General features: G+C 39.2%; 4 protein-coding genes and 1 long non-coding RNA gene across 7 annotated transcripts; 3 read left to right on the forward strand and 2 right to left on the reverse strand.

Annotated features, from left to right (window-relative positions):
* Positions 1-930: 930 nt before the first annotated feature.
* angptl6 (angiopoietin-like 6) lies at positions 931-4,971 on the forward strand. The gene is made up of 7 exons (XM_075453817.1): positions 931-1,384; positions 1,860-2,350; positions 2,440-2,577; positions 2,666-2,873; positions 3,763-3,956; positions 4,362-4,632; positions 4,715-4,971. Exons 2-7 carry the CDS (start codon positions 1,886-1,888, stop codon positions 4,897-4,899), a joined length of 1,461 nt encoding a protein of 486 aa, XP_075309932.1. The 5' UTR covers positions 931-1,384; positions 1,860-1,885; the 3' UTR covers positions 4,900-4,971.
* Positions 4,972-5,153: 182 nt separating this feature from the next.
* On the forward strand, positions 5,154-10,247 carry LOC142371080 (vascular cell adhesion protein 1). Its single transcript, XM_075453675.1, has 10 exons — positions 5,154-5,397; positions 6,481-6,753; positions 6,853-7,170; positions 7,279-7,575; positions 7,692-7,946; positions 8,313-8,633; positions 8,716-8,952; positions 9,047-9,271; positions 9,413-9,676; positions 9,782-10,247. Exons 1-10 carry the CDS (start codon positions 5,346-5,348, stop codon positions 9,961-9,963), a joined length of 2,424 nt encoding a protein of 807 aa, XP_075309790.1. The 5' UTR covers positions 5,154-5,345; the 3' UTR covers positions 9,964-10,247.
* Positions 10,248-10,558: 311 nt separating this feature from the next.
* trip10a (thyroid hormone receptor interactor 10a) lies at positions 10,559-28,554 on the forward strand. 2 transcript variants are annotated; one of them, XM_075453152.1, is made up of 15 exons: positions 10,560-10,887; positions 15,818-15,933; positions 16,522-16,578; positions 16,992-17,139; positions 17,826-17,888; positions 18,265-18,369; positions 18,465-18,593; positions 20,681-20,827; positions 20,933-21,121; positions 24,231-24,395; positions 25,300-25,409; positions 25,630-25,762; positions 25,921-26,006; positions 26,092-26,225; positions 26,983-28,554. In XM_075453152.1, exons 1-15 carry the CDS (start codon positions 10,864-10,866, stop codon positions 27,132-27,134), a joined length of 1,758 nt encoding a protein of 585 aa, XP_075309267.1. In that variant the 5' UTR covers positions 10,560-10,863; the 3' UTR covers positions 27,135-28,554. The 2 variants fall into 2 exon arrangements, with proteins under 2 accessions (XP_075309268.1, XP_075309267.1); XM_075453153.1 differs by lacking the exon at positions 24,231-24,395 and having other exon boundaries at positions 10,559-10,887.
* Positions 28,555-65,170: 36,616 nt separating this feature from the next.
* Positions 65,171-120,488, reverse strand: olfm2a (olfactomedin 2a). 2 transcript variants are annotated; one of them, XM_075454314.1, is made up of 6 exons: positions 120,039-120,488; positions 87,424-87,573; positions 71,720-71,875; positions 69,868-70,087; positions 67,729-67,835; positions 65,171-66,158 (listed from the first exon to the last, which is right to left on the reverse strand). In XM_075454314.1, the coding sequence occupies exons 1-6, from the start codon at positions 120,093-120,095 to the stop codon at positions 65,484-65,486; spliced, it is 1,365 nt and encodes a 454-aa protein (XP_075310429.1). In that variant the 5' UTR covers positions 120,096-120,488; the 3' UTR covers positions 65,171-65,483. The 2 variants fall into 2 exon arrangements, with proteins under 2 accessions (XP_075310429.1, XP_075310428.1); XM_075454313.1 differs by lacking the exon at positions 120,039-120,488 and adding an exon at positions 100,916-101,339.
* On the reverse strand, positions 83,280-84,675 carry LOC142371612 (uncharacterized). Its single transcript, XR_012768077.1, has 3 exons — positions 84,469-84,675; positions 83,812-83,958; positions 83,280-83,601 (listed from the first exon to the last, which is right to left on the reverse strand). It is a non-coding gene; the product is annotated as an uncharacterized LOC142371612 (long non-coding RNA).
* Positions 120,489-140,881: the final 20,393 nt, after the last annotated feature.

Here is a 140,881-nt window from a genome sequence, read left to right on the forward strand (position 1 = left end):
GCATGGCAAAAGTGAAAAGGGAGCAAACAAAATGCTTACTTTCATTTAAAATGCAGAGCAAACCTAGAGGGCAGGATGTATATTTGTGGCATTGGGAGGAGTTGATGTGAAATTGCACACACAGCCACCTACCCCCACACACAAACAGAGGTCAAGGGTGTGGTTAGGTGTGATCTTTTAACAGTAAGAAGCTATTATTTCGACAGATGATGCAATGCCAGATGTATTGGTTCACTGATATGGCTCTGGTGTGTGCCTTAATTAGTCCAAACCAGGCCTCACCATATGTGTGAGCTGTCAGTCATGAGTTGCACAAGTGATACCTATAACTGAGATTATTGGCCCATCCAATACACTGATGCTAGAAGGCAAACTGTAATAATTCTTTTTTTAAAAAGGGTCAGTGCTGATATCTGAAGCTTTAGTGATGTATCTCTAAACACTGCTAGCCTCACGCTATCATTAATCACAACATTCCAGTGCAAGCATCAGCAGATCAGCAGCAGCACAAGCTGCAGAAATGACATTAAAAGCTCGACAACTCATTTCAAAACTTCTTTAATGTTGTTATCTGATTGTACAATATGTTCCCACCTCAAACCTGATTGGCTTTTATATCACAGTGATTGTAACTCTCCCAGTTCTGTGTGTGTTTATCAGATTGCTGAGATTATTGGATACAAAAGAAAAGTACTGTAGCAGCACCTACTAACAAAGATTCACTTGTGAGGTTTGTTAAAGGAGAAACTACTGTGTAGTAATCAAGGCATAATAGAACGTGCGTCCCTATAAAAGGCTCTGGTGCTAGTGTACAGTACTATGAATGTTCGATTAAATGTTTGCAATGAAAAGACAGTCCCAGTTTGCAGCATGAACAAGGAACATATGACAAGTGCACTTCAGAGGACAGTTCAAATCCATGAATCAAACTACAGATGCCTCAGTGTCAAGATGAAAGATCTGGTTTAGACCTTTGTGGGATGGAGTCTGTGACAGGATCACAGGTTGATGGCAGAGGGAGGAGACATCCAGAAACCTCCTACACTGAGCACCCAGCTAAACAACAAGGACTGGGAGGTGGCGACATTGGGATAGTTTATACATTAGCTGTCTCTTTCTTTGGAGATCCTGAGACAGAAAGTCTGCAGATGAGAAGCAAGTGTTGCTCCTGAAAAAAAAAGCGGGTTACCCAAATCTCACTGCATTCTGCATCAGTTCAGCATTTACAGAGAACCACTCACAATGTTTGGACAACTTTGCGGAGGAAACAGCTAATTTGTGCATCTCTTTGTTTGAATATTTGATTATTTCAGTCCTAATTTTCCATCTCTGTGTGCTGGAAGCTGCTATCTCACATTAGAACAACGCAAAGACAACTGCATCGGTAAGTTACAATTGATGCCAGATTAATATTGTTAGTCTCTCATTTATTTTTATTTGACTTGTCTATGCATTAAAATGAAGTATCACTGCTAACAGTACATGTTTTTACTGACAAAGTTATAGATTTCCATTGATATGTCAGTGTGATCCTATTTGCAGTGTTTATGGTGTTGACTGTGGTCGTTGTGGGGTAAACTCTTCTGTTGACTGTGAGATGGATGTGTGTTGATTTTGCCTGGTTTGTGTTGACCGTTGTCTCTTGAGAGTTGACATGTCAAGTTCCAGCTTGGTGGGAATGTGTGTGCTTAAAAGCTGGCAAAGAAACATTTATGGAACAGTCAATGTCCACATAGGATTTTTTTTTTAAATGCAAAAATTATGTTTGTGTACAAAAATGTCAGAAATGCCCCTGAGTGCTCCCCTTTTTTGTGTCACTGTCGTGGCAATCATAATCAAGTCTTCTTCTCCACTACCAGGCTGTCCTCAGAAGTTTAACAGATTAATGGACAGGACACTGACAATAAGTCTGACTCTTTTCCTCACACTCTGTGTGGACACACCAGAAGCTGCAGAATGGAGGGAGGGAGCCAATGGCGAGAGCAAACGCTCATCACGTTCTTCAGACATTAAAGCAAGTCGTTGCTCCTACACCTTCATTGTTCCACAGCAGAAACTTACTGGGGCTCTGTGTCTGAACACACAGACTGCACAGACAAACCACTCTGAGGTGGCATCGCTGCAGGTGGAGCTCAAACGGCAGCAGGAACAGCTGGAGAAGCTCCAGCACCAACTGGAGCAGGAAGGGTCTCTTGCCATGGAAGTAAGAGCCCTGCGCAAAGAGAGCAACAACATGAATTCTCGCATTGCGCAGCTCTATGCCCAGCTGCTACATGAAGTCATCCATAAGAAAGACCAGGCTTTGGAACAGCAAAGGGTGGAGAGCCTCTTACTAAATGCTACAACACAGGTGAGCAGAAGACTACACAGACAACTGCAACCTTTTTTAACTGTAATCAAATGATCAAAAAAGATATCTAATGTGATGGGACATCTTAGGCACTGCAGGTGTCCAGTAATTACAAGGAACTGGAGAAGAAATACGGAGCCCTGACATCCATGATGAGCTCCCAAAACCAGTTAATTGCTCAACTGGAGAATCAGTGTGAGTGCAGGGACTCCAGTCCGTCCTCTCCGGTAGGGAACATACTGCTCTGCATGTTGCAGATGTAGGCTGAGTTTGTTCACAGGGACTGACAACTGTGTGTTGTTTTGTGTTGAACAGGCAATGACTGAGGCACCAGAAAGCAGGTCTAATGTGCATCGTAATTACAGCTCTGAAGCCAACAAAATGACTAATGAAGTTCAAAGGGACCAAAGTGCTCCTCCATTACAGCAAGCAAAGACGGGGGGAGTTCCTTCCGTCCCCACCATTACCACCAGCATTTCTACGGATGCGCCCTTTGTTAGCTTTCCTGTCACAAAATCTCCAGGTACATCTGTGTAAAACATATCAGCAACACCTGATTAGACTCAGAACTGTGTGTATAAACGTGTCAGTCTTGTGTCATGGCTATTTAACTGCTCAGACAAGCAGAAGAAGCTGATGGAGTCAGTGACCTGCTGGTAGAAGTCTTATCTTCCTGGGAAAGCCTAAAGAATGTCAGCTAGCAGCTCTTATCAGAGTACAAGCTTTATAAAAAACACATACGCGTAACCATAGCCTCTACTGGAGCTTTAAATGACACTTCTTGCATAAACTTAGAGATCTGGAATGTTTCAAATTACAAAGCATAGGCTTTTAGTGGTTTTTTTGAGAGGTTAGCAGAACCAAAGTGACTGTGTGACTCAGCGCAGCCTAAAATGTCAGCCGAAAGAGGGCAGATTGCCAAATCTAGCTCATGTTAAAAGGCTTGTCATAGGAAATCAATGGTCAGTATCACACAGTGTGGGAGAATATCTGTATGTATACATTTCGTCTTTGCAGATTCCTATGTTCATCTAATCACTGTGACATGAGACACTGAACATGTGCTGGAGAGAGAATTCTTCCACTCCAAATAGATAAACCGAAGCTGCAGTGCATCTTTGATCCTCCTGACTTTATGACAGCAGTACGAAACACTCCGTGTCCAAATTGCCCAGACTGAAATGAAATTTGAGACAAATTAAATTCTCAGAAGCTTTTATTTCAGTGACTGATTTCAGAAAACTTTTTACTGTTAGAAAAGTTTGACTTCTCAGAATATCTTTTACAACATTGTTTTCCAGCATTGGATTTATTATCTGTTTTCTTAAAAAAAAAAGTAGCGTATGATATCTTAATATGAAGTACCAGGACAGTATATCTGCATGATGGCTGCATATGTTCCCCTGCTTCAGGGCCGTGGCGGGACTGTCAGCATGTTCTGGACTCTGGTGAGACTACCAGCGGTATCTACCTGCTTCGCCCGCACAATGCCAACCGACTCCTGCAGGCCTGGTGTGAGCAGAGTCATGCGCAGGGAGGTTGGACAGTCATCCAGAGGAGACAGGATGGGTCCGTCAACTTTTTCAGAACTTGGGAACAGTACAAGGTGACCTCATCCACCTTCTGAATTCTGGAAAACACACTGTGTGCTTATTGTTATAATGACAGAAACAGGAACAGGTACTTGGCACATATCTGTAAGGCTTCAATTGTAAATGCAAAGGTAAAAAGAATCCTAACATGCTTTAAGGTATTGGTCATAAACCAAAGTATTTGACAAATTATTTTGTTAGTTATTATTTGTTATTGATATCACTCATTAACCTCTTAAGCCCTTAGACTTTTTCTGAAATCTACACCTGAAAAAACTGCAAAACAGCAAGGTCTAAATGAACATCTGTGGGCTATTGACACCTGGGAGACTATTATGCATTCAGCACACTGCTCACATGTTCGAAAGGAAAGGAATTCACGCTGAGTAAAACTAAAGCATTGTATTGGCATGTTACAGCAAGGCTTTGGGAATCTGGATGGAGAGTACTGGCTTGGCCTGGAACACCTCTACTGGCTGACAAAACAGGCCAAGTATAAGTTGCGCGTTGCCCTGGAGGACTGGCAGGGTCGGCAGGTCTTTGCAGAGTACGACAGCTTTCACCTGGAACCAGAGAGTGACTGGTACCGTCTGCGCTTAGGGCAATATCACGGCAATGCAGGGGACTCCCTCTCATGGCACAACAACAAGGCCTTCACCACCCTGGATCGAGACAAGGACAGCTACACGGGTCTGCCCCTGCTCATTAGTTCTTTGTCCTGAGGTGACCTTTTCTGCTTCTAACTGTTTATTTTCTTCTGTTGTGTCACCAGGTAACTGTGCTCATTACCAGAAAGGGGGGTGGTGGTATCACATGTGTGCGCACTCCAACCTGAACGGTGTGTGGTATCGCGGTGGACACTATCGAAGTCGCTATCAGGATGGGGTCTACTGGGCAGAGTTCCACGGAGGGTCCTACTCTCTCAAACGAGTTTTCATGATGATCAAACCAACATAGTTGTATTATGAACATGTTGTATTAAGAACTCTCAAATGTTTTACTGTGTATGTATAATAAAAAGAACATTGATCTACGTGTAAAACTTTGAAATAGTGGATGATGACCAAGATGTACGACAAAAAACTGTTGAATAAGCTCATTTACAACAGTTTGAAAACAAGATCTGAAAACGCACTGTGAACAGCAACACAGAATATGGGTGGAGAGAATCATCACCGTCAGTTGCGCCACAGAGTTTCCTGTTTCCTTTATGTCAGGGTGTTGAATTTCCCCTGAACCCTGCTTTATACTTCTATCTATTTCTGTGTAACCATCAGTAGCAGGTCATATTCTACAGGGTGAGCTCTGAGCCAAGATTAATCTTATTCAGTTCCTAAAGTTGGACATCCTCTGGACTATCCTGAAATACACCTCAGCTTCATCCTCCCACAGGCTGGTCGAGCATGCTGCCTTTCAGGATGTTGGGCCTTCTCATTCTCACATTGTTATTTTGTGGTGAGTGATAAAGATGCTCCGTAGTAAATTGGTATTGGTAATTAATGCTAAATGTTGATATGTTGCATAGCAATAAACCGACCGTATAGTGATAATTATGGGATCTCGCTGTAATAGCATGACTATCACAGTTAATAGGGATAATCGTGATCTAACCATATTGCAGCGTAACTGTAGTTCCCCAAAATAGGGACAAAACTCATTCAAATGGTGAGGTAGTTTCTTGCTAGTTTTCGTTTCTATAGCTCCACGTGTTGTAATGTGTCAGCAATTTACACCTTTTATCTATACCAGAAAATTATGCTTTATAAAATTGCGATAATCTTTAAACAGGATCAAAACCGTTACGAACTAAGTCTTTGCTTAATTTTTAAACAAGACAAAGTGAAACACAGTGAAAAGGCTGATGATGTGAATACATCTTTAAAATTCTAAAAAGGGAGGGGTAGTTTGTGGTAAGCTTTGTGGTATCTGTTCTAACATTTGAATGTGTGAACTGGACTAGCAGCACAAACTGGGTGCGGTTTTTGATAACAAAGTAATAGGATTGTTTAGCAGACATTGTACGGTCTTGGTATAGTCTTTGTACGGCACAGGTGGCTTTCAGTGCATTTGCATTCCATAAATGCTTGAACAACAAAGAGAGAACCATCAACAACTTTATTCGAATTTAGCACCACCAAACCAAACTTTCTATGTCAATAAACCACAGTGGTGTTGTTTCCTTTTCTCCAACACTTGCTCTCTTGTTAAGGACATGTTTCTTAAATACATTGTGCTTTTTAGCCAAGCTTTTGGAAAGAATATCAGACTATGATATGCAGCCACTCTAAATATTGTTTACTCTTAGCATTTAATCAAAATATGTGTACTTGTAATGCACATTGTCTCAATCCAAAGTGCATTAGCACTGACTGCTGGTTAACCTGTTGCTAAAGTTTCCCTGATAAAATGGCAGATCAGTCTGACTGCACTTGCTAATGGAAACTTTATAAATACGACGGCATAAAATTCAAGCATTAGTAATCTGAGCCACAAGAGTGCAGCAAAGTCTGCTTTACACTATTGTTTGTCTATTCACAGGTGCACACAGTACATGCCCCTCAGAGCTCAACACCCTCCTCCTGCATCCTCCAGTGATAATAGAAGAATATGGGAGCGAAGTCTTTATAAACTGTAGCAGTGCCAATGAAAAGATTTCCCTGTGGGTTGGAGATGAAGTCCTTAAAAATCTCACGGAAAGAGATTTAATCCAACACCGTATATCACTAACAGAATGGAATATGACTGCAGAATGTAGAATACAGCTAAATGACTCCCATGAATGCATCAACACGTTTGATATCACTGTATACAGTAAGTATAATTTCAAAAGAATTTAAAGCAAATGAAGAGATATATCAAAACAATATTAACAGTAACTAACAAGATTTTCTATCGATTTTGTTTTGATAGAGAATCCAAAGGTCATTCTCTCTATAACGCCTGGACATACTCAGGGGGAAGAAACCCAGTATGAACTGAAGTGTGATGTCATCGATGCTGCTCCTGCTCAAAACCTAAATGTCACGTGGTACAAAAATGATCAAATCTTTGCAACAAACGTTTCCACGGAAACATCCAGAGCACCAGTAAATGAGTCCTTTACTCAGAGATTCAGCATCAGCAAAGGAGAGAAAAATGCCAGGTTTAGGTGCGAAGCCAAGCTGGACTTTGGGACAGTAAAACAACTCATCCCTGTTGTTTCTCAAGAACACAGTGTTTCTGCACTCTGTGAGTAAACATCCTGTTTCCAAACTCGCAGAACTTTTTCAGTTTTTTTTGTTATGTGGTTTTCTTTCATGACTTACATAAACAAATTGCCTTTATTTGCCTTTTTAGATGCTCCTGAGCTCACCGCAAATCATACTAATGAAATCAGAGTCCATCGGGGTGAGAACGTTACCCTGGCCTGTGAAGTCAAAGGGAACCCTCCTCCTGTCTTTTCCTGGACCTTTGATGGGAAGAATATGTCAGAGAACACAAACAAGCTTGAAATAATTCAATCAAACCACAGTGCAATCTACATCTGTGCAGCTATTAATGAACTCGGAAACATAATTGTAGAAATGAATGTTTTAGTGGCAGAAGAGCCCGAAAATGCCACTGCTGCAGCCCCGCCCACTGTACCAACACAAGGTATACATCTATATTTGCTTTACAACAAATACGTTTTGATCATCTTGTTGATGACTGATTTCTTATAGTGCACCAAATCAAAGGTCTGATTCAATACGTTTGCTTGTGAATGACAGATTGCACCCCGAACCTGACACCCTCTGAAGCTGTGGTGAGATTTGGAGAGCCAGTTGAAATTAACTGCGCAGCTGTCACAGATGTTATTGGAATAGGTTGGGAGGTTTCCGTTGGAGGTATAGGTTTCCAACAACATCTTACAAACTTAACCTGGAAGGTTAAAAAACTTGAAGAATGGACAGCCCAGCCTCTATGCTATGTCACTCTGAAAAATGGGTCGCAGTGTTTTGCCGGGCCAAATATCACTCTTTATAGTAAGTACAATTAAAATCTTTTGTCTTCAACAGGATTATCCAATAAAGAGATTATTGTAATAAGTTAAATAACTTTTCATGGCAATTTCAAGTGCTACTTCATTGGTAATGGCAATGCCAATTTTTATTTATCTATATTTCATTACATATAAACCCAATGTGCTGATCATTGAAAGAAAAATTGTCAAAATGATTATGAAATATACAATTCTATATATGAATTCCATATCAATACAAAAACATCAAGGTTTGAAAAAGAACAGATCCAGATGTTGGTAGTTTTATGTGACAATGAAAATGGGCTGGAGGATAAACACATCACAGCATATATGTATCAACGTCTGTGTCATTTTTCTTTATTTACAGAGATTCCAGATATTGTGACAGTCTCTGCAGTGGATCATGGTCCGATGATAGAGGGCAGAGAGTATCGGCTAAGATGTGATATAAAAAATGTGGCGCCAGCACAGCTCCAAGTAAAGTGGTACAAAGGAAACGAAACTCTGTTCACAGAAGACATAAAACTACCCAGTGTGACTCCACTCAATGTGTCATCACACTTTAATATCACTCCTAAGAGAAATGACAATGGATCAGTAATTAGGTGTGAGGCTGAGCTGCAGTTAGGACCCAAAGGACCAGCCCTCCATCCTGCTGCCTCAGCACCTTACATTGCAAATGTGCACTGTAAGATTCCAACACGTCATTTATTCATTTTCAGAACCCTAAATACAAACTTTAAATAAATATGCTCTGTTTTTATTTGTAGATAAACCCCTCTTCAAAGCCTGTCCAGACAGATACACGGCCACAGAAGGGAAGTCCACTTTGCAAGAGTTCCCTTGTGAAATTGATGGAAACCCACCAACCAGTATCAACTGGTACCACAACGGTAAAAATATCAGTTCATATGAGCCACTCAAGAGAAAAGACTCTGGAAACTACATGGCTGAAATTGTCAACATCATTGGCAAGAGTTCCACTTCTGTTTCTATTACAATTGAATGTGAGTGCATCGGACTTCACACGTCTTTACAGTTAGAATAAATACATTACTCTGTTATTACTTTTCTGAAATATATTGTGATGCATTTTCACAGATGGTCCTACTTTTTCCTGTGAGGGGGAGTATGAGGTTGAAGAGAACGGCAAGTTCAGAAATCCATGTGAACCAGAGGGAGTACCTCCACCCAGAATAACCTGGTTCAAACATGAAAAAAGCATCTTCCTTCAGCACTGGACAAAGGAAGACAGCGGAGAATACTCCCTTAATGCAACCAACCTCCATGGAACAGCCATACACAAGTTTAATCTGACCGTTTTGTGTATGTTTTAATTTTTAAAATCAAATTTATTGTCTTTTATCTGCATTTTGTTAATAGTTTCTGTTAACAATTTAAAGAGGAAAAAAAAAAGGTACATTTGACAACATTTTTTTTTTTTTGAAAACTAACATTTTTCCACAGACGCTCCTGAGTTCACGGATGGAAATACCACTGTGGCGTTTATCCAGGGTGGAAATATGACTTTGAATTGTAGTGCCGTGGGGAACCCCAGCCCTGGAATCAACTGGGAGTACCAACCCTATACGAATCTGAAAAATTCCACTGTGGGGCGCTATAAGATCATCACCGTCACGGGAGCCACGTCTAACAATGCTGGTGTTTACAAGTGTGTTGCCACGAATAAGGTTGGGACAGTGACAAGATCTGTCACTCTGGTGAAGAAAGGTATGATTAACTGTAGATTTCAGGAGAAAAATATGTATGGCATCAACGACTCATGAATATTGTTTCAATTCGTGTTGTTTTATTCTTTTCTTTTTTGTCTTACAGATAAAGCCAGTGATCCCCCTAATTATTTGTGGCTCATAATTCCGCTTGTCTTCGTCTTTTTATTCCTTTTAGTCTTACTGTCACACTTCTACAAGAAGAAACAAGGACACTATAGTTTTGTTGCAAACCAAGATCCTTCAGATATGCCCCTGACTGCAAAGTCTGGTACAGTGCATGCTTAGGTTAGTAAAACTGAACTGGATGGCAAGAGCTGGATGGAAATGCATATTTTTATGTGTAGATAGTAAAAATGTTGTCTGTACAAATGCTAAACATGTTAAAGTTTTGTTGAAATTTAGAAAGCCCTTCCTTATCTCAATGCTTTCACTTTTTTTATTTTATTTCATAGTGTGGGCTTTATTCATTACAATGCTTGCTTTATATCTGCTCTCAACCTTTGAATGTGTAAAAGCCTTTGGGCCTTAAATACCATTAGTACAGTTAACAAATAAAGAATACCCAGAAATGACTGACTCGAGACTGATTTTGATAAGAAATGCTTCACCTCTCATGAGTCTCATGTTACTCATGACTTGAATCTTCTTTGATCTGTCAGCATCCTGTGTTTTTGCAGCATCAACTGTTCATGGGGGAGTGATGATGATAAACTCCATGTCATATCTAAGGTGTCAAGGGTCTTCTCTCAGGCCAGCACACAATCTTCCGACATTAAGGATACTTCAGCATGGTGATGATATATTCATAAACCAGGAAGAGGATGGCATCGATTTAAAAAGGGTAATTTGAACCAATCCAGGATGTAGAAGCGCGCAGGCCAGTGTGTCTCAGTGCGCTGCCCCTTTAAGACTTAGGATTTGGGAGTGACGCGGATACGAGAGCTACTTTGTCCCTGTTTCCTTCGCTATGAAAAATATTTGGACGAACTAAACAAACGACTGCCAGCCCAAGTCGATTGGTTAGTTATGATTCGGATTTACATCATTTGCTAACGAAATCAACACCGGAGCGCGTTGGGTTTGATCCCGGCGGGATTGTACTTGCCAGCGACGTCCTTCGAGCTGCTGGGATAACTTTGGAGAAGTTCTTTGTATTCCGGAGACAGCTTGGCAAACAAGCTGAACATGGATTGGGGCACAGAGCTTTGGGTGAGTTTATCATCTGATTGAACTATTTTATGAAGAGCATCGGGATGACAATAGTGCATTCTTTCGGACAGCGCGAAAGCGAGACATTTGGTGAGGAGTAGCCTATTTCTGGAAAAAAAAAAGATCAGCTTGTGTTTTTGCAAAACGGTGCATTCATGAGCGTCATTACCTCTGAGGCGTTTTCCTTAACATTAAGTAGATAAAACACAACGAAAACAACTACTAGATATATTAAACTTGAACAATTCAGGTCAAATGATATCGCGGGTCGTCTTCACGGCGTCAGCACTGTTACAATCGCACATTGGAAATTGATTTTGCGCAAAGCACAGCGTCGAAATGTAATTTGTTCTGCATATATATTTTCAAACTGCTGAGGCTGAACTTGTGGGAGTCTTCTCTGTTTACATTTCTGTCACACTTGGCTTCCATAGAGATCAAATCAGCTGCTGTGTTGTGGCTTGGCAACAAGCATCATTACTGATAACGTGCCTTATGTGTCTACCTGTTCAGTGCCCAGATTTCCATGTTCTGAGGCGATTTGGTCAGATAGATTTGCTAGTAAACAAGTTTTCACGAGGCTGTCTTGAACGGTGTGATATTCATCATGATCTGCTCCTGCAGGTCAAAGTTAATTATTAGGGATATTTCCAAGGTCAAAACAAATCAAGGTATTATGGTCTTGCAGCAAACTGTAAGCCCCCTCCTGGAAGCAGCAGTAAAGGGGATGACACTCTTCAGAACCTGAACAAAGCTTGTTGTCACGCATGCATTCTTTCAGGGAACCTACATGTAAAATGGAGCACTGCAAAAATGAGGATAGGGAGGTTGTGACCTCATTACGGTCTCCCCTAGGCCTCTTCCCCTGTCCCTTTTCCTCATATGTGCTGGTGCAACAGCCTAATTAGTTTTGCCCTACTTTGATTGATACAGAGAAACATCCGCACTCCAGTATTTATCAGAACTCCGTCTCTGATGGAGTTGTTCCTGTTCCATCACATGACACTTTTGCAACAGTTTTGGTTTTAAATTATCCACTAAAAAAGCTAGTCAGCTGCCTTTAGACAGGTTTGATTTAAATGATTTCATGCAAATGTTTAAAATATTTAACTTTAACCACACCTGTCTGGTTAGACAAAGCGCCACAGGCATCATTGATATTGTTTTTCTGCAGGGTTAACCCTTGGGACAAATCAGTTCTATGGCATCTGTTCCCTGATTGTTGCTAATCCGGTAGCTATTTTAAGACACAAGTTTGTAGAGTTCAAGATCTGTGTGTAGGCTTTAGCTTTGATAGTGAGTGCCACTCCGGTGTGGTAGGTCAGGATTTCCCCTGGCTTTCACTTGATGCCAGTGCTATTATAGAAACTATAATACTTATTGTATATAAATATATAGATATAATATGTGTATGTATCAAAGTAGATGTAGAACATTTAGATTAGATATCAAAATTAAGTAGAAGAAGAATTGAGAGTAGGAGAGAAAATAAAGCAGAATATTAACAGTGTGTAAAAGCAGCTATGGGGGGAAAGGTTTATAAGACAATATCAAGCATACAAGCAACAGTTTCACAGCAAATGCAGTACGTTTGATGTAAAGCACAACATTACCATTTGGAAGTTCCTTACACAATCATTTCTGGTTTACAAAAATCAGTGGAGTACAAACTAACTTTTGGGAGATCTATAAAGATAATTTATAGCCTTGGCTTGGGCTGTGAGAAACTAAAATAGTCCTAAAGTCCCTGGTGTTTGACACAACATAGATTTTATTCTTGTAATCTATTGTGATGCATTTTAGGACAGTTTTAAAGTCAGCGATTTGGATGGAGATGTGTTTTTTTTATGTAATATTTGCTTAAAACGTTTTAAAATACCACAGACTATGTTGTACTGGGTAGTGGACTTGGACTATCAAACAGTTTTTCATCTATGCTCTCTTCAAGATTTTTAGTGTGAGTCTGGAATCAGGTCCTCGTGATGCAGCAAGTATTTAAGGTAGGCAAAAGTAGACCTTGCCCCTAAAACTGTAATTGGTGTCAAAGTAACTCCAGGTCCAAAAGTGGGGCCCCTGCCCATCACAGTGCATCATAAGGCTTTTGGTCTACAGTATGCCCTCCTCTTGCCTTACCAGCCGTCATTCAACATCTCACACACCAGTTAAAGCATATTGATCAGCAATGGCCAAGTGGTTAACGGCTTAATCTCTCACAAATAGCATCAGAATAACATAGAATTACTTAAAAAAGTGGGTAAAAGGAGGCATCCAGCAGCAGCAAATGGCTCTGCACATTAGACACATTAAAGAACGATAACTATGAAGAAAACACTAGCAGCTAAGCAGGACAAAATCAGGGTTTGGAGCGCCACAACAGATAAAATTGTAGCAGTGCGTAATCAGCACGATTACTTGCAGGTTGTTTTGATATTTCTTGATTGGCTGGGTGGTTTAAAAAAAAAAAAAAAAAAAAGCTTCTTTCTGTGATGTCACTAATGCAGGAAAAGCAGGAAAAAAAACTTTTCCAGTCTATGAGGCATGGTGTATCTTGTCTCACTGTATCATGGTTTGAGTCTGCTTTGCTGCATTGAGTAGATAAGGTATTCTGAATTATATCGCTGAATTGTGAAGGAAAATATCAAGAACTGTGTGAACTGTCTGTGAACTGATTGCCAACAAAGTCAGTGTTACAGCAAGACAGGAATTGCCGAGTCAATGTTCCTGACCTTAAACCAAAACAAACTAGGAAGGACTCCCAATAGGAAAGCCATCTTTAAATCTATCATGAGATTCCTCCAAACTGATGTACAGGATTGATCAGTTTCCAGAAATTTTTAGTTTCAGTTATTTCTGCAATTGTAGGTCATTGTAAATTAACCTAAAATTTAAATAAATAAATAATAATATAATAATAATATTTAAATAAATTTAAACCTCTGCTGTCACTGACAGCAGAGGTTCTTTTACCTTTTACTCATCACACATATGAAGTTTTAAAATGTATTTACCTGACAGAGTTGATACTCAGTGTGCAAGTTATTTTTTGTTCATTTAATTAGATTTTCTGTATCAACTTTAGGACTTTAGATCATTTTTATCGAGAAATATTGAAAATTCTCCATAGCTATACATTTTGAAATTTCATCCCTCCCAGTTCATGACGCAGTGCTTGTCCATTAAACTGACATGCAACTCTGATAACTGGAAGTGAATTTAGTTTCAAGTTGATGGCAATGTACTTTCAAATTGACTGACTTTCCAGTCCTGTGACACTGTTTGAATGTGTATATTTTATATGTCTCATCTGTCACAACTTACAGTTACAGATAGTATAAAAGCACCTGAGAGACTGACAACAACAGTGGGTCTAGGGTGCACTTTTTTTTAGATTTGATGCGATTCCGATGGCTGAATCTGAATATATAGAATCTGCCAATATCCATACATTCCAATATCCCAACTTCCAGCAAAAAATGTGTTAATGTTGTACAAAGCAACACAACTTAAATGTCTCGGCACTTTGGCTGTTCATACGTTATATGTTTTTCCTTTGTCTGTTTCAAAACCAAAATACCTTGATTTAAGAAGCTGTGCTCACTCTGTTTCAGACTGCCTTAAATAGTGGGTTCCTGGTTCAGCGCAGCTGCACTGATATGTCTAAATTCTGATCACGGATCGACGTCAGTATCAGGAACTGATACAGATAATGATATGAATAGATAAATACAATTACTTTTTGAAAATAGAAATCTGGTTCAATCCCTTTTTAAGCCGGCCTCCCGTAGCCATTCGAGGTTACTTTGGTTTCAGAAGGTTGCTGCATACTTGCTCCTTATCAAATGAATAGTATTTCCGGTCTGCCTGCAGACACTGAATAAGACTGATTATTTTTGGGTTGGTGGCAGCACTTGATTTGGTTGCACTGAATGTAAGCCACTGTGGTTCATGATTAATTCTAGAACACATTACCATTTAGCAATAAGTCGGCTATATTTTATGTAGCACACTTAAACTCTGCTATTTGCTTTCTTCACTTAAAAAAAAAAAATCCATTTTAAAAACAATTGGCTGTCTTGACTGTCATTACTTCTGTTTTAGAGCTCAAATTAGATCTTTGTTAGCTGTTATTGTGGTGACTGACTGAAGGCCTTTTAACTGTGTCCTGTGATTAGGTTAAATGTTGTCTCGCTTATCTGAGCCGTGCCTCTTTTGTTTTACCTGAAGGCAATGAAGAGTGAGGAAAGGACAAGGCCATACATGTTAGGAATCCCCTTTCGAAATGCCCCTACCTTTTATACAAAAGTCAGCAGCAAAAAAAAAAAAAGCTTTGGGGAGCTGCTCTTTGTGTTGAGTGAGAACGAGTGGTTTTGATATCATCCCTCACCGCTAACAGACTTGAGCTTGAAGGTGTTCCAAAGTTCCTTACCAACTTAGTAAAGATAGAGGAAGAGAAACAAAGAAAACCTTCATCTTGTACAATACGAAAATGAAAAGTCAGCAAATTCTTTTGTAAATGAAGAGGAAACTGTTGAAATATCTACTTAAATCGCTCAGCATAATCGTAGTTATGTGACATTTTTTCAGTTCACTTGACACAGTTTAACCAGATACTAGAGATATAGATACCATAGACTCGGATTCTTGTGTCCTTTGACTGCCCTCTTCCTCCATTAACATGGGTGCTGAATGAATTTAAAGCTAAGCAGAGATTTTAAGACCAACACAAATACATTTTGCATGTATAGAGAGCATTCTTAGATTCCCAAATGTAGGAAAAAAAGCTTGTTGTGTTCAGTTTATTGCCTCCCTGTTCCAGATGCCCTAAAACTTAACCATAGAAACACCCCAGCTGTAGCCTCAAGGTAAACGCATGCTCCTAGTGCGTGTTGGCTTTTCTTTTCCTTATTTGTCTCCTGTGCTGCTTTCTCAGGACCAATATGACATCATAGAGAAGCACACACAGTCTGGCCTGGAGCTGGTGGAGAAGTATGTGAAATTTGTGAAGGAGAGGACAGAGATTGAGCAAAACTATGCCAAACAACTGAGGTAGGCCTCGTTCTTGTTTTTTCTTCTTTTCTTTTTCTTTTTTTCCTCCGCTAACTGTCTAAAATAGTTGTGTACGAGTGTGTTGCTCCAAGCAGCTTGTTTCTGCATTTGTGTGCATGTGTTTGCGCTTGTGTTTGAATGGGAGCATGTTAGACGGTTGTTTATGAAATTTTTGTTGGTCTTATGACTGCTTTGGGACAAAATCTAGCTTGTCTCTGAAACACTAGCCCAATTCTCCAGCAGCAGTGTGCTCGCTGGCTCCCCCCCCCTCTCTTCATCCCTATTGCTTCCTCTCCCAGTCATTTCCTAGGGCGCAGGCCCACATCTGTTGTAGTGCTGAGCTTTGCTGGAGAGGAGAGGAAGTGGGAGCAGACTGGCGCATGATAGACGGGATGTGGTCAAAGGGAGAGTGAAAGGAGGAAGAACAGCTATTTGAATATGTTCATAGTGAACTGTCGTTTTTAATAAAGTTGGGGGAAAAAAAAGCCCACTGCCACTGGTTACATAAGTATATAACCAATCTTTTCATTCATTTCCCTGTGAGTTTGTTAAATGGTCTGGTTCTTGATGCACTGTCACTGTCCACAGGAATCTTTCAAAGAAATATAACCAAAAACGAGGCAGTAAAGATGAGCCAGAATGCAGGTGAGTCTTTGTAGATTTTGTTACAAAGTCTATATTCAGAAATAGTTTGCATCTGAATTTCATTTTTTCAGATTCAGGAAACCCCCTATATTTGTACTGTGTCTCCAATAGCTTTTTTTAGGTACTCATCAGGGAAACTAACAAAGGAAAACAAAACAAAACCAAAGTGCAGATAGTATTGCTTTAAAACTGTGAAGAATTGTCTTTTTTACTGGTGTTATCCATGTAGTTGTCTCACTCTGAAGTTTCTGGCATTCAAATACCGTCAGGGGGAAACAGGAATAAGGAAGTCCTGATCTTCTTATCATAACTTAGCCCACTGCTGAGCTTTGTGTGTTTATCATGTTATCAGTGGTCCCATCAGCTTGTTCTAATTTCTCCACCCTTTCCTTTATCCTCCTCTTAAATTGTAGGTTGTCCAGCTTCCAGTCCTTTTTGGACATTCTCAATGAGATGAATGACTATGCGGGGCAGAGGGAGCTAATTGCTGAGAACTTGATGATGAACATTTGTATCGATCTCACCAAATATCTGCAAGAGCTCAAGCAGGAACGAAAGATGGTGAGCTCGATGTGCTAAATACCAGAAGTTACACTGTTTTTGCCTGCTTAAAATTGATCTTTGTTGTCCAAATAAACTGAATTTGACATAATTTCTCAGGTAAAAGGCACCTCTGACACACCTTACCTGTAGTTTGTTTGCTTTGAGGGTGTTCTGGGCCACTTTTTAAATTTTCCTTTTATACAATTTTGCAAGTTTCAGTTAACTTTTGTTTGAATGATATCTGCAGTCTCTTTTATTTGAAAATGAAAACTCTTATGCATCATATTAAGATTTTTTTATTTGATATATATGTATATATATAACTAACTGCTGAGGAGAAGTGTAAAGTTTGGGAAGAGGAAAGTAAAGGCATTCTAGAAGTGTGGAGATGTGGAGATCTCACTGCTGTGGCATTAAAGAAGTCTAAGTGTCTCCTAAGGGAGGCATGATTGTTGTGGTGGTGTTCCATTTCTCCATGAGGAATGCTCTGTGTTATATTGGACTGCAGAACAGTGCAGCCATGTACAGCCTATTGCTGAAGACGTTATGTCTCAAACTGACACACTGGTATTTGTTTTCTTGTCTGTTATGCTGTGTGGCTTTTAGAGGTCTTTGTTTATTCTGTCTGCTCCTACACATGTTGTTTCTCTGTCTCTGTCATCTGACCCTCCTCTCACTCTGTCTATTTTTATGAATGTTTGCAGTTTCTGTTGGATGCCAAGAAGTCCCAGCAGAGTTTGGAGAGCACCTACAAACAGCTTGACAGCGTAAGTCAAGTCGTAGAATTTGACGAGTGATCAAAACGTACTTATGTGCCTGTTGAGTTCAGAATGGCGGACATGAAAATCGCTCTGTAAGAGAATGGCTGCAGAGTCAGTGCGGTCTGTCAGGTGACTTTATTTGTGTATAGTAAAAACAGATGAACAGAGTGGAAAGCAGTTTAATTTTAAACTCCTGCTACATCAATGATCCAAGACCTACTTTGAGTTTTTCTGCTCCCAAAGGCTGAAACTTTCTCCATCTCCAGACAGTAAAAACAGCTTTGCGCTATATATTGGATCCTATTCATAGTTGATTTAGGTACTGGCTTCACTTCACCTCGTTGACTGGTGTAAATGTTCTTCTTATTTCCCTCTTTACCAGAGTAAAAAACGCTTTGAAAGAGAGTGGAGGGAAGCAGAGCGTGCAGCACAATATGCAGAGAAGACTGATCAGGACATCAATGCCACAAAAGCAGATGTTGAAAAAGTAAGATGGGCTAAATAAGTAGATAAACTTTATTCATGCTGTGTGTGTGTGTATATATGGTATATATTATATTTGTTTTTTATTTGTGGTTTCAGGCCAAACAACAGGCTCATATGAGAGCACACATAGCAGACGAGTGTAAGAACGATTATGCTGCTCAGCTCCAGAAATACAACAAGGAGCAGAGCCAGTTCTATTTTAATGACATGCCACTCATTTTCAATGTAAGTGAATTACCTGTCACAACACAATAACCTGCCATCAATATTTCTTGCATTGTTATTGTATGAGTAGAATGATAAATGATCGTGTTGTTTAGTCCAAATCTTTCAAATTTAACAAATGATTTATTACTTGTATTTAATTAGATAAATAGCATACCACTTCATTGTTTTCATCTACATATCTACGCGATTTCTATAGCCTCTTTTACATGTGGGTTGAGTCTTATTGGCACAGAAGAACATCTTTGTTAACCTGTTGCTGTGTCACCGCATAATTCACACATGTCAAACAGAGGCGGATCAGTCCCTCATTGCTGTATCCTTACACACATCAAGTCGGAGTTGCAGAATTAGTTGAGTGACGACAACACTGCTGGTTAGAGTGGCGAGGTGTCGCAATGCTGGCTTGATGTATGTAAGCAGGTGGGATCAATGCATCTCTGTTACCGACTCCATTGCCGGCTGAGAGGCGTATCGGTAACGGAGTACCTTCGACCCCCAATTCTGCCTGTGTACTTTCACACATGACACAATGCGCAATTTAGACGCATCAGTCCCGACTTGAAAAGGCATGGTTTCAGAAAGAAGCCTGTTGGCATTAAAAAGACAAGAGAAAAATGACCTTCCAACTGAGTTTTGACCTTACAAAATATTTCGTTCATTAGTATATGATCTTAATTGCTACTTCTGTGTCTTATTGGATAGAGAGCAAAGTTCATTCTGTATATTTTGCTCACATTTAAAGCAAACTTCTCTTTAAAGCTGCAGTCTGCAACTCTTTTTCAAGCATAATGCCCGGAACTGTCCGGGGATTCTGAAAGTAGTACATTAAATACCCCAATACAAAAAAAAATTAGTTCTCTAGGTCCCCTATATGTCCCGCTAGGTCCCTCCAAAGCCAGCAGGTTTGTTTACAAAATTGCAGACCGGACCGGTAAAAGGTAACCAATCAGGTTACGAGCTGGGCTCTGCTGCCTGTCAATCACCGATTGTGCACGCGCGATACAAGGTAGGCTCGTCCCCACGCTTATTTATCTGGACTATTGAACTTCATTACGGGCTAGTCTACTTACTGTGTCTTTCATGATCGCAAATGACAGGTGAGGTGATGAATGAGGAGTCGTGTACGCGCATCTGGCGTGCACGTAGACGTGCAAGAGTTCTCATGTGTTTTGATGGGGCGGGACAGGAAGTTGAATAACTTTTTATTTTTCGGTTAAAAAATAAGCATTTCTTGCATTTTGCGACTACGGAGGTCACCGTTTTCAACTTCAAGCGTTCTGATAGATCATGTAAACTCTTAAAATGCCGAAAATTAGGACTTTACGTATGACAACAACAAATCCTGCAGACTGCAGCTTTAAAGCAGAGCCTGCATTGGGGCAGGATTAGTTTTTCTGATTCTCAGTCAGGTCCACTGCTCAGTCATGACATCCAGTTTCCAAAGGGCAAGCAGTGACCAAAATGTTTAACTGAAGTCTTCAAAATGGGTCAAACAAATGGGTCACCACATGATGGCTGCCTTTATTTATTCAGTTTGTGGTAATCAGAGAAGCTATGGAGGATGTGTCTTTCTGGAAAACCTGCTCCTCACTAATAACTTGAGCAAGCACCAGCCACTGTTAAGCATCACCTCTGCAGACCCTTTAAATGGACTTTGATTTGATGCTAAATTAGAATAGGCCTCCAACTGCATGAGAAGTCATAAATATTGTATAATTAATATCGAGGAAAGGACAATTTCTACTATTAAGAATCCCAACAAATTTAAAACGAGTGCAAAAGACATTTCATATAAAACATTTAAGATTCTAGTTTGATTTAATCTGCGACTAAGACTACTTTTTATGACTTAAAGTCAGAGATGAAATGTTATGATCATTTTGTTGAATCTTTTCACGTGGTAGGACTGTATATTGATGACTATCAAGAAATATAATCAGATATATCTAGAGTTGTTAGTTTATTGCACGTTTTCTGTTTTGTCCACAAAAAAAAAAGGTTTTTGTATTGAAATGCACGTTGCATTTTGCTATATCTGATTTATATTCATTTCGCAGTGTAAACAAATGTTTTGGGTTTTCCAGAAATTGCAGGATCTGGATGAGGGGCGAATACAGAAGTTGGCACAAGGTTACATCTTGTTCTCAGACACAGAAAAGCATGTGATGCCCATCATTGGCAAGTGCTTGGAAGGCATTACTAAAGCCGGCACTAGTGTTAATGAGAAGAATGTGAGTTGCTCTTAAAAACCGACATTTAATGTGCAGGATGGCTTCAGTTGTACATCTGTTTGAAAATAACTTGATTGCTCTTATCCATAACTGCATTTAACACAGGACTCCATGGTTGTAATAGAGCAGAATAAGTCAGGCTTTGAGCGTCCTGGAGATTTGGAGTTTGAGGACTACAGTCAGGGCATCAATCGAGCCTCTTCTGATAGCAGTCTGGGTACACCCAAAGGCCCCATGGACATTCTGGGGAAGAACAAGAGCAAAAACTTTTGGCTCTTCAGCAAAAGGAGTAAGGTAGGACATTTTACAATTTAAGAGCACATTTGTTATGACGGAACACTAACAGACAGGTGTTTTTATTTATTCATTTTTTTTGCCATTGTAGAAATTGTACAGTGAATGAGTTGTCAACTACCCTACATTAATGAGATGAAAATGATTCAGATTAGTGGGTGACTCAATCCCTTATGGAGAGCACTCATGGTGAGCCTGTAGTTATGGCTACACACACATACAAAAGGCAAACCCTGTAAAACACCTTCTCATCTTTGAAGCTCAGTATAATAATGCATGAGCCACTTTCATTTAATTGTATTTGACCTCACACACATCCCAGCTCTTTCAGAAAAGGTCCCTTTGCATGCCTCTGTTCCTGCCTGTGAGTGAATAAACCTAAACTCCCCCACCCCAACACACACACACCGCAAAGCACTACAGAGTGCTTTCCAATAGGTCAACTGACAGTCAGCATTCTGCTATGCTTGTGCTTTCATCAGCACGGGACCCAAACAACACTGAATTTTTCTCTACAGGCATCCACAAACACACTGCCTCTATTCTCCTGCTCGGAAGCTAGCATTATTTGTGGCATCACAATAAAATCTTTGTACCAACATCAGAATGACCCCAGGTTTGCTGGGCCAGAAAAATGTCATCATTGTAAACATTGATTTATTTGCATTTGCTCTTCAGTATCTGTTTGGTGCAAAACACTCACTACACTGTAATGGATCTTAAAGCACTCTGAGATCCCACATTAAACCGGTGTTATGAGTGGCTGACCACTAACTAGCTAATGGTCCCCTCCTCCAGTCCCAAAATGTAAACGATCCCTTCTTTCTTCCCTGCAGCTTTTGCTTGCTCAGCACTGCTATTCCCTCTGCATGTCTTACTGGCTATGCTCGGCTGTGCACTTTTCCTGTCCTGTGTATGTGTGTGACACAGAGCCCTGTGTCATCAGTCATGCTCTCCCAATTAGACCTTAGGAGTGTGACTAGGTGGCTGGCTGTACTGGCATGAGTAAATTCTGGGTGCACATATGACCCCCAAACATTCCTATTAACTGCTTTCCTGTATTTAGATCTCATCCATCCATTTTCTATACCCGCTTAATCCAATTCAGGGTCGCAGGGGGCTGGAGCCAGGGTACACCCTGGACAGGTAGCCAGACCATTACAGGGCCACACAGAGACAAACTGGACAAACAACCAAGCACGCTTGTACTTAGATCCAAATACCTCTAAACAAAATTAGCACCAAGGCAGTAGATGTTCACATAATAACAGTGCTGTACTTCAAACTCTTAGTATTTACAATTCAGGCCTTTCTTTTAAGGTATGTTTTAGTCTGTCATTATTGAGGACTCGAGGACAAAAGCCTCATGTGTAATTTAGCTAATAAATCCCACTCCCACCATTCGTTGTAGATTTATGTAGTTCACTCCAAGCATGTTGTCATGTTAACCTCTTTCTAATACAGGGCATTTGTCAAGCTCCAAAAATCTATAAGCACTATTCCACTCTGATAATTATGCAAGCTATTTATAACCACTGTACTTGTTTATGAACTGATGTTATCTGTGTAGGTCAGACTCAGAATAGAGCCACTTCAACCTGTGAACATGATTTTCCACTCAGAATCCTGATGATTGAGTCGGCTAATTCATGTGTAGACAGTCAGCAAGGCTATGGTAAAACTAATACTAAGTGGTAATAAAAATGTTGAAACTATCAATTATGACAGCTTGAGGAATTTAAAGCAATATAGACATGATTCATTGTTCCATGATCCTCACTTGGGCTCAACTTTGCTTGAGTTGGACAGGTCTGGCACCAGTGTTGAAGTTATGGCTGGTTGCTAGCTGTGTAGGTTTTGTGTTTCTGGCCATTCCTTCCAAATTCACACAACTCGTCCAGTTCATGAAATCGATTTTCTTGAAGAAAAAAAAAAAAAGATAATCTAAAATCCTATATTAAGCTCATTTTTGCGATTCTTTCTAATGCTTATCAGTTGCTTTGTTGTTTCAAGAGATGATTAAAACATAGACAGCTGATGTTGAATGTTTTAAGGTACTATGATTATTACAAAAAAATGTACTAGTATAATGTTACATACTGACCACTGAGTATTTTTTTACTTAGTCGGTTATGAAACCCCTTACAACATCTGGCTTTGTTTAAAAAGTATTCTAAAACCTGAAGGTTTACTGTTAAACTGTCCACTAAAACATTAAATAAAAAGCATTTGAGAGGTAAAACATTCAGCTTAAACTGTAAATCATTAAAATAATTATCCATTTGTCTTCAATATTTCTTGGCAAAAGGACATTGTTTTCAAATATCGATAAGCATAAAGGCAAAGTCAGTGAGTTACAATATAAGCTGAATGGGAAGTCCGAGGTCTATCCCCTGCTGTCAGCCTCTTTATTTCTACATAGCAAGTAATAAATGGATGAGACAAAAACTTTAAACGTGAATATAAACTGCTCACCATCAGGTGCAGCATCAGAACAAAGCTGACTGAGGCAATATGCCATCATGGTGCTTTGTTGGTTTAGGATTTAATGGTGCCTACCAGAAGGCCTCAATAAAAAGGAGGAGATAGAAACGTCAATAGGATAAAAAATTGAGTTTGAAAAAGATTGCAAACACTGTGAAATTTAGCCACACAGGCCCATCTTATAAAATATGAAATCTCTACTCCAGACTCTTTTCTAGTAAAAAGTTTTAAGATCCCACGAACGTTTAGTTTTCACATAAATCTTTCCGCAAAAAGTCCTTGACATAAATTGTGAGGGTTGGGTGACCTGGTATGTGATGATTTTATTTTATAAGGGTTAGGGTTAGTGTTTTCATAATGTGTTAATGAGAGCCAAAGATGCGTGTTTGTTCTTTTATGCTCTTTGGGCTTGTGTGCTGGGTTTGCTCCAGTGTTGTCTTCCAGGCATTGTGGTGTGCTTTAAGGTGTTGACGGTGTCTTTTTCTTTCCCTTGTCACCTTGTTGTTTTTGTCTTCCCCATCTTCCCTATTTCTGTTATTCCCTTTTCCTTCTCCTTCATGCTCCAACCTGTGCCTATATATCACATTCTCTGGTGCTGGTACTTTTTGGTCTTGCCCAACCCCAGCTCTCTTCCTCCACACTCACTCCCTTCTCTACACCACCCGCTCCCTCACCCCCTAATGGATCCCTTTCCCCCAAGTTTGGCCGGGACCCCCTGTCGTACTGTTTGAAGGAGATCAATAAGACAGTCAAACCCAGAATCTCTTCCTTCCGGACACTCAGGAGATCGGTGAGTGACAAGAGGAGATGATTCGGATGCCAGGAGACCTCCACTCATAAGTTGTCAGACGTCATCCTGTGCTCATGCCGCAGGAGTCACTGAATTCTTCAGATGAATAAGAAAGTTTACATCTTTTGGATTTTTAGCTCATGATTAGTATAAACAGTTTGTCTTTCTAATGTTAACTTGTGTTAAAATATGTGATCATCATATTTTGTTAGGGTGGCTAAGCTGGAAAAATTTTTGATGGGTCTTCTCTGTACACAAACTGTTTCTTTTTCCCCTCAGAAATTTACCTCAGAAAGGATCATGGTAATATGGACAACCAAAACTGGTGTTGGGGTCTCAGGTGTTTTGTCACATAAAAACGGCCACCTTTCCTTTACAACTCCACATTGTTTTTGTTATTATTGTTGATTTATTTTTTTCCCTCCTAATTATCTCCCCTCACAAATTTGTGCCACTGTCTTTGTGTTCAACATTGGCATTATGTGGCAAAAGGCTTGTCCTCTTGAGTTTGTATTGAAGAGGTGGCCATCTGGTGGTGGAGGAGTGGAAACTGCAATCAGTAACCCAGTTTTGAATTGGCCTTAATTGTGCACTTCGTTTTGTCACCGGCTTCATCCACGACTTAGTTTTTTCAACTTTTTCCAAATTTCCAAAGTTATCAACGTTGTCACTGGTGCTTCATTTTGTTTGTTGGTCCGTGGGTGGTGGTTTTGTTTTCAGCTCACCGATGAACTTGCTTTGACTTTATATTAATTTGAACCCTAAAAGTATCTAACCTGGTGATATGAAACTGTTTGCCAGTTGAACATTGCCCCCTGAGCAGACCACAATGACTGTGCTTGTGAACCTGTCAAATGGTAGCCCAGTTACAGTGTTAACCCACCCTTCCTGTGACCTCTTGCAGCCCACGGTGACTGAGGACTTTGCCCATCTCCCCCCTGAGCAGCGCAGGAAGAGGTTACAACAAAGATTAGAGGAAATTTGCAAAGAGTTGCAGAAGGAAGTAGATCAGAGGTGTGTGCTTGTGTCTGTATGTGGGTATCCAGCGCATTGATAACATTCTCTCTTAGAACTTTTCCGCCGGAAGTCTGGATACAATATTAATGCAGTATAAACAACTCTGTGCCGTCTGTGTGCTGGAATTGTTTACCCACCCCTCAGCTCTGCAGGGAACGGATTTTCACTTTCCCTCTTACCCCCCGGTTTCCGTCTCTGCCCTTCTTTCTGTCTGCAGTGAAGCACTCGGAAAGATGAAAGATGTTTATGAGAAAAATCCTCAAATGGGAGACCCAGCTAGTCTTGCATCCCAAATCAGCCAGACGTCCCAGAATATAGATCGACTCAGAGGAGAACTGAACAAGTATGAGGTAATACTCACTGCTAGTTTATATATTACACGGGGCCCGTATTTCATAGTTCCATTATATTGTTAGGTTGTTTCATTCTGTATTCATGTAATAATTCATGCCAGCAAGCCTGACTCCATTGTTTTTTTATTTCTTGTTTTTGCTCTGCTCTTTTGTAGACTTGGTTGGCTGAAGCAGGCGGTCGAGGTGACACACTCCGCTATAAAGCCCAAACATTTAACAATGGAGCTCATGATATACACAGGTGAGATTAAATCCCACACATATTATGTTTGAAATTCAGATTTGTTGGCCTCTGTGAACACAAAACCTTTGTATTTCCTTTCCAGCCCTGACGGAGCTCACTCCGATGAAAGCACTCCTGATCCCTCTCAAGCCATTTACGCTGAGTTCGATGATGACTTTGAAGATGAGGAACTTGCACCTCCTATTGGGACGTGCACAGCCATGTACAACTTCCCTGGTATGTCACAGGCTTTCACCAGTGTTGAAAAGTTTATGTATGAGATAAAGGATATAGGCTACTTTGACATTACCCATCACATTGTTCAATTCCAGTTTCATACAGATCAGATTTGACGGTTCACAATCATAAAGGCAAGAGTCTTGCATCTTTCAGTTGATTGTGACTCCCCACTGAAACAGCATGCATGTGCATTAGATACATTTTTGTGTGCATCATTAGATGGAGACAGACAATTCTGAAATGGAAGCTATTGGAGCACAGTGTTGGCTTTAGAGGATGGCAAATATTTGTCCAGCTCAAAACGGCATGAAAGGATGGAGATTTACAAGAAAAGCTAGATGGCTAGCTTGCTGTTTTACCGGCTATTGCTAGTGGTGCTTTAGTAGTGCTGCGGGTGTATGATGACAGGCCATCTCATGTCAACATTCTCACTCAAGCCACATAGCTGTATACGGGTTATATATCCAATCTAGAACCATCTTCCATCCAGACAGAAATCGTACTTGTATACTGAAAATGATAATTGGATTTTCTGGGGTAATGCTGCCTAAAAAAAATCAGTTATGAGTCAAATCGATGGGAAAAAAAAATGGATTTACCTTGTTCAGCCAGGCACTATGAATATGATCATAATTATTAATGACCACTTGAGATTTTCTAGATCACAGTTCTGACAGTGTGAGTTTTGTGTAGTCTTGTATACATAAACAAGCAAAAGGATATCTGTTTCAAGTAACCTGTCTCTCCCACTCAGGTGCCAGTGAAGGGACCATCACTATGCAGGAAGGGGAAGTCCTGGCTGTGGTAGAGGAAGACAAAGGAGATGGTTGGACCCGGGTCCGAAGGAACAATGGAGATGAGGGCTACATACCTACATCTTATGTCACCATCAACCTAAACAAATGAGGGACAACAGAAAATAAGTTTCAATATCCATATAACTGTTTGCAATTGTTCCCCTTGGACCAATCATGAAGAGGCCATGTTACTAATGAGCAGGACTGCTAGAGGATCCAAATGGAGTGCTTTGATTCCTTCAGAGATGCGCCCTTTATGCACAGAGGAATGGTGCGAACAGTAGGTTTCTTACGGCTTTCATTGAACTGAAACCCCAGTTACCCACTCTACCAAAACCACATTTCACTTTCTTTTATAATTTCATTGGGATTTTTTTTATTTTCTTTTGTTTTGGTTAAAAAGTCTTGCTCACATGTTAGGCATTCTTGCGAGGAAAGAGTTTGCCGCATTGCATAGCCTAACCAGGCTTTAGCTTCTGAATATGAGAGGAAGTAGTGGTCGAGGAGGAAAAAGAAGAGGATTAGTGCTGCTGCCATATTTACACTGAGTGTTAACACCTGTAATATTTAGGAGGAAGTTACCTCCCCTGTTTACTTTTTTAGTTTAAAAACACAACCTAGCCCACAGCAACCTGCTCCACGATGGAAAACTATGATATATGACCTCTTTTAGTTCTCATTTCTCTCAAGTGTGCCACTTGTAATAGCATTTGACTTTCCCCAGGAAATGAATGAGCTTGTGGGGGAAAGATGGTGTCATGTTTGAATTTTAGTCATTTGTGAGGCCAAAGGTTTGGAAAGCTCTCCTGTTGTGGCATAGCACAGATAACATGACCATATGCAAACTATTCGATGTTCAGACAATCACAGCCATATCATGATAGACTTTCACACCTTTATCGGTAGCAATGAAATAAAGTAGCTGTTATTCTCTTAACAGTCACAACCTGAACATTATACTAAAAATAATTTATTACAAGTGTGTATAAAAAAACGTGTTTGACAAAAGTTGTACTTTGTATTAAGGATGTTCTGATGTCGCTCTTTTCTCCTTGCACACACAGTGGAAAGTCCTTAGCCATGAAAGGGAGTAAAAAAATGCACACAAAAAATATGCTCCATGAGACTATTGTATTTAAATAATATATAATATATATTTTAGCTATCACAACACCACTATTGTCTTATTAGCTTTTTAATCATTCAAATAAAGATTGTTTCATTGCAAGAGAAAGCTTAAAACTATCTAATTTTGTTGCTAATGATGTTTTATTTGGATTTACTTAGAGTTCACAAGTTGATCCATGTCCTACTTTTTTATGTCGTTGTGGAGCCAGCAAGAAGCATTATCTTTCCAGTTGATGCAAATGTGTCTATGTGCCTTTCTGGTTAAAAGGATTGTGTATATACCATTTTTTGAATATAAGATATTTTCTCCTTTTTCAAGATTTAATAAATGTAAAAGCACATTTCAACATTAGAAGTGGTTATGTCATCTCTGGACTTGAAAAATAAACAGTCAAAGCACACATTTTTCATCCCGTGACGTTTGTGCAGTATCCTCACTGATGCGAATTTGAAATTTGAATTTTTAAAGTATAATCTAGAACAACTGAATAAAACAGTTTCCAATGAGCCTCTTATTTCTATAGTCGAGGTACAATTGTACACTGACTGTGCCTTATGGAGAAATCACATGATTTCAGGAAGGCTTATTCATTGTGACTTTCGATAACACTGCAGTTTTGAATGTTGTGGTACCCAAAAAGTCTGTATTCACAAGACAAACCGTTCACATCAATATTTTTGTCTTGAGACTGATTTTGGGGTAAGAGGCTTGTGATGAGTTTGCATTAAACAGCTTAATGCAAAATGGCAGCGCCACCAGTCAAAGCTGCAGTATTTTGCTCGAGGGAATGGTTGGCCTGTCGGTTTAGTTAGTACATACAGCTTCTTCTCAGTAGGTGGCAGTGTTGCATCATTTCTTAAATCTGTCATCTCCCCTCTGCATAATTACAATTTCAATATAGGGCACGCATTTGCATACCTGATTAAATTGAAAACTGACTTCAAAACCATACGGTTTGTAATGACTAATTTAAATAATCCCAAATTGGCATGCGGCCCACTTTCATAGAACCTCATTCACAAGAGTCAAATGAGGAGAAAGACAATGAACGCAAACTTAGTTGATAACAAGGTTCAAATTAATTTCAAAGGGAATTGAAAATCAAGGGGAGAAATGATGTAGATTTGTTCAGAAAAGTGAGCTTCCTATGTTGGGGTGCTGTGACACTGACAGACTGGTCAGATGTCTGAGAAATCAAATCATCATTTGTATGCAAAGCCTTAATTCTCCAGATGCATTAAAGGTCATCTTTTCAATAAGCCTACTGGATGCAGTCAACATCTTGTGGCTGCTAACAGCTGGAAGGCAACACTGTAACCTGGTGCCTAAGCCCACCCTGGTGGGTATATTAATGAGGTAATATGTACAGATCATATAATGAAAAATAAAGCAGCTGTTATAGTGCTTGCTGCAGGTTCATATTTTATGTATAGTGCACTTCTAGCAACACCCGAATCAGCAACAAAAACTGCTATTTCCAGTGACTTTATATTTGCCCTTTGAAAATCATTAAAGATTCACCTTTTAAAATAGATAACAGAAATGACCCAATTTACCCTACTTTAACAATCTGCAGGTACAACATACGTAGTAAATAGCTTAACTAATATGGCAACTCAGTAGAACATCAATTTCATTAGTTCAGATAAAAAAAAAACAGAAATAATAAAACATAAAAAGATAAAGTAAACATTGTTCACTTTTGCCATTCTGTGAATTATTAATACTTATTATGAGAATAGAGATGTATGGGACCAGACCATTTTCCTGTCAACATGAACACACATTTCTAAAGGATAATGTAAATCACATGGTTGTAATGATATTCATTTCAAATTGAAAAAAAATCTCTATCTCTGAATGGATAGGTACATCCATCACTGCAGGGCCAGACGATTTCACTGCAAAGTGCAACAATGAAGAAGTAACTCTCCATGAGAGCCTGTAGTGATGGTAAATGGCTGCTGTTGGATTAACTGGACCCTTAACACGTTTTCAACAGCTGTCAGACTTATGAGAGGTCACTGATACACATGGGTTGCTGTGGGTTTGGAAAAATGTCAGTGTTAGCTTATTTTATTCTGGCAGAACCAAAAATAGAAAACTAATGGCGCTCATCTTGCACCTAATTTCAAGCTTCAGTGGCTGAAGAACTAATGAACAGCTACATGATCAGGAATGCAATCCTTTTGGGCAGCTGAAAGCTCTGCTCAGATAGACAAAAAAAAAACCTACTGTAAACAGAAATCATCTTGCAGGACTTCAATAAAATGCATCTCCATAGAAGGTGAAATACTGAGGATTCTTTATGATGGAGGGTGCTGTTACAAAATAAGCAATTATTTATCTGCCTACAGTACCACAGGTGATTAAAGATCTAAGAAATAAATCTTCCAGTAGTTGCTGCAGAAAAAAAGACAGAGATGGAGGGAAACCTTTAAGCTTCTCAGCACCTCTGTGGAGTCTAATAGTGCATGATTGTACTTCTCCATAAAACAGAAACAACCACAGAACACCATTTACAAGATTAGTTGAGCAATCTTTGGATGATTATTTCAGCTTCAGTTTGTCTTGTACATGATATAAAAAAAGAAAAAAAAAACAACCACCAAGTTTTACAACTGCTATGTAGAAAATGTAATTGTCTTTACAGTTGATGCATAAACAGAAGTCCCTTAGATTAATCACTGCCTCATTCATTGCTGCAGCACAGTTTGAGTTCGGTTTACTGCTTCTGTCTTTGCATTGCCGTTCTGCTGAAGCTCGTTCTTGCTACACGGATGGCATCCTGCATATATGGATCCAAAGAGCCTTTATAACAAGCTCCACCAATCAAAGTATTTTACCGCCAAGCTTTTATTCAGTTCCAGCAGAGGGCTTATGCAAAACTGCAACAACTCAGCAGTAGGCTTCATTACTCACATATGAGTCCTTAACTTAAAGGTAAATCGCGTATAAGCAGTAAATAATAATCAATGTAAGATTAAATTCTTCAATCTTTGAAGCAAGAGTACACTTGCCCCCATTTAGATATCGTTTTTGTATTATAGTCACTTCATAAACAGTTTTAATTAGCTTTCTGTATATTCAAACAAAACTTTTAGACATTTGTTGCAAGTCTGTAGAGTAAATCATATTCCTGGCTTCACATGCAACATGTAACCCCAACTATGCATAAGTAAATGTTTCCCTTTATGGGAGAGATTTTTAGAAAGGAAATTTGATTACTGTTTTTTTTTCTTTAAAAGAACAAAGTCAAAAGGTAAACGAAAGTCATGAAATGATACACCAGGAGTGCAATTTTTTGTTTTAAATGTGTAGTTTATATTGAGATAAAACAGGCAGTTGGGGTTAGGTTTGAGTTCATGTGGTTAAAAGAATATCAAACTTACTTTGTCTGTGGCATCAAGGGAACCATTATGTGCCTATTTTTCTTTTTTTGATACACAAAATGTCAGAATAATAAAATAAACAGAGATGAAGACACTGAAGATGTAAGGTTTTAGCTGTAACCCAGATTTCTCAGAAGAGACCGATAATCATTCCACTGGGACTCTGAAGAATCCAAGCGTACCGATCTTCTGTCACTGGTGCATGAAATGTCTTGTTTTTAGGGTGATAGGGTTTATTTATTTGCTCATCTCAGACTGGATATTCTCCAAGCTCTGGCTGACCCTCTGATGTCATGACCTATTCACAGCATACAGACAACAAAATAGAATAAAAAAGTAACTTGATGAGTCATAGAGATGACCTACATCTTGCTGCTGCTTTTCACTGACATTTCTACTGATACATATATATATATATATATATATATATTGTTCTCATACATTTTGTACATGAATGAATGGGGTTAATCACTAAAATTTGCAAGTCAAATACCTCAGTAAAACAAATTCAAATATTTACGAGGAAACATGTTTATGTGACACAACAGAAGCATAAAATATTTTAAAAGACTGATAATTATTGCATGTTGTACCGAATGATGGAGTTAAACTGTTCTTTTGATCGAAGTTCTTCATTGATGGTTTTTTTTAAAAAGATTTTTGGGGGAGGCCAGTTATCACAGCTCCGTGACATGGTGGAGAAGGTAAAGAAATTACTATGATTTTACGAATAGGCCTGCTACTGTGTATTAGCCTTGGGGTAGCATCCTACGCTACTTAGCTGTTGTTCTGACTAGCTAACAAACTAACTTTTGTCATGAAAATACTTATTCTCAGGATGCCAGAATTTGCATAATTCTGCAATTTGCTGCTTGCTTAAATTATTATGACATGGAGAGGAATATGAATAATTTTGTGAAAAGGAAAGCTGAAACACAGCACCACAAGATGTTGGCAGGGCAACACCAGCTCAAATAATCAGATAGCCTATATGCTCTATGGATTGATTGACCAAATAAATTACTTTTGTGAAGAGCCAACAAGGTACTGCAGACACCTACTTGGTTATACATCTACTCAGAGAACTGGATGCTCGGTGGATTGATGTTGAACAGAGCAACGGTGATACAAAGTTGAGGATAACCTCTATTCCTAGTTTTACCACCTGTCAGTTTTACTTTCACCAGAGACAGCTGGTATTTTGGACACACCACAACCACAGTTTAAGAGAGACAGATCAACTCTTTCCCTCCTTCTCTAGCATTCTACTTCAGCTGAGACCTATGAGCAGCAGGAAACCTAAACCATGTGAATGTAAGTTGCACGGTGTAACTTACTGCACAGCTGCAATCTAACTGAAATATTTAATATTTGTGGTATGCAATTGTGATCTCACATCTAAACAGTGTTTTCTTGTTAAAACCAGCCACAGTTTTAAAACAAAATGTAGTTACTTTGGGATCATTTTATTTGGCCAGGTGGTTGATAACACATTTTTCTGTAGGGTCACATACTATCACATATTCATTTCAGCTTTACTGAGATTTTAAGGACTCCTGAGTAGTTTTATCCTAAATACATCATCCTAAAGTATGATTATGATATGTATTATGTATAATAATACGATCAGTTTATGTTATTATCTGCAATACCGCACACATTTTGTAAACTGAGATCTTAATTGTTGTTTTATAAATTGATGACTAAATAGCTGGCAATGTAACAATTTTTTTCCAAGCCTTTATTTAACATTGAATCAAAATGATGCTTAATTAAGAAAAATATGCTAATTGCTCCTTTTGTTGAAAAGGAAAGAATTGATTTTAAGACTGATCCTTAATCAGACTCACATGATGTGACAATCTTACACAGCTCTGTCAACAGGTCTTAACAACACCCCTTATCTCACAAAGGGAGAGACCAAGGCAAGACCATTATACCATTACCTGATTAGAAATAAAATCGTGGCTAGTAGTCATAAATAGTTGAGGAAAATGAACTTTTTTCTGAACGCAATGTCAGTATCATTAAAAAGGTCATGTGATGACATCTTGACATCTCACGAGTAATGGTTTAGTTTAGTTTTTTAAATTCTACCAATATTTTAATTTTTGCTAATTCAAATCAGTTTTCTGAATGCTTTATTTACCCAATGAACAGTCAGCAAAGTCAAATCATTACCACCTTGAAGAACCAAAGCCTTGGTGGTTAGTGTTTTATTTTTTTATAGTTAGACTTGATTGTCTCTTCAAATTCATGAAATTTCAGAGCTTTACTCACTAAGTTGCATATTTCGCTCCCTCTAAATGAAATATACATATAAAAATGATTCTATGATGAATCTAATAACTCCTCAGTCAAACTGAAACATATGTAGACAGATCCGATTTTAAATGCAAATAGCTTTGATTAACTGAGGGAGGCAATTTGCCTTAAAAGACATTTGTGTATATGATTTGTCAGATATTTGTATTTGTTTATAAAATGAGTGGACCATCAACAGATTAAGGATAACATACCATTTCAGCGTCTGTCTATATTGGTTCCTCTCAGGCATCATGCCTTCATGCAACGCAGTTCCCCCATAAAGCTAAACTAAATGTTCTTCTTTAAGGACTGAGATTCTCATGGTTTTGACCTTGGTTAGGTTTTGAGGGATCTGTCTGAAATAAGAGGTGGGATTTGTATTCAGCATGCGGGGTAGTTTTGTCTGGGAGGCTCAATTGAGGGCAAGAGATACTGATGAGCTCTTTTCAAAGGGTGAAAATGCAGGCTGCCAAAATGTATACCCATGCCACTGTGTTCCTGAATGTTTGGACCAGGGTTACATGCTTTTGTGAATTTAGGGAAATGCATGTCACAAGCCAGTTCTATACATATTTGTCTCAATAAAAAGTATGATCTATGTAATATTTTTGTTTTAATTCTGTTGGTTATTTGACCTCTTTTTTCTGCTAACACAGAGTGCTAAAAATACCGACTTGAAGAACAAAATGTAATGTTTGTCCATGGCTTGTTGAATGACAAATAAAATAGTTTTCTGATCTCACCTCCGATCTGGCAAAACAACAAAAGTTCACAGTGGAGTAAAAGCACAGATATAAAGAAAACTGGTCTATTAAAACAAGAAGGAATACACTCCAAACACTAAGTGTTTCAAGTATGAAAGCACTTTCAAGCCTGAGTGCACAAACCTTAAGAGAAAGCCTTCCAAATCAAGGAAATTAGCATGCGAATGCATGTATTTGCAAAACAGAAAAATTCTACACAACAAATCTGTGACTTCAAAACTGCCATGAGTAGCCAGAGTAGAGTGTGTGCTTGAACTTGCATCAACAACATGGTTGAGTCTGTCAGACTGCCAGAAGTAAAGATTTGGAGAAGTTGACTAATTAATGACCATCATTAAATAATTAGTCAATTTAAGAATAATTTTTCTTAACATAAAATTCACAAGAATTTGGGAAATGAATCCCCTACAGGGCATCATTTCACTGAAATATGTAGAAAATGATGGCAAACCTGCATGAGAGGAACAAGGCTAAAAAGCAAAATTGAATGGTCAGGATCATGTTCTCTAACAGCACAGAAAACCCCCCACACATATTTCTGTAGTTTAAATCACTCCATGGGTTTGGGAGCACTTCTGAAAACAACCATCAGGGAACAGTTTGTTGCTGCATCCACAAATATAAGCTAAAACTCTATCATGCAAGTAAGTAAGAAAGCTATAAACAAGAACCAAAGATGCTGCAGACTACCTTGAGCCCCTGTTAATGGATGGTGCTGCGAGATGAAGTAGAAAAATGTCCTGCAGTCTGATAAATGTGGTGTGATAAATGAGAACAAGGACCATTCAACTTGTTATCAGGACTGTCTCCAAAATGTGTCCATCTGGCATTCGTTCATGCTGGCAGATATGGCCAATTGCCTTTCAAGAATATATGACCTCTCTCGAGGTTGTGAGAACAACTGCATCTGAAGGGTGAAATTGGTTTATTATGGTTATGATCATCTGGTGAAATAAATACTTTTAGCCCCAACCACGATTGTTTTCTAACCCTTCCTAAGAAGTTTTTTATTGCTATCCCAAACCAATTGATGCCAGCCACAAATGAACAAACATTCATCATGAAGTATTCTGTTCACATGTAACCACAGCAATCAGTGAGGGTGACGATTGTGTTGTTACACTTAACTATGAATCTTGTCTAACTCTAATCAAGTATGTTATTGTCTTAAACCAAACCAGGAAGTGACAAAAGGGTTTTAGTAAAGTGTTGTTGTGTTATTGACAGATTGCATGTTGGTCTGGATCTCAGAGCACTTAAAGGCCCATGATTGAAAGCGCAGCATGAAGCTTCACGATTCCACTCATCCCCCTGCTTTCTCTTCATGAGGACTTGGCGACCTCTTGAAAATTATTTCTTGAAAATGACACCTGCTCAAGAGTGGTCATGTTCATAAAAGCTATATTTTCGTTCTGCTGCTGCTTGTAGGGTCAGTGCTTTGGGAGGTATGAGCAAATTACTTTCATGACACTCTCAGCTGGAGGACTTATACTATCAGTACAATGTTCAAGAGCAAACATTCAGGTGTGCATGAGGGTGCATTTATGCACATGGCATCCAACCTCACATCGGTGGAGACTCTACTGATATTGACTAATATACAGAGGCTAATACATATGCTTTCATCCATATAAGATCATTTTAATGGAAAAACCTTTCAGCTCAACAATGCCAAACCACAATCTGCACATGTTACATCAGTAAAAGAGTCTGGGTGTTAAAGACCTGCATGAGGTCCACACCTGCCATCCACTGAAGATATTTGGCACATTATGGAAAAAAAATCAGAGTACTGTATTCAAAATACAGCAAAGGAGACTATGAACTATTCAGCAGGGGAAATTCTTTATGAATACAATGAGAAACACTTCACTTTCAAAACTTCAGTAATTGGTCTCCTCAGTTTCCAAACCCTTCTAGATACTTTTTAAAAGAAGAGGCAATGGAGCACAAAGGTAAAAATGCTTCTGTTCCAGTTTTTAAAAAGAAGTCACTGACATAAATTTAAAATGAGCAATTATTTAAAAAAATGTTTTAACGTTTCACAGTGTCTGCATCTCAAATGTTGTCTGTACTATTTTCAAGAAATGTTTTTTTATGATTTTCAAGTTATTGTCCTTTTCTTTTTTTTTACATTTTTCACAGTGTTCAAACTTTTATTTAAAAAGGAGGTATCATTGCCTTCACAAAAGTAATAAGAAATATTTCATCAGGAGGAAAATGCCCATTTTATGCCAGTCAGATGCAAGTACTTTTTATCCTGTAATTATATTTTGAATGTGACAGCTGCTCAACACATCTGTAGAAAGAAGGCGGCAATGCCAAAGGACAGTATAGAAAGAAAAGGTAAATCAAAGAAATATTGCAGTTAATGTTCTCTCTCGTTAGCATCCTTCCTGCCATCGGGGATGTATGGGCTTCTTTAAATAGCAACGATTAATTAGATGTTTTCATTGGGAGGGTGGCAGTCGCACACTCTCTTTTTCCTCCGCCAGTCATTTAGGGGAGTAGTACACATGTCAAAAGGACACCTGGCACTGTCTGACTCAACACCATCAGTCAGTGTGCTCAGCCTCTGCTCTATCGACTTGACAAAAGCCTCAACCACCACTGAATCCTCTCTGTGTAGGTGTCATTGACAAGGGGACATGTTTTCCTGTAGGTGCTGGAACCACATTCCTCAAACAGTAGCTTTGATATTTTCTTTCAGTTTCTCCCCTTTGTTGCTCTTTCTTCTCAGTTGCATCACCACTTATTTCCTGTGTAGCTTGAATAATTTGCCCTCCATTTATTACTAAGTCTGTTGGGTCTTTGTCATGGTACCTTGCATTGTTTTGCATCACTGTGAGACTTCCTTAAGGTACCTCTATTCATTGATTTCCTGTTTGCACCTCAAGGTATTGTTGAACGATTCACAAACTACCTTTGAATTTGATTGATCTTCCAGTGAGTTATAAGTGATGACAATTTGTTGCTGTCAGGATTATGCTTTTGTACCTGCAATGACTGAGAAAAAACAAGAGGTGGTGCACTACTTGCGCCAACATGTTTGTTCAAACATGACTCTTTTGTCTGTCAGTCACATTTGTTCTCTTTCTGCTCCTGCTTTTTATGGACAGAAATAAACAATATTTTTTTGTTGCAAGAGTAAGCAGATATGTTGGCTTAGTGTCCGTGGAAATTGTCACAAAGAAAAAATCTTAGAATATAATTATAAATTTTCCCCCATCATTCAAAGATATCATGTCTTCCACACTGAAAAGCAAGTGCGGGGAGTGGTTTAAAGTTTAAGTGGTTTAAAGTTATTTTTCCATTCTGCAAGTGGCTTCTTGGCCAAGTGTATGAATGACATTGCTTGGCCTTTCCCACTCTCTGCAGCCTTCTTGGGTATGCACAGTGGCCCCTGGTGATTGATGAGTGGGCAAGGGGAGAGGAAATCTATCCCCAGGTTACAACACTGCTCTGGTGATGGATGGCCCTTTAGAGGTCTTAGCAGGACTTATGGGTCATGGGCCTCAGTATGCCCAAAGCTATGAGTGGGAGTAAGAAGACAGATCAGAGAGGGAAGGAAGAAGATGCAGAGACAAAGGATAGGGTATGGGAAAATTTGGCACACATCTTTTTCTGTATATGTACCCTCAAAAAAGAGTAACTTTGTGACAATTACAAGGATCAATTTTATGCTTGCTGCACTGTGGTATACAAATGTAAAATAGAAATCTCTTTTGCTCAGTTGACTTGATTTTTCTGTCTTGAGTCTTGGGACAAACTCTCGTGTATAATCCTTTTCAATGATTAGTTGAACATACTCCCAAACCAAAGCCTTAAAGCACTACTATGTAACATTTCTCCCTTAAAATAACAGCTTGAAAAAAATTGTGCGGCTAGAATGAGTTTTAATATTACGATTGGCCTGTCTCCTATGCCCTTCGGGGGTCTGAGTTGGAAAAACTGCGCTATGTAACTTTGCTGGACCGACCCGTGAGCGGCCCGGGAGCTGAGCGGAAGTACTTCGACTTGCTTTCTGGCACACCTACCGCAAAAACAAATAGACCCCTCTCACGCTCCCAGGTACATTTGATTACTCTTACCTTCTAGGTCGACATAGCTTGCACCTTCTGACCCGTCACCAGTTCGTCAACAAACGTGAAATTGAAAGCGAAAGGGTGTTGTATTTACGACAGTGTAACCGTACATTACCTCCAAGCCTGTAGGGGGAGCTCCATAATGGGCTTTTTGAGAAGTTACATTGTATTGCTTTAACTTCATCATTGGTTGCAGTCTGTGGATGCAGAACATATTGACAAAAAAGTTTAAATTAAATATCAAACAAATGACAAAAAGAGATTCTTTTCTATTAAAACTTTCTGTGACAAATATTTAATCATGTTCCTGCTGAGAATGAACTGAAAATCAATCAAGGTGATGCACAGGAAACAAACAAGCTGACAGAGAATGGTATATTCTATAATTCATCTTCACAGGAGGTGCAGAGGACGCTTTTGAAAGCAGGAAATGATTATGGGAAATGCTATGTCTGACAGGTGTAGCCTTGTGAACGCATATCACGCTTGGTCACTTGATGTGAGCTTTCATAAAAAAAGTAATGAATACTTCTGCACTAGCCTTATGCATGTGATGATCTGCAATTCTTTCAATGCAACAAATAGGGTAATAACCCTCTCACAAGGAACTTTGTGATGCTCCCTTCCTGAGTCATTGAAAAGATCCATTACTGTCTTTCACAATGGCAAACTTGGCCATCTGCCCATCAGCCATAAAAAGGTGCAAACACAGTTTTCCTTTATGACCATCCATTTTTCATTCAAATGCAAACATATGCAGATCATAACCCAGTGCAAGCATCCTGCATGCCCATGCACTAAAACCAATAAAAAGAAAAACACCTGTAAATTGCTCTATCTGTGCCACAGGTTCACTCCGAGGATATTCATACCGCCCAGTACTTTCTGCTGAGGTGGGCTGAGATTAGATCACCAGAACAGATTTCCCCTCCATGGAGCAATAGTGAATCTATTCATGAAAGAACAGGAGAGACAAATTGGTGCAGGTGTCCATCCTCAGCATGACATCATGATTTTTTATGGAAAGGCAATTAAATACACGGGGTGGCTGACAGAGCCACAAGCCAGACATGAAGCTACGTGAATGAGTTAAGACAAGCTTAAGGCATTCAGTCTGTTATTTGAGACACCTCTGTCACTTACGTTTTACATGTCATGCAGCTTCAGAGGAAATTTAGTATTGCAAATTGTGCAATTTTGCCCATTTCAACAAAAAGAGATTTGAGGCTGCAGAGAGCCTAATCAGTGATCAGAATTAATTTAAACATTGGGGTAAAAACAATCCTGACCACTGTTTTTGGACTTTCTTGTGCTCATTCATTGGCCTACAACTTTTCCTTTGTTGGAATGTCCTTTTTACATCATGTCCAACATAGCCATCGTTATCCAGTTTCATAATCTTTTTCCCATGTCTTCATATGAACAGGAACTACAGTAAAGGGCGGTTTATGGTCGGAAACCAGGTCGTCTGCGTGTGTGTCGCAGTTAACGCAGACGTGCCCCCCCCCCCCACTTACGCAGACACTCTGGTGCACCTCCCCAAAATTGTGATTGTTCGTGATTGTCCCTCTTGCGTTGTGGCGTGGAATTAACATAGCGCAGACCGCGCTTCAAAATTGGCCATAAATCAAAAATAACTGCATCATGTCTGCGACAAGCTCACTGCGTCACACTGCGGCGAGAGTATACATGGCCCTTAAAGTGTTGCAATGGAATTCAGAAAATAAAGGACAAGTAGATTAAACACCGTTTAATTGCAGGATTTTTTTTCCCTCTCTGGTTACGTTTCAAAGAAATCGGAAATGTTAAAGGGAGTTGGATTGCTCACCAGCATGAGAATATGAGGGTGTGAATGTGTGTGCTTTTATGTGTGTCTGCTGAATTTTGTAAGCACTGCTCATTCACCCAAGGGCTAAATGATTTCCCATGCGGACGGCAATTAAACAGAAGTCTCTCACGGAGAAATCAAATCAAACCGCACAACGTGAGAACCTAAACTGTTCCATGTTTTAATAACCTTAGGCCAGCACTTTAGGTGTCTCTTGAGGAGAAGGTGGTCTTCCCTCCCTGTCATAAAACTTTTTAAATGTTTCTAAAAGCCTTGTCCTCTGTATAGTTGTTTAAATGGGGTGTGATGTGATTCACAAGCAACCTGCATAGGGAAAGTTCACTTTTGGATTTTGATGTAACAGAGACTTTTCCCAGTGGTGGCTTTGCTTTTAGTATACGTGCTACAGACCTCCACCTCTGGTCAAAAGCCCAAACATGCTCCTATTCCATTATTATGCTTTTGGATGGGTACGCATACGCATGGATGCATGACACATACAAGCACAAAATGTGTGGTTGCCCCGAGGCCCAAAGATCCATTACTGCTCTGTTGGAAAAAAAAAAAAAAAACAGTCAAACCAACTTGGCATTAATGTGTGAGCAGATTCATCAATGATTTGCCTTCAGTTCCAACTGCCTCATTTTATACATTACAGATTTTTAAGATCTTAAAGCTTTCTTTTTTTGACATGTTTGAACTACACAAAATCCTTGTGGCAATGACAAAATTTCCTAACACATATTACTGATTTCACGAAATCAAAAACATGGTGCATTTACCAGACTTTTTTAATAGCTGTAGAGGATAGATCAGCAAGTGTCTTGGGATAGCTGGTTTGCCTGGCAGAGAACCAGACCAGAGATGAGGGGTTGGGAAGAAGCAAGCTCGACAAAATGGCTGTACTCTGATGGACGACTGCCCAGAATTAAGTTATTTCAGGGATTGGGGGTTTGGAGTAAAAAGCACAACACTTGTTCAAAGGGCGGTAGTGAGCCTTTTTTCTCAGTCTAAAGAACTTACAGAGCGATCATAAAACATAAACTGCTTGGACAGCAGGATGCTGAAAATGCCTTAAAATCTACTGCTAGAGGGCAGTGTGTGAAATCAGTAAACTGCACCCCACTCCAGTCCATAGACCTTTGTCAGCTTTCTCTCTCACAACGTGAGATGCAGCTTGTCAGCACCTACTTAGTTCATCTGGATGGGCAGCAGATTTATAATACACCTGTCCTCTCCATATCACCTGCTTGACTTCTATGAAGTGGAGTACCCGCTGCACTCATTTGGCATCAAACCAGAAAAGACACTGCAGTGGCAGAGATGCTCCATTGAGGTGGCTGGTAATTGATGTATGGCTTCAGTCATGTTAGGGCTGCGTGGAAGAGAAGGGGAAAGCAATTTGTGGCTCAGCTTGGGTCCTCTCAACAGCTTCAGTAAGCACTCAAATTTTACTTCTATTCTGCCCAGCACTTTTGTCTGAGGATAAATGGCAGGCTATGAATTTCCTCTGATCACATGTACTCGCACACTCTTGTGGATGGGTAGAGCTTTTTGCCTCTCCAAAAGAATGTTTTCAAGGGAGAGTGACTATGAGAGGAATTTTACCTCTGATGCATGAGTAGTACAGACAGTGTCCACACAGTAGAGGATGAAACAGATGTGTTTTTTAATTTTTTGCAGGTAATTGATTAAGGGGCTGTTTGAGCTGACAGATGAAGGGAGGAGAATAACTTGGTTGCAGTTTTAGCTTAAAGTTGCAATACTGAAGTGTTCCTTTGTGCACCTCATTATAAATATTCATCTTCCTCAATGTTCTGCATCAGCTGCTGAAACACTTTACATTTGCATCAGAAAATATATCACATCTAGGACCATTTCTTAGGATACATTCTGACTTAAATATTGTTTCTTTCTTTAACATGCTAGCTGAAGCTAAAAGCTAAAGGGGGCAATCAATATGATGTGTCCCTGGAAATTAGTTGCCTCACAGGACATGATTACTGTGGTTTTTCGCAACGGTTTACTGTCAGTAACAATACTATTGTATGGTGGATGTTGTAATGGCAATTTTCTGTGTTGTGCTTGTTTTGACAAACCAAAGACATATTCGCAGCATCAAGCCTTGGCAACAGTCAACGCTGTCCTAAGATGTGGCAAAATACTGCAGTGGGCTCTGGCTACAAACAATGCATTGTTGACGTCGTGAGTTTGTTTGAAAGTCATATTGTATTCTTTCTTACAGATCCAGAATTCTAACTCCATGGGTTTGAATTGGGTTTTATTCTCCACTTGTTTTTTTAATCTATTCTTGATGTTTCTTTGTTTCTAGTCCCTCTTTTATGACTTGCCTTAGTTGTTATTCTTGCTTTTGTTTTATATTATTGGATGTAGTCTTAGTCTTGTCTTGCCTCAGTTCTGTTCTGTTCTCAGCTTGGTTTCAAGTTTGATTTGTTTCACATCCTCACCAGCAGTTGTCCTTAGTTAATTAATAAGCTGTCACCTGGCTCATCAGTCCCCTCAGTATATAAGCTCCATGGTTTTTCTCAATGTTTGTCAGGTCCTTGCTGTTGCCCTCTGTTTGTTCCTGGTTCCTGGTCTCCAAGTGTTCCTATGATTAGTTTGTTTTTTTGTTATTTTTTTCACCAGTTTAGTTTTTGTTATCCAGCCTTGCATTGCTTTTGGTTTCAGTTTTAATAAAACTGTTAAAAAAAATGAAAATAAAACTAGTTTCCATCTGCCTCTTGTCTACCGCTCTGCACCTGGGTCCTCCACGAACCCCACAACCCACCAAACATTAACATTTTTAGCACATCTAGAAAGTTTGTGGTTTGAACCCACTCGTCAGCTGGGTCCTTTATTTTTTGTTCAGGGATTATATGTTCTTGATGTGCCTGTGTGCGTCCAAAGACATACCCAATGTCAGGTTGAGTCAAGAATGAATTGATATATATTGTCTTTCTCTGTACTGCATATAACATACAATTTTTTTTTTTGGTATATCTGATGGTTAATCATAATCACCTACTGTTAATGAAAAGCCATGTCATATTTATCAACTAATTTTCCTTTCCTGTTATTGCAAGATAATTAAACATGCATGTCAGTTTGCAGTGAGGTCAATTATATGATGACAAACAGGGTGGAACAATTTTCCCACAACATATTCACAAGCCCCTCCTGTCTCTGTCCTGCTCTCCCTTACCACATATATTTCCTTGTGAATTTTCCTTGTACCTCAAGGATGACAAGAAGGAATGATTTAAATAGTTGTTAATAGTTGTAATGAAAAATCTAAATAATCACAAATACATACCAAGATGCCTTGTGTGTGTTAGTAAAGCTTTACTTCATTTGATTATTTATATGATTTACCTTGCATATTTGCACAATTCCTTCATTTTTTTTCTTTCATGATAATACTTTTCCTCTGAACTTATTTTAGTTTCTGTAGTAATGCTGCTCTTGCATGTACTCATATACATAAAAGTGTTGAGTTTGGTGCAGAGACTGGCCCTGAAGCCCAGGAGGCTAAGGCTACCGTCTTAATGGTCCAACTGAAATTGTGTGAATTATTGTTGCACATCTGAGAACCCTCTTGACATTAATTAAACAACCCTCTGCAGAAAGTAACCCCTGCTTATGCCATGAATTAAACCATAAACCCATATGCAAATGGCTCTCTACACTTTCTTTACTGTTGCTACTTTTGCAGATGGTTTTGGAGAGACAGTCCCCCTCCTGTTCCACATCATTCATAATGCATGAACCAGATCATATCAGTTGGTGATCAAAATTCCTATTTTTCACGCTCTCTTCCTTCAAGGTCTATTCTTATTTTATTACTCTCATATTCTTTTCCAAATGGACACACACTCATGCATACACACGCAGTTATCTATCCGTGGCCTCAGGAGCTTTACTTTGATGTTATTTTCCTGGAGATATACTCTAACTTTCATCATAATCATTATTTTCCCATCTAGATGATTATCCTGACCATGTCTTCACTTATGAATTCTTATAATTGAAGTTTTTGAGACAATCACACAAATGAATGCTCACACCGTTTTCCTTCCAACAAAATAAACATAGCATGTTTATTGTAATTATTTAAGTTATTAACACATTTGGGAATGTGCTTACCTTTGTGTTTTGTTTTTGTAATTCTCTCTTAGTGCCATTCTTTTGTTTAATAGGACATGCAGTGACAGGATATGCATGATTTTATAGTTCAAATACAGAAACCATAGAAGCCTTTAATGAGGGTTTAAGGCAATTTTCTGGGCCAGAGATTATGTGTAAATTGCTGAGCAATGTGCAAGTAACAAGCATTCTCAAAATTGGTCCAGAGCTGTTTAATGCTCAAATATCCCCTGATTACTGATATGAAAAATGTTAAGGAAAATGGGAAAATGTTTAACTTGTACTTTATCTTTACTTAAGATTTTGTTCTTGATATTATCCAAATAATTTAATATTGCTCAAGCTGCAGACACAAAACTGCTCAGATAAACCCTTCAACACTACAATACTACAGTGGCCAAAAATTAGATACACTTATCAAGACATTGTTTAAAATCTCTTATTTATCTCAAGAAAGTTTAATTTTTCTGGGAATCATTTTTGACAACACCAGTTTAAGGTAAGGAAATATATATGACGATAGCGGAATTGAACGGAATTGCGAAAACATTAGAAGTCAATGGCTGTCTGGAGTGAAGATAAAAAAACATTTTTATTGATTTTATTGCTTTTATTTATCCATTTTTTGTTGTTGTTTTGCTGCTCTGAACATTTTTATTTCTGTGTGTCATGAGTTTCCTGAAAATGCAGTTGTATTTTTTCTTGTAACCACGCAGCCCAAGAGCTACAGAAGTCGTAAAACACCAAGCAAAAGAATGGCAATGAATGAGTGATTACAGCAGAGACCTCTCTAAGCTAGTGAATGTGTGTATCTGTGTGTGTGGACTATACTGTGATGTGAATAATAACTCTTTTCATTCACCAGTGGCCATGACTGTCTGAGAAGTGACTCCAAATCTTAATTTTTGCAGACAAAGCAAAATGCCGGTGGGAAAGAAATGAGTTTTATTCTAAAGCTTTGTCTCATTTAACAGATTACATTCCTCTCCATCATATGTGACTGCACACAGCCGGCTTTCTGGCTTCACTAACAATATTTGCAGGCTGTCTCCCAGTATTACAGCTTGATTTGTAAAGTTGCGTTGTTGCGCTGGCAATTTACTCCATCACAGAGTTTGTGCTTGGGGTTATTGTGTTACCTGGACCAAAATAGTTCCATATTATATCCAGTCAACCCTAAACTTTGAAATAGCACTGCTGTGCCTCATCGAATCACCCTAGTTTTGTCTTCATGTTCTCTTCTGAAAACCATTCATGTATTGTTTGATTTTTTTTGGTTATTTATCATTTCAAATATACCAGTTATTTATTTATCAACATAAATGTGTAGTCTTGCTCCTCTTGCAGTTACAGGACCATTAATGATCTTAAGTGGCTGCATTCCCTGCAGGTCTATTTACTGAGCAGCCGTGGTGTAGTGGTCCTTGATATGATCATATCTTAATAATCTCTTAATAATCATAAAAATGAGCATACCTTGCAATTAATAATGAAATTAGTTCTTAGTTCTTGGCCCATCCACACATAAAAACTATTCTCTCACTTTGTCTCTGAACAAGCTATCACTTTTGTTACCTGCTTTTTTCCCCCATAAAACCTTTTTCTGATAGTTAGCTAAATCTTATATTCTAATTCTATTTTTTCAATCTGTAAAATATTTAAAAGTCAACAATTTTTGTGATATTATTATACAGGAAAACCGAACAGGGCAGGTAAGGTACTTTTGTCAAACATGACCCATCATGCCAGTGACTGGTTGACTTGACCTATAATGATGAACCCTTCTCATGCCTGAAACTAATCAATCCATCCAGTCAAGGCTTCTCTGTAGAAAATAACTTTGAGCATCGTTAGTCTTTTTTTATATAAGGTATGGGTCAAGGAAGTCTTTGTGCTTATTTAAAGAGGGGAACTAGTATGGACATTTTCTAAAATTAGACAAGGGCAAAAGCGTTAAACGATTCTCGGGAGAAACATAGCAGGTCATTATGAACAGCTACTTTGAAATAAATTACATTAGAAAATACGCTCCGTAAAAACAGCATTTTGGTTCTTTTGCACCTGCAGCAATCTAAAGGGGGTTGTCAGTCATTCCTGCCACGTAATTGGGCTTTGTGCTTGAATTAGCGATTTAGATGGCTGTCACTGTTAACGGTCCACAGCACATCTTCTCTGCTGACTCTGCCCTTCTCTCCATCTTCACCTTTCCTAAACACTCGAGTGTATGCTCACATTAACTGCTAACAACATCTGACATTCACATATGGTATGTGTCACGCTCACCTACACAAACACAAAGTGAGTGCACACAGTTATGAAACGTTTTGAAAAAACTGCACAATTTCTGTGTTCTTTTTGTCTTCAGCAGCCATAATGGCATGACTCATTCTGTGGAGAAGCACACATGCCCCAGCACAAACCTGGTTGCAGCAAAGCTTTGCAAGCTCCTGGGAGCTCAAATCCTTTCAGTTGGTTCTTCATCCTGTTTTTACATAATATTTGCTCACATTATGCAGGCTGAAGGGACAAAAGCTGGTTTCGTTTTGGGTGATGGACAACTGTGACAGCTCTTGCGTAAAATCCAAGTAGTTGGACCATACTTGGCATGACCACTTGTCACGTGCTATCATTTCAGTGTGTCAGGGTCGGTCATGCACTCTTGGCTCACTCAACATAGTGAAAGCATTTGAGGCTTTGATGAAACGATTCTTCTGTGTCTCTCTTGGTTGCTTACTTTTGTATTAACAACAGTATTTATCAGTTGTGACAGAGACTGTATGAGATGCTGCAACATTAATCTTTATAGTCTTGTATTACATTGCAACGCTTTTGTGGGAACATTTTATTTATTGTCCTTGTCTACTCTCTTGATGTGTTGTAAAGAGAAATAAATCAATACTCACCCTGCTTCAAAGCAAACAGTTGAAAAATAACTGAAAGAGTGCATGTCTGACTGAGACAAATGACTCTAATCTACAAGTGATTGGACTTGTTGCTTCCTTTGTCTTGGCTACCTTGCATCTCCCCCCTTATTACCTTCCTCTGCACCAATTTGAAATTCAGATAAGCCACAGCCATGTGACAGCAGACAATATTTGTCAGCCAAATCCTCTTGTGGACACTATATAAGATGGCATACCATTACTGCTTAATACCAAATGCATATAAGTTGCAGGGGGTTCTTGTTTGAACAGCTTGTTGGCTCAGGTGATGTCAGCACAAATAGCTTAATTCAGAGTTTGGAAGTCTACAACTAAGAAAAGATTAATATACAATCCGGCTTTAGATAGAGCTATATCTGGATTTAGATATATGATTTTATTTTTCATAATAGTAAGAATGCCTCTGTAATTCTCGTTTTACATATAGAAGAGACACAATTATTATTTTTTATTCTTTTAATCTGGGGTTTTGGTCCAAATAAGAGGAGGTAAAACTTGATATTCATTGTAATATTGTCTGCTTCTCATTTCAATTTTCTCTACCCATAATTACCATTAAATGCTTCCTAGGAAAGCTCTTAAAGATCTAAAAATTCAGCTTAAGCTACCATTATCTACTATGAGCAATAATTAATTGTCTTATCACTCTTTTTCACTTAATCATTTTCATAACTGTCTGTTATAAAAGGAAAATAACAACAAGGTATTACGATATGGCTAAAAACTGGATTTGCATCTATCAGATTGGACCTTTGGAGCATGAAAAAAGCATGAAAAAAGCAAAAGGAGGTTATTTAAGCAGCCGGGAGGTAAATTAAATCTACAAAGATTATGGATAATATTTACTGTAGCACCTTTTCTATTTCTCTGTGAATCATCACCTTCTCTTATCTGCATGAGTACCATTTCCTATTATACAAGAAACGGTAATATATGTACAGAAAGTAGGCCAAAACCTATTTAAAGAGGCTACGTTAATCAAAACAGTTTATAATTAGAAATGTGAGATTGCAGTGGTGCACTCCAGATTGAATAGAAAATTATTTTGTGTATTGTGTAGTGTGGCTTTTAATACTTTCTGGAAAAGATTTGAAATGCTGTAAAAAGCAAATACAAATCAATAATATCTTACACAAAAATCTTCAGAATGTCACTAAGCTCATGGATCAGCACCTTATATCATTCCTTCTATCCACCCTCACAAGTGTTTGTGGTCAAGTCTATATGAGTGAAAAGTGGATGCCATCATGTAGGGTCACATAAAGAAGGATATGATAACACCAAAGTGTTACAACATTGCTAAATTCTGTCAAACTTTGTGTTTTACTTCCAGTCATAGGACACACACTTGCTTATGAATCAGAACTTAAGTTATATTTGGAAATAAAGTAAGAAAAACATTGTATTTGCACTTTTTTTTGCATTTAGTGCTATGGACTAATGGATGTAGTCTATGTTCAGTCATGAGATTGGGTTGCTATGAAATTGACAGCCAAGTTACTTGCCTTTGCTTTACAGTTTGCTGTTGGATTTAAATTTACAGCTAATTTGCATCCCTCAACCCACATTGAAGAATGATTTTCAGTGGTCAAAAATGAGAATGTTTTTTTCATCTCGTTATGCTTTACTTTGTTATTCAAAGATGTCTTTGTTGTCTAAGATGTCTGTCCCAATTATGTCACCTCCTGTCAAACATGTGTGGAAGCAGTGATTAAATAATTATCCTCATTTTATGAAGTGGCAGTCATCAGAAAGATCTCCTCCATCTGTGACAAAGATCAGGATGCAAGGTGACCTCAATCTCTCACTCATGTTGAGAGCTCCCCATTCAATTTTAACCCTCCACATCTCACAAATGGCATGCTCGTAAGGATGCAATGCAATCCTCCCATATAAATGAGATAGTAGTTCTCAAATCTCGCAATTCCCTTAATAGACACACACACACACAAAAACAACAAGAAGATCTCCAACTAAGCGGTCAAATAGGTCGTTTTTGTTCATACTCCTCAGTACAGCTCATAGCAGCTCCCTGTAAATGACCTGTCCCAAGGAAGAAGGAAGGAGGAAGGAGGATGGAGCAGCTAAGCATTGCACTTTCAACTGAGAGCCTTTGTGTGATGCAAGGTTGAGACAAACATATGTTTCATCAATAACAAGACAGCACTTTAGCAAAACACTTTTGTCACTCCCTGGTTAAATTCAGACAATGAAACTACTTCATTGGGCTGAGTAAACAACAGGGTTAGGTCTAAAATACATTATTTTTACAATGAGACCTTGATGGGCACCATTTAGCTGGTTGTGTTTTGCTTGCTTCCATGGTAACACAACCCATTTTAATGAAACATTGTCACTTTCTGGCCAGCTTTGCTAACTAACATGACTTGATAAGGGTTAGAAATCATAATACTTGGTTGGGGTCAAACAATCATGGTTTGGGTTAAGAAGTAATTATTTTTCCAAAGCAACTGTACCATCATGGATGCCATTACTTCCCCTTCATATACAGTCGCTCTTGTGATCACTAGATGTCACTAATTGTTTGAACATAATCATATTCAAATTCATATCTGTCTGCATGAACAAATGTCACATTTAGGGAAGGAGGACAATCTACACACCAACAATTGCAATCAAAGTCAACCAACATGGTGTACGTGTCCAACGTGGTGCTCGAGTCCTGACTAGAACCAGGAAATACGACCATATTAGTCCAGTGCTCAGGTCTCTGCACTGGCTTCCTGTTGCTCAGAGAATAGACTTTAAAACAGCTCTGCTTGTGTACAAGTCTCTTTAGGGTCTAGCGCCAACTCGGACTCTGAGAACCTCAGGGAGGGGTCTCCTGCTGGTGCCCAGAGTCAGGACTAAACAAGGTGAGGCTGCGTTTCAGTTTGATGCTCCTAAAATCTGGAACAGTCTTCCAGAAGATGAGAAACAGGACTCAACTCTGACAATGTTTAAATCCAGGCTGAAAACAGTTCTATTTAGCTGTGCATATGACACCTGAAAGTATTTTATCTGCACTCTTCGCTTTTAATTTAATTAATTAATATAACATTAATAATTTTTTATGTTTTTTGGATTGATTTGATTTCCCTTCTTGTGATCTTATGTAGCTGTAAAGCTCTTTGAATTGCCTAGTGTGCGAATTGTGCTCTACAAATAAACTTGCCCACATACAGTACACTGCAGGTCAGCTTGAAATTGTATCAAATGGAACTGAATGCAGTTTAACTCTTAATGATAGCAGCACTTTAATTGTACAACAGTCTCGCAAACTGCTTCAGTCATGGCAGCTGTAAACCCTTTTTCACGGTTGGATGCACACGTACAAAATGTATGAACAGAAAACATGTGCTCTATGTTCCTCTGCCCTGCTTCCATCAGCTGCTGTCAGGTATGGCGTTTTAGTGCGATGGATGGTTAGAAAAGAGTGGAGAACCTGCTGTGGAAGTGGATGAGTATTCTGCGAGTGGCTGTCTCTGCTTTCTCATTATAAAGACTTAAAAAATGGCAGCCTTGTCCCCGTTTACTCTGCTTCTGCTCTCTCTCTCTCTCTGTCTGTATCCTTCCCTCGTGTTTGAAAGACCTTAGATTTTGGCCTTTCTTTTCTCCCTGTCAGGCACAGAAATACAAGTTCACCCACAACGCAGTGACCCACGCAGGGGTTTCTGCTTTTCTGACAGCATTAGAGAAGAAATAAGGCAGTCAGTCAGATGGTTTGCAAATCAAGCATGAAACAGCATGTAGGGAGTCCCATATAGGAGAGAAGACAGAAGAGCAAAGCAGCAGACAGAAGAAGAGCAGGGAGGAAGGGAGTATGGGATGAAAACCAGTGACACTGAATTCAGATAAAAACCCATGCAGCACGTTTGTTTCCACACAGTTGAGTAGTTGTTGTTGAAGTTTAATAATAAAGCTCAAGAAATTTTCTTCATTGTGACAAAATTAGAGTTGCTTGGCTGACTCGCTTCTTCCTCATCTCGCTCTCTCTCTCCTTTTTTCCTCTGGAGAAAAAAATAGGAAAAGAGAGCACTGCCTTATCATTCCCATTTGGTTCCTTTGAAGTACAATTATTCGTAAGTTGAAGGAACAGTCAGCCAATGAGAATGGAAAAGGTGTAATTTTCCATTTGTTTTTATATTTATCACATCTCTATTGGTAGATGTTGCAGCAATGCTTAATCTGAAAAAAATTATGTTTTAGATTAAGAGATAATTAACTTAAATGTAGTATTACCAATTAAGAGGAACAGGTCGCACAGATGAATGTTGTAGCAGATTTCTACCACTAGAGGCTGAGTTTTTGCAGAAATGTAAATGAAACATTCAGTATAATTGCACTTGGCTCCATGGCCCATGATAATGAACCCATATCTTGGCTTTTCCTGCTTCTAAACACTCTAATCATTTCATCAGGCGTACTTCTTTTGCTTAGCTGCTCATCACAACCTTTTCATTGCCTCTCAACATTTGCTCTACATTTTCACTGACGATGAATTCGATGCAGCAACAAAGGACTTGTTTACAGTTCACTCAGCATCTGGCTTCTTTATTGCGACTTTAATTTCAGCCACCCACTTTTGAGAACCCCCTTGTCCGCGCTGCCTGACAAAGTCCCATAAACGATCGATTTTCAAGCCACAGTACTAGGCATTGCGTTCTGATTTCTGATTAATTTAAGGCTGCATTCTCAATAAAATTCCTTTGTAGTAAGATGGCAGCTGTCGCTGTAATACTTGTAACACAGACTCCGTTTTACTCCCATGTGAACTCTATAGACAACTAAATGAATATAAGTGGTTCTTTTCCCTACTTTCTTGCCGTAGACGCAGTCAAAACACATGTAAAGAAACTGAATAAATAAACTGTGAGAAAGTTCAAGGAAACTCCACGCTTTTGCTCATTGCAGTACAAAGTAACGGCAGTGCATTTATCCAGCTAGTACCAAACTTTTTTGAATTGTCACTGAGTAGATGAATTCAAAAGCTGATCAGATTTCTTGACCTCTTTTGTCTGATGATTTCAGAAGAGACTGGTCTGGTACTGTCTATGCTTACAGTAAATCTAAATCCTTCAGCAGTGTCCATAAGACATCAATATCTGCTGGCAAGCTCTGGACCTCCAGCGTGGGGTTCAGTAAGCACTTATGTAAAACCAAAATCCGAACATGGTTTTCATTATGTTTCATCAGTGTAACCAGCAGTTGAACCTCTGCTGCTAAAATGTTGGCTTAACTGAGTCATTATGGCAGTCCTGAGAGAAGCTAATCTCTAAAGCATCATTAGAGAAACTGAATCGTTCCAAAGGATTTTGAACTCTTTGGGACTGTTTGACAGCATTAAGTTGTCAAGAAAATTACAAACTGTGCTCACTCTAACCAGAGGATGTAAACTTTAAATTTTTCATTGTCCACTGGGTCTTAGGGTCTCTACAGACATCCTTAAAATCCAATCTGTTATACTTCTTATCTGTTTACTTCCTCCTGTTCTTCCCATTTACCCCTCTTTTTTTTTTCTTTGTATAAGAGGGTGGTTTGGTGTCTTTATTCTCGGAGTTATGTTTGATCCGCTGGGTGGCCTGTATGTATATATTTCTCCTTTTTGCTGAAAGTCAAGCATACACTGATATGAATAATTAAAGAGCTGTGGGGAGATTGATTCTTTTCTTTCAGAACCATGAACATCCCAACAGTGTTACCCTGTTTGTCTGAGTGCTTAAGCTTTACTGAGGCTGTTTTTGCATTTGTTCTCTGATATTCCTCTTCTAATTGTCTCTTGTGATCAGCTGGGATTTGGTCTCTTGTAACAATAACAGTGTCAGGAAATTAAGCTTTTCTGCACCATTACAGTTACCTCTACAGTGTCCACCAACAGTTAACAATTGTCTCTTGACATCCTCTCTTCTTTGCTTTTCTCCTCTATCTTTTTTCTGTTCTCCCCTGCTGAGACTCAGAAAAGGGCAAAAGGAGACTGCCAGTAATATGAATTGTTTTGATTGCAGCTTGGACATCTGTGTCCTTAAGGAAATTGAATTGACCGGCAGCTATGTCTCAGTACAGAGGTCTCAGTGACCTCCTTCACCTCATTCTTATCAGCTGAGCCCCAGACTCAGCCTGACTGTATCAGCAAGCCAGCTCACATCTGCAGTATCCACATTGGGGACATACAGTGCACAGTGAAAATGAGTACACCCCTGTTGAAAAGTAACATTTTGAACAATATTTTAATACACACAAGTTATTCCCAAAACGTGCATAGAGTAAGTTTAATACAACATCTGTTCAGCTTACAACAGAAAAGAAAGGTCAATAATATAACTTAAATGACATATTTGTCCATTTTTGTGAAATTATGCTGGTGCAAAAGTGAGTACACCCCTATGTTAAAACTCCCTGAGAATGGGCCGTGTTGGCCCGAAATGTCATGAAATGAAAAGGCATTAAAAGGGAGGTCATCGTTGTGCGTTTCATCCTTGCCTTACATTGAAATTTTACATTTTGAGTCTGCACCAGGCTAAAAGAGACGTGTGTGAGATTTGACTGAAATCCTATGGAGAGTATCATGATCTGCTTCAGTAGTCACAGTACATGTTGACAAGCATGTTTCTTTTGGTGAAATTCAGCTTCCTACTGTTGATGGCATCCATACAGCCCCAAACCATGTCACTCCCACTACTATGCTTGACTTTAAGCATGGGGCACTTTTCTTTGTACAAATCACTTTTTACCACCACACAGGCTTGACACCATCGAAAGCAAATTTGTTTATCATTGTCTCATCAGAGACAAACAAACTAAGGATATGGATTGCTGGAACCATGTCCTGTGATCTGAACAGTAGGAAGCTGAATTTCACCAAAAGAAACATGCTTGTCAACATGTACTGTGACTACTGAAGCAGATCATGATACTCTCCATAGGATTTCAGTCAAATCTCACACACGTTTCTTTTAGCCTGGTGCAGACTCAAAATGTAAAATTTCAATGTAAGGCAAGGATGAAACGCACAACGATGACCTCCCTTTTAATGCCTTTTCATTTCATGACATTTCGGGCCAACACGGCCCATTCTCAGGGAGTTTTAACATAGGGGTGTACTCACTTTTGCACCAGCATAATTTCACAAAAATGGACAAATATGTCATTTAAGTTATATTATTGACCTTTCTTTTCTGTTGTAAGCTGAACAGATGTTGTATTAAACTTACTCTATGCACGTTTTGGGAATAACTTGTGTGTGTATTAAAATATTGTTCAAAATGTTACTTTTCAACAGGGGTGTACTCATTTTCACTGTGCACTGTAGAAACACTGAAAGTGTACGCCTCAGTGGACCTCAGGAGATGCTCTATAAGAAATTCAAGTAATCACGTATTCCATGAAGAGCCACTAGCTATTTTGTTCTTCCACTTTTGCTCACTATTTTTCACTTGATTCCACTTCCTCTGCTCTCACATACCTGATTGCCACTCTCCTCATCTGCGGCCTCTTCTTTCTCATCGCGTCCTCATCGTGCACTATTAGGCTACTTTATTTCCTCCTACTTGCCTATAGCTTTTTGTCCCTTGTGTCTACTTTCCATCTCTTCCCTCATGTCTTTTCTATGCTCAGTTGTAAACACAAAGCACATAATTGCTCCCTGTGGCCATTTGATTTCCAAGTAATTGCTGTAATGATGCTAGCTGGTTTGCTAATGTCCCCCCTTTTCAGTCTTTGCCGAAGATCACTTTGGCCACAAATAAAAGGAAGCAAGTCAAACAAACAACTCAATTGTTCCCACTCATCTCCCCAGATGAAACCTTCATTTCACCTGCTCTCTTATTTGCTGATTTGTTTTTTGGAATTAAATTGTTTTTACATTGCGGAAAACTGTTTTAATATGAGAGCTTTTTGTGATGGTATCCTACAACAGCAGACTGTCAATTTAATTTGCTTTTGCAAACTGTTACTGTCCTACCATTGAGACCTCCTTTCTCCTTGAGTAGGTGTCAGTGTCCTTTGCTGTGAACATACGACACACCGTGTATCTGCCTGCAACTATCACCAGGAAATGTAGTTGCTTGGCAGTGCTGCTCCTCAGAGACTGCTGCGCTTGGCTGTTGTGTGACATCACCTGTTGCTGTCACTGCGAAACTTAATCATAACGTCTTGGTGTGAAGCTTCAGAGAGATTGTGATGGCAGGGCAGGGCAGCAAGATGATATAAAGATGCTGGTTCCCCTGTGTGCTGGAGCTGCTTTGGTGATGGATGACCCTGTGACTGCAGAGTGAGGTGGCCTGCCACTGGGGAGGCCGTGCCATCACAACGTTCCTCCATCTCCCTGCTGTGATGAACTCAAAACTGATAAAGGCTCATTAATATGCGAAGATAGGGGAAAAACCTATTGACTACCTCAGCAGTTCCTGCCGCTTGTTTTTAAGAAGATTAATTTAATAACCGGATCTGTAAAGCATCCTGATCACAGCACTTGCTCCAATTTGCATATTGATTTTGGACAGTGCGTGAGGTCTGCAATGTTTGTTAGCGGGTGGGGCTGAGACGACTCTTTTTTCATTATCTTTACTTTGTGCTTCTCCGGAAGTGTCAGAGAAGGGGACTTGTGATGTTGCAGCTGAGACGGAAAATACATAATTTCTCTTGTGAGAACCTCTATTTTTCTGCTTATTCATTCAAAAATGTACATTGGCTGTGATGTTGAAGAGAAATAATGACACCAATACGGGTCCACCCTCATGGATTTATTTCCTCAGTGATTTCACTTTAAGCCTTTTGTGCTTTCTCCCATAAATGAATACCTAAACACCTATTACTGTCAAGCTCAATATGTTTTAATGAGTGTGTGAGGTGTGAGGAAATCATTTTATGAATTCGTTGGCATGATGAAGATGTATGGGATGCTTAAAACTGAATATATATTCTTTAGGTATGAATTATAGAACAGTTTGTAGGAGCAATGTGGGTTTGCACTCTGTCCACTCAACTTAGAGCAAGATTCAGCTGACACCGAAGGAGAAACTAACAAAAACAACAAAAAAATTAGCAAGAGACATGAAATATCTTATATTGCTTCAAAAGACATGCTGACATGATAAAAGAGGATCACAAGAAGTAATACGTTTTTCATAAAATTTTATACCTTATTACTCCAGCTGTGACTGAGATGAAACTAAATGAAAATGGAACGCTTGCCAATGTCTATATTATTTGTGTAGTCCCTGTAATGTTACAAAACTGCAGACCTACATAGCAGCTATCAAAAGAGATGTAATATAGTCAGCGGTGCTCAATAAAATTTAAGGGAACAAAAAATTGTTTATAAGAAAAAATGAAATGCTGCTTTGTGTCACCTTTAAAATGTTCTTTGCATCTGCATAAATGTGACACAAGTCCTATGAGCAGATAAAGAAAGCCAAACTAGATATCCGTAAATTTAGAGTCGCCAATTACCTGAAATGTATTCAGGACTGTGGGAGGAAGCTGAAATACCAAGAACAAACACGTGCATGCATGAACAATGAGAACATGCAGACACGAAGGTCGAAGCTGAGGTGCGAACCAGGAATCTTTTTTTTGCTGTGAGGCGACAGTGCTAACCACCACACACAAAAAGGCTCCTGGTTTGAATCCTGACTGGGGGCCCCTCTGATGCTGGATCCGAGGCTGGATCCATCCCAGGTCCATGGCTAATTTCCCCCAGCTGAACAGGAGTGTTGTTCTCAACTTTTAGAACCAGTGTGAAAATCTCATAATGCTTTATGATATATTTATGAAGATATAAATAAACATTTTATGCATTGCCTCTATCTTATTAATTGGGTGAAACAATGATGGCAGAAGGAGAGAGCAGGGTGTAGAATACATAAAAACAACTGAGACTAAATAAACGTGTATATAACTAAATTTACACTTTCGGTGGGAAGTGCAAGACTTTTATTTTATCTTGATCAAACTGGGAGACGTTTTTGATAACATAACTAGAAATAAACAAAAATAATAATAAATTGGAACAACAGCTCTTTACTTTTAATGTACATATAATGTCATCTGTTGCTTTTAGTTAATATAATTAATTATGTAAAGGACCAGGACCCTTTTTTTTATCCATAGTTAGCATGTACATGCAAGTTAATAGAATTTGGGAAGACCAGCTAAAACAAGAATAATGACCCCTTTCTCATTGCCACAAGCAGCTTGTTTATCCTGTTCTCTGACACTGAATTCTGACTGTAACTGTTCCTCCCAGAGACAACCTTACATACAACAGGAAGGAATGATGTTCAACTACCCTTCAGGCTGTGGGGAACCAATCCTGTCTTTTAAGAAAAAAATTGCTTATCAAGTTTATAGATTGAAGCTGCCAGCCCTACTCATGGGACTGAAAGTGCTGTCAAGCAATTTATCACTTGATTGCTTGACTCTTTGTTTGAAATTACAATGCAAACAAAGTTCACTCTGTGAAATCTCTTCTTAACATTTCTTGTCCATTTTCTTCCAATTCCAACAGAGAACATAGACACTAGTTTTAAAATGTATAAGCAGTGTTAGGAGAAGCTGTTAGATCCTTTATTAAAGTAAAGGGTGAAGGGTAACAGCCCTGTTACTTTACTAAAGTAAAAGTGCTTTTTTGTTTCCACTCGGATTGAACCCTTGTTTGAACAGCATTATATTATATTTTGTAGGCCAGAGCTTGTTATGTGTTAAGCGTTACTGTGTAGTTTTATTATAAGCCTGTGTGCATCTTTTATGCTACTCTGATGCTCAGCCAGATGGACTGATTTGAGGTAAAGTTATCTTCTAACATCTGGTGAGGCAGGTGTGAACCGCAGCAGCACAACTGATTCCATTGAGAATTATCTCACAGCAAGCAAATGTATTTATTATGTATTATTGGGCTTATCGTGAAAAAAAATCTTGTATATCTCTCATTAAAACCAAAAAGCAATAGAGCAATATGTTACATGGATATATATGACTCACGCTTGGTGCAACTATACCTGTGTGATCCACCACAACAGAGTGAGATACTGGAACCAATGAAGAGATGGCTTTTGATTTGGCCCTTTAATCTTATTGCATTGAGTTTTGTATTTTAGCCACAGACCACTACAGATCTGTGAAAGGGATTTCCCTCTTTTGCCAATCATCTATAAACATAAAAAGGTTCTATCTCTTCTGGGAACCTCTCTCATCTCTTTTGATTTTGTGGTGAAGAGAACCGCATCTTGTTTCAGTGACATACAACCTAAAGGACCCATCTGACAGTCTTCACACCAAGTCTGGGTTTCACTTTGTCTGCCACTCTGTCTGTCTCCCTCATAGAGCCCTTCACTTATCTTGCCTGGACTCTCAATTTTCTCACTTAATATTGCTTATATTTCATTGCTGGTCATAATTCTTCCTGTACTTCTAATACTGAGTTGTTTATTACTGTGGTATTTGGTACATCCTGTCTGAGAAAATAGGCTCTTTTGATAAACACCTGTATCATGCCCTTCACAGTTGAAATCTTAACCTAGCATGCTAAAACAATGCCAAAATCCTCTACTTGATTACAATTTCTGCCTTGCGCAAAAGCTAGTTTATAAAAAGTAAATATTTAAAAGATTATGATGCTTTAAGGTAATTTCAGTTAAAGTAGGTTAAGCTGTTTTTATCCTGTGTTGAAATGGGAGAAAATATCAAGTCACTCATTTGTGTATGATACTATGCAATTATAATAGCTTCTGGGCTGTGAGGCACCATAATCCCTACTTAAGAGTTGAATGTGCTCAGGGAGCAACAAAGTCAGAGCCTAGACTCTAAGTACACTATAAACATATTGTCGGAGAAGTCAGACCATGTCCACAACACTGTGGCAATGGTGGAAAATGGTCTGGCTGCTTTGCCTTCTCATTCAGTCAGGGAATAAAACGTCTTGGCTTGTTTGAATTTCTTTAAAGGTAATCACAATCATCTTGGCCAGAAATTCTCTACACTAACAAGATAACCCATTTCAAGCAGTAGCCTACTAAAATATTGAAATGGCATAAACTTTTAGTCAGTAAAATGAAAGTGTTGTGAACATTGTGTAGATGGACAAAATCATTTTACTGGTAGAGATAAGTGAGCTATTGATTTTAAATCGAAATCCAAGTGTATGTGGGTTGGATTTGGGTCATACAATATATTTAGCCTTGCTGAGTTATATCTGTAGTGAGATCTCGCAAGAAAGTGCAGCTGAGCAACATGCAGACAGAAACTATTTCCAGCCTGAATAATTAGAGTGAAAAATACAATTTTTGTGACAGAATGACATGAGGACATGTGGTTCGTGTAAAATAAAATAAGTATATCCTTCAGAGTATGTGATGCTTTTTTAACATAGATCTCGTTATGTAGAATCCGGCCAGCCTGGACCCAGCAGACAGACTTTGAGGAAGTAGATGTCGGAATTAAGACTTATATTCATGAGGCTGTGGGTCCCTCTGGACTGAGGGCTGCAAAGAACTTGCAAAATGTGCTTGATGCTAAACATTTGGATGTTGGAGAGGGAGATACAATGGAAGGAGTTTTAAGTTACACAGCTCTGTATATTTGATATGTATTTAATACTGAGGCTCTTTATAAGTGGAGCATAACATTTACATTTAGTAATTTAGACACTTTTATCCAAAGCGACTAACAAATGAAGAACAACATTCAAGTTTCAGCTAGAATTAATGGCACAAATATGTGCCAAATCCAACAGTAACAAGTAGAACAGGTACAGAAGTGCAAAATAAGTTAAAGCTTGAACATGGTTCTGCAAACTCGCTACATTGGTCCTTTGTAGTTGCACCTCTACATGCAGAGTGTCACTGCTACTTGGAGCCAGTCTCAGAAATATGAAGAAAAATCTGAGGTGTGGGATATGCTTGGTTGTGTTACCAGTTCCATTCACACGAAAGATTGTGTTTTCATCAAAACAAACTCTTCAGAGGATGGAGGCATATCTCAAGTAGGAACTGGGTTTACTTAATTCTTGAGTTGGTGTCTGCATTTCTGCTTCTGCCTATGAATCAACCTATGCACTCTATCAAAGCAGTTATCTGCTGCCACCTGCACTCAATCTGTTCAAGCCCATGTAGAAATGCATGCTCATGGCCACTTTAAGTAAATCAAATTGGCAAAGCCACTGTGCAGTCAGTTGTTCTCTTTGGGTTCTGCTCTGCATTAATGAAGGATGTTTATGCTGAAAAATCTCTTCAAACTTTCATTTTAAAGTTGTTTCTTTTGTTTTCCCTAAGGATCTTTCGGTTTTGTATTAAAGAAATGTTCTAGCAAAGTAACTATTGACTAAGAACATGCACCATGTTGTATACTCAGACATTAGTGCTAACTTGTAAGGAATGCTCTCCCATGACCTCTTTTTAAGACCATACATAAACAAGCAGGCATTGTGCTGACAAAATCCTACTCCCATTTTTTGGCTAATTTATAAAAGCAAACAAGTTATGTTGTTATTGTTGTCCAAATAAACAAAAAAACAAACAAAAAAGACAACAATGGCAGATGCAGCTAGAGATGCAAAATAATGCTACTGGAGGAAGTGTGGGCGCAGAGATAATGCGTACGAGCAAAACATGGGACGAATAAATATCAGCTTGGATCTTACTGCTGGAGAAAGCACAGATAAACAGGAGGGTGACAGACAGATGCAGAGTTAGCTTCACAGTTGATCACAACTGATCAGCTTTCTTGTTTTGTCATGTTTGCTTTGGTTGGCTCTTAAGATACAATGTGCAGGTTTATATTCCTCAAAAGAATATAATAACGGCAATTTCTCCATCTGCTCTGTACAGGATTTAAGCTGTGGTTGATTCTTTCTTATAATATAATTAATCAAACATATTTATGTAACTCAAACATTTACTTTAGTGCTTTGTATATATAAGACTGACGGGAAATCTAAAACTTTGCAACAACAGCTTGTTCATCCATAATATAGTATTCATCAGAGATTGAAATGAAAGTTATCACTTTAGTATTTTTGTCTTTGCCTTGATTATGCAACCTTTGTTAGGTAAGTTCTTCTTGAGGATATTTGATTAGTTTTTGCAAATTTCACCCCAAAATCTTGTTTTTGAAGTGTTTCAAAGTGTATGCAATATATGCAACTGTAATATATATAATCATTCAGATCAAATATTAAAATCCTTCAAAACTATTCATTAGGAAAACTAAACTGTATTAAAGATAAACTAGAGCATTTCTATTTGTTTTGTCTTTTGTGAGCGTGTTTGTTCTTCACAGATATCATAGCATAAACAAACATGCAGTCCAATTCTTGCTAGGTCGTGTAAAATTACACAATATTGTCTTTTGACATTTTTGGTGGCTTCTGGAGGTGTCTTTTGTCAGCCTATAAAGTGACAACAAATTCACATGTATAGGTGCATGTGCAGGGCAGTGTAACAGTGGTGTTACATCTCACAGTTATTCTCACGCCTCTTCCCTCTGATCAGAATTGTCTCACTAGATCTGATCGCACTCAGATGCTGCAGGTGATTTGTAGCAAGATAACTGTGAGCCTTTGAACTGTTATCACTTTTTGACTGGTTGGTCATGTTTTATTGACTCCACCACAATTCCGAACATCAAATATGCACTTGCTTGTGAAATTAAAACAGATTGACAAATTTAAATTTCCTGAAGAAATGTGGAATTTCATCTAACCCTCCCAAGTCATTTTTGGGATGCAGATCTCTCGTGATGAGACTTTAAAACCAGGAAACTTTGGATATGTTTAAAGCATAAACCAAATGTTGCAATTACGCAGATGGAAACAGACTTAGTTTTGTTTAGTTAGTTTGAACACATTTTAGTCCAAACATGAACTTGATCATTACAGAGCAAGCTATAGGTGCAGACAAGAAGATAGAGATGAATAAAAGGAGGAAAAACTGGAACAAACACATTAATTCTGTAGAGGCTTTATAGCCTGGACACAAAATTACTCTGAGACTCCACTCTGTCCAAATTTAACAAATACACAATGATGACATTTTTTTTGTCAGTATCATTTTAGGTCGGAGGAGTCATTACCATTGCTTTTTGTCCAGTTTTTGTATTACTCTCAAGCTGGAGCACACAGGACAGGTAAGCTCTGTTGCTGAACAGCTATGGCCGTGTACTGACAAGTTGGTCTAAGCTGGAGGCAATCTGCTCTGACACGAAAACAGTGATACAATACTCAAGCTGGCTTACCATAATGATGTGTGACTGTTCATCACACAACAATCTTTAATCAGTATTATTACTACATTGGCTACTACCCACTGGTCTGAGCATCTTTTGGCACAGTGAATGGAACTTACGAAAGCAATGTTAACTAAAAGATATTCAAATTAGAAAAATCCAATATTTTTCTTCAACACTTAGTGATACTGTAACACCTTTTTGTTTCCCATTGAGCTCAGAAATATGACACCATGTGAGGAAAATAAATTAAAAATGAAAAAGCAATTATCCATAAGTAAGCTGACAGAATAAATAAAAAATCTTCTTTATTGTAACTAAATGTGCTGTTCAAAGGAATTAAATATTTTATAATAGTCCCCTCAGTGTCCGCTGTGGGAGCCAGTTAGCTGCATGTCTTACAAAAGAAGGTCCTTGCTGCGAACAGATAGATGTTCTTTTTTTCAGATGAATAACTTTTTCCAATTTCAATTTGTGTGATAGCAGAGATTGCATTATCTGTGTGCAGTCAGCTCTTCTTTCACTGCTGCTAGTTAAGGAGAATTGTTTGTTGGCTGGAAAGTCTACTACCCTCTTACACAGTCATTGCCATAGCCAATCATGTAGAACATTTTGTACCTTTTAGTGCCGGTGAAACTGTTTAGTCTTACCAAAACCCCCCCCCCAAAAAGTCTGTTAAGCATGTCTCGCTACACTGTTTTAGAATTGCCTGCACTTATGGCGTAGGCTTTACTCTTAGCTTTTCCTCAGCAGCTGTTGCAGTCCAATTTTTTTTTATTTTCTATCTTACCAGTAGGAAAATATAGAGTAGTTGACTTGATTTTTACAGTGGAAGCATTTTAAACATTAATACATAATTTCTGAGTTTGTTTATTGACCAGTTCCCTCAATACCTGCATTTGTTACAAAATCATTTCAATATCACAACCACATTATGTCCCCTTTCACTATATAGATTACACAACACTATTTTTACCTGATATTGTATAATTTTGTTCTGTATTGTGCCTTAAATGTCAGCCAGTGCAGTGTATGCACTCATAGAGGTTCTCTCCAGCACAGCCCTTGTTGATAGAAAGGTCATCTAGGATGAATAGGATCACCATGGTTACAAAGGACAAATAACTGGGACCTCCTATCTAATTTGACATCTTCAGGGTCCACTGCAAATAATGGATGCATCCTTAGAGAGCTTGAACATGAAAGGAGTAAAATAATGCCACAGTTGGCTGCTGTCTTGTTTTGCTAAACTGTCCTCTATACAACAGAAAATGTCTGATTGGCCTCAGGAATATTTTCAGTCGTAAATAATGAGCAATACACAGTAAAACGTGTGCAGTTTGACAATTTCGTATGTCATCAAAAATGTGTGTAGATAAACCTGCCAGAGCCACCTGTACCACTTAGTTTAGGTATGTGCTTCTAAAAACAGTTTGATATTTTTGATAATTCTATCATGAAGTGATAGCTCAACCATTTCTTAAAAACATTTAGTGTTCTTATAATTTCCTCAAGGAAAATAAAATGCAAAGTAACATTTATTCTTTGCTTTCTTCTCAGTGAGGAATATCAAAGGGTTAAACAATTTTCTGCAGAGAGCTCCAGGGAAAAACAGTGCAACTAACAAGATTAAAGTAGATTGGAGCTTGACAAGCAACACTAACAGTGATGTGTCATTTCTCTGCTCAACTGTAAATACCCTTTACATTTCTGTTATCCCTTGTGTTCTTTGTGAAACCTTTACACCAACACTTATGCCTTTTACCAAATGTTTTGCTTTCCCTCTCAATCACCAGGATAAAATTAAATGAAAGAGGTGGCTGTTGGTGTTAAATTGAACACATTTGTGTTCATAGAAGCCGACAGTTTTATTGCCAGGAATTCAAAGAAGCCTCTGAGCTGGCTTTTTTAAAAAGGTGGAATGTTTTCAAAGATATGGAGTAATGCAGCACTAGAGATTATCTTGTCGGCATTCACATTGTGTCACCTCACAATTGTGATAACACATCATATTGTGTTATGATTTGTCTGTAGAACTCAAAGCCACTCAGTACTTATGTGATGAAAATAATAATTCCACATTAAGAATAATTTTAGCATTTAAGATTTTAAGAAATTATTATTTCATCATCATCGTTATTATTGCTGTTGTTTTTGTGTCTCTCATATCATTAATCTAGCGAATCATAACACTGATACCCACTCCTCTCCATTTTTAGAGGAAATAGAAAAACCACAACAGTGATGGTTACAAAATTAATATTTGATCTCTTTGTGTCATTTAGGTATTAAGTCTTGTTTTTTCACAGAGAAACAATGAAAATTCAACATCATAAATGGTAAAGAGGATGTTTATTTGTCTTCACAAATAAAAAGAACCATGCTTACTCATCACATCAAGAAAAAAAAAGAAGAACCGCTCAGTCTTTATATCTTTACCGACCCTGCTATCAGAGTCTATTTTGAGAATGTGAATAATAGCACTCTATGAAGATTGTAATTCTTTAAAAAAAATCCAAGCCTATGCCCACAGTTTAAGGCCCCCAACCCACACCTCCTAAATCATGTACCCACCTCCACCCAGCTCCTTTGTCCCACCTGAACAATGATCACAGCATTATTTGAGTGGGTTGTTTCTTTAGGCCTTCAGTCCCCAGAAGTCTTAATAACCTGGAAGAGTGTGACATTATAGAGCACTTGGTGTCCGTTGTTCCAGGTGTACAAGACCCTCTCCCTGGGGTTATAGTCCATCATGGAGATGTGGGAGTACTGATTGTGGAATGGGATGTCTGTGTATTCATAGGTTGATGTGTTGGTGTAGTAGGCAAAGTAGATCTTGGCACCAGCTAGGTGGGAGTTGGTAACATAAAGTGTGCCGCAGATCATAAAAGACTCCCCAGCACTGCGCTTAGGAAAGCCAGTGTCCCAGGTCTGCTGCACCTCCAGACTCTGGGGCTCCAGGCGGCTGATGACAATGTTCCCAGCATTGGGGATGGTGGTGTAAACAGCCCAAAGGCCGTTCTCGTCAGCCATCAGGTCGATGTCAGAGGAGCCCCCCCAGGAGTAGGGGAATGTGTTGTTATAGCCGGCCCCGCTAAGACTGCGCTGCACCAGCACGCTTCGAGAACGGAAATGGTACTTGATGATAATGTTGCTCTGGTACTTGTTGTAATACAGCGAGCCGTTGTAGACCACGTGGCCGGTGCCTGCCCATGGGTGTGGAAGCAAGTGTTGCACAAAGTTCTGGCCCTTCATGAAATCATTCATCGTGCGGTATTCCAGGACACGTCTCCCCTTGAAGTAACCATCCATGGACCACACCTGTCAAAAAAAAAAAGAACAAAAATGAACCCCTGCTGAAAATAGAGGTCAAACTAAAGGACCTAATGAAAAGATGTGAAGCTTACAGGAGATTATTGTTGTGTTGCACCTGCCACATCTCTCTGCATGATCGCCCTTTGGGATTATGTTTTATCATCACTGGCAGAACTCCCAAAAGCAAAGTGAAATTGATGAGTGTGTCTGGTGCATCTACTTGTTTGGGGTTGAGCGTTTGCCTTTATACAGTTGTGAATACACTAATGTGTGTGCAGAACTATTGATCTGTCTAGTATGTGAATGAACCTGTTGCTTGCGCTTTGCAGGCGACCACTGCTCGTGCTCCCTGCCCTTTCCAGTCCACATTTAAAGAAAATCAATCCATTTAGCAACTCTGTCTTTTTCCTCAAGCACTCTCAGCGGATCTCTCTACTGACATTGCGCCTCTCTAGCTACATCTCCCATCTCATTCCCTCAGTGCTTCCACTTGGATTAGATATTTATTTTGTTCTTGACATATCAAGGAGAGCTTTGCCAAAATGAAGTTCTTTTTCTGATTATCTTCCAACAATCGCTTTCTCTTGTCCTACTCTTGTCTGATTCTTCGGTGTAGAAAAGGCTCTCTTCAATTGCAGTGAGGGGAAAGAATTGTTATGGGAGAAGGGGGTGGGGTTGTGGAGCATTAAGCATTGTTTCTCCTATGTTTGCTAAATCAGTCCTTAAAGCTGCACAGGAGGCAGGAGCTGAGCCAGGCTAAAGCTCTGGCACATTTAAACTAAGTCCCCCCCCCCGTCTGTTTGGCTCCTGAGCAACAATTTTCAAATGTGATTATGATGATTGCCGCAGATGTTGATGTATCTGCCTATTAATGCAGTGAGAGACTGATCTAAAGAGTCTAACATGATCTCAGCAATTCTGGTGATTAAAGACAAAGATCAGTGCATTTAGTCACAGGAACTGACCTTTTCTGCTCGCAGTAGCTGTTTAGCCTGTTATGATTTATTGTAGTCAGGAGAAAGGTCAAACGCATCTCTCCTCTTAAACTTGATCAGCTTTTATTTTCTCCTAATAATCCCCTCCTCTTCTGTCTCATATCCCAGTATTATTTTCTCTTTATTTCCTCCTTTGAGTATTCTTCTTCCCATATTTCCAACCCATGTATACCTGCATGACATCTGTAATCATTAGCCATTTCAATCAGCCATTACTATTAAGTCTAGAGCATCTCAGAACACTCCTGGTAATTACCTAGGTGATTGAGAAAACTTTAGCCCAAACAACCCATCCATTTATCCTGTGACGATGAAGTGATTAATCAGCTGAAGTTTGTAATGCTAGAGGAAGACAGAGAGGAGGAAGAGAGATGCAATCTATCAGCAACTAAGCTTTGCATACCCATTTCTCTCTGAGTCCCTCCTCTTAGAGTTCACAAGAAGTCCTACTCAGGCAAAGCAGTCAATCACAGCACTGCTGTGGGGAATATTCTTTTTTGTTGATAAAAGTTCAGTCGACTTTGTTTATCCTCTGTGCTTCTTGAGCTTCAAAATTGGGAGGGAAAGACTGAGAGACTCACTCTGTTGTCTGAGCTGGGTATCATGGTGTCCGTCATCCAGGAGCCAAACCTTGAACCTGATGCACGTACTGTGATGGGATTACTGACACCAGTGAGCTTTCCACAACCTGAGGTACAGAGAAGCAGAAGAGAATATGACACATTTCTTCTTTTATAAAATGTTTCATTAAAGCAAATGTGTAAATAAGCATTTTGTTTAACCATACTCTTTTCATTGTCAGCTGTGAATCACTGAGGATCTTTATCATTGTTTCGACATTCTTCCAAAAGTAGTTGTTGTGTAACCAGACAACATCATGCTTCATAGACTTTTTAAAACAAATTATTTCAGAAACAAAAATGTCTTTTATTCATATATTCTACTACACAGTGGTTCTGTTCACATACACAACATTATACTGATATTATACTAGTCAAAGTTTTATTCTGAATAAAAGACCACCATGTAAACAACATTTTCTGAACCCGAATTAGGTCATATTCTGAGTAAGCAACAATTAAATTAGTCTCTATGAAGTATACCAAACATACTTGCATTATGTATACATGTGCAAACCTTGTTTGCAATAACATCCTACCAGACATCTTGCGACACACAGTACTGTTTACAATGCCTGCTCCAAGCTCGAGAGTTGCCAAGTCTGCTTATTAATAGTAACTTCAGGGTTGTCTTTAAAACACTGTTGCTTGTTTTTATAGATAGGGATGCTTGTTTCTGTCACAAGATCTGGCAACACTGGCTCAGCAGAACAGAATGACTGTGGTTAAAAAAAGAAAAAAAGGGAGAGACCCAAGTAGTTGACAGTTTTTAATGATACAGGGAATGGAATATGGAAGTCAATCGTTATTCAGAGTGTGCTCTGTAACATGTAAACCAGAATATAACTTGAACTGCAACTCATGTACCATGGGCAGATCCAGGGATGGGGCCAGAAGGGCACTGGCCCCTGCTGAAATGTAATTGGTCCCTACAGTGCTTCTGTCCAGTGACTGCTGGTTTGCTACTTTATTGAAGGATAAAAGGACTTTAAACACGTCTTACAACTATAGTGATATTTATAAATCATAGAAAATAAGAAGAGAAAATGATACAGTAAAATTATTTATGCAGATATTCCAAATGGACTGGTAGCGGCAGCACGGTGGTGTGTTCCTTTTGAACTCAGAAGTTTAAATTTCTTAGTTAAAAATTACAACTTTATTCTATTCTATTTCTTTATTTTTTAAGTTCACTAGTGCTTAAACAAAGACCAATTTTATAATTTATATGAATGTAGATATTTGCTCAAATCTCAAGCTGTAGTCAACAGCAAACAATGAATGGTTGCTGAAATCTAGACATTACTGAAAAAAAGAACCATCCATGGATGCTGGACATGTACTTTAAGCGTGGCTCCTTTATGGTCCACGACTTTGAAAAACCAAAGTTCCGCCACAAACGTACACTTTACAATGGAAAAATGGTCTTAATTATTATTTGGTATTTAGGTCAATAGTTGGACCATTGCTGTCCAGTGACGACATGTTAACCCACAATTATTGTGAAGCCATATCCATGCTTCTTCTCTCCTCTGCTAAAGTCGTGATTATATAACTGCATTGTGATTTGACAAACATAATCTGACAATGGATGTAATTTTCCCCATATCTACGAGTAAAATGACCACTTATAGCTAAAAATAAAGTGGATACAGCAACTGTCTCATCTGGAGAAACAAACAGAATGTCCTCCTCCTCTGTAACCAACTGAGTTCCTGCAGGAGGTAAACAAATCCTTGCAGGATGGCTTTGGTTCATCTGTTCTACAGAAAGAACCGAAGAATTTGCTCTTTATCTGCAATAACAAACACTTCTGAGCTAAAGATGAAATTCTATCTGCAGTCTTCTTTTGTTAAGTCATCACTTTATAATATATGTGTAAAATCATCAGTTTAAGCTATGACATTACATTAGAACATAATCAATTATTCATTAAGCCTATGCAAATCATTTCAGCTTTGAACAAATGGAAAATGTGGACGATATGCGACAGAATTTTGAACACAAGTAACATTTAATCTCTTAAATGTCATAATGTTGTTTTGATAGAGAGTTTCAATCTAAACTGCCTACACAGAGCCATCTGCACATATTCAATACCTAATTTCTGCATGCATGAGTGGAGCCTGGTCTCCAGTAGCAGGACTCTCTGGCGCAGCTCCTCGTAGTCGTAGGCTCCCATCTCCTCTTGGATGGCCATAAGCACCAAGGATAGATTCCTTACTTCTTCGCGAAGCCGCAGGATCATCTTAGCATCAGCCTTGTATTGTTCCAACACTGGCAGCAAGGGAAGCAACTGGGTCACCTTGTCTTTCAACTCCTATTGCAGAAAAGGGGAAATGGAGAAGTGGGGAATAATGAGGAAAGGAGATTAAGTTGTCAGTTGTTAGTAAAGGAGATTGCACAAATGGGAATCTTTTCATTTAATCTTCAACAGCTAGCACATAACATGTTTTCTTTTCACAGATTTACTCCTCTCACACATGACCTCTGATGAGATGTCATGGGTGCATTGCTGGCATTTTCTGAGAGTTCACTTTATCAGATATCTTAATTTTTGCTTTGCTTGTCACTTAATCTTCTAATATTAATGCATTTTACAATTAAACAAAACATTTTGCTAAGTCACTGCAATGATCAAGCTTCTACCCACTTGTCCTTTTGAGTAGTCTATATTTATCATATGAATACACGGTATCTATTCTCATTTACAGGTAACTGTATGAACTGGAAACCCTTAATTTAAGATAATGCTTTCATTGTGGTCAAATCTTTTCACTGTCATCTGTTAAGATTGGGTAAATTTTGCATAAATTAAGGAGCATGCAGCTTCTGATGGAAAATGTGTCCTTCGGTAGGAGTGCAGGACACACGATGGAAGGCAGGCTGAATGAGAGGAAGCTTGATGGCTCAAGTGAGAAATAGGTGCATCAATAAAGTGCTGCCACAGGAGGGGCTGTTTCCTCCTTGTTAGAGTTTATCGTAAATCTGGTGATGGAGCAGCTCTCTGCCCCATGGCGCCACATCATAAATCTAATATTCACTTTTTCAAGCAGCGAAAATTTGCTCTCGTTAATCTCCCACATTCTGCCATTGGCATCTTTAAGCAGCACACATTTATCAGCCAACCTGCTCTGGTCAAATTCAGTTTTTTTTAAAGAATAGAAATATTAGATTTTCATTCAGACATAGGCAGTACGGTTATACTTCCCACACTGCACATTTGAGTAGTCTAAAGTTTTACTGATGAAGTGACTAATTTCAAAGACATCTTAATTTTCCTTATTGGCATGGCTTTCATAAAATGGACTGAAAGCCAAACACAGCCATTCATGCTTGTCTTGTTGCTGAGACATGGACCCAGTGGAAATGCACACTTAGCATTTATCAGGGCATCTTTTAATCAAAGAATTTTATGGCCCATCTCATATCTGTAAGAGTGTGAGAAATGTGGAGAAAGCCCGAGCAAGACAGCTTCCTGACAGGAAGACAAAAAGGCCCACTGATAATGGCAGCTAAGCCTTCGCTTCCATAGAGATAAGGTAGAGATAAATGTGAATATATGTGCCTGCTATCTAAGAGCAGACGCCAGAATGTTAAGTATATGAAGTAGTAACAGAAGCCGGGTGCAGAGAGTAATACAGAAAAAAAACACTCTTCTTCTTCTTGGTTGCTGCTTTTAATAATTCAAGAGAATGGAATTTACTTAGATTAGCCTACCTCAGTGCGTGACCCAATAACTCAAGATATAGTACTGCAATAGAATTTGTGTATCAATGTTAATGTGGCAGTCTATCAAGTCCCTACTAAATTTTATTGTGTGTGAAGAGCGAAATAGATTGCTTTACATCTGCTAAAGTTTAGCAATCAATTTCACATTAACAGTATCTGCATTCACTTGAGAATTAGTTTACAGAGTCCAGTGTACAGAAGGTGACACACAGCCAATTACCTGAAAGCCCTTTGGATTGAGGCTGCGGGGATTTTCAGTGGCCACCTTCAGTTTTCCATCGACCACTTTCATTAGGCTCTCTGTGTTCCTTACATACTGTAGATCTCTGTAGGTCCGCAGGTCCAGCACCTCCATTGACTGGCTAATGTTCTGAACCTATCATGTAAACAAACACACAACATTTTTTTTGTTAATTCTAATGTTTAATCTTAAAGGAGCCATTTAGATTTTCTTCAGTCTATTCCCAGAGTATATAGTCACCACTCAATTATATCTATTCAAGCTTCACTTCCATGTTGACTACTGTTAAGATGTTATCTGTTATTTAATTAAACAACACTTATATTCACTAGTGATAAACGCTGAGTGCTTTTCACTCTAACATCACAGGTAGTATGTCCTCTGTTTGGGAGGACTATACTCTCAGAATTTTCATCACAGAACACTCTGTACCCTTACATTGTAGATGTGTTTGTTAGTCTGTGGGTTTTTCCTTCAGTTTACTACTTCTGCCTGCTTGCTGCAATTAGTTACAGCTCCTTGGGGATAAGTAGGTATGGGAAAAATAAATCAAGGCATCTTTATATTGCAGTTCCTCCTCTCTGCAGTATTTCCCGTCACGTAATTTTCTTTTTTGATATCCTTAGAAATTTTTTTAATTGAACTGCAAAATCATGTTGCACTGAAAGAAAATCAGGCAGTCTGTGTGTCTCTTATTTTGTAGTTTATAAAGAAGAGAAATGAGAAAACATTAAGTCCAGGCTGCATCATGTGTTGTAGCATATAAGCATTTAATGGACCAAAGGCTAGCCTTAAAGTATAACACAGCAAAAACAGCCATTGATTTGACATGGGGCAATTTGTTTGGAGAAACTTATTGTGCACAGAACTCAGTAACATGCTAACAAAATGTGGATAATGTCTATTACACTTACATGGATTATCAATATTTATAGGCCACTAAAGAATAGAGAAAATTGTGGGAAAAAAAAACATAGAGCTGCAGAGGTAATTAGAACAAACTGTTATTCTAAACTCAGGTTAAAAAAAAGGAAAATTCAATATTGTGATGCCTAAACGTACATTTAGCTCTTGTGGAATTGTTGGTTTGCATAGAGAATTCAGATCATTTTGTTACACATCAACAATCTTCTAACATATTTAAACAATAATATCAATTCTTTGACTGTAATTTACATCATGAAACCAAAAGATGAAAAAAAGATGAAAAAAAGGAGACTTGATGAACGATTGATAAAAGCGACAGAATGACGAAACTGACAGAAATGTAATTTAAGTTTATGGAGAGGAATTATTTGGTGCTTTTATTTCACAATCACCTCACTGTTAACATCACTTTCTCACTGCTCATTGGCTGCACCTCTGTTGCATATAAAATCAGAACTTAGATCCATGATTTAGGACATTAAGTCAGAGAAGTATTGCACTAAGATATGCAGTCAAAGCTTTACTTTGGGATTCAGAGGTGGTTGAGCTCAGCAAATAGATAGACCTCTGAGATCTCATGTGTCTGGTGTTGTGAATAGTTTTGGCAAAGGGGAAGCATTCTATTGTTGAGTTTGTGAAGATATATACATGATCTTAGAGACAGAAACCCTCAGTCAAAAAAAGTAGATCCACAATAAAAGTTGTTAACACAGTGTAACTCATTGCAACCTATCCTTTAAAGAGTGCAGCCGAATCATATTTGGGAGCTCATGACAAATCTGGCATGAGCTTTTCTGTGTGGTCGTTTAGATTCTAAAGGATGAAAAGCTTTCCATCTTCCACATCTCTCCCTGTGTACCAAAAAACTGCAGTCAAATAGGTTTTACAATTTCAGTTCTTAAAAATAGAAAGAAAATAACAAAGAGCATAGAAAAACATAATCTGATATTTCAAAAGACATCACACTCCTGACTGACAGTAATATTACAGTCATGGGAGAGGGGCTCGACGGGAGATAAATCATTTCAGAAAAGTTGTTTTTCAAAAAGGAGAATTAATGATGAAATCATTGAGAAATGATACATTGAGGGGAACATGGTGGTGGGCTGAAAAAAATGTAAATTTAGTGAAAGTAAAGCATTTTGATATAAAAACTATTCTTTAACCATCTAACTAAGTGTAATGTATATTTGTTGCCAAACCTTTTACTGCTAATGTTTGGAATTTGTGAGAAACTAAATCACTTGAAAGATTCAGTGAGCCATGATGACTTTAATTGTGGATAGACCTTCTGCCTTAATAGACATAAATGTATGAGCTCAGAGGTAATAGGGTGAGCTAATGCAGTTTAGGTAGAATGTTAAACATTGTTTATTCAACTGAGTGATAGAAGTCATGAAAGATGTTTGACACGTCATCTGTTTAAAGTTCAACTTTTCAAGGAAGCTTATTACCTGGAAACATTTAGTCTGATACCCCCACACTTAGCAATCAAGGTGCAGATATCACTCCAAATGCACTATACTAGTGTATAAGCTATATACCTTGGAAATTGATTGCATTTTTTCCCATTATGTTTGTACCTTTGAAAGAACAAGCTTGCATCACCAGTGACAAAGATGTTTCTGCATATTGTGGTACAGAAACGTATCCACCGGGAATGACCATCACACCTTCAGTCAGTTCATCACTTAGACTAACTTGCATGTATCTGGACTGTGGGAGGAAGTCAGTGTAATACGAGAAAACTACAGCTAAGATTTAAAAGACACGATTCTTCTTGCCCAACAAATCCTCCAACTGAAATGGTCATGAAGGTAATTTGTTTACGCCCTTCAGTGTGGCCCATAACAGCGTCCTGTAATCTACCGTCCTCAGAAGCAACAGAAGAGAAATTTGACCGCATGGTTCCCACATCAGAGCATATGTCATTTGCAAGTCTTCTTACAAGTCCATTAAGAAACCACAAAGTCCTCATCAGGAGGAAGGAATGGGGTTGGATGCAGCAGTTAAGGGCTTTGTTTTCGACCATGGGCCTTGCAAGACATGAGATTGAGACCAATATATGTTCCATCAATAACAAGACTTTACTAAAACACTTTTGTCGCCTTCCGATTTAGACAACATTACTTGTTATGGGTCAGAAGACTATAATGGTTGCGTCTAAAATATTCTTTTTACAAAGTGAACACCATCAACACTGACTCCATTTTATATGCTACATGGAAACACAACATAACACTGCAAAATGGCACTTTCACATTGTCTTTAAAATATAACATCAGTTGGGTACAGGATTAGACATCAATCTTGTTAAATTATAAAAAGAATGACCTATGGAGATCACATAGTCTTTGAACATAATTAAAATCCCTATCTGACTACACAAACAAATGCCACATGGGCGTGTTTTGGGGAGGATAATCTCTTCTTGTCACAGTACAAGGCAACTGTGCACACCACTTTGATGCTGCAGCCCACGCTTATCTATTAAGAATTCAGGGTGTCTATTTGTGTCAGGATCTGGGTTTTTGGTTATGTTTTTGGACTTGGTTGTTGGTGTTATTTTTATTCAGTACTCTTAGTGTTTTCTGTATTTAGATTCAGTCTTTGTTTCACCTTAGTTCTGTTTATCAGTATTCAGTTATGTTTTATTAGTCCTTGTTCATTCTTTGTGTTAGTTAGTGTGCTCTCTCTCGCCCCCTGTGTTCTGCCATCTCATTCCCTCTCACCTGCAACCCGTTACTAATCAGCCACTAGTTCCTGCTCCAGTAATCACCTCCCCGGTATATATGTCTTTCTTGTTCCACCACTCCTCGTCCTATATTTTGGTATTCCTTGTCTTGTCGTTTCTAAAATCCTAGTCTGTATTCCTCGTCTTCTATGTCTGTATTTTCTTTTCCTACGCCCCTGGTCCATGGTTTCCCTCGTCAGTCCTCTCTGCAAGTATGTCTGTTTTGTTATTTTTTTAGTTTTATGTTCAGTTTAGTTTTTCATTACTCCAGCCTTTGCTGCGTTTTTGTTTATATTTTTGAAAATAAATCCTTTAACTTTATTTTGGCTCTTGTCCGTGTCTGCACCTGGGTCGTCCCTTAACACATCATGACAATTTGCCTGTGTCTCAAGGTAATTAAAGGTACAGTTATGTATTCTTACTTGTCAGTGATCCTTTTGTACCTTTGAAAGTAAACAATGCTTTGCATTATTTTAAAAAAAGGGTCATATCTGCACCTAACAGGCTACTAAAAATACATTTAGACGAATAATAATAATGAGAGACTGTCCTCCTCCCAAAATTATTCAATTTAGTGGTTGCTCTCACAGACAGATATGGACAATAGCTATGTTCAAAGAACATGTAGCCTCCAGTGGTTTTGTCAGCAGATGCATGTGAAGGGTAAAAATGTCATCCATGACGGTATGGGAGTGTTGTAAAAGGAATGTTTTTTTAGCCTTTATCGGGATTACTTTTGAATTCTAACCAAATAGTTTTGAATTCTGATCCTAACCTAACCTAACGTGATGTTATTTTCTAAAGCCAACCAGCAGGTGATGATAGTTTGTTGTAAGGTGTTGATTTTACCTGTAACCATGGCAACTAGCAAAATGGCCTCGATGAGGGTGATAGCTGCATTGTAAAAAAATAATATATTTCCAACCTAACCATGATCGTTTTCTTATCCTAACTTCTTATCCTTATGACGTTAATGCCTAAACTCAACCAAGAAATTACAAAAGTGCTGTAAAATGTTTTCATGTCATTGAATTGAATTGTTCTTTAAAGAGCTAGGGTTTAAAGAGCTTTTCTTAGCTGCTGCGTCCATCCCCACGCCTTCTTCCTTATGAGGACTATGCAGCTTTCTAAACAAAAGACTTGATGTTGGCTCTGATGTGGAAACACTCATAAACGTCATATCTCACTGAAGCCACTTGTAGAGGTGATATTGTTCTAGAATGCGCCGCTGAGGGTGGCAGCACGTTGGAGTAGCTCTGTACCTCACATTGAGATTTTCTTTTTTTTTTCTAAATTTCATTCCTGTTTTTTCTTGGAAGAAATTGCATTTTTTGGACAACTGTTCCTTCCTGCCTTGGATGCTGTGCAGCTGGATTGATTTTTCCCAATACTTTTGTATATTTTGCTCTTTTGTTATGATGCATAACCATAGCAACAGGGTGGTTTACAACAGGGAGCAGCTGATTAACATTGGAAAAGCAGAAATAATTCGACAACTGAAGCCAGAAATCCCACTGGAATTGAAAAGGAGGCATCGTGGATGCAGAGCAGGAGCAAAGAGGAGAGAAAGAAAGAAGAAGTTCAAACCATCTCTGCCATCCGTCATCATGGGCAATGTAAGATCGTTAGCTAACAAGTTGGATGAACTTCTAGCCTTGACAAGGACTCAGCAAGAATATCGGGAATGTAGCATTATGTGTTTTACTGAGACATGGCTGCAGGATCATATCCCCGACTCCAGCGTCTCACTGCCGGGCTTCCTGACTGTACGAGCAGATCGAGATTTAAAGAGTAGCAGGAAAAGGAAAGGGGGTAGATTGGCAGTGCTTGTCAACAACAGATGGTGTCACCCAGGACATGTTACTGTGAAGAGTCGTCTCTGCAGTCCTGACATTGAACTATTGGCAGTAAGTTTTCGTCCATATTATTTGCCAAGAGAGTTCGCCAGTGTTGTTTTGGTGGCTGTTTACATTCCACCCTCAACTGTTGCCGACACTGCATGTGATGTCATCAGTTCCATTGTTGCTAAGATACAGACACAACACCCCAATTCTTTTGTGGCAATATCTGGTGATTTTAATCATACCTCACTCTCTGCTACACTGCCAACTTTTCAACAGTTTGTCAGCTGCTCTACCAGAGAAAACAAGACATTGGATTTGTTTTACACAAATGTCAAGGATTCATACATTTCCAAATCAAGACCCCCCCTGGGTAAATCAGATCACAACCTTGTTTTTCCTCTGTTCAGCATATAAACCCCTTGTCCAGAGACTACCTGTCACAAAAAGGACTGTTAGAAAGTGGTCACAGGAAGCTGAAGAAGCCTTACAGGGTTGTTTTGATGCAACCGATTGGATTTCTCTTTGTAAGCCACATGGAGAGGACATCAATGCCATGACTGAGTGTGTGACTATATAAACTTCTGTGTGGACAACACCATCCCCACCAGAACAGTGAGATGCTTACCTAATAACAAACCCTGGATCACCAGTGAGCTAAAGGAACTATTGAACAAGAAAAAAAGAGCCTTTAGGGAGCGAGACAGGGAGTTACTGAGGAGTATCCAGAAGCAGCTCAAAATCAAGATCAGAGAGAGCAAGGTGTATAGAAAGAAGCTTGAGAGTAAACTGCAGAGGAACAATATCAGAGATGTGTGGTCAGGAATGAAGAAGATCACAGGCCTCAAGCAGAGGGAGGATCGGATGGATGGAAGTCTGGACAGAGCAAATGAGCTGAACACATTCTTCAACAGGTTCAGTTCAGGATCAAGCTCACCATCCTCCCCTCCTGTTCCCAGCCAAAGAGACATCCAACCCTCCTCTGACCCACAGCTTTCCTGTAACATCTCCACCTACACCTCAGTCATGGATTCTTCTGCTTCCACTAGTTTGTCTTCAACCAAATCAGGAGATGCTGCTGTCCCCTTTGCCTCCCCCTCCCACTTTTCTGTTTCTAGAAGTCAGGTGAAGGGGCAGTTGGAGAGACTGAACCGGAATAAGGCTGCAGGTCCAGATGGTGTCAGCCCCCGAGTCCTGAGGGCCTGTGCAGAGCAGCTCTGTGGGATTCTGCAACACCTTTTCAACCTTAGCTTGACCCAAGAGAAGGTACCACTGTTGTGGAAGACATCCTGTCACCCTTCAGTCATCAATGACTACAGACCTGTTGCCCTGACATCCCACATCATGAAGGTCCTGGAGAGACTCCTGTTGACCCACCTGTGTAAGCAAACCAGCACATATCAGGACCCCCTGCAGTTTGCTTATCGCCATGGAGTTGGAGTTGAAGACGCTATCATACACCTGCTTCAACAAACCCACTGTCATCTGGACAAAGCAGGCAGCACTGTGAGGATCATGTTCTTTGATTTCTCCAGTGCATTTAACACAATTCAGCCTGATCTGCTTCGTCTTAAACTCCAGAAGACTCAGGTGGAGGCCTCAACAATCACCTGGATTAATGACTACCTGACAAACAGACGACAGTTTGTCAGACTGAAGAATTGTGTGTCTAACCAGGTGATCAGCAGCACAGGAGCACCACAGGGAACTGTACTCTCACCATTCCTTTTCACTCTGTAAACTTCAGACTTCCAGTACAAGTCAGACTTCTGTCATCTACAGAAATATTCAGATGACTCTGCAGTTGTCGGGTGTATCAGAGATGGACAAGAAGCTGAGTACAGAGAGCTGGTGGACCGCTTTGTGGCATGGTGTGGGAACAATCATCTCATCTTGAATGTTAACAAAACAAAGGAGATGATTGTAGATTTCAGGAGAAACAGGGTCAGATCAAACCCTGTTTCCATCATGGGAGAAGAAGTGGAGGTGGTTGAGGAATATAAATACCTTGGTGTTCATCTGGATAACAGACTGGACTGGAAACACAACAATGAAGCCATCTACAAGAAAGGACAGAGCAGACTGTACTTCTTGAGGAGGCTAAGGTCCTTCAAGGTTTGCAACAAGATGTTGCAGATCTTCTACAAGACTGTTGTTGAGAGCGTCATTTCCTCTTGCGTCATCTGTTGGGGCAGCAGCATCAGAACCAGGGACCTAAAAAGACTCAACAAACTGATAAGGAAGGCTGGTTCTGTTCTGGGGACGACTGTGGAACCTCTGGAGACAATAATGCAATGAAGGATTTTGCATAAAATCAAGAGAATTATGGACAACCCTGAACATCCTCTCCATGAGACTGTTATCGGAAAACAGAGGCTCTTCAGTCAAAGGCTTCTTCAGTTTGGATGCAAAATGGACCGCTACAGGAAATCTTTCCTGCCCACAGCCATCAGCATCTATAGTAACTCCTTGATTTAATTGAGTTACATCAACATTTAATTTTCCTCTGGGATAAATAAAGTATTTTTGAATTGAATTGAATTGAATTTGAATTGAATTGAATTTACAGGATGTGTATTGAAGAGCATGGACAACTTATAACAATTTTTAATGACCATTTCAATTGGAGGACTTATTGGAAATGAAACCCTTATTTTTCTGTGGAAGGAGAAGGAATATCTAATCTTTTGAACTTCTAATCTAATCTTTTGCACAAAAACACAAGGGATTGCAAAGAATCCCTGTTTTATTGTTAAAAGTTTTACATTTACATTGATATATTCATTGAAATCATTCTCCTCCTAAGAAGAGATTGGCTCCATTTATTTCCTCTATTCAATGAGATTTTCTGTCAATGTCTCAAACACTAGGAAGCTGATAAAGAAGTGCAAATGTATAACAAATATCAAGATGATGTTCATATATCATACAATAAAAGTGAACAGGTTCAGAGTTGTAGGTCAGAGTATAAATATGCAGCTGTCAAAATAAAGTATTATGGTCCCAGTACTATTATGTCAATGTATTCAAGTTATGGGTTACCAAAATGGAACAGAAACCTCAGGGATGAGCAAACACGCTGCTAAGTAGGCGTTTATTGAATCTCAGTTCTCAGAGGAATCAGTTTTGCCCTATGTTTAATTTTTCCCTAAGTACTAAGCTTATTCATACTTTGACAACCCACTCTGTTGCTGCATAACAAACCTACTGCTTACCACACCCCCTCATCTTCTGCACGTTGCACTGAACTGGCCAGAAATCACCCTAACACTAACAAATGTTACATGGCTGTCGCACATATAAGAGGCTCACGTGTGCATATGTCTACCACCCATATGAACAGACGCCTGCCCACACAGACGCGCACCATCAGAACTCACAAACAACACAACAGACCCAACTCTCAAAGGTCACAATTTGGCATAAAGTCTGTTTTGCACCAAATGCTGTGCTTGCCTACTCCCTGACAGCCCACTCAGTTACTTCATGTCCAGCCCACGGCTTTCTATACCCAGCTCATCTCCCACATGCATCGTGAACTGGTCAGGGAATATTTTATCCCAGAATATTTCCCCTACGAATGTAATGTATTTTCACCGCAGTGCTTATGGAATAGATGCAGGAATGTGTAAAGTTGAAATGTCCGAGCAGCTTGGAGTCTAAACAAATGCTGTGTCACCATCCTCCAGGTCTGTTGGGAATGCTCTTTCTCCCGACTGTCACCATCCGATATTTACATTCAGTCACAGGTGCGTCTGCATCATGTCCAGTGTGATGACGCATTTAGCATCAAGCATGCTTGTGTGTATGCCTGACTGTGCCCTCATACAGTGTTTTGTTTGAGATAATCTCAACTCCATCAATCAGACAGAGGTCAATCGGTGATGTTTAAAAGTCTGCGGTGAGTTTCTTGCACTGGCATCTTTCAGCTTTGGATTGAATTTTTCTTCTGACTTTACACAGAGCCAAATAGTGGTTTTGCACAAGGCTACTTTACATTCTTTAAACAGAGCACAGTTTTGGCATTGTTAATTTACCCTTAGTTTCTGTGCTGCAGAGCGCTTTTGTAGATCTGGATCCCTCAAACAATTCCACCACATGCTCTGGGTTCAAATGAGGATGTCTCGGTCGGCACTGATCTAATATGTGCACATATAAAGAGACTCCCACAGTCTTTTAACTTGTAGCTTTCACTTGTGTGCAGCTCCAACAGTGCTGACCCCAGGTGTCCTCATTAAGCCGGGCTGCTTGAGATATGAGCAACAATGTGATGTGTACACACAACACACACACCAGCATAAACATCCAAATTAGGTAATACATTGCAAAACAGCTATGAATAAAAGTTTATAATATCCTGTTCTGTTTTTCTTTTTGACACATTGCTTCACACAATGCTTTGAGCAGTATTTTGAGGTGTGATATGGCATAGCTGACATAAACGGTGCATTCAAAATTCAAATCTAAATTCAGATTCACTGTTATGAAATTAAAGTTTATATATCTTGCAAAACATACAGTATATACATATGTTTCAGAAAGGAATTTGGAACCTTTGACGTAAATCCACGTTCCCACCGACCTGAAAGTTGTGCTTTTTTCCAACACTATGATTTAAAGTTCCCATGGCATGGTATAGTAGCGGCGCTTTAAATGGGCTTTCGGAGGCTTCAGGATGTTATACCCCCAGCCGTTCTCAAAATTCACCCGAAAAACGCAGATTTGGCCACTTAGAAGAAAGCCGCATTTCAGAGCTCTCTCCAGTGCCCTGTTTTCCTAATGAGAAGCAAGGAGGAGCGCGAGGGGTGTGTCATGGCTGAAGGGGGGCGTGTCTGATTCTCTGTTTTGGCTCCGCGCATGTTAGCTGCCTGCTAGTAGGAAAAAAAATAGAAATGGCAGGTGAGCAAACCATCGTACCTTTCGCCTTCAACCCGGAATTGGACCCTGAAGCCGAGGCGCAGGCAGTTCAGCAACAAACTGCAGATCAGCAGCGCCTTCAGCAAAACGTCTCAGAATGGTGAGTTTGAAATGTTATGTCTGGAAACGTTTATAGTTGGGTCGGTCCGAACCACTGAGGTGCGCAGATACTAGCAGTCGCTTAGCCTACGGTAGCCTAATTAGAGCAGAAATTGTAGTCACTACGTCAGGACTACCTAAAATATTATTTTTGCTTACAAAACATATAAGTTCCCAACTTATTTTGCAATGTGGGCACGTATTTGCAGTGCTAACATTAGTGAGTATGGCTGCTGGCATCTCCAGTCTCTACACCAAGTAACTTTCTCAATGTCGCCTTGCATTGTACAACAGTAACACTGCCAAAGTATTTCCCATAGTACACATTGCCAACATGCAAATGATTCTCCACCCAGTGTTGACATAAGGGGAGCGATTTATAACCAAGTCTTCTAGACAAAAAGGTTTACATGCTGTAATATACAAAAAAAAAAAAACATACCTCATCATATCCTGACCAGGTGCTGGATCCAAAGTGTAACTACACGAAGTGAAACTTATGCCACATATTTCTGTGTACACCTTTTTAGTAGCCTATCTTCACTGGGAACAGCCAGCTGTGCGTTGCCCATGTAGTTATACAGTAGCCTATGGCATGCAAAAAACATGATAGTAGTCTGACCAGCATGTAATTATTCTCATGCTCACCTGTTAACTCATTTACTTGCCACTAAAGATGTTTCATTGTTATATTTGCCGGCATTACCTGAAAACAGAATATCATTACACTGCCTTTTTTTAAAAAAATAGGTGTCAATGTGGAATTTGCGAGATAATGCCCACAGAAAGGGAGAATAGATGCTGCATGGAGATCCCTCAGGTAACACTGTAAACATTTGGATCTACCTGTTTGGCAGTTTACGCCTGAGAAGAACGCATCGGTAAGCGTTGTAAAATAATCACTCATAGCCACATACATAGAGTTTACAGTACACCCACCCAACAGAGCCTGATAATTCAACTATGCAGACAGTATGAAGAGTGTTTGTAGATTTATTTACAAGACATTATTAAAACACAATCAAGAATAATCCATAGGAATATGTAAATATGTACAACATAGCAATAACAGAAGAACAACAACATTCTCTGCAAGTGTCATTTTTTCTATCTGTTCTTCCAGGCGCTTCAGGTATTTGGCCTACAGGCAGCTCGTGGCGTGGTGCTGGGGCTTTTTGGGTCGCCGGATCAGAGTGGTCATTCCTGCCTGTGTGGTCCTGCGTATCCGTGCCGAGTACCCCGATGATGAAGGACACTGCACCGGGTTTAGACTGCCTCGCGTGTGAAAAATTAGGTCCATCAGGACATCCACATTCCCTTTTCACACAGAACATTCATACACACTGTACACGCACAACATTTGTATATTTCAGTTAGTCATTTGTACATTTCAATGTTTATTTATATATTTATATTTGTTCTATATATATTTATGTTTGTTTAGATTTCTATTTCTCACATTTTTTGTATTCCTATTTGTTGGAATTAACCTCAGTAAATTTGATACAGGCAAAAGTAGTTGGACTTGAATTCTTGAACTTTTGAGGTCTTACCAAAGGTTGGCTTAGTCTTTTGACGTTTGACTGCACTCTCCCTTCTTGGATTTGGGAAAGGAGATTTTGAAGAGAGGTACACCGTCTGCTGTCTGGGCCTGTGGTCGGTTCGCATTTTCATTAAAGTGGATCGCTGCCAAGTACAGTCTGAAAGTACAAGAAACAATGTAAACGGTGTTTCTCACAGAATTTTCATTTGTCATGGTGGTGGGGGTTAGCTGGTAGAGACACATGTATCATCATGGGAGAGCATATGAAAAGCTCTTTTCCAAAATGCTATAGAAGCTATTCTCATTACTTTTTTTTTTTAATCTGATTTCAAGCATCAGGAAAGTGATATCAGCTGAGATAGCATTTGAAACATTTAAATGCTGCTTTTAATGGTAGTAACAAATAAAACAATATTTTTGAAAGTAGGTATAAAACATTTTGGAAAAAGCTTTTCATATATTGTGAAGTTTCATAGGAACTATGATCTGAAAACCCCCTAAAAGTATACATTTTTTGGTAAATCAAATATAAATTACATTCACAAGACAATCTTTTCAGGGGACCTGGTCTAGGTGTTTCGTGCCTTATAGTGCTGGAGAAACCCGGCTCAATAATGACATTTCAGACAACAAAAACTTTCAACAACTACAAGGTAAAACATCTCACCTGCAAAGCATTCCACTATAGAGAAAGACAACATTCTTCGGTGTGGCTGCAGTCCTAGTGACAATGGGGTCAGTCTGGCAGGCAGCATCCCTGGTCCGGGATGTCTGGACGTGAGCACTTGATGTGCTGGCCAGTGAAAGTGAACCTGGTGCAGACAGAGAGCACACATCTCATGGTTCGAAAGCCGAGCGTTACACTCATGATAAACTGACGTGTCACGACAGATTTGAAGTAAAATTGTGTTCGAATTGACAGATACGTAATGGTGTATGTTCGAGGGAAGTCAGCAAACGTTTGCTAAACATCCTTCACCCAGCCACAACACCCGATCGCATATCACACACGAAAGACGCAGAAACGACTCGACGTTTAAAAAAAAAAGTCACCAAACCGTAACAAATGCTTACAAAATATAAAGTCACCAATCTAAAGAAAGGCTTACAAAATATGAATTGTTATCGTCGGGCGTCATTTTCCGTGTAACAGACGTATCTAGCCGCAGAACAGAACTAGACTTGCTTACCTAAGTATTCATGCTGTATGTAGTCCCCTACACGTAAGATACTTGGTCAAAAGACAAATGTCTTGTTTTACAACCAATTTTCCAAATCTAACCAGTTTAACAGAGTATTGGTTTTGTAGCGCAGTGTAGGTTTCATGGATAAATACCTCCACAGCTAATGTTGGCTAGTTAGCTGCCTGTCACCCATAAAGTGCTAGCGGCTAGCAAATAATTATGACTTACTTGATCGGTGTGGGTAGCTGATGGACCGGCAAGGCTTGGCACTGATCCAGGCTTCAACTTCAGGTGTAGGGTTGTGAAAACATTCCTCTGAAATGTGTCGCGCAAACACTGACGCTCTTTGGAACATGCATGGGCACCCGTCCCTCTAAATGAAATTAGCCATTCCGTTTTCAAAGGGTCAGAGGATGGAAGCGCAAACAGACTCTTCTCTTCATCTTCACATCCTGGCACTGTACATTTCGCATGGTAACGTCGTTTGGAAGCCACTGCTGTATCTTCTGTGACTGTCTTCAGTCGTGGCGAGTCTCGGTCTACTCCACATGAGTTGGGCGGGTAAGATACAGGTAGTTTACCAGCAGTGGGTGGAGACAGAGGGCGTGGCGGAGAGAGGGGGTGGGAAATTTTGATGAGCTCTATCCTGGCATGACGTCATACCAGGAGCCTTGAGTCAACGAGACAATTCGAGGCGCTCTGTTCAAAACACGGAGGAAATGCTGTACTGCTCTGTGAATACATTTCGCAATTTCTACTCACTGGGGTGACTTAAGGAGGCTAGAGAAACTCATTTTAAGGCTCAAAAACCTCTGAAAGTGAAAATTTCATGCCATGGGACCTTTAAGGAAACAAAATCCCCTCGCAAACTTGAAAGCTCATACAATCTTTCAAGTGGTGCAGAGGAAAAAGAAAAATCAGCAGACTGCATCCATATACTATGTGTACAATACTACATCTGCTTTCTAACATGGGGTAAACATTATAAAAAAGTGTCCGCTTTAATCCACACTGTGTTGTTTTAATAAATCCAAGCGAGTTGTTTTGGTGCCTAAACCTAACCAAAACAGTAAATGAAAATGAATATGAACATTTAATGAGGGTGGTAGGAATAACAATCCCATATGAAGCATAATCACAGTCTCTAGTCTGAAAGTCCTGGGTGTTATTCTATCACTACCTAAATCTAAACCTAAATCTAACTTCTCAATGTGGCATTTGTAGCACTTTCAAACTGGAAACATTCCCATATGTCTGCGTTTTACATGCCCGTGTAAACAATAAAGGAAAACTGGACAACATTTCCAAAAGCTGTAGTGACATTTAATAGATTCATAAAGTCTGTCTTTGTGACAGAATGGGATTTTTTTTAGTTGGAATGTGCTTCTTGTGAAGTGTATGTGAGTATAGATGTTTTCTGTGTAAACATCTGCTTTAACAGCAGACAGATTCTCAGAGGAAACGGCAAACTTGAGAATGAATGCCACATTCATTTGTGGATTTAGGTGTCTTGTAGAGCCTCAGAGCTTATCCAGCATCTCTGTTTACTTCCACCTTTCCTCACAGGACCACATCAATGTCAGCCCCCTCCCCTCTTTTCTGCTTCTAGGCTTTCCCTGCTCTAACTTGCTTTGTGAACCGTCTTTTTCACCAACACACTGGTTTTAACATGGACGCCTCTGCTTTGACTGAGCAGTAGAGATGCTTTGCGGTTCAATGAATGATGACCTATAAAGCAAATTAAAGTCACTGTTTCACAGGCTTAAATTTTTTTCATTTCTATAGACAGTTTTGTTCATATGAAATGGCGGAGGTGTATTGCCCCCAGGTCTTGAGAATCAATAGGCAGCTGTTTGTGAGCAGATATCCTCTTGCTCTCAACTTTGGATTTATACAATCCGACCCTTGCACAATATGGCATTAGCATACCCTGCCCAGTCAATAACACTCTACCACATGTAAATAATACAGAGATTTGTGACTATAACTAGTGACTTAATACAATTTCATTCCTCTTTTTTTGTGTAAACCTTATCTTACATGGCAAAGGGATGCACAAAAATGATAGTTGACTGACAAGTTGCGAAGACAAAGTGAGCCTCGATGTAGTCTTACTCACTTCTGCTTGCTGTGAGTATGCATACAAAACATTTACCACCACACCTAATTTTTAAAAAGCTATTTTCTTGATTTCATGGGTAAGTTTTTAAAGATATTGAGACAATTAATTGTTTCACTTTCACAAATTCTTAAAACCTTAAAAAACTTTCAAATGGTGTTGTGTTTATCTCCATGACTGACCACTTATGGGGGAGAGCATGATTGTTCACTTTATCAGCCTGTATGTGACAGACGCTGCCAGACACAGCGTGATAGTTTGTGTGTCTATGTGGGTAACTGTTGAGTCTCAAAGTGGGTGTGCTATTGACAGCTGTCACCTTCTCCATGAGCTGGCGGAGCTGTCTGCTGCGTGGGTCGCGGTTACACATGTTCTGGGCTGGTGCAACCACGGTGCAGATACACTTTCCATCTGCGTCCTGTGCTGAACTGTAGATCTGCCAGCCTTCCTCTGGGCTCGGGTAAAGAGCCTGCAAAAATACAGAGACAAGTATGAGTCAAAGCCCAGAAACTGGTTGTTTCTGTCTGCTGTTGTTTATCTGTGCTGCCACCAAACAGGATTTTCAAAATGCACAAGACCAGACAAGATGTTTTATTCTGCCAGCACACATCAACAATAATCTGAAAAGTGTTCCACCCATCTAAAACATTTCCAAGCTAATAAATGTACCCAATATCTAGTGTTGTAGAAAATGTTTGGAGGATAAAAGACTCCTTCATGCATTCCATATCATGATCATTTGTGCTCATTCTGTCACCATGAGTAAGCTGGCGAGTATTTTTCTCTTTGAAAATCTGTCAAAAAATAATCTTTTCCAAAAGAAAAAAAAAGGCAACTTGTTCCACCAGCAACTCAAAATCACTTGTAGTCAATTCCAATATTAACTGAAGAGAAAAAACGAGCCAGAGACTGACAGAGGTATTGTTCACAGTAGTTAAGAAAACAAAGTGGGCTCGGACAGTTATACAGAAGATAAAGGAGCTGGAGAAAACAGAAATGGTTGTAGATTAAGATAAGACAAGCATGTTGGTGGAAACTACACAAAAAGGATAGAAAATACAATGACTGAACAGTAACAGGGCAAGGGCTCAATGGTGGTTGGCAAACGACAAAGACAAATGGAAGAAAAACAGGGATTTCAAAGAACGATGAAGCAGCAGGGTTTATGGCTGACATGCGTGAAAGCTTAACATCTAATACCTTTGGACAGACAACGAAAATGAAGCTGTTCAGAATCGATAATGCAGCCCCTTACCAATGGGGGAGGGCTGAGGGCTAAAAGGATGGATGAATCTCTCTCTGACTAATCCAATCAGAAGAAGGGATGTGTGCTTACATGCACACACACACATATGAAATACACACGTTACGCAAAGCTGGATCATGTTTCATCAAAGCAAAAACGTAATGAGAGAAGGAACAACAGTTTAAGAGATGATATTAAAGGCCTATTTAATGATATGGAAGGGAAAGCCAAGAAATAAAATCCTGCAGTTGCCTCTCCTGCTTTTCGTTGTGCTGTGCTCTCCTCTCCTTGGGTTGGGGGATCAGATTAAAATGTCTTGGGGGATAGGGGCGCTATGTGATTGGAGTGTAAAGTAGCAACCACCCTGCAAGCCAATGTGCTCACTGTCACATCTTGTCACTCCTGCCAATCCCCTGGCACTCCATCCCCTCTTTCTCTCTCTGCTCCTGCTCTCACCACCTTTCCCTCTTCCTCCCTCACCCTCTACGTGTGAGTGAATCTTAAATCTGACATATTCTAAATTGAACTCAAAATAGACTGCAGATATGTGAGTAACTTGTATATATCCCGTGCCAACCCTAAAATGGTATTGGACATGTAATTCTCTTCCTACTTTATCTCTTTCATTTTTCTCAATGCATATTAAGTAGACTCATGGCATTTTCAAATAAATGCTTCTAGATGTAATTAAAGTGCTTAAGTAAGAAGTAATATTATATTCATGCTGTATTACATACACACATTAGTGATATTTCAGAGTGACTGAATGTCTACTTTACACTTTAATGACCTACCGTGAAATTGTTGGCACACAGGCGAAATGATCATCCCACTACAGTATTTTCAACACTAAGGCAGATTTGTGAATCAATGTGCAGTCAGTCCTGCAATCATTTGCACTGATTTTTTTCTGTCAGACAGAATAATTTTCTCCTCATTTTGGAAGTCAAGCAACAGAAGACTGTTAGATGGAAAGAGAACAGGGCTTTACAGCAGCCAGAACTTAAGTTCAGAGAAGACAGAAAGGGTAGTCTCCTATGCAGACTCCTCCAATTTCCTTCAACAACATCTGATGGTGTGTTTCATTCTGCTTGTTGCCAGAGGAGTTGGGAGAGCTTTTTTTCTTGTGCAGGTTTCCCTGTCCACATCTTATTCATTGTCAGGATTTCTGTTTTTCTATACATATGAGCATACTTTACTAGGTTTATTGAGTCTAAAAAACAGGAATCTTTGGGATCCACAAGCTTTGTGGGGAACAAAATTCTCCTAATAGCAAACCCAGACACACTGTTTGGGTCAAATCTATTTATTTTTTTTATCATTAAATATATAACTCCACAACACAGGGTTTGCCTAAACTGACAAAAAAAAGAAGTAAAAAAAAAAGTTAAATATAAATAAATTGTCAATCTTGTAGAATCTCTAAACTGTAAAAATGCATGTTTTCAAAATGTTAGAAAGTGATCCCTACACAGTAATATTATCCATGGTGCATAATGGTAATGGAAATTTGGACACTAAGTCTTGGCACATTTTCAATAATGCAATAATGTGCCTGATAGGAGAAGTCCACCCTGGCATACATGGCTCAGGTGGGTTGTCAACTAACAGCTTTTTAATTCTCTGGCCCTTCAATTGTCAAAGTGTTCTTGGGAAAAACGCTGAACCTCAATTTGTTCCAGATGACAAAAGAGCATGTTGCACAGCAGTCCAATTGCCTTAGGTTTCTACTGTAATCACAACATATGAATGTAAAAATTTAAAAAAAAAATTAAATATTGATTAAATGCTGGCTGCACAAAAATTGCCCATCAGGAATAATAAAATTTACTATACCCTAAAATAAATTTAGGAGTCCCTTCAATGCCAAAGAAGCGCTGTAGAGGTGAAAAACTACACATTTATTATACTAAAACATTTAAAAAAGGATGAATCATCATTCTTTACTTTCATTTGTCCATTTGTTAACATCCATTTATCAATATCCAATATGACCTTAACATGTTCTAAACTGGTTGATGATTAAAAATTTGGTAAAATGTTACATGTTCAGAGAAACTAGAGAAAGCAACTAGAGAAAGCCATAAGTCCAGGAAGAGTCCCTAAAAAGGCAGTGGGATGAGGATGTTCACATCTGTTTTAATCTTTCTCTCAGGGTGTATGTGTATGTCTGTTTGTGTTACACGCATACTGACATGCAATTGTAAATTGTAAATGGAGCAATGATACTGATCAATATTGAGGAGAGTTTGTTTGGAAAGTACTGCGGTTGTAATATAAGTTCACTGCAGAACTGCAGGGCATGTTTAATGGATGTTTTAATATTGTTGATGTTCATAAGAAAGTGGATCGTAACGCAGAGCAGGCACAATGGCTCCTCATTACAGATGGTATCCTGCAGTGTTAACAGGTGGAGGTTGGCCAAGCTCAAACTGTAGAAACAACTGAAGCGCTTATACTGCAAGTTTTAATAAAATGAGCTCATAACCATACATGTGGGGGCTGTCTGCCTACACACCACATATTCATTTTTTGGTTTAGAAAGAACCATGTGAATGGATGAAGAAGTATGCATCAATTTTTCATATTGCTACCAGCTTCAAAGGGAGCTGCAGTTTGTGTCACAGTGGCTTTCTTTAAAAGGATATTTTACATGTACGGTTTACAGAAAAGTGAAGAAAAAAAATCAACATAGTAATAACTGGAGGGATATCAGCTCCATTATCATACTTGTGTCGCTTGCCAACATATTTAAACTCGTGCTGTGCCCTTCCTCTGCTTCTCCCCGGCTGGTTTCACTGCAACACATCTTCTCCTCTCTTCATTAATGTTTCATAAATGCTAGGCTGAAATTAAGAGCTTATTTGAATCTGTACCAATTTCATTACCACCCACCAATCCATTCTGCTCTAACTTCCCTATTCTCATCATAGTGGCAGTTAGAAAGCAGGAGGGAGGAAATTCTTAATTGCAAATGTAGCTTTGTGCCTTTATGCTCTGTGGCTGAGTGCATGTAGATCTTTATATCTAATCTCATAAGCAAAGTTATCTCTCAATGTACAAAAAAGCTTACATTTTTTCTGGGAAGCTCGTCCATTTATGTGAATTTAATTAAGTCTTCTTACTGTAGTGGTGAATAGATTATTGACATTGGCTCATTTAAAGAGATTCAAATTATATGCAGCATCTCAGAGACTTCATTAATGTTGGAAAAATAACTTTCTCAATATCAAATGTTCAAGATATGCAAAATGAACTGGAGCATGTATAATGTTTGCAAACCATTGAAAAACTGTGTGTTGAGTAGCAGCGATAACATGTAACCAGTGTTGTCATCATCACGTTATGAATGGTGGCTCACTTCAGCACCAGGTTTGAAGGATAATCCTCTCATCCAAGACACATATAACAATTTCAGCAGAGAGGAGAAGTTTGGTTCACTGCAGGGCTGGTTCTAGGCAGCCGTATATGAGGGGGCAGTCAGAAATGTGAAGGGGGCATCATGCGTAAACATCAGGCTCCAGCACTTTTTTTTTCTGTGCTTATGGTAACAATGTTTTCTTCATGGAATTAGGTTGTTAGCTATGTATCCAACCCCAACCTGGAGAAGCGGATTGCACTTTGTCAAGTCTCTACCTTTAGACCTGTCCAACTTGGGTGTCCCACCTGAAGACTAAGCTCCTGCTGGTATAGCTCTTAAGGTCACTGAGGCACGTGAACCCCCTGACCGCAATAAAGTGGCAAATAAAAATAAAAAATAAAATAAAATATCTTTCACCCAGATTTTAACAATCAATAACATAACCTTTATCTTAACTGGATGGCCTAATTCTCAAATAAATTTCAACCTAGAATAAAACTTTACACACTATGGTCAGTATTTACAAAACTGAAGGGTAGTCTTATAAATAATTAACAAAAATCCCATCTCAAACTAATTTATAAAACACAACAGATATAGAGAACATTTTCTATTTATTTTCTTTCTTTTTTTTCAGCTTGTTTTTTAACTACCCAGTATTGGCTGAGATTGTGCATTGCCATTGAAGTCACTGGGTAGCTGAGCAGGCTGCTTTGGGGCAGCACTTGTTGGGAGAGGTGCAGAAGCAGTGCTTGCTGATGGTAAAAGTTTAGTTAAGCTAGCTGCTGTCTCTGATCTACTAACAGCAGCATCATTGCTACCACTATTAGTGCAGGCAGGAGCACAACTACACTTCTTAAAAACTCTGAAAAACGGATGCATCACACAGCATTAACTTTCTCTTTGTGAGCTGCTGGAAGCTGGAGTGGAAAATAAGTAAGCTGGCAAATTTGTTCATACGTCAGGGTGTCTCCAAATAAACGAGAGCTGCCAGTGGAAGCAGCCCAGGGACAGCGGCAGCAGCGTACGCAATCAACCCACTGTCTGAACACCGGTCCTCCTTGCGGCTCCAACATCAGACCCACTGGGTCCTCCCGATTAGCCTGTGAAGATCCACAGCGGAGGGACAGAGAGACGAGAGGAAGCTGTATCTTGTCCCTTTTTCTGCGGATTTTTCTGCTACTGCAGTTACTTTTGTCAACTTGTAATATATTAATTTGGGGTTATATTAAAATGTGCTTTCTCAACTTCCAAAAAATTTGATTTGAGGAGGCAAGCCATTTATTTGAGGGGGCAATGACCCCTCTTGCCCCTGCGTAGAGTCTGCCTTGGTTCACTATCCCATAAATCCATCCATTATGTGAGCGATGACACAGAATCTCTAAGTGCCAGATTAGAGTTGTTGCAGGGCTGCTGTGCAAAAGCCCATTAAAGAAGACATCAGCAATGAAAACAACAGGAAATCACAGAGGGCTGGAGAAATGAAAAATGAATTTAATTTGCTCTATAAAAAAAAAAAAAAGTTAATTTAAAGATTTCTGGCATGCCCCTTTTGGGGTTCCCTTTTGGATTTCACATTTTACAGCTTGGGCATATAAAGCCTCAGTCGTCTGCTGGCATCCTCCAACCATTAGCTCCCACCCTCCCCTGAGAAAACTGAGTAAAGAATGAGTTACTGATATACTCATAGGCAGAAAAGGAAACGATGTGGTTTTAAAAAGGCTGACGGAGACAAGAGAAATGGCTCTAATTTCATCTAGCTTAATTCAAATGTCGCCCAGTTCCAATGCTGAATGACAGTTTTGGGTGACTTTCAGCTGAGTGTGATTAAGAAGAGATGGCAACAATTTTACCTCTGTCTAATGTCTATGGCAGAAAAAAAGATTGAATTTCACACCGTCAATAACTTATATGTACTTATATGTATGTGTTCAATTTTGGGGCAACGATTATGAAAATTTACTCATGACCTTGTGCCAACACATGAGAAAGTATTTCAGAAAGAAACCCAGAATCCTTGTTTTTTCGCAATCATTAGCAAAGTTCAGAGGGATTATCCAATTAGACATTTGAGCCAAAGGTATCACTGTCGACTTGGAAGAAGATGGACTTCCTCTGGCGTTTCATTAGATGGACCCTGGAGCTGGCTGCTGCTGAGTTAAATGAGATCATAAATCCGCAGCTCTTTACTTTATGGGCATGACGGGAAGTCTATTATAACTTTCATAAGCAGCAGGGGCAAATGGTATAAGCAGGCCCAAGTTCTGAGATATGGAAGAGAGTTGAATGTAACACTGTGAACTGAGAACGCTGAACATCTGACAGACTGAAGCACCACAGAGGAGGGACTATGTAAGGATAGGAGGACTGAGACAAAGTTGTGAAAATTGAAAGACAGATGGTTAATGTGAATGTAGGCGGCATCAAGGAGAGAGTCTGAGAGTCAGAATAACAAAGTAAGAACTTTCAACTAAAGTATGTAATCTGTCTCTTTCTTCAATTTCCATCCTTCAATGCCAGCTTTTTTGATCCAACTTCTACAGCTTTCATGTATTCTCCTATAAGCAAAAATTTAAAAGGAAGCACCAGCTCCTCTCAATACTTGTTGCCAGCAAAGCAAACTCATCCCTCATTGCTACTCAGTTCTATCTATATGAGACAGATCTCATTTATCAAATTTGTTGGTCATTGCTGTAATTGACAATATATAAATAAACATGCAAATACACACCCACACCCTTCAAATGAACAATCAGTCAATCCTCAATGCACAAGCCAGCTGCCGGGCTTTGAAATAAAACTCAATGAAGAGTTCCAGTGAAGCCCTGAGTCTCTTCTGCTCCCAAGGAAAACCGATTACCACAATCAGCACAGCATGGTTGCCAGTCAATAATATGACTCATAAACTCATCATGCTCGACTCCATGCTGCCTCCTTTTCCCTCCCTGCTGCCTTTCATTCTCCCTCTCCATCACTGCTGTGACTGCCATGCCTCTGAATGGCTTCCTGCTCTCTACCCATCTCCACATGACTTGTTCCAATCTGAATCACACCTGAACAACAGCAGTGCTGGACAGATGCCATTTTCCTTTTTTCTTTTGAGTCAGAAGCTCAGTTGGAAAAGTGCAGTGAGCAGCTATAACTTAATACTTTTTGGAGCAGGCTGCTAGCACCATGCCAGGTGCCCTGGTGAAAGCATTTGGCATTCACTCTGCTGTTTCATGTGAACAAGATAGCTCTATTGCGTCTGCTGTCCAACAAAAAGGGAGGCGAGAGGCGACTTGCACAGATAAACTGTATAAAGTGTTAACATACAGTCAGTGTTTCACTGGTGCAAATATGGATTACAGAATTGCATGAAATAATCATTAACTGCTTTTGGTTGGAATTATGTTCTCATGACAAATTAACCAAAATCCTGATATTCCAGTTTGCTTTGCACATGCTATCACATACTCATTTACCAATGATAAAAAAGTAAATATTATATGGTATTCACTGAGATTCTGGCTCTGCACACACTGCTACTCGCTGACCAGTCATCAGAGGACAACTTCAGAGCCTGAACCCAAATGAAATGTGGTTGAAAGCAACCAGATAAACATAAAAGCAAAGTACACAAATAAAATTCTGCCCCACCATTTCATCTTTTTAACCTTAGTCAAGGATCAATCTTAACAATCTTCTTTATGAGATTGCATGGTGGGTGTGATAAAGTTCCACATCCTGACAGACAGAGGCAAGGTGACCCCATTTGGATTCGGAGTCGGGGCTCTTTGTACACTGACATTATTTTGTTCCATGCTCCTTTTTCATGATGAGAATATTTAAGTCACCCTTTCTAACTCAAAGCCTTTTCTATTTTGGATATAAAATAAGAAAATAAAACAATAAAAATTTGGAGCCACACATACACACATAGACATCCTGCTGCTCTGTCTCTCAGAGCAGTATTATGGGAATACAACCACAGTATGTTTGTGATTTATTAATGCCCGCCTTTCACACAGCTACCTGTCTTTACTTAAAAAGTAAATCATAATGCAGCAGTAATCCTTGACTTCAATTCTGTGTCGGCTGAATATGTTGAGAGAATCAGTAGGCGTGATAACTGTTGTAGAGCAGACATATATGTCTATTTTTTTATCACAACAGATTTTCTCCTGCTGACTTTATCTTAGAGCAGCAAGGCCCAGCTCTGGGATAATATTCATTTTTGTATACTGTCCTGATTAGAATTATAAGCAAAGGATTTAGAATATTCTCAAAAATAAGTACTAAAGAACCCATCCATCCATCCATTTTCTATTCTCGCTGAATCCGTCTGGGTCGCGGGGGTGCTGGAGCCTATCCCAGCGGTGTACTAAAGAACCAATTGTTCAAATTTATCAGATAATAACGATAACAACAAAAAAAGTTGTCATATTGTGAACTAGAGAAAAAAAAATTACTGGCACCTCTCAATAGTCATGGTTGCAGAACTTTTGACAACAACCACAGCCTTAAAACACTTCTTGTAGCAATGTAAAAGCTTCTTGGATGTGTTTGTTTATAGTTTCTGTCTTTAATATACATTCAGTTATTCATGCAATAACAGATATAAGATCTCCTCAAAATTTTGAATCGGATTTAAGTCAGAAATCAATAGTGGTCAGTTTAAACCAGACTATCTTAACTTTTTTACCATTCTTTTGCTCTCATGAATGCTTTGTCATTATTTTTCTGAAAGACCCATGACATTAATGTCAAAGCTTCTTTTTAAAAACTGGGTAACACAAGTCACTCTTAGATGAGTTTTTAAATCTTCTAATGTCATTATCTGTATCCAGTAAGAAAGGTGTCTTTCTTGTCCTTCGCCCAGAGAGCTATGCTTGTGTCTGCAGTAAATGGCACAAGCTGAAACTATCACTCCAGATTGCTCTTCTTCAGCTTGAGTCTCTATAGATGTCTTTTGTGGTGTTTTTTCCACAATCAGCACCAACCACCAGGGTTTTTTGTCAATGAATTTCTTCTTAGAGCCTTTTTCATAAATGTGACACTTCTCGATGAAATTGCTCACTGTTGAAATGGGCATTTAAAGATCTTTAGCACTTTCCTTGTTGCTTTTAGAATTGTTCTATGTTTGATAGTAACATTAGTGATTCTCTCAGACAGCTCTTTTATCTTTGCAGTTGTGAATAAGAACCTGAAGACAATCAGCCCTGTTTGCACATTTAAAAACACAACTTATTAGCCTAGAAATCTAGACGCCCCTAGCGACCGCAAATTGAATTTGCTCCCGGGCTAGTCTAGTCAGTTGTGGTCGTTTTGCGAGGCTGAAAATCGAAACTTAATCATGCCAGTCAAATCGTGAGGAGCGGGGTCGGAGGCCGGGCTACCTAGTGAAGACAGAGGTGTGACGTTTCAGTGTGTAGTTCCAGAGAGAGGTAAACAATGGCTGCGCCCAGCGAACAGTCTTTCGATTTGGCTTTGGCAGCGACTCTAGAAGATTTAAATATACATTTTTCTTTGCGAGACGAACAGATAACTGCACTTAAGTTTTTCTTGAAAAAAAAGGACGTTTTCGGAGTTTTGCCCACCGGGTACGTCGTGCTGACTACGTAATCCTTCTTCATCGCTCTGATTGGTTGTTGCGCCATCCTATTGCGTGGCGTTGAGTGCAGAGGCAACTTAAGGTGCTGTTTACACATACCCGGGTATTTTGATAAACGAAGACCTTTCCCTTCTTTTGTGCCTTTCGTTTATACACAAACGGAGTTTTTTCCTCCGAAAACTAGGCATAAAAAAAACTCCGGCAAAAGTGGAGATTTTTTAAAAACTCCGTTTAGCGTTTGTGTATAAACTGGTTGAAAGAGACTAAAACGGAGTTTTGGGCAATTGAGAATGAGGAGTTGTCGTCATAGTACAGAGCCCCGCCCCTATCCGCCATGTTGGCAGGATGCTAGCGTGAAAACGCCATTCTCTCCGTTCGTTTACTGTGTATGCGTGTGTTTTTAAATCAGTAAGTTTAAACAGTCCGGAATTGCAAGAACATGCCTGGAAATCACTGCTGTGTGAAGAACTGTTCCAGTACCTCACATAATACGTTTGGGAAACATAGGAACAACGAAATACATTTTTTTGAAGTTCTTCCTGTCAGCGGTTCTCTATTAGGCTTCTGATTGGCTTGTGTGGAATTCTCATTGTTCTAACACTGCCACCGTCAGGCTTGGCGTAATTTAACAGCTCTTGATAGCGTTTTTATGCTGATCAATGTAGACGTGTTTTTTTTTTAAACGGGGCTGTGTGCACCTAGTTATTTTTGCAAACGAATGTTAGAAAATATGCGTTTATCAAAATACCCGGGTATGTGTAAACAGCACCTAAGAGACAACCGTTTATCCCGCCCACACTGCTATCCAGCTTCACTAGACCCCTGTACAGCTTTTTGCTGTAGGGGTCTGGCTTGCTAGGCTAACAACTTAGTGATTTACACTGAACACTGAAAATTAAGCACTGGGGAGTGTTTTTATGGTCTTTGGAAAGCTAATTCAAATTAATAAAAAGAATGCCAATACATGCATTTCGGATTTTCTACTTTTTGTATAACTTTTAGTGTTCCGATTGAACAAAATTGTTACATGTGCTCATTAACCATTTAATGTCCTGCTTAATTGTTTGGTCTTCTGCTCATTAAGTAAGATGGTTTTGTACTATCCAGATGTGTATAAGCGTGTTGTGCTCAGTGCCATGGCAAAGAAGTATATAGAAACTCAGTCAGCTGTGTTCTTGGATCAGCTGGTTGTAATATGGGCATAGCGAGCAAGTGAAGCAGACTTTGAAAATAGCTCTGAGCATCAAAGGCAGCATCCATTGGTGTCAGGGTGGGGGGCAGCCATACAGCAGCCACTGGCATGCTAGCTCAAAAGTGTCACAAGACCATAGCAAGATTATCTTTGATTAGAGCTCTAAACCGTTTGTGAGTCATGACTGCTTTTTAGATCATCACAGGCACATTTCTCATTCATAGTGATGGGACACTAAGGCGAGATTTTACATTAACATTGTATTTGCTGCCCCTGTTTAAGGTTGGATGAGTAATAGAAAATACATTTTCTATTATAATAGTTTGTAGTAAGACAATAACTCCAAGCAACATTCATCAGTTTTGATCAAACTTAAATTGAACTTCAGAAGCATTTTTTCCCTTCATTGTTTTGCATGATAATTTCCCTCGAATAAAATATGTATAGTAATTTATTGTATTGAGTATTTTGAAATGTAAATTTGAATGTTAATAGTCATGAGTCAAGTATAACAAGAATTGTGACAATGTTGTTTTTTTTGTCCTTTGAAAACCGGGCCCAGAAAATGAATATATGGGTATTATGGCCAGACCTCACAGGGAAGACCGTGTTCAATGCAATTATGAAGTTTAGTTTAATTAATATAAAAATAATGTGCATTTAAGTGCCTCTGAACCAATAATATAAAAGCAGGAGCAACAACAAGGGCAGAAATCTGTGTAAACTTGTATACATGTATGACAGGCACTAGGCCAAAATAAACTAGCTAGTACATGTTATTTTGAGCAGGATGCCAGCAAATTGCCAGCACTGGGGAGAGGAAGTCATTTAGAAGTTTGGTCAGTTTTATTCCGTAAGGAAGACAACTAGCAGACAAGTGAGGGAAAAGTCTGAACCATACATGAAAGCCTTGTGATTTATTTATAACCCCATATTACTTACAGGATGATGTTTGCCTAGTATTGGATAGGATCTCTTTCAAATGATTGCATGCAATATATATTCAATCCAAGTACTTGGATAAAGCTTAATCCAAAGCTTCAACTGTGTCTCATCATATCTTTATAAGAGAGTATAATGTTAAACACTTGTTCTTTCAGTGTAATAGATAATATTGTTTATGATTTTACTTTGATGTTGCACAGAAATATAACCTGCTCGGTGCTTGATAATTTCCCGAAGGTAACGGCAGAATGTCTTATTCTTTGAATAAAACATTTCAACTTGATACTTTATAGCAACATTAAAGAGACATAAAAAAAGCTGGATGGGTCATATGAATTAAGAAAATCCTCATCAAACAGATGGACCTTAACCCTTGAGACAAGAAGCCTCAACACAATACGTGTACATATTGAAACACACACAAACTCTTGCACAAGCATGTGCATGAATTCATGCATACACACTCATCTAGATGGTACACCGCTTGGGATACTCAATTTCTGTCACTTCAACAGACCAGAGCATTTCCTTAATGGGTAAGATGCCATAGAAACACACTCTGGATAAAAGAAAAATCACTCACTCACCACAGATGTCTGCAGAGTCTGAAAATGTCCTATTGGTTACCCTGCCTTATATTTCTTTTTGTCTGTCTTACCAGTCATGAGCAAAACGAGCCAGAGAGAGAGAATTTTATGAACAAAAGGTGAAAATAGAAAGAATGTAGAAAAAAATCTTGGAAAATGTAACCTAATCTAAAAAATCCCCCAATTCTAGCATGACCTGCAAGCATGCTGTCACTTTTTTATTTGATGAGGGACCGTTGTAAAGGATTTCAGGACAAACGGAAGGAGGGAAGGAATAGGGCACAGTCAAATCTGCCGCAAGTCTTCCCCATCAGCCTTAAATATGAACACCCCCCTTCCAACCCCGGAGGTGACTGACAGATAAGATCAGCCTGAGGATCAGGGAGGACAGTCCTCTACCTCCCATCACCATCACTCTGGCACAAAAATATATAAATTAAAGAATCATATCATTTAACCAGATGTCCAAACTGCATTCTCCATCACACGGCCACAATTTAGCATCATTATTCTTGTACATCATTCATGTCTGGTTGAAACATTGCTCTCACATGCATATCTAGCTCCATCATGTCTCTCTTTTGACACAGCGTAGCCCTTGAGACAGATTCTCAGTCCCACTCCCATCTGTACATCCCCTTCTGAAACTCCTCTGCCTTAGTTGAACATGAGCACATGCTACCTTATTCATTCATTCATTTGTTCGTTCTCATTTCTTCACTTTCTTTGTGCTGTCTTCTGCTGTGTCACTCTCTTTCATTTGTCACATTATATCTATCTCTTTCATATATTTTACCACTATTACGTGTTCAAAGATGGATAAATAAACAGGAAAAAGCTGTCCACACACACCTGCAAAATAGGAAATTACAGTTAGTTATACTTACGCTTACAATCCTCTCTGAGGTGCCCCCTCTAGAGATAGTGGTCCCATTGAGCCCCACCAGAGAGGGAAGAGTCTGAGACATCCAGTTGGTCACCATGGCCATAGTGCTGAGCACTGCCCCAATCTTAAGCATAGGAACGCTCATGTTTTGTTCCTGCAGGGCCCAACAGCCAGCTCTGCCCTGCCCTAGCCTACACCTCAGCTCCGGTCAACAACCCCTCTGTTCCAGACAACTTGAGCAGGAAAACAAGCCACTCAGCTTCTACTTCAGCCGGTGCAGCAGCAGATGCCCTAGAATGGATAAAGCACAGCGACCACACTTGCACACCCTTGGCTCAGTCAAAGGATGGGCAGAAACCATTGACAGAAGAGCAGCTCACATCCAGGAGCATCACACTGAGAGCCTTTCCTCTCAGAGTGGCTGCCTCTGCTTCACGCCCGTCCTCCCTCCCACTTCCTCTCTCTCCCGCTTCTCTTCTTCAAGATGCAAACCTGCGCATTGGCTGCCTCTGTCTCATCCCCTCCCCATCAGCCACTGCTCTGTTTTTGCCAACCCCGTTTTGCATGCATGTATCCACTCTTTTCCTTCCCTCTCTTTTTCTCTGACATTTGGCTGTTCTTTCATGACTCACATGTTGGTGTCTGTGTGTGTATGCGTGTGTGTGCATGCATGCATGTGTGTGTGTGTGAGAGAGAGAGACTGATTTGAGATTGGTGATCTGTTCTCTATGTTTTATGACGAGGTAGTGCCTGGGGCACTTGAGTGCCATACTTTGTACAGTAGGCTGTCATGCAGTTTCATCACACTGTCTGTATGGAACAGAAGACTGAGGTTATGGAGGGATGGATGTGAAGGTTGGTCAAGGGCTCATAAGTGTGCGTGGCCAGCTGGTTCGGCAAGATATTAAAGTTGGAGAGATGCAGGTGTTCCTACCCACTGCTGCCTCTGGCAGCTCATCTATCACTCTTCCCCATGACATAGCCGATATTAGCCTGTAGCTTGCCCCTTTATTGTGTGAACCATGAGTATATTCCATTAATCCATTTTTTTTAATATCCGCTTTACCCCTGTCATAAGCGTATATTTAGTATCATATCGAGCTGAAACATCTTGGTGATACTCACTATACTCACTGTCTAACAATATGCTGAAAGAAGACTAAATTAACATAAACTGAGAAATTGTGATTTGAAGTATTATTGCTTCTATAAATTAGGCTTCCTTGAATAAGAGGAATTAAATGTAAACCTATACAGTTTAACTATTGTTCTTTTGCTTTAAAACAGCTGGCTTGTGTAAACTTTCAGCGAAATCACAGCCAGTAGGCTTGCATCAGATATCAAACAAACTGCATCTCTGCCTATTCTGAAGTCATTCTACCCCAGGGACTGGGTCTCAAAAATGATTTTTGCTTATTTCACAGCAGATGTCTGATATATTCAGAAGTCCTGATTGAATCTTTCGATGTGGGGAAATTTCTCCAAATTGTAGGTCCCTGAATTTTCCACTCACCTCTACAACAATAAGCCAGATGAAGGGGTATGGAAATTGCAGGATAATTCAAATTTCTCCTTGGAGCTTGAAGCCTCTCCTTGCAACAATTTCTGGCAAGATATTTGGGCTCTGGCAGTGTCATTTTATGCCTTAAACAGCCATGCATAATGATAATAGAATGGCCTGCTCAGACAAAATGGCCAGGTCATCCTCCTTTCTTGCTTTTCTTCCAGGTCTGCTGACTTATTCATTTTGTCAGCCATGGTCCCTCCCGAGCCAGTCACATGGGGTGAATGATATGGGCTCTTCTGTGTGGGATGTAGTGTGATGTGATATGAGAAGAGACAGCTTTCTGTAGTTCATCCAAAAATGTCGGCACACTTCAGCTCACCTGCAGGCTCCCACATCAATGCTGGATTCAATTTTTGTACCAAGACTACCTCCATGTGGCTACCACTGGAACTGCAAACATAAGATTTTTAAAGCAAGCGATGGCAACCCCCTGTTGTTGTGCAATATTTAATCTGGTGGTAGGTAGCTGTCACCTCATTGTAATACTTCAAGGAATGGTAAGGGTGACTGTGAAAAATCTGTTTAGAGTCATGCTTTGTCATGTCTTACAGGGGTTAGGGCAACCCACACCCAATTCTACACACACACTCCTGCTGCTTTCTTACAATTGTTATATCAATATCTAATATCTATCCATGCTGAAAATAGAATTATTCAAATCATTCCAAGTGAATTTGGGTTATCACTGTTTTGATACCAATTATGTTCATGTTAGACTTGATATCTATAGCCTATATATCTATGGATGTTTTTACACCAAATGTTTATATTGAAATTATATTTAGATATCCTGATGGGGTATTTAGACTTAAGGGCTTTTGCTCAGAGGGTTGATTTAGGACAGAGCTTTATTTTGCAACCTGGAATGATATACATTTAATGAGCCATCTCAAACATAAATGCAATAATGTTCACATTCACTGGGTGGCAGCAAAGATTTAAACATGGGCATAGACATCCTTGAAGCTATAATCTGCATTTAAGCAAGCTATTTTTGTCAGATTTCTCAAAGAAAACCTGGTATCAAGGTAGGTGGGGTGAGTGAGGAACCACATCACTCAGGATGGAGCTTATTAATATCCCTTGGATTGTTAATGAGAGCCTCCATCCAATGTGGATAAAAAAGGTAATCTGGATAATTCAACATTGTTAGGCTAAGAAATCCAAGACTAATACACGTTTATGTCTTAAAATGTTCTCCAGTGGCTGCAATCTAAACAGTTTGATTAGTGAATATGCAAACAAGTTATGCATATGCAAAAAGAGAATAAGACAAGATATCGTCACTGTTTTTAAAATGTCATGCTTAAATCTAAAATTAGTCCTCATAAAGAATAGGCACAACACATTTAGATGTGGTTATTGGTGAGGGTCGAGACAATGTGAGAAACAGTTTTTGTATTTTGCTTTCTTGTGTTCAGAGAATGGTTTTCTTGAGATCTTTCAGCCATCAATATCACAAAAATATTTTATAGATTTTTTAGAATCCAGTCTGTCTTATTATGATCATCAGATAAACACATGCAGGATTCTGAAATGATAATCATCAATTTTCAGCAGACTGATTGTTGGGCTCTCACAGTTCAGTAACTGAGCAGAGTCCCCCAAAAATTTCATATTATCCTCTTAATGTAGTTGTATCAATAGAAATCAAAGCAAAGCACATATTTATTCCTGTACCACATTATATGGACCATGATTGGACATTTCATTTCAGATATAAAGAAATACAGAATTCCACATTTATGGATCATTATTGGATTACAGAGCATAACTATACTGAAATGAAAATTTATTAGCAACTTTGCACACCACAAATTTCACATCTCTTCTCCAATCTTGATGCATAATTTAATCCTAGGATTAGTTGGTTTTGCTGTGTAGAGCCAGTTCTTCCTGAACCCTTTAAAATTCCATTCACTGAGTACAGGTCAGATGCCACCTTTTGTAAAGAGATGGTCCTAATCAAGGATGGAAATAATGAGAGCGATGAGGACAATCTGTCATACCTCAAAGAATTTGAGGCTCTGCCAATCAACTGACTAATCACAGAGCCTGTTGGCAGAACAAGCTTTCATTAAATATTATTCAGAGAGGGAGCTGGCTATTTAACCTCTATTAATTCAATCTTTTTTGATTAATTTTCACAGCCATTCCATTCTTCATAATTTCCACTTCAATAATTGACCAGCTTAACTTTCTCTGCAACTCTGCAGTGTCATTATGTGCAATTCTTTATCGTTCTCTTTTGTTCTCCTTCTTCAGAATTTTTTTTTGCCCTCAACTCTCCGTCATTCTCTTTCTCCCCCTGTTGTTTCAGTGGCCCCTTTGGCAGTGAAGGTGAAAAAATGGCGTGTCTCTCCTTTACCATATATGTGTCTTTGCCTAAACTATTTCTGTTCTGAGCTTCTACACATTTATCGGCAGTAACATTATGGATAAATACTGTTAATATTGTGCAATATAAGTCATAGATGCAATACTGGACATACAAGTACATGCACATTTTTTTTGTTTTGTTTTGTTTTTTTGGTGCTACAACATAGTTTTTTTTTATAGTCCTTTATTATAACCATCTAAAAAAAAATCACTCTCTTCCTCTGCCTAGGGCATGCTCAATGAAGGGCATTTTTAATCAGTTCAAATGGTGAAAATGCCCAGTAACATAAGAAATGGCAGCATTTGTGCACACCCATGGATGGCAGTAGAGAGCTACAAAGCCCCAAGGCTATAGGGACAAGATCTGGGTGAGAAAACAATACTTGGGAGCAGAAAGCCCAAATCATAGCCACCATTGTCCCTGAACATAAAGACATAGCCAATAATAGATTCACAGCTAATATGCAGGGCCAAATTGCACCAAAGCTAATCACACAGGCTTCCTTCATAGTGATACAGAACTATTATGATGGAGGCAGAGGGGCGGCGCAGACACTGAGCTCGTGCCTGAGATTTAAAAGATGCTGGAGTCATCTGGCTCTAGGAACACAGGCTAGTTTTCAGAGTCATGATTCATTAATTAGCTGATGGACAAGGAGACCCACAGCCTTCTTCATGAATCAAGATCAAAATCATCTTAAACAAAGTGTGACCTAATCACCATGGCAACTATCTAAATGGCATGAATAAGCTGTACCCCAAGGTTCGGGTCAGAAGACACACTTGTGTTTTCTCAACATGGAGTGTATAATCTATTAATGGCTCCTGTGGGCCTTTCATTGAGGAAACCCATCTGGGTTTCACATTCTATAGTGACCACAGGAGGGGTATATGTTCTTTGACCTTGCATCGGCCCATGCATGCAGAAAGAACACAACCTATCCAGATTATGTTCAATAATTCTATCAATTAGCAATCTTCATAAATAAAACAGAATGTCTGTTGGATCAAACCACAGAGGTAATTGATAGTATATGAATTTTGACATTATGTATTTGGATTGAATAAAAACCAACTCAAGGCCTATAATGTTGCATGTTCAACTTGCATCAGCACATACTTATAAGACTAAATCTTAAAAATTCCAAAAGATGATGAAACAACTTCAAAACTTGAGGATATGTCTGATAAATATAGCCTAGTGTGTTAAAATGTCAGGATTTCTGTGTTTACTTGCGTTTGCACAGTTTCATTTGTGCATGTCAATGCTTCTCCATGTTCCACTTGCACAGGCAAGCAATGTTTTCTCTCCATTGAGCTGTGAAATGTCTATGGTTCTCTCTAATGTTGGTTACCATAGTGTTGTGTAAGAGTCCTGGTTGGGGTGTCTCATGCATGTCATGATCCTTTGATCACTATATTTAAAAAAAAGGGATCAAAACAGTACGGTTCCCTGACTTAAACCAGCAGTATTTATCTGCAATACTACTTTTACGGGTGAGAAAATTGGCAAAGAAAGTGTGTCTGCCTTACTATATTGGCTATATTGGCTGTTACACACGTACCGTAACTGTGGTAGATGCTCTGCCCCCACAGCTCATAATCTATCGCAAGAAAATGGTTGAATCCAAGCCGTTTAAACTTCAATGTTATCTCACAGTCTTGCAAAATAGTCAGATACAAATATTCTTTATCTGCTTGTTGAAGATTTTAGATAAATATTACCCTCCTCAATAAGTGAAATGTTCAAATCTTGTTACATTTCTTTGTAACTGCGGCATTGCACAAAATTGATGATTGATTAAATATATTTTACATAATTCAATTGAATCAGAAAAACAGATGCAATTTAAGAGGTTGAATTACTAAAATATACCATTCTTGATCATTTCCTTGACCAATGAAACTATTGGAATGAACTTATCTTGGCTCAGTCCACTGGATTGTTCCCTTGGTTTATTGCTGGAATATGCATTCAAATTTATTCATACAAGGATTGAATACTCCTGATTGCTCCCTTGATTATAATCTTAACAGTGGGCTTAGACAGTATTATTTGTGGGGTGTTTGATAAGATAAACTATGTACTATGTATGTTTGAGACCTGGACAGCTCAATCAGACACAAGCAAGGCACCATATCTTGCTCAGGCTTGCTAAAGAAAAGCCTTGATCAAAGCAATACAAAAGAACTTCATGCTGTAATCAACTGCCATGGCATGCAGCACAGCAAGGCTCTGTTTTCTGCCCCTTTTTATGCCAACAGCACCAGCTGAATATAACTCATTGCTGCCCATCCTGAGAAAATATGCAATGCTAAACTACCTCCACACACAGAGACAACCGTATACAGAGATACATTCACATACATAATTACCATGATCACTTTCTGCCTTCATGATGACCTAATAAAGACCCACAAACCCACCAATTTCTGTATCAAACTGCAACAATTCAGTGCCACCTCCTGACCTTTTGTCCCCACCCAGCTATTCAAACATTCTCTCTATTACATAGGGGAAGCTATTCTTGTAAATTAAGTAATTACTGACAGCAAATTGGAACTCCTCTTCCCAGCAGAAAGGCTGTGAGCTGAGGCTCAGAGAAAGCCTTCTAATTGAAGCTGCCTCCCCATGGCCACTTGGTTCTTCAAAATGCCCTCCACTGAACTTGGGGAGCTGCCTTTTCATTAATAACCAGAATATTTTTTTATTCATCCAGATGTTGCCTTGTCCTTGCAGACGTAATAAAAAGTGTCTAATTTCTGTGGTGTGATTGAAGAAATGTAAGCAGGCTGTGAGCATGTACATGTATGTATATAAATGTATATTTTCTTTTGGTCTCTTCCTGAGTCATTGTTTACAAATGTCATGCAGTCACAGTGTAATGATCATTATGATTGGCTAATCACTGGGGTAAGTTACACAAGAGGAAAGAATAAAACAGTAAATAGAAAATAATTTTTGAAGGAGACAGTGATGTTTATGAAAGGCAGAAAGGTAGACAGCAAAAAAAAAGGATGGTGTATTTTAAACTCTTTGAGGTGGCGAATTTACATCTTGTCTGTTTTCTGCCACGTGTGCAATAGCAAAACTAACAAGAGTAGTGAGGTGTGATGAGATTCTAGCAATTACAGCCTGATTTACTGAGGATTTGCACAGCCAAATCACAATGCTCTGTGCTAGAAATGGTCAAGGGAAAACAATGACCAGGAGCCATCAGCTGTATACTGTATATCAATAATGAGGGGACAGAAGCAGCCTGCAGAATCCAGCCTCTGTCAAAGCTCACACTGAAGCCACCATTTTCATCCTCTTTCTTTAGGTCATTAATGCTCACAGACGCTGTAACATTTAATTAGGGAGACATTATTAGCACAACACAGGCACATTGTGCAGTGGAGAGAAATCTCAAAACAGCCCCTAACTAGATATTACATTTACAGCCAAATGGAGTTGTGGGCAAAATTGTTAACAGAAACTTTTAGATAAACAAATGAGCTTGTCACTGTGCACTTTCATGGAGTTTTGCCATGCTGGTAGAAAAATAAGGATTATTAACATAAATGAATTGTCTTATATTATCATGTGTTCGCCTAACTTCCCCTAACACCCAGCTGATTCAAGCCATATAATCTGCAAACTCTCTGTCGGATTGTCAAAATAAGGAGCCACTGATCCATTCAGTGATTACACAAACAAACAGAAAAAATATCAACTAAAGAGAGAAAATGAGTATACAGAGGAGAAATAGGAGGTTTACAGGAATATTATAATGTGGAGTTAGCCAAGTGTGAGATGAAAATTGCTATGAGCGGGAAGGTGGTGGTGGGAGGAAAGTAGAGAGGACTTAATGGTAAAGATTGGCCTCAGAATCTTGTTCTACACCTCAGGGGACTGTTCTGGATCACAAGATTGAATCTCTCTGTGACAGATGTAGCATTCAGTTGGTACAAGGCATTGAGCTGTGTAATGAATATAGTGTCCTGTATTACCATCTCAATTAAGCTTTCATCCCCAAATATGAAATAATCGGGAGGGACGCGTGTTCTTTTGAAAATGTGAGCTTAAAACAAACAGGGGCTTTATGGATTCCCAGGTGATGCCAGATGTTGTGCAACACATTCTGCTCTGTCAAGATTGTGCAAATATGATGTGCTTGATGATGATATTTGGCAGACACAAAATCAGAAAGGCCATTCCTTTCATTAATATTCCATACAGCAAAAGGAGGCATGGATGACACCCCCCCCCCCCTTCAGGAGCAGCTTCCTTTCCTGATCATTAACATTCAACTAACATTTACTATCCTTAAGACATATCAGTCTGAACTGTAGCTGCTTTTTACTTCTGGGACATATAGTCATAAATGAACAAGAATGTATACAGTATAAGATCCGAACAAATTACTGCTTTTATTTAAGGTGGACCCTTGTCTCTTACCAAGCAGAATAATGTAATTGTCATATATCATTGTTAGCATCCTCACTTTAGTCACTGAAATAAAACGATCATCCCCATAACACTTTTTTATTATCTGATATTACACGGTGGTACAAATCAGTTAGTTTTCTATTGGAATTAATACCACAGTGTACAATGGTCTTAGTCAGGCTTGTTTGGATAAAATAGACACACGTTTAAGCATGGCAGCAGCAAATATTGATCCAGAGCGTACCAAGTAAAAAAATGTGCCTGACAAGTAAGAAGTGCTCTTCTGTGAAGATCCCAGCAACAGCTCATTTCAAGCTGCTACTCTCACTAAGAGGAGTAAGAATTGAGCGCTGGGCCAGAGAGGGCCAGTAGCCTGAGGCAATAAGACACAAAGAGAGAGACCTCTCCTGAATACCTATTCATCACATCACCATTAGCTGGAGCTGAAGCACTCAGCTCTGCTGGTCAGATAAATAAAAGGAGCTATGTGTTAGATCCCACAGCAGATACTGACATGATAGAACCATCACCTGATACACAGCTACCTATCTACCTGTTTGCTTCACTCACCTTGTTGTGCAACAAGAAGCAAACACACAACTCACTTTTCGTCGACATGCACACAATGTCAATGAACAAGTTCAGGTACAAATCATCATAAGAGCAGGTTTTTGACAGGGTATGACGTCCTGCCCTACCAATCGCCACACCTCCTACAAAGATGCCACTCTACATCATTTTCTTCTCACGTCTTTTGTGTCAGCGCTCATCCTCTCCTCCTGTTGCTTCCTTTGTCTCTGTCACCCAAGAGACAGGATGCACATGCCATTGTTTTGTCATGGTCCGGGCCATATTGATTAAGTGATGTAGAGCTAATTAAAGACAATCTGCAAGGAGTGTCATTGCCAGTAAGCGGAACAAAATTGCAGTGACAGAGTGATAGGTCTTTAATTATTCTTCTTCTTTTGTTTCGGATGAGAGAGATAATAACCCAGCAGGCACAGTCGGGGGGTTCTTCCCGACTATATCACTCTCTACTGCTGCATGCAATCATCAGTTTTCATTTCCAGCAACTTTACGCCATCTCTTTCTTTCTATGTCTCTTTCTCACACATCCCCAGTCATACTGCCCTGATAAGCTACTCCACTTGGGCTCTTATTTAAACCCTCTTCACATCCTTTCACTCTGCACTGACACTGCCGACCAGCCCCGATTGCCACAGCATCTTCAGTTGACAGCATCTGCCTGAGCTATGTCTTACTGTGGATGTTTTTTGTGGGTGACTGACTAAAAGCATGCTATAAAAATGAATATTTTATAATATATGCTCTTACTTTTTGTAAGGCTTTTAAACTATTTTAAAAAAATATATATTTTTAACTTACAAATTGCATTATCTATCTAAGTTCTTTTTGTTCCTACACATTATAGCATTAGCATTATTTAGATGCAATGTGCATTCTCACTGCCAAGGCTATTAGTGAGGACTGGAGGACCAAAAGGGTGCTTTCTTCAGAGAAGAGGAAATACATTTTGGCTTTTGTATGATGTCTTTGTGTGACTGAGGCTGTATTTTTTTTAATAAGATGGTAAAAAAAAAAAAATAGACATGCCATAGGTATTGGTCTCATGGAAGACAGGATTTTTCTCCTGATCCATCAAATCTGTCAAATTACTTTTTAGGATATCATCAATACTGCAAATATAATTCAATTGATTTGTCTTCTAATATGATGTATAATGTTTCCATGTAACAGGTCACAAATGTGACACTATCATCGCTCATGACTTTGACACTTCACAACTCAGTCGTGCACACAACTCTGTCCAAGTGTTTTGTAGACTTTGAGGAATCCCAGGGGGCTTCAGACAGAGTATAATGAAAGCTTGGGTTCCTCCCGTTCAAGTATCTTGTTATCTCCACTGTCCTACATGTAGTGTCTCTATCAAAGGACCTTTCTACGTTCACCGTGGGGCCGCAGAAAGCAGCTCTGCCAGCCTGCTTGATATGCAGCAGTGACTGGTGTCTGCTGGGCTCCCACGCCTCCCTGACTGGAGCCTTTAGGCCTTGGCGCAGTCTGAGAGAGCCTCCCTCATCAATGGCCCTACTGAATGGCTGTGACAGTGCCACGTGGAAAACACATCGATTAAATGGTAGACAAATAAACAGAATAAATAAAGAAGCATTCTGAGAAATTCTCAAATATTTAGCTCTTTTCCTCTTTCGTCTCTTCTTTATCGTCTCTCCTCCTGTGTCACTTGCTGCTACAATTCCTAAACAGGAATTTAAACTGGTGTAGAAATGATATGACTGAGACTCTGACATAAGAAACAATTTATTTTAAAGGAAGCTAAATGTTCTGAGTGACATGTTGTTTGACAGTGAAGGTGGAGGTAACGTCTACATATGGTGTTTGACAATGCACAACACATCTGATGCGTTTCTTCTGATAAAAGTGAAGAGATGTGGAGAGCTCTGTTCAAGTAGCAGCTTGCCCAATCTGCTCTGTCTTATGAAAGCTTTTGTATCAGTGCAGGAAGAGGAGCTCTAGGCGCAACAGCCATATTTATATTCCAATCTTCTACACAGAAACCCACATTGCCAGGCTCATAAAAGATTCATCGAGCAGTAGAAAGCAAGGTCGTACAGAAAACTGGTCAGGAGGTGCCTTCTGCAATGCAATGCAAAAAAAAAAAAAGCAGATGGGTCACATAGATAAAAAAATATATAAAGTAAGTCTCATGGTGCCAGCTATTAGGGTAAAAAGTGTTATTTTTTTCAGTTCTGACCAAAATATCAAGTATATCTGTGCTTTAATTGGCATCTGTCACTCCCTCCATACAATATAGCAGCCTTGATAGCCTTGGCTGTGTTTGTTAGAATCGATTCGATGCATTGTTTGGGTCTTTGTCTACTGCGCGTTACTGATATGTTTGTGAACTACAGAGCAAATGGGAGAGAGGGTGGGAGACAAAGACAACGTGTGTGTGAGAGAAAGAATGCGTGTGGATGTGCATGTGTGTGTCTGTTCTGGGTGTTGTCAGAGAAATGTCACTCTTGCTTAGAGTCACAGATATAAACCTCTGGGAGTCCTGCACCCTCCAGGACACACGCACAGAAGGAGAGTGAGAAAGTGGGGGAGAGGATGCGATATAGGGATGATATTCATCCCACCAGTCAAACTGATCCTTCTATATACTCTTGACAGCAAGCATACAAAGAATGTCCAATGAATTACATTAACACCCACAATATTTTGAGAATTAATGTGCCATTGTGAAATTGTGCAGAAATGAAATGAGTGTCAAAAGGGGTTCACATTTAAGTTTCATTTTTCAGCATTTTGTAAAAATCCTATTCAGTACTTGAGTGAACAGCTGGCTGCTGGTTAACTGCCAGATTAACCATGTCGGTACAAACAAGAAAGATCTAACAACTTTAGTACTCATTCCCAAAAGACCTCAAAGACCTTTCTAATGGTGATTACCAGCTGCCCTAGAGTTGGACAGCTTGGTCCATCGGAATGCTAATGGTCATTTTAGGACAGCTTGCCGCTGGCTTTTCAACAAGACAGAAAGCAGCAAGAGAGGTAATTTGAAGCCCACATAAGCCTGGAGCATGAGTAGCGGTCAGTGTGTGGCTCAGAATGTGTAAGTGACCATTCAAAACATGAACTAAATACCAAGGCTACCAGATTTATCTGTGTGAATCTTATGCTCCAAATTTCAAACAACAGCTGTCTCAAATGGGGAACAAGTAAGTAAAAGATGGATTGAATAACTGTTGTGATGTCTCAAGTTTGTCATTTGACACCGGCCTTCTTTAGTTATTTTCAGTCAAAAGGGAGGTAAAAGAGATTAATCTGACTGAACAACTAAGGACATCCTGTTTGTCCATTTGATGGGAGCCACAGCACTATTCTGTCACACGAAACATTTCGATAACACATCATTTTAAGCATTAAGTGAATTTTTTTTTACATGGTCCCAATTTTCTCTTGTACATGGGTTCTGTCACCCCAGTCAGAAACATTCACTGCTAGCGCAATGGTCTAGAAGGCACAGTGTGCAGAGACACATATTTACAGCCATTTGTAGCACAACGAGCCACAACTTTAGTGTGTCTCGGTCTCCCAAAGGTAATCTGTGAAAGCTTTGCAAAGTGAGGCTCAACATTTTGTTGCCTCATTCTTGAAGAAACAAGATCCCGAATCATTCCTTTTTTATGATATTCTCCATTTTGCATTTTCTTTAACATTTTGAGTCTTCCCATGGCCACTTCATCTGCTTTCTTCTCACATGTAGACTGATATCAGCACAAGACTCTTCCTCAAGCAAGAATCCATTAAATGCCATTTCCATGATGTTGTTAAAACCTTATAATAACAATATGTTCACTTCTGTTCCAAACACAGGCACTGTCCCTTGCTAGATTACATTGCAGCTGTTGAATTTTTTTCATGAATGGAGTTCTTGCTTAATATGAGATTTTTGTGTCAATTACATTTTACACATAGACACAAGGGAAAGGGGTCCACGTTAAAAAACGCACATCCAGAATTTTTCAGTGAATAAGATTGAAATGGGTGAGTTTGAATTCACCCTCAAACAGTTGTATTGAGGGAGGACATTTAAAGAAATTTGAAGAAGTCTGCTCTAAAGTTAAGCATTTTAATATGGAAGGCCTGTGTGGGCTGACTCACTTTTGGAGCCTGTCTAAAGTGGTGTTTAAAAGAACTGCAGTAATGGCATTTTCCATTTGGCATTATCTTTCAATACTATAGTTCTCTGCTTGATGCTTAAAATGCTGTGTTATTCCAGAGCTTTAAAAACAAAGAAAAAATTGTGAGGGATCTGGTTTCTGTGAGATTGTAGATTTGTGAGACATTTGGTCTCCTGTGTTAGGGTTTACTCCACTTGTTTCACATTCTAAGGTCATTTGTGTCTTCACATGTATAGGGATGTAACTTTTATTCCATCTTAAAATCTAATTTAGAGTCACACTGACACATCCCCTCAACTTCAGGAGCCCAACACAGTAACACTACAGACCTTGTATGCTTCTGTACCTGGTGTTGCATCCATTAACCAGTCACGACACAGGAAACTGTCTGCTTGTGAACCTCATCTAAGGAACTGCAGCATTCCACTTAGTCATTGAGGCACTTCTACAAAAGCTCACTGCCATCATGACACGCTAACATCACTCCAGTGTGAGTGATAACCAAATATCTTTGAGAAAGATTACCAAAACAGGTGCATTATGAGAGACAGAAATTTGTTTACCAACTATTCACTTTAAATTTCATTCCAAATGATAAACATGACAGGTTTTCTAATTGATTAATGCTAATTTTCAATTGGTTCACTTTAAAACCAAGTCCTACTCCAAAGATGAACCCCTCAGTTTTCAGATCAGATGTGAGTCCCCACAGTGTCGGCGTGTGTACAGATTCAAACAAACACTAATGTACAAATGGCTCTGATGATGAAGCAGCAGACTACATTAAAGCACATCAAACATTAAAGATGAGGGAGTGAACAGCGGGCAGTACAAAGGCTCAATAGCTCTCTGTGCTCCAGACCCTTTCTTCAGCAGTATCCTTTAAAAGACAAATCTCACAACAGAGGCTCACTCATGCAGTGTGGTATCATTATCGTGCACTTTTACAAGCTCTACTCTAATCAGTCATGACACAAGCACACACTATTCAATCTTTCCAAGCAGCAGTGAATCAAACATAATGCAACCTCATTATCTGTGGCTGATTGTGAAGCGGCACTTTTGCATTAGGATGGGGCGTGCATGAAGGTGGGTGCAGACATTGTGTCTAATCTAACCCTGCCTGCTCACTTACTCACCCACATACTGTAGTGCTACACATGATTGTTACTGATTAAAAGGTTGCAGAAATTAGGTTAAGCCAGTTGGTAAGTAAGATGTATTCTCAACACATCAAGATAAATGTAAAATATCAACGAAGATTATTGATTATTATCATATGTTTTCATTCATCACATGGATATGTCATGTTCTAGTGTTCTGTAAAACAAACAGTTTCCTCACAGCGAAAATTAATTCTGTGAGTTTCATACAGAATATGTAATGCTTTTGTGTTAGATCTAAAAATAAATCACTTCTACAGCTTGACCTTCTGTTTACATGGGGGTGTGTGGTCATGCAATGTTGATAACACATACAAAAGCTGGGAATGTATGGCATGGCAAGGTGATTTTAACACTTATGTATCTTCTGCTCTTACTGGCAGATTTACAACCAAGCTCCTGCAGCTTTCCATTTGTCTAATTCTCTGGGCAGAGGTTAGGCTGCTGCTTGGCAGAGCACACTATGTCCAACCTGCTGCCTAGCATACTTCCTCTTGGGAAACACACATTCACATCATCAAGCTGTTAAGTCTCATTCATCAAAGTTAATATTCAGTTATAACAGGTAGGCTCTCTGGCAATTATATGGCAAAGGGAGCATGATGTCTTGCTTTGTTTACTCAACTGTTTACCTTGCAGTTTTTGTTCAAATTGCTGTTTAACAGACTTTTGGCATGGAGAAAGGAACAGAAATTCACCATGAGTGGTTCGATCCCAATCATGTCTGGGAAGGGCTTCTATAGTTATCATGCTGCTTTGCTCTTATTGGGGCTGGCATCGGGAAAATAATTTTTTTGCCAAAGGGTCTCAGCTAGGGCTGGATTGTTTAAAGCGGTCTCAGCTGGACATTAGCCAGTCCAGTTGTTTGTTCTGTTTGACTCTGATGAAGCAGAGTTCTGTCCCCATCTCTCTCATATCTATCTCATATACATGTGGAGATACAGCATTGACATTAGGTTACTACTTTACATTACTTTGGCTATTTGTTTATGAAGTCAGCCCTGATGTAACCCAGTTTGTTAAAAGCACTCCCACATAACTCAGGATATAGCGATGCATTTATGTCAATTTGGGGGCCCTTATAGAACACTTCTCATCTTCTGTATTATTAGCTCAATGCAAATGTAAATAATTATGTAAGTAAACTGTAAATAAATGTGCCAGGAGCAACTTGATTTATGAGCACTTCTTTCTTGTCAGTACTGTACTTGCCTATCAGCCATAAAACCACCCTGGCGGGCCAAGTTTCTGCTGCAATTATCACACAGATCCAGATTGAGGAAACACATCTTAACAAGATCATAAATTGTTGCCTGTTCCAATTGATTGTTTGTCATGATCCCTGGTGAGAAAAGGTATCAAGCAAATTATTATAAAAATTCAGCCAACTGCTTATGTAGTGTTCTGTCTCTCTCCTTGAGAAGAGAAATTAAGTTTGGTCTCCCACAGCACATGGTGGTTGGACAAAAAAAAGAAGTGTTCAATTCCATCACTCTCAAACACACTAATGCTGGGAATCTTTGAGGTCAGACCTCTTAAACCAATAACAGCATTCTCTTGTACTACCTGGTTCCACCGGGGCCACAAAAACACTTTTTTGTCTCCAAACCAGAGAATGGGTCTTTCAAGTCCATGAAATAATCTTTTTACCTGCTGACTTAAGTAGAAGTTATGTAGCTACAGAAAGCAAAACAAAGAAATCACTTGAACAACATCACCTCAATTCTCCAACATGGTTTTTAAACAAAAATGATTCTTGGGCAAAAATAAGCACACATGGTTGACCTCTGCAAACATTTGAGGATGCGACTGATGACCTTCTCGAAACTTTTTTTGGCCTAGCTTTACCACTGGAATTCAAAGTTACCTCATAACTAATTGAGATGTCTGACCACTTTTTCTTCTAGTGTTCACATGTCTGTGCTAAAATGTCTGTACTGTTCATACATTTTACTTTTTACCTCAAAACTATAGTCCACAAACAGTAAACAAAAACAAGGTCTACCATAGGCCCATTACAACGTACAAGAGATAAATGTCTGCACTGTAGTCTTTAGATTTTAAAACAACTTTAACAATCTCCACAGAGAATTTTATTACTCATTACTTGAAATCAAACAAGTAGTTAAGAGACACAACAGAAGTAAGTACTGGGATTTGGAGTCTGTACTGCTGCATCAAGGTGGATGGTCCTAGCTAACAGTTCAACATCTGGGATGTAGAAATGGTTCTTCACAGAAACCGTGACCAAGGTGGCACAGTTTGTTTTTGATAAAAGGAGCAATGCATTCATCTCTTTTCTTACCATCCTCCGATTTATAACTCTTGACAATACATAACAGATGACTGCACACACTCAGACACTCAGACACACGTATCACATATGCCTACATGTGCTTATTCACTTGTGTCAGAGTATCCTGTCATGCATGGCTTGATGCACACACCATAGAAAGACATCTGTGCCAAGGTCAAGCAGGTGCCCATCTGTACCAGAAGCACTGAGGACCCCCTGGGCTTTATGGTTACTTAACAAACACATGCAGTGAACGAACAAGTGCATCTGTCTAATTAAAGTCCTCTGAATATTTCATAGGGGCCTATGCTAAAACTGTGACTGGAAAATATGCAGATATCTTAACTCTGCTCATTGAGAGTGTTACCCTCATAGCTGTAGAATCACAAGAAATCATCAATTCTTTATGTTTTTGCGCAATCTTAGAAAGATGGGTGGTATCATATTTTCTTTCAGACTTTTTAATGTTTAATGAGAACACTTATAACAAATTGTCCCCTGAGGCCAATTACTATATAAATCTACTGAAGCAGGGGTTGAGATGTGGTAGTATATCATTGGCTACATTTTCAGTGGTACGTTTAAGTGTTTAACATTTACTGATGTACATTTAAGGTACAATGTCATTGTTTCTTAAACAAGCAGGTTGTGTAATGCACAATTGCTTAACATGCTGGAATTAATTTGTGAATAATAAAATGTCAGATAAATTTGGTTAAATTAATTATTGGGCACTGGGGAACTTGACTAATTAAATTTAACAAAGGTTTAAGAGGGTGGGGATGTGTTCAGCATGATTGTTAATTTAGTGCTTTGCAAACACCTGCACCTTGTTTCATACCCCTAATAATAAAATCTGTTGGTTCACTTGTAAAGCCATCTGTGCTATACAGGCTATACTTTGAACCCAACACACGTACGAAACAACCTGTTCATCAAGGCACATCCTGTCGAGTAAAAACAAACTACTTTTACACCTTTTTAAGTCAACTGCAGTGTTTACTCATCTTGTAGACATGATATGTAAAACTAAAATGCATACAGCAATCTATGGTCTTTGCTGTTTCTATATATCACTCACAATTACTGCAAAATAGCAACAACTTCTTTCTTAATCTGGTACACTTTTAACAATGATATGTGGTTAGGGATAGTGACGTCACATGCAATTTCATATGTAATTATCAGACAGCGGTCATATCATGTGAGGAAAGTCCACCATTCGTCACCTTGAGCTGTAACAAATTATATTGTTTCAGGGGCTTCTGAGGAACACCCCAACAGAAAAACAGCTATGATAGGTTGTATTTATGTTATTCCTGCGAGTCTACAGCACCCCCACCACCCCATTGCTGTGTTTCATCTCTGAAATAACCTTAATGTGATAAATTAGTATTCGCACGGTGTAAAACATTTGTTTGTCAGCCTTAAAGGTTTTATTGTTGTTGTGCTTCTAAGACCCCACAGCATGTCTGTGGCGTCTGCCAAATAATGATACCGCCAACGTACGAGGAGGCGCTGTCCGTGGTGCTAAATTGACTCCGACTGCTGTTTTAACTGACGGCGCAACACGGCGCTTTCCACGGTCCTGAATTTACTGCTGCATGGAACTAAAGGTGCAAACCTTGACAACGGACAAATTATTGCTACTTTATCAACGGGCCTCACACCATCTTATCTTTCATTAGTTATGCTCAACACTACATGTATGCTGACCAGCAGAACAACTGCAAGTTCAAGCGCTCTTGTCTTGACTGAAAGCTTTTCTGGGTCAAATAATTTACCGTCCTTCACTTCAATTTGCAACTGTCACATCGAAGCTCGTCATTATTACCAAACGGACATGGCTTTTTCTTGAGTGTCATGCACAGGAGCACGCCACACATGCAAAGACACATCACACATCATCACCGACATTTATTGGTGAAGGTCTGGTAGCTATGCTGATTATTCATAGTTTTTTTTCACAGCCACAAATCATGCATTGTTGTCTGGTTCTTTCAGCATGATCAGCGCAGTCAGTTATGTTGATTCTTGGTGAGCTTCTAGACCACTCCGGTAGTGATGTAGAGGTGGTTAGAAAGACCTCATCAACGACCTCCAGGTCATCAAAAGCATCAGATAGACCACGAAACAAGGAAAAACGTTACTTGATTCTATTGTTTTTATCCCCTAAAACATTGTTCTTATAGATCATATCAAGATTTATGTCTTAAGATTTGAAAGAGCTCAACTGAGCCAAGTTCAAGTGGGTTTACAGCTCTATCGCTTTGCTTATTGTACCTCGAACTTTGCGCTTCAGTATTCAGTTGATATAAGATTACACACTGAATGCAGATTTTTTTTTTCAGAAGAACAAAACGCCCATATTTAACACTGCTATAGGTCTTTGCAGTGAATCAACATAGCATATTGATTTCCCTTCATATAAACTGTGGCACATTTTTCCCAGGGCTTTGGTCCCCTTTTAAATGGTCGGTTTCGGATCATTCACATAAACGCGGTAAACACTGGTATAGTAACTTTTAGGCAATGCTTTTCCATTACATATAAGCGTCCTTACCTCACTTGGCATGTCAGCTAACATCACAAGTAGGAACATGGTACTGAAGAGATGCATTCTTCTCGAAATGATCGCGTCCCAGCCGACACCAGTTCCCGCAGCTCTCCCCCCTGCTCTTGTACCTTATTGGGGCGGTTTCTTCAGATACAGAGGGATACCTTTAACGCTGTGTCGGCGGTGCGCCACCAGCCTCATCACCAGGATGCAGGGCAGCTCTCTGTGGCTCGGTAAAGCGATCAGCCACTTGTCTCTTCTGCGGGTGGCGAAAGCAAAAGCTCCAGCCTCTCACAGTGGAAAACTCCCCAGATGCTGTAATCGGTGCTCGAACAGCTGTCCCCTCCGTCCTGCAAAATAACTGCGACTCGGCAAGAAGAGAAATGAAGAGTCGCAGAGGTTGGAAGGTGACTGCTGTGCTTGCAAGGTGCGGACGCTAGGAGCAGCACGTCTATATCCCAGAAGCCCAGTCAAAGAAGTACGAGTCTTTGATGCAACCGAGCCTTACCGTGCGTGTGCGTGTGCGCGAGTGTGTGTGACAGAGAGATTACACTAAAAATCACTAGATAGATAGATAGATAGATAGATAGATAGATAGATAGACAGATAGATAGATAGATAGATAGGCATTGTATCTGCCAGATTTGCAATAAAAATGCCAGTTTAGCTCTGACGTATATCCAATTACAATATGTCAAAACAGAGGGATTCTCTTGGGCTTAGATACATGATAAAGATTATCTTTGCCTCGATTATAGTAAAGATAATAAATGTCGCTGGTTAACAGAGTTAACTGAATAATGGGTTTACATACTGATAAGAAACCTATTCTGCAGGCCTGTGACATGATTTTCCCTTTTTTCAGGCTGTGCTTGTAGATATCCCAAAATAGATTTTAAAAAATATCCCAATTTCTACTGCCCATATCTTCCCTCACTCCTTGATGATAGTGCAGCTTAAATGCACAGCATGTTACCTGTATTCACTCTCTTGACTGACCAGAGTCAGCAAAGCTCAAAGCTGAACTCAGAAAGCCAAAACATAAACACATGGTTGCTTGGAAGAGTCAGTCCTCCATATTTTGCTTTTAACACACTCCCCATAGTGTCTTAGCTGTTTGTAGAACTGCACCTTTCTGGATGGAGATTTCTGACAGTTCCTGGGATCTTTCAGAGACACTCTCAGAAGCTTTGCAGGCACGGCCCGAGTGCTTTTATTATCATGGGCAACATTGTGGCCTTCACTTCCCACGTCTTTTTAACTTTCTCCTTTGGACCTTGGTATTTTCTGAGCTTTTAGTTTTCTTTTTTTCTTGATTTTGCTATCTATTGGAATTGCTAATTCTCCACCACCTTTGGAGGTATCTCCCACTTTGGCTTAAAGACTTCCAACCCATACTTGGCACAGATGTTCCTGTACACTTTTCCTGCCACTTGGTCAAGGCGTTCCATGTTTGCCATACCTGCATCCTACATTCTGCTTCTATGTACTTGACTATATACATACGTACATACATATATATATCGATATATCGATATATATCGATATATCTATATATATATATAGTTAAAGGTAAAGATATATGGAACTTTCTGGCAAATCATTTGCACACTTTACAATACACTTAAGATCACACAACTAAAGGAAAGAAAGAAAGGAAAAGGAAAAACTATAAGGTGAAATGAGTTGCTGAGGGGAGCAATGGAGTGATGATGTGTGAGAAAGATGGGGAAAAATTACATAAATTACGCCTCCTTCCTTGATGTTGTTTGTTAATAGTGCCATCCTGGATGTTGCCTTTGCTCATACATACAGTAAAGCGTGGGGTTAATAGAGAAGCCCATGGCTGCCATGATGAGTAAAAGTGATGTTGAGTCATTGCATGGGGCCAGAGTGCAAGTGTGTTTAACGTTTGTTAAATACACTGTATTTCAAGGCTCCTCCTTTCTCCCCTTCTCCATCTCCTCCTTCACCTCTTTGTCTATGTCCTTTGTTAAACTTAGAAACACAAGGCTTTGAGGAAGCTTGAGGAATGTTTCCAAGGCAAACACACACAAAGTATGGACCATTTGTCAAAGACGGAACACAATTTTCTCTTTTCATCCCTAAGTCAGTCCAAGAAAACCAAGCGAAGGAGAAAATGGACCTCTAGGGCTAATATGTGTCCTACCAGACAAACACACATCATCATCACTTTTTATTTCTCTCATCTCACATCTCACTGCAATTTATGCAATGTCAAGCATAAAAATCTCCAATTTAAATAAATCTCCAGTCCAGAGCTTTATCTGTCTTTCTGGAGTTGTCTTTGTCTCATTCTGTCTCTTCACATTTAATCTTTTCATAGACAGTGTTTATGACAGTTATTGACTCTTTACTATTTAATTGAATATAAGATTGCTCTCTGTGAGTGGGTGTGTATTGCTGAAATAATATATATTGTTATTATTATTATTATATGAAATAATAATAACATACATAGCATTTACAAACATTATTCAAAATACCAGTTTATTTATTTTTTGTAGGTGGTCTCTGTATTTGAATTAAACATATGTATATGTGCTTCTCTGTGCATAATTCTCTTTTGCTGACTTTCTACAGACACCTTGTTTGTCCAAAAGGTCCTTAAGCATTAAAACACAACTGTTTAGATGGGTCTATTTGTATTAAGTCACAGCTAAGCCCACAGTTAATACGACTTTCAATTTCCAAGACTTGACTCTCTTCTACAGAGCAAAGCAGGAAGAATTCTAAACATACTAAGTGACTAAACGTTGTTAGCAAAGCACTGGAAAAAGAGGTGTGTTGTGTTTCCTTCATAGTTTTAATAAATCTTAGGTGCATTGGCCCATTGAGAGACCAGATTGTAGATCAACACACACAGACAGTCAAATTGGATTTTGTGAAGCTAGAGCATGGGTTGCTCAATCTATCGAGCAAATATTACAGAGCTTATCCTTGTTATTGATCTTCGTAATGATATTGTTGCTGCTGGTGTTACTGAGTTATTATGGAACAGAAGCAAAATATCCTGAAAGTAGCAAATAAAACTGAATTTATATTGGTTTGTCTGCTGGGTATGTGAAATGTGTAAAGCTTATCTAATGCACAATATTTAGTTTATAATATTAAAACTCAGTGATCCCAGCCAATCCCATGAACACCAGCCCACTTCACTACAACATGTTAATGAAACACAGATGAGGAAGTGTTAACCCATATACTCCGTCAAATATTACACAAATATCACCAAGCAAATAAAAAAGCCTTTCTCAAACATCACAGCAGCGTCTACCTCACACTCATGTGCCACAAATGAATGTCTATTGAACTTGCAACAGCAAAAATAGCAAAGCATCTTACTCAGCAGTCCATCCATCCATTTTCTATACCCGCTTAATCCGTCGGTCGGGTCGTGGGGGGGCTGGAGCCTATCTCAGCAGTCATTGGCCGAGTGGCAGGCTACACCCTGGACAGGCCACCAGTCCATCACAGGGCCACATAGAGACAACCGAGACAAACAACCGCACACACTCACTCTTAAGGAAAATTTTAGAGACATCAATTAACCTAACATGCATGTTTTTGGACAGTCGGGAGGAAAAACATGTTTGTAACTATGAAGCTCAACAAACCATTGGGTCAGAGGGTTAAGAGTTCTCTGTTGCCGTAGAAAACACTCTGCTGAGTGCCCAGAGGGAAAGGTGTGAAGCCCTCGTGGATGCCTGAAGATGGAACTAAACAGGGCTTTTCACACCCATCATGAGCTGCAACACTTTACAACCTGCACATGACCAGTGCAGCCAGGACAAGGACAGCTCAGGTTCAGTTAGGGTTTCTGAAATGAAAGGCTCTCCGATGCTCGGCGTCTGTGCCTTACTATAATTCTGCAAACATCATCAATCATCATCCAGAAGAAGTGCATGACAGTCTGCAAGTCCCCGCCCGTCAAAGACTCAGAAACGTAAACAAATGATTTATAAAGATGGTCTGCCAAGAGATCCATCTTTTAAGTGAAGCCACATACAGAAACACACACATATGTGTTCATTCCTTCCTTCCTTTTTCGTCCACTGGCACATCTCCCTGTGTTTCATTTCTCTTTTTATATCTCCCAGAACGAGCGATCCTAAGATTCTCCCTGAGTTGTACTCTGTAGTCCGTGTTAGTACTTAATTGGATGAAAAGATGATGCATAATGCGAGAGGAAAGAAACACGAGGGAACCAAAGTCCATGACGCCTGCAGCAGTAGAAACCAGCAGCTATTTGTTGTTGACATTTTTCTCTACTATTCTTTCTGCTTCATTGAAGTCAAGGCGGCTTCTTGTGAGTGCAAATGTGTGAGTACACGTTTTACAGTGTGCAGGATGTACACAGCAATGCAGTGATTTTCTGAAGTAGTGTCGAAGTAAAGCTTTGATGTAGGTCTATCCAAAAAGAGTACAGCCAGGCTGTCTCCATTAGGGACACCAAGAAGGATGCTTCATTCTGTTGCAAATAACCTGCAGCATAAATGACACATCTTCAGTCCACAGTGGAACAGGAGTCCTATCATGATTCAAGAAAAGTGTGCAAGTGAAGATTGGATCCCAAAATCTAAAATAAACTTAAAAGTGAAAAGAAGGGAGAAAGCCTAATTCCTTATCACTGAGTTGTAATAGTCTTCTGACAAATATTATGTGGGGCACAGAGAGAGGTAGTACAAAGCTTCACAGAGTTATGAGGGCTTTGTGCTTATTTTTAAAGTAGTTGCGACTGACACACCTCATCCCTGATAGTGTCTATTGTGAATTATCAGTTTTTGCTGTTCTTTATCACCCAGCAGCCATTTGGACAAACTGTTACTAGTATATACTGTATGTCTCAGGTTGATATCTCCCAACCTGTGATTTTATAGTACCAGTTCAATATGTGAGACCATGACATAGAATGAAAGGGAGCGAGGGTGAGATAAAGAGCTACACTAGTGGGATAAAGGAATGGTTTTACATAATTAAGCAGATAGAAGTGATTACAGCAGCTTATCCACAGAGCACGAACTGCGCACATTCAGCCTCATTATGAAGTCAAAGACTCCAAACTGTCGCTGATGGCTTAATTACAGTTCCACAGTGGAACAAATGCTCGAGCCATTACAACAATTCACAAACCTTTTCCTGGATACATTCACAGAGGGGGTGCTTTCTTTCCTCCGTTGTTTGTTTTATCTTTCTATTACTACCCACTTTCATCATATTTATGCCACTGTACTTTGCTCTTGATCAAATACTGCTTCATCATTTACTTCTAATACTGGTCTGATCAGTTATATAGAAAAAAGGGGAGAGGAAAACTTACACCTTTTCATTTAACTGCATCTCTGCAGTTCACTCTTAAAATCCTCACAGGAGTCTCTTGCAGGCCTGTGAGCTCTTCGTTGTGTAGTCATAGGCAGCTCAGGTTGTTCCCCCTGGCCTTCACAAGCTCCACAGAGGTAGGCCTGCATGCAGCTCACTGTGGACTCAGCACTTCTGAGGAGTTACTCTCAGAAGCCAGGCAGGGTTTTTATTCTCCACTCTGCTTCTGCATTATTGAGTGAGGGCTGAAGCCTGGAACTGGACACAGCCGAGAGGTAACATGCAGATTTCATGAATCAATATATTGCAGTGGAGCTTGTAAGGAGGAAAATGCCACCAGAAAGGGACACTGGTTAGGATTGGATCAGACAGAAAATGGGGAATGACTATCTTCTTTTTGTCCCAGTTGCTTATCCTTATGATACATAGTTACATATATGAACACATATGTGTTTGGAGTCCCAAGAAATGTAGTCTATAGTGCATATTATAACTACATGCACACGCACACAAAAAAAACACACATACAGATACAAAACACACAGACCCGTGCTCCCTCCCCTGAAGGCCTTCATTAGATAAAAGGAAAACAGCTCTTTCCAGAGCTGCAGTGCAATTATTCAGCCTAGTCAAGCATGTCTCTGTGTGACAAAGCAAATTGCTTTTTCAGTTTGCTGTTCCCGATACAGATAGAGCTCTCAAAATCTGAGGGGAAGCCTTGCACCACTGCTCTCGATACTGCAAGAGATACCGATAGTTATTTACCCCCACTGTGTGTGCTCATGTTTACCCTTCAGATGACTTCATACATGCCTGTACACTGTGTATTTGTGTGCTAACAGCACTATTTTGCTATACATAGTGTTCTGTGAGAAACAGCTGTTTTCTTTTTTGCATTTCAGTGATATATAGCTTGATTGAGAGAGCTTTAATGTGATGTGTTGTGTGATGATTATATTAACGTTATGGACTGTGCACTGCTTATTTTTCAGTTTATATTGAAAGCCAGCTGTTAAAATGATACTACCTCATGCTTTACAACCAAAGATGAACCTCACACTTTTATACTTGCAAGCTTTGTGGCCGTACTTACTTTTAATTCTGTTTTGATAATGTAAATTTTTGTTGTTGTTTGTTGTTTAGTTTTTTTTGTAAGTTCAAATACTCATTTCTGGGACAACAACTGCAAATGTAAAAACTTTTATTGTCTTTTTTTTACTAAAACTATCAAACAATCCATAAAACTAGGTTTGACTGTGTTTTAAGAGTTGAGTCCTTGTGAAGGAACTAGTTGAGGGGATTTGTATGAAAGTTGCATGACCACTTTTTCTCAGAACGAGCAGATTATTATCCCTCCCTTCATGTTAAGGTGAGTGAGAAAGCTGTTCATGGCCACTGACTCCTTATTTATCTTATCCCCATACCCTCCATGGGCTCCCAATCAATAACCATGGACTTGGAGTGAAAAAGAGAGACAGAGGACAAGTCATCAGGAGTAAGACAGAAGAAAGAAAGCACAAGGACAGAGCAGAGCATGGAAATGTATTTGTGCTGCCTGCTGGTTTGTGGCCACACGCAGGGAGACAAATGCTTATGGGAAGCTTCAGAAATCACTTATGTGATTATGGACCATGTCAATTGATTTTGTAATGATTTTCATGTCTGTACAATACTGACCATATTATGTCAGTCAAAAGTAATCTACACAACTGATGAATTGGAATAAAGAGCAGTGAAATATGGACACAAGCTGGGAGGCTTTATTTCTTGTTTTGTCTTCAAACATCATTCTGTGTAATGTTGTATGGCAAGTAACTTGAGGCCTTTTTAATGCCTGTGAGTAACTGTTCTGCTGATGGTTTATGTCAGAGGGCAAAGGGCAGGTCTTGACTTCTTGCAGCTCTAAAAGAAAGACAGATTATCATGGTGTCTTGCCAATATGAATCCAGGGGAAGGATTGAAGGACAAAGACATGTCCAAATATCCTGAAATCTAGTTACTGGTTAGCCTGTTGCCATAGAGACATGTTGTCATGCCAACAAGCTAGCCAGTATGTAATGTGAAAAAAAAAATAAGGTGAGAGGATTAGATCACAGACATGCCATAACTTTACTGAAGAGTGGTGAGGTGGCGGTTATTTTTAAAATCAGTCACCACTCAACGAACTCTGCATGGGTACTACAAAATACTCCCCATTTACTATGTCTTTTCTAAAGCTAGAGAAGATCAGATATTCAGTGAAAGGTAACTCTGACAAATTCTACAACAAGTGGCATCCTTTTTTAACTTTTTTTCATTCTCTTCAGTCTCTGCCCCCTGATTGATGGACCCCCACTCACTCTCTCCTTCTCTTTCCTCTCTTTGTCCTTTTCTGTCTTTTGTCCTTCTTTTTATTTATACTGAGCAGCTTACACACACATGTACATATTACACGTATTATACTTATTCAACTGCTATATATAGATGTCCTTAACTGTTAGTTAAGTAGCCCCCCACAATTGTGTATTGTTCTGTAATTGTTGTAAAAAAAAAATAAAAAAAAAACACTAGAGGAGGTAGACTGTATGTTTTTGTTTTTTTTAACTCATCAAGATGCACATTATTTTGACTGTATCAATATGTTTGCTCAATCTGACAGTGGTGATACAATGCTCAATGTAAATGTGACGGTGATTTCTATTCCAATGTGCCTTACTTCCCAATAAAAATATTAAACAAAAAATAAATAAATACTCCCCATTTATGCCAGTTGGTGTTGTCCATATGTGCCTACAATACCGGATCAATTCCTCTAATGTAGCTTCTGGCTGTGGAAGGGATAGAGGAATGAAGGGGGACAATGATTGTGAATGCAGACAGGAAAGCCGTGGATGGGATGAAGGAACGAAGAGAGAGCAAGAGACGAAGAAAAAAAGGAGGCTTTGACACAGACTGATGTTGGACTGAGAGCTGTCAAAAAGAGGCTAACAAAATTAAAGAAAAAGTGGATGAAGGACAGGTAGAAGAGTAAGACTGAATGGTGTTGGGTCCCGTGGAACCCAGTGACCACTCCAATTATTGTCTATTTTCTTCAAAAATGGTTGGAGTTATTTTTGCATCAGTCCCCTGGGCCCCAAACTGCTCCTAATTTTCTCTGAGATTCAATTCCACTCCATCCTCCTCTGTCTTTTACATATAAAACACTTTCTTCAATTATTCCTCTGACATTCATATCTGTATTATTTGACGCGCTTCTGCCTATTCAGAGTGACTGCTCATTTCGCCCCACTCTAGTGTGACTAGAATCAATCCCAGGCTCATTCCAAAATAGGCTGGAAGAGTGAATGTGTGGGTTTTTGTGTGTGATCATCCTCTGTGTAGCTGTGTGTTGAGTATGATTGAAGATAAGACACACAGCAAGATTGGGGTAAAAGGACAAAATCATAGAAAAGGAGTTTGCAAAAAGTGTTTGTGCCTGCCTGCAGGAGGGCAACAAAGCTTGTGTGTGTGAGTTTGGTGTAATAAAGGTGTTTCCTGCTTCTCCTTGTCGTGCTCTCTCCTTTGTGTAGGACGCCATGGTTTATTTGGGATCAAATGAGGCTGCAATTGCACGGTGGATGCCTTTCTCTTGCACTGATTAGAAACAAAGAAGCATTCTATCAGAGGATTTTATCTGAGGTTTCTACTGCTTATGTAGTCATCTGAGGTTGTTAAGCCTTTGCTTTTAATCTGTTGGCTGAAAAAATGCCAAGAGCTTGAGTTTCATTTGGATGTTTTCAGCCCAAACAAAGCAAATAAAAGTGTGAATACTATTGAGACATTATAAGCAAGAAGGCACAGGCTGCCCCTCGGGTCTAAAGCAATATTCGGATGATAGCGTATATTACTTAGTATCTGAATATTTCAGCCAGATGATGGTGAAACTGGTATTTTCCTCCATCAGTCTACACTCAGTAAGTCGTCATGTTGAAGTGAAAAAAAATGTTGGGTAATTTGTTAAAGATCAAAAGCTGAGATCTTTCATTTTCTAAAGTTTACAGGCCCTTTGCTGAGGCACATTCCTTAAAATGTTTTATTTTCATTAGATTTTCAAAACGTTTTTTATTGATGTGTGAATGTTGAGAATTACAATTAGAGCATTTCAAATGAGATCCTTTAAGGTCGTTAATGTTTTTGTTAATGAGAGATTACATACTTGTTTTTTTTTTTTCATTCGAGTAAATTGAATTGTCTAATGATAATTATTAGTTTAAAATTACATTAAAATACATAACACGTATTGAACATGAAGGGATCTGAATATCTTCAGCAGCAACCATATTATACTTGTTAATTAATGTGAAATGTTAAAACTTGTGAAATTCAAATGCTCATTTCTATTTGTATTTATCATAAGACTGTGAGCATGAGTATTAGTCGTAATTTGGAATAAGGAACATGTTTTTACAATGCCATTGTCTATGCCTTATACCTTACCTGTTATTTCATGCCTTTTCCAGCCTTTCTGGCTTACGTCCATAATCTTTCTGACTTTCAAAAACCTAAATTTGATCAATGTTTTGAATAGTCTGAAGTCTGCACAGAACACTCAAAAGACATAAAGACCTTTTATGACAGCCAAGTACTTTGCAAACACTCTATCCCAGTGTGTCCCAACAAGTCCTCCATTCAAAACAATCAAATGGGAAAATTGTTACTACCCTTAAATAGTATCCATAACAGTGTCTGTAGTACTGCCCTACAATTGGCTGGATGGAAATGAGTGATATGATATGAGTGTTTCCACATTAGGATAGACATTATTCTCAAGTGTTTCCTTTAAGAAGCTACAAAACCCTCATAAGGAAGTAGGAGGGGGAGTTGGATGGCCCAGTAACTGACAGCCCCTTACTTATGCATTCATGATGTATGTTTAAAACCAAAGTATAACAATGGGTAATCTATTTCTGAGTTAATAACACATGCTGTTTTAATGGACATCTTCTGGTTGGATTTAGCCAATAGCTTAATTTAGCTAGGATATGAAACAATCGTTGTTAGGACTAACATACTTTCTTTTTACAACACAGCTGAGATCATCATCTTCATAGACACCATTTTTACAATTCACATGCAAATGCTCTCATGGCCACTAACATAAATAAACATAAATTGTTTCAACCTGCATGAACATAAACATCCAAATAAAGAAAGTAATATGAACAGCATCAAAGTTATGTCTCTTGTAACGTATGAGGTGCAGAAGTGGTGAGATCTCTCCCTTTTTTTTTTTTACTGGTCTGACTTTCATTCACTAAATGCCATGCTTACTTTGAACCTTTAAAGGATTTTTTTGTTTAAGTTTGCTTTGTGTAAAGTTAAGCGTTTGCCTGCGGTATCGTCATTTTCAAATTTTGATTTAACCCCAAAATAAGTCATATTGATTGATGCAAATTGGAGCAAAAGACAAATGCAAGGGCTGTTTTAAAAATTTGATGGCTGCAAAACTGCAAAAACTGACAGATTAACTGCAAATATAATTTCTCTTCACTGTCCTACTGACAGGTTTATTCAGTCTTATTGAATTATGACCGTCTTGACTGACTCTCCCTGTAAGGTAAGATTAAAACCAGAGCACTGGCACTGAAATCGACACATTGGTGTTATGACTGAGAAAACAGCAGACTTCCATATCGACAACTAATAACGCCATCATCTCTGCTGTAGACTCCTACAGAGCCAGAGTGTGACAGGAAGTCATATAATTTTTATTCTAATTCACTATCAATGAACACAGGATTGCATATACACCAATGAGTTATTGAAATAAGATATGCTGATATAAAGGGTTGAATTAGGGTCAGGAATGTAAGGATAAAAGGGGCTTAAGTGAGGGAGTGAGCAGAGGGTTGACTGGAGATGAGTAATGAGTGTTTGAGGAACCCAGACAATGAGGCATTGTTGGTACAAGCACATCTCAATGAGCCCTGGCTTTACTCTCCCCCTGTGGTTTCTGTTTTATGAGAGGAGGAGCAGGGTTTATGGGAGCAGAGGGTTGTGAGAACTACCTCCTGCATTATATGTTCTGATTGTTGAGGTCTCAGGATGCCTTCCTATACTTTTACTGGATTTATGTGCTTTAAGTAAGTAAAAAGTTTAAGTAAAAAGTTTAAGTAAAAAATAAATAAATCAGGAGCAGGGGTTCTTGACACTCCTTCATGAAGTCACTGCTCTGCTGTTTGCTCTCTGTCATTCTTCAAGCAATACTCAGTTCCAAAATCAAATTCCTCACAAGTGATGGTGACATATTTCATATTTGGTCCTGTCCAACTGCATGCTCTTTCCCACCAGTATCTATTTCCACCAAGAAAGCAACATTAAACTGATAGAAAACAAAATGTTATTATGTAATTAAAAGAAAAAATGAAGTGTTTTTAAATTTATTGACAGCTCTCTGAAATGTAACAATAACATATACCAACAGGTAAACCCAATTTCCCAATTCTAAATTTCAGCTTATCACAGCATGCAACAATGTCTCTCTGGATTTGTCCAGCCATGTTTCTACCCCTGATCTAAAGGAACAGTGGCTTCAGAGGGAGTTATGCATCAGACAGCGTAACAACTACTGGCTTGCTCACCTTTTGGCAACATGTTGTCACGTTGTGTTGGTGTGCGTGGCATGGAGAAGGTAGGACACAGATGCAGATATTTCCAAACAAAAAAACTTGATTTATTTCCAAGAAGAATCCAAAAAAGGCGCGGCTGAGCCGGTATACAAAAAATAAATAAAATAACTATGAAAAAACTTGAATAAAACAAAACTAGACTAGAACTATGAAAAAGTACAAGAAACCTGACTTTGGCATGGGTCGCTGTGACATGAGGATCTGGCACTGATGCATGGGAAACCTGGAAACTGAATACTGAAGGGGGTGATTGGTGATGGAGTGCAGCTCAGGGGAGAAAAACAGGTGACGTGAGTGAAGGTGATGGCAGGGTAAGAGAAACTAATGAAAACATGGCAAAAACTAAAGACTAAACAGGAACTTAAAACTTAACAAAACTAAGACATGAGAGAAACATAAAACATGACCAGACTGTAAAACGTGGCAAAACTAAAAACTAAACAGGACCTAAAAGCATAACCAAAACTAACAGACATGACACATGATCCATGTTGCTTGGATGTTTGTGAACCATACAGTATTTTCTGTATTTCTGGATTAATTGAATATAATCAGATTTTCAAATAAGTCTTAAAATTATATAGGGAGAACCCTGTCAAGGAAAATATGAGAGCAATATTATTCTTGGTCATTTATGTCCTGAAAAAAGACGAGAGTTGATAGAAGATGTGTATATTTCTTTTGGTATGTGATGTGATACCTTTATGGAGTAATTACTAAAAGTAACTGTTTCTGGTGGTAAGTGTTGATCAATCTTGCACATGGGCTTGAAGAAATTAACCTACAGAAAAGCTCAAACTTTGGGATGTTTCTGAGTTTCATTTTTTGAGATTATCTCCTGATTTGAGATTATCTCTTTGAGATTCCATAACATTGCTATGGATTTTGATTTGGCTATTCCAAAATAATTCAATAATAATAGAAAATCTTGGGTGCTTTGGCTCATTATCCATTATCATGCCCAAATACAGAAAAATAACTTTTTTTCCAGGAATGAATGGGTTTTCAACTGTTTTATGCCCTGGTGTTATTAGTCAAATGTAATATTATAAAATTGGGCTGAGTGGGGAGCACAGTTTCTTTATTTATCCTACTATCTCGACAAATAAACACTATAACTGCGACTTCAGTTCTGGGGTTGAGTGCGTTGGTCACCTCAATACAATATGTATCACACATACTTGATGGGCAATAGAAATAGATTCATAAATAGAGATTTATCCACAAAAAATGTGGGGGAAATGGTATTTTCTACATGGTTAGTTTTCAGCCATGTTCATTTAAGGTGCAGAATAAGCTTCCTCTCCTCATGAATGAGAAATGTACCCACATCCAGGGGAGGGTGCTGTGAACCTCATTTACTCTCATTACCTGGAAACCATCTCTTCTGAGGATTCAAAAGGTTACTTGATGCCACTGTTTGTATGACTCCCATTGTCTGAGGATTCCAGCTGTCATTCCACCATCTCTACCTTGGTACATGTCAAAGTCACAGTGCATACCAGAGATTCATGTTCTCACACACAATTTGAACCCCAATAGGTGGGACTTGCTTCACATGTGTTGCTTAATGCACTTGAATTTGATCTTAAATTAAATCATCATCTAATCCATTGAGTTGTACCCCTCTGTTACCAGCTGGCATTCCTCTCTGAGGTAATCAAGCTATTGCTTTAGTGTGTGTCATTCCTCACTTCCTCTGACACTGTCAAGAACTTTACAAAATGTAATGATGTCAACACAGACTGGAACCTTTTGCATGACATTACATCAGAAAAAAGGAAGTACCCTGTGTTTTTCATGATACATATTGATTTCAGAAATGATCACTAAAGGCCCAGCTTCCGGTACATACACTTTCACTTGCTTGATTAACTTTGCATTTGTGTTTACAGAATAAAGATTTTTCATACTTTTGAAATATGTGTTAATTTTAGTGTTTCTGTGTTTTTTATTTGTGGGTATGTGTCTATGAGGGTAATTTTATTATGAAATACATTTTTGGAAGAGGGGCGTGCATAGGAAAAAAAACATATTCAGTGACATCAACACCAGAAAAATCATTGCTGGGACTGATAAAATAAGTTATCAGCCAGTGATATCGGCAACAGTGAATGATCTATTTGACCAGCTGGTTTGATGGAAATTCTTTGATGCCTACATAAATTATGTCTCTCATTGATGTGCACTCAGTGGGATTTCAGTTTTCTCCATCGTCAGCTGGCTCCTCATCACTTGCATCAGTTTCAACTGATTCCAACTCAAAATCACTATTTCCATTTTAGATGACATCAGTAACATTTTACACACTATTTATAATGTCTTTTTGCAGGTTACTTCCTGAAATGGAAAAAAAATAGTATTATATTGGTTATAAATTATAATGATGTTAATTCCAAAACAATCCTTTATCTAATATACACATCCCATAAAAAGCTATATAATATTGTCTGTCTATTCAAATATGTTATCTTCTTACCTCACATGAGGAAAGAAAACACATAACCCCTTAAACTACTTACATCGTTATATATTCAATGTCATTCTCACCTGTTCCTGAACAATGCGTCAACCATCCCCCAAAATATTTCAAAACATTTTCAACCTGTTTCTTCTTAATGAAACAAGCAGCAATCTAACAATATCCACAAAAAAAGTAAGTTATTCGTTTGTCCAGTACGTGCATTTACATCCCATATCACTTTATTTTCAAATAACAAAGTGATGAAGACAGACCTTGGCGGTGGCTGACATCTCCAATGCAACACTTTGAAAATACTTAAAAAGTGAATATCACCTCTTCTGTAGGCACTGCATTAACCTCTCTTTTGCACCTTGGGCTTCATTCAGTTTTTACAAGGAAGGTGTTTCCATATTCACTTTCACCCTTGTCCCGGTGGAAGAGATGTAAGCCCGCAGGTAAAAGACATGCTACACTCTTGCTGTCAGGGGGAAAGGTATGATCGACAGCAGGACTTGGATGAAGGAGATGTGAACTCTGTTTATTTGTGAACAAATCTGTGTGGGCTTGTGTATATGTGTATGTATTTTAATGCTGGTGTGTGTAAATATAGGGGGAGGGCTGCTGTTCCAGTCTGCTGGCTGACAGACAGTCTCCTGGTTAATGAGCAGCTGTCGGCCATCACTATTCATGAGCCCCGTCACTCACCTTCTCTCTCAAAGCACCAGCACCTGAAACCCCCCAGTCTCTCATTAGCACTGTGGCAGAATAGACATGCACACCTACACAGAGTCTCTGTTGTAACCGCATTAATTCTGTGACATGACTACTTGCATGTAATGATGTAAAAAAAAAAAAAGTGGAAAGGTTCAATGGAGGCTGGATCTTCAATAGAATTCCAATAGAGGTATTGTGGTTTGAGCATGGTAGGTTCATTCGGGAGACGAAACATTCAATCAGTAGATCACTGCTCTTTCATCTGATGCTGAAAAAGGCACACAGATGGGACTTTACTAGAAATGGCTGTTTGATGTGTCCTAGAGGAAATGGAAAGAGAACAGCAGGTTTAACTAAAGACCTCTGTTCTAGCTGTTGTATGTGGAGCTGACAAAGAAAATTAAACATCAGAATGAAGATTTTCTTCTTCTTGATAAGAGTCTATCATATTCCTGAGAAACAGTTTTTTTTTTGGGGGGGGGGGGGGGGGGGGGCTTATCTGTGACAGACTGGTGCTTTTATCCAAAGAAAGAAGAACATCGAAAACCTTTTGTATATACCAGAGAGGTAAAATTCAAGCAGTCTTGATGCAAAGATGCCATCCTTCTCACTTTTTTTTCTACTTTTCTTGTAAAATACTTGACACTGTTCTACCAAAAGGAAATGTCATCCAGTATGCAAGTTCAGTGTGTTAATTACAAAAACGCTATTTCTAGAGTTTTTGTTTTTTTTAAATATTCTTTTGTGCCACCAAACTGTGAGAATGATTTTAAATTGTACGTCTGAATAAAATCAAGTGAGAGGGCATGGAGCTTTTAAGCCAATGTTTTAGAGCTCTTTAGTAGCTTTTTTACAGTAACTCTGAGTTATTCTAAAACACCAAAAAGAAAAAGAAAGAAAAATAATGACCACAAGAGTAACTACAGACTGCAGTTAAAGAATAAAGCTCCCTGGCTGTTGGTTTTGAATGATCAAATAGCACCAGTCAGATCCAATTGTACTCATTTTTGTGAAGCATATGAAAGTAAACAGCCAGTTGTACCAGTGAGTATTGCAAAAGGGATGTTCTAAATATTGATTACCAAGGCCTTATTCATTATGCTGGGGTGAATGCTGGGATTACACGACACTGGCAATTTACTCAAAAGGCAGAAAATATAATGCACCACTGTAGGACTTTTTTGTCATTTAAACCTCCGAGAAGGTATTTTGTCAATGCAGTTCACCACTGATTGTGAGATATACGAAAAGCTTCCAGGTACCAATGAAATGCTGCCACTTTTGATTCTTTGTGATAGAATAAATACCACGTCGGTGTCTCTGCTGACACAGGACATGGTGCATAGATCATTCAGAAAGAGAGAGAGGAGAAAATGAGGGTGGAAGGGAATGGAGGGTGAAGGAAAAGGGTTGATGGAGTGAAAGGTAGAGATAAAATTGGGATTTCTTTGCTTTCAGGACCACAGACAGGGGCAGCCAGACTCATTGACGTGAATGGAAACGATTAGTTTCCTTCTCTTTTCAGCTGAGGTCTGAGCCAGTGTAATCCCACAGCTGAATCACTCAGTCTCTGTCTTTTGCTTGCACTCTTTTCCTCCCCGCCTAGCCTGATTTATGGGAAAAAATCATTTCTATTGAGTGATGGGGTCACACACTGTTCTCTCATGCGCACTCTCGCTTTCTAACACATCAGAAACACACGCACACACACACACGCACACACACACACACACACACACACACACACACACACACACACACACACACACACACACACACACATGTCCCCTGTGGTTTTGCTTCCTGTTTTTTCTGATTAGAGCTCAAAATGTTCATTAACATTGTCTACCTTAGATTTATGAACAGCTGTTCATGTTTAAATCTGTCTGAATTGCAGTCTAGTTGTTGACTTCTAATCTATTTTGTATTGTTTCTACTTTTGTTTTTACTTTCCTTCTTGTTCCCCTCCGATTGACACCATTAATTATTTTTGACTGTCTGGGGGAGCTTGCACAGAGCTTAGTCTTCCTAGTACTGAAGACCAAGATAAGCACGTATGGTGTGGCAGTTGTGGCAGTGGTAGTGAATACTGAGAGCTACAGCAGACGGCAAATTGTATGTTGGTGTTGGAGGTGGCAGGGGTGTTCTCAAGCTATGTGTTTAAATCTGAGCTCTGCCTCTGCTCGATAATCATCTGACACTTTCAGACACACAGAGCCTTGGGCTTCCGAATCTCTACTGAGCTGCTTGTCCACTCGGTCAGGAATTTCCATTTCCCTCATTCACCTTCAAGCAATTTTTTTTCTCTGCTTTACTAATGTTATCTTAGTTGATAAGCACTTTTGAAGGGAGCGGTATCTGTGGAAATGACTCCCCCTACCTATAGAAAGATAAAGGAGCTGTGGATGGGACCTGGCAGGAGAGGTGCTTCCATGCACACTAATAAGAGAACCCCTGCTCAGCCGCTCGTGATTTCACAACCCCACAGAAACTCACATCCAGGCGTATCCATCACAGAACATTTTCAGCACAAGCTAAGGATAATCCAAGTTATTCCCCACCTTTTGTACAGTACAAGATGCTAAAATGAGAGCAGCATGCACACTCATATGCACATCAGTGATTTGTGTCTGCAATTGTGATGCTGCGACACAACATTTGAAATTAAATGGATGTGTTGAGACCAAGGGAATGTTTCTTTTCACCCTGAAATTTAGAGATTCATGCTGACTCTTTCTAATTAACCTGAGCATCTTTTCAATGTGTTTATTTCTCACTGTTATTTTGTGATATGTTCAACTTAGTTAAAGTTACTGTCACAGGAGGGATGGTAAGTAACAAGAATATTGGGGAGAGGGACAGCAGAGAGATTAGACGATAAAATGAAGAATAAAAAAACATTTTCAGATGAAATTAAACAGATATGAGTGCAAGAGAGAAAGGGAGCTGGAGGGAGAAAAGGATGGATTAAGAAGCACAATCCTCCAATCATCTGTCAGTCCAGGATGCGGAGTATAGATCTTGCTGCCTTTAGGTTACACTAACGTACTCCTGGGAAGCTCATCAGTGCCAACTATGGACCCACGGTTCTGTTCAAATACCGTTCTGTTCTGTTCTGATATTTTCCTAACTGAGCACTTCGTTCCCAAACTGCAGGTTTACTTGAGGTTCCCAGAGTTTCTAAAAGTAGAATGGCAGAAAAAGCCTTCAGTTATCAGGCCCCTCTCTTGTGGAATAAGCTGCCAGAAAATGTCCGGGAAGCACCCTTTCCACTTTTAAGACCAGGCTTAAAACTTTCCTTTTTGATAAAGCTTATAGGTGATCCTGAAACATCCCATAGTTAAGCTGCTATAGGCCTAGACTGCCATCTGTCACACCTTTCCTCACTTTACTCTCTTTTTCCCCTGTTCAATTTCTCAAATGATATTATGTACATGTAACATTATTGTGGTCATTAACTCGTGTTTCCCTGTTCCAACAGATATCCTTTGAATGGTGTTACAGTGCCCCCCCCAGAAAGGGTTCTGTCTTCTCAAACCCCAGCTGGTTGAGGCGGATGGCCATCCTTCCTGAGTCTGGTTCTGCCAGAGGTTTCTTCCTGTTAAAAGGGAGTCGTTTCTCTCCACAGTCGCCTCAGGCCCGCTCAGGACGGGAGATTGGACCTAGAACAAAGTTTCAGTGCAATCTGTTGGTTTCCTTAGCTAGGAAATTGTTTTTGAATTGGCTCTATATGAACTAATTGGATTATTTTATGAATAATTATGATTACAATTAATTGAATTCCAATTGGCTTGAATTGGACTTTGTTATCTAAGTGCCTTGAGATGACATTTGTTGTATTTGGCGCTATAGAAATAAAAATGAATTGAAGTGAATTGAAATTCAAATAACCGATTGAGCTGTGAGCAATGCTAACCTGGTTTGCTCAAAACTGCAACTCTCATTTACAGAAGGCGAGGATTACAAAATGATTGCAAATATGCAACATTTATTACGTTCACTAACCTTTGTGTTATAATCTGTCACAGCAGCAGAGATACTACAAAGATAATTACTTTCAGCTCAGATTGCATTTAAAAAAACAGCATCACAGAAGCTGTGTCATCAAGAAATTGTGCCATTAAAGAGTTCAGCAATCTGTTGCTTTCAGTTATAAAACACTCAAACTCACTATCAGGGTTAATTAGAATCACCAATTATTTACTAACTCTACACTCCCCCTCTTTCAATTCTGGGTCCTCCAACAGAGGCCTCAGAGCTTGAGGGTTCTACACAGTATCTTAGCCGTCCCCACTCTTCTGGACAGAGATCTCTGATGTTGGACCTGCTGGAGCCATTCTCCCAGTTTGGGTGTCACGGCCCCGAGTTCTCCGATTACCATTAGTACCTCTGCTGCCATCAATTCCAAGGCTTCCTCCTTCAGCCCTTGGTATTTTTGAGCTTCTCGTGTTCCTTCTTCTTGATGTTGCTGTCATTTGGAATTGCTACATATCACCACTGATGACTGGCAGGACCTATGTGTTGATGGCGCAGACTGCGTTCTTCCTATTCAGTTGACTCTTCGTGACCTGCCTTACTCTTTGTAGGTACTTGGTTGTGGCTGACTTCTTTGCGGCCTCCTCATGGTTGCCATTTGCCTGTGGGATTCGAAGGTATTTGTAGATGTACTGAACGTCTGTCATGGTACCCTCTGGTAATTCAGCCGCTTCAGTCACGATCACCTTGCCTCTCTTTAATGGAATGCGGCCGCATTTATCCAACCCAAATGACATCCTACTGTCCTCGGGGTTTTTTTGTTTTCTTTTTTACCAGCTTTCATTATGATATATATGTACCATATATAATAGTAAAATCTATTATTTATAAGGTTAAGGGTTTTCCTTTTTCAGTCTTTTTCAGTCTTGTTAATTTAATGTAATTTAATCCATTTTACACATTTCTGACCTATCTCATTATGAACTAATGAAGCAATTCTTGTCAAATGATAGTAAAAAAAAAGCAAACGAAGAAAGTAAACAAAAAGAAACATGGTATGGACATATGCTCATGAAGTCGTTATTTGTTATGCATGCATCTTTTTCTCCAAGGGACACAAAAACACATGTCATGTCATAAGTGAACTGTTACAACATGATAGTCCTATTCGACCCAATATTATTAAAAAAAACATTAATATTATTACTATACAAAACAAAAATTTTAGGTTGAAAAATTGTTAAAAAATGGTTAGAGGCAGAAAACAGGCATGTGGTTAGGCTAAAATATTAGTAAATGTATGTTTACCACATGGAGTTGCCTCATATTCATGTTTCCTTATACAAAACAACAGAAAACTTTACCCTACATTTTTGAGCCTTTATTGTGACACTGCTACATTTTGGAGATGGGGAGAAATGTACCTTTTAAACATTTCTTTTTGAGACTTTCCTGATTTTAGAACATCTTACAGTTGTTCAGCACCAGATTTTAGCCAAAACATTTTTATTGAGTTGGCCAGGCTGAAATCATGGCTCTCATTGACGTGGCTCAGAAATTGAAGTCTCATCATGTTTTTTTTATGTTTGACACATGACTATAGGGCATATAGTTGTTTTTATTTTTCTCGTAGTTATTCTTATTTGCACATGCAGGCATGACTGCACTGTGGAAGTGCACCTGGTTTATGTAACCTTTGATTGATTAAA

This window comes from Odontesthes bonariensis, chromosome 21, assembly GCF_027942865.1.
Source record: "Odontesthes bonariensis isolate fOdoBon6 chromosome 21, fOdoBon6.hap1, whole genome shotgun sequence".
Taxonomy (NCBI): Eukaryota; Metazoa; Chordata; class Actinopteri; order Atheriniformes; family Atherinopsidae; genus Odontesthes; species Odontesthes bonariensis.

What these genes read in the sequence shown, in the direction of transcription:
- angptl6 (XM_075453817.1), top strand. Translation starts at nt 1,886, where the DNA reads ATGGACAGGACACTGACAATAAGTCTGACTCTTTTCCTCACACTCTGT. An exon ending in TACTAAATGCTACAACACAG is followed by an intron (nt 2,351 to 2,439) that starts GTGAGCAGAAGA and finishes GGGACATCTTAG; the next exon opens with GCACTGCAGGTGTCCAGTAA. An exon ending in AGACAAGGACAGCTACACGG is followed by an intron (nt 4,633 to 4,714) that starts GTCTGCCCCTGC and finishes TTGTGTCACCAG; the next exon opens with GTAACTGTGCTCATTACCAG.
- LOC142371080 (XM_075453675.1), top strand. Translation starts at nt 5,346, where the DNA reads ATGCTGCCTTTCAGGATGTTGGGCCTTCTCATTCTCACATTGTTATTT. An exon ending in GCCCACTGTACCAACACAAG is followed by an intron (nt 7,576 to 7,691) that starts GTATACATCTAT and finishes TGTGAATGACAG; the next exon opens with ATTGCACCCCGAACCTGACA. An exon ending in TTACATTGCAAATGTGCACT is followed by an intron (nt 8,634 to 8,715) that starts GTAAGATTCCAA and finishes TTTTATTTGTAG; the next exon opens with ATAAACCCCTCTTCAAAGCC.
- trip10a (XM_075453152.1), top strand. Translation starts at nt 10,864, where the DNA reads ATGGATTGGGGCACAGAGCTTTGG. An exon ending in ATTGGGGCACAGAGCTTTGG is followed by an intron (nt 10,888 to 15,817) that starts GTGAGTTTATCA and finishes CTGCTTTCTCAG; the next exon opens with GACCAATATGACATCATAGA. An exon ending in AGCCATGTACAACTTCCCTG is followed by an intron (nt 26,226 to 26,982) that starts GTATGTCACAGG and finishes TCTCCCACTCAG; the next exon opens with GTGCCAGTGAAGGGACCATC.
- olfm2a (XM_075454313.1), bottom strand. Translation starts at nt 101,059, where the DNA reads ATGAGCGTTCCTATGCTTAAGATTGGGGCAGTGCTCAGCACTATGGCC. An exon ending in TCCGCCAGCTCATGGAGAAG is followed by an intron (nt 71,876 to 87,423) that starts GTGACAGCTGTC and finishes TTTACATGATAG; the next exon opens with GTTCAGAACATTAGCCAGTC. An exon ending in CTCATGCATGCAGAAATTAG is followed by an intron (nt 67,836 to 69,867) that starts GTATTGAATATG and finishes TCTGTACCTCAG; the next exon opens with GTTGTGGAAAGCTCACTGGT.